This window comes from Chiloscyllium punctatum, chromosome 26 (assembly GCF_047496795.1).
Source record: "Chiloscyllium punctatum isolate Juve2018m chromosome 26, sChiPun1.3, whole genome shotgun sequence".
In the NCBI taxonomy this organism is placed as follows: Eukaryota; Metazoa; Chordata; class Chondrichthyes; order Orectolobiformes; family Hemiscylliidae; genus Chiloscyllium; species Chiloscyllium punctatum.
In genome coordinates this window covers 2836954-2981132 of record NC_092764.1, presented here as the reverse complement: position 1 = coordinate 2981132, position 144179 = coordinate 2836954, and the positions used below count along the sequence as shown (strand labels likewise).

At 45.2% G+C, this 144179-nt stretch overlaps 2 protein-coding genes across 2 annotated transcripts; one reads left to right on the top strand and one right to left on the bottom strand.

Moving 5' to 3' along the window:
* Positions 1 to 24905: 24905 nt before the first annotated feature.
* Positions 24906 to 121222, bottom strand: galns (galactosamine (N-acetyl)-6-sulfatase). Its single transcript, XM_072595770.1, has 14 exons — positions 121118 to 121222; positions 120760 to 120883; positions 101251 to 101325; positions 97937 to 98039; positions 75831 to 75974; positions 62971 to 63037; positions 59127 to 59254; positions 58386 to 58525; positions 56043 to 56146; positions 47310 to 47446; positions 45791 to 45893; positions 34949 to 35070; positions 27802 to 27919; positions 24906 to 25150 (listed from the first exon to the last, which is right to left on the bottom strand). Exons 1-14 carry the CDS (start codon positions 121208 to 121210, stop codon positions 25064 to 25066), a joined length of 1545 nt encoding a protein of 514 aa, XP_072451871.1. The 5' UTR covers positions 121211 to 121222; the 3' UTR covers positions 24906 to 25063.
* On the top strand, positions 121148 to 138250 carry trappc2l (trafficking protein particle complex subunit 2L). Its single transcript, XM_072595772.1, has 5 exons — positions 121148 to 121297; positions 127417 to 127589; positions 130964 to 131051; positions 133513 to 133592; positions 137396 to 138250. Exons 1-5 carry the CDS (start codon positions 121265 to 121267, stop codon positions 137439 to 137441), a joined length of 420 nt encoding a protein of 139 aa, XP_072451873.1. The 5' UTR covers positions 121148 to 121264; the 3' UTR covers positions 137442 to 138250.
* Positions 138251 to 144179: the final 5929 nt, after the last annotated feature.

The window sequence follows — 144179 nt, the reverse complement described above, 5'->3', positions numbered from 1 at the left end:
GGGTTTCCTTATTCTGTATGTAGACAGGCCGATGAAGGGAGAGGCCATTTTGGATTTGGTGTTCGGCAATGAGCCAGGACAGGTGTCAGTTCTCATGGTGGGAGAACATTTTGGCGACAGTGACCATAACTGCCTCAGATTTACCATAGCGTTGGAGAAGGAAAGGAGCAGTTACTATGGGAAGATATTTAAGTGGGGAAAAAGAAATTATGACACTATCAGACAGGAGTTGGGAAGTACAGATTGGGAGCAATTGTTCCACAGAAAGGGCACAGCAGACATGTGGAGACTGTTTAAGGAGCAGTTGTTGCGAGTGATGCACAGATTTGTTCCTCTGAGACAGGTAAGAATGGGTAAGATTAGGGAGCCTAGGATAACGAGAACAGAGGAGCTTCTTGTCAAAAGGAAGAAGGTAGCTTACGTAAGGTGGAGGAAGCAAAGATCTAGCACAGCTTTAGAGGATTACAGGCTTACTAGAAAGGAGCTCAGAAATGGACTGAGAAGAGCCAAGAGTGGGCACGAAAAAGGCTTGGCAGGAAGGATTAGGGAGAACCCAAAGGCATTTTATTCATACGAGAGGAATAAGAGAATGACCAGGGAGAAGGTAGGGCCAATCAGGGACAGCGGAGGGAACTTGTGCGTGGAGTCTGAGCAGATTGGGGAAACCCTCAGTGGAGGAAGGTCCATCGGTTTCCATTGCGGTTTTCACTGAGGAAAGCGACCTTAGAACATAGAAGAATACAGCGCAGTACAGGCCCTTTGGCCCTCGATGTTGCGCCGATCCAAGCCCACCTAACCTACACTAGCCCACTATCCTCCATATGCCTATCCAATGCCCGTTTAAATGCCCATAAAGAGGGAGACTCCCCCACTGCTACTGGCAGGGCATTCCGTGAACTCATGACTCGCTGAGTAAAGAATCTACCCCTAACATCTGTCCTATACCTACCACCCCTTAATTTAAAGCTATGCCCCCTCATAATAGCTGACTCCATACGTGGAAATAGGTTCTCATGGTCAACCCTATCTAAACCCCTAATCATCTTGCACACCTCTATCAAGTCACCCCTAAACCTTCTTTTCTCCAATGAAAACAGCCCCAAGTGCCTCAGCCTTTCCTCATACCAGGCAACATCCTGGTAAACCTCCTCTGCACCCGTTCCAGTGCCTCCACATCCTTCATATAGTATGGCAACCAAAACTGCACACAATACTCCAGATGCGGCTGCACCAGAGTCTTATACAACTGCAACATGACCTCAGGACTCCGGAACTCAATTCCTCTACCAATAAAAGCCAGTACGCCATATACCTTCTTCACCGCACTATTTACCTGGGTGGCAACTTTCAGAGATCTGTGTACATGGACACCAAGATCCCTCTGCTCATCCACACTACCAAGTATCCGACCATTGGCCTAGTACCCCATCTTTTTGTTATTCATACCAAAGTGAATCACCTCACACTTACCCACATTGAACTCCATTTGCCACCTTTCTGCCCAGCTCTGCAGCTTTTCTATATGACCTTGTGGTGAATGAGAACTTTTGAGGAGCTGGGAAACAGGCTTGAACAGATTGAGATTGAGGAAGTTGACGTGCTGGAAAGTTTAGCAAACATTAAGATTGATAAGTCCCTAGGGCCAGACCAGATTTATCCTAGTCTGCTCTGGAAAGCGAGAAAGGAGGTTGCTAAGCTGCTGGCAAAGATCTTTGCCTCCCCACTCCCAATGGGGATTGTACTGGAGGATTGGAAGGAGGTGAATGTTGTTCCTCTTTTCAAAAAGGGTAATAGGGAAATCCTTGCAATTATAGACCAGTCAGTCTTACGTCCGTGGTCAGCAAGATTTTGGAAAGAATTCTGAGGGATAGAATTTATTACTATTTGGAAAAGCATAGCGTGATTAAAGTTAGGTCATGCATCACAAATCTTATTGAGTTCTTTGAGGAGGTGCCAAAGGTCGAGCAGTGGATGTGGTGTATATGGACTTGAACAAGGCATTTGATAAGGTTCCCCATGATAGGTTCATTCATAAAGTCAGGAAGTATGGGATATAGGGAGATTTGGCTGTCTGCATTCAGAATTGGTTGGCTGACAGAAGGCAGAGAGTGGGTGTAGATGGAAAGTATTCTGCCTGGAGGTCAATGGTGAGTGGCGTTCCACAGGGCTCAGTTCTTGGGGTCTGCTTTTTGTAATTTTTATAAATGACTTGGATGACGAGGTTTAGGGGTGGATAGGTAAAATTGCCAATGACACAAATGTTGGAGGTGCCGTTGAAGCAGAATCAATCAGGGACATTTAAGTGACTGCTGGACATGCACATGGACAGCAGTGAGTTGGGGGGAGCGTAGGTTAGGTTATTTTATTTTAGATTAGGATTAATCCTCGGCACAATATTGTGGGCCAAAGGGCCTGTTCTGTTCTGTACCTTTCTATGTTCTATGTTCTAACACCTTAAACTATAGTGCCAGTCAATCCTGCCCAGGGGAAATGTCTCTGGCTACCGACTCTATCCATGCCTCTCAGTGCCTTGTATACCTTGATCAGGTAACCTCTCTTCCTCCTTTTCTCCAGAGAGAAAAGTCCCAGCCTAGTCGACCTCTGTTCGTAAGATAAGCCCTCCAGTCCAGGCAGCATCCTGGGAAACCTTCTTTGCACCCTCTCCAAAGCTTCTATATTTTTACTATAGTAGGGCGACCAGAACTGGACATAATATTCCAAGTGTGGTCTCACCAGGGTCATGTAGAGCAGTAGCAAAACCTCACAACTCTTAAACTCGATCCCCCTGTTGATGAAAGCCAAAACACCATGTGCTTTCTTAGCAATCCTATCCACTTGGGTGCAACTTTGAGGGATAGTTGCACTTGAACACCAAAATTCTGCTGTTCCTGCACAGACAAGAAGCCTGTCTTTAATCCTATATTCAACATTTGAGTTCGACCTTCCAAAATGCATCACTTCACATTTATCCAGGTTGAACTCCATCTGCCATTTCTCAGTCCAGCTCTGCATCCTGTCTATGTCGTGCTACAGCCCTCGATACTATCAACAACACCTCCAACCTTTGTGTCATCTGCAAATTTATTAACACACCCCTCAACCTCCTCATCCAAATCATTGATAAAAATTACAAAGAGCAGAGGCCCAAGAACAGAGCCCTGTAGGACACCACTCAACACTGACCTCCAGATAGAATAATTTCCATCTACAACCACTTCTGTCAGCCTTCTGTCAGCCAACCAAATCTGAATCCAGACAGCCAAATCTCCCTGTATCCCGTACCTCCTGACTTTATGAAAGTCTACCATGGGGAACCTTATCAAATGCCTTGCTGAAGTCCATATACACATCCACTGCTCGACCTTTGTCAACTTGTCTCGTCACCTCCTCAAAGAACTCAATAAGATTAGTTAGGCATGACCTGCCCCTCACAAAGCCATGCTGACTGCCTTTAATCATGCTATGCTTTTCCAAATAGTCATAAATCCTAACCCTCAGAATTTTTTACAAAACCTTGTTGACCACAGATGTAAGACTTACTGGTCTGTAATTGCCAGGGATTTCCCCATTCCCCTTCTTGAAAAGAGGAACAACATTCGCCTCCTTCCAATCCTCCAGGATGACTCCCATGGAGATTGAGGAAGCAAAGATCTTCGCTAGTGGCTTAGCAACCTCCTTTCTCGCTTCCCAGAGCAACCGAGGATAAATCTGGTCTGGGGACTTATCAATCTTAATGTTTGCCAAACTTTTCAGCACATCAACTTCATCAATCTGGACCTGTTCAAGCCTGTTTCCCATCTCCTCAAAGTTCTCATTCACAACAAGGTCCCTTTCCTTAGTGAAAACTGAAGCAAAAAACTCATTTAGGGCTTCCCCTATCTACTCAGACTCCACACACAAGTTCCCCACGCTATCCCTGACCGGCCCTACCTTCTCCCTGATCATTCTCTTATTCCTTAGGAAGAAGATATAGAGGCGATGTCAGAGGTAAGTTCGATACACAGGGAGTTGTGAATGCATGGAATGTGTTGCCAGCTGTGGTGGTGGAAGCAGAGTCATTAGGGACATTTCAGCCACTGCTGGACATGCACATGGACAGCAGTGAATTGAGGGGTGCGTCAGTTAGGTTATTTTATTTTAGAATAGGAATAATCCTCGGCACAAGATCATGGGTTGAAAGGCCTGTTCTGTGCTATACTTTTCTATGTTCTATTAAGACCGTGAAGAGAAGGAATTTCTTCCCTGAGGATTGAGTCTTTGGAATTCCTTGCCACAGAGAGCTGTGGAGGCACTCTCTTTGTGTGTATTTTAAACTGAAATAGATTTTTGATCAGTAGGGGAATCACCGGTTATGAAGAAAACGCAGGGAAATGGATGTTTTGGATCAGTTGTGATTCTATTGAATGGCCAGACAACCTATTCCTGTTTTTAATTCTTATGGACTTAATTGTTTCTTCCAAGGTCCAGTCTTGTGAAGCCTTTTATTTTGTTGACTCATACTTAAGACCATAGACTTTCTCAGTTTTGAATAATCAATTGAGATTTCTAACCAAGCACTTTGGGGACTGGAAGTTTCACAAACTACACTCTTTCATTGAGGTAACGTATTTTTAAACTGCTTTGAACAATCTGCCTTTTCTCAGAGAGACAATGGTTGCATCTTACTTCAGTCAAAGTCACTTTCAGAACACACATAAAAGATTTTGAACTATACTTTTAAAACATACTCATCACAGACTTTCTTATGCTAATGGTCTGAATGCTTATTCTTTCCAACCATAGGTCAATTAGTTATGCTAAATTGCCCACAGTGTCTAGGGATGTGTAGATTAGACAGATTATGCATGGGAAATGCAGGATTACAGGGAATAAGGTTGGGGGTTGTGGGTCTTAGTGAGGTGCTCTTCAGAGGTTCAAGATGGACTCAACAGAGAAATGGCCTTGTCCTGCAGTGTAGGGATTGTATGATTTTATGATCTCTATCAACATGCTTCCATTAATACATCTAGTGGGACATACTGGCTTAAAAATTATGATCCCAGAAAGAGCGACTAAGTTCATTTTTAAATCCCTTCACAAAATTGGACAAAGTTCAAAAGTTCAATGGTTCAATACCTTAACAGGGAAGACCGTGGAGGAACAATGGCGGATATTTCTGTGTATAATGCAGAAGATGCAGGATCAGTTCATTCCTAAAAGGAAGAAAGATCCCAGGAGGAGACATGGGCGGCCGTGGCTGACAAGGGAAGTAAAGAAACATATAAGGTTAAAAGAGAAAAAGTATAACTTAGCGAAGATAAGCGGGAAAATGGAGGACTGGGAAGCTTTTAAAGAACAACAGAGGATTAGTAAGAAGGAAATACGCAGAGAAAAAATGAGGTACGAAGGTAAACTGGCCAAGAATATAAAGGAGGATAGTAAAAGCTTTTTTAGGTATGTCCAAGGCAAAAAAATGGTTAGGACAAAAATTGGGCCCTTGAAGACAGAAGCAGGGGAATATATTACTGGGAACGAAGAAATGGCAGAGGAATTAAATGGGTACTTCAGATCTGTGTTCACTGGGGAAGACACAAGCAATCTCCCTGAGGTAACAGTGGCTGAAGGACCTGAACTTAAGGGAATTTCTATTTGCCAGGATTTGGTGTTGGAGAGACTGTTAGGTCTGAAGGTTGATAAGTCTCCGGGACCTGATGGCCTGCATCCCAGGGTACTGAAGGAGGTGGCTCGGGAAATCGTGGATGCGCTGGTGATTATTTTCCAGAGTTCAATAGAATCGGGGTCGGTTCCTGAGGATTGGAGGGCGGCTAATGTTGTGCCACTTTTTAAGAAGGGTGGGCGGGAGAAAGCAGGAAATTATAGACCAGTTAGTCTGACCTCAGTGGTGGGAAAGATGCTGGAGTCTATTATAAAGGATGAAATTACGGCACATCTGGATAATAGTAACAGGATAGGACAGAGTCAGCATGGATTTATGAAGGGGAAATCATGCTTGACTAATCTTCTTGAATTTTTTGAGGATGTAACTCGGAAGATGGACGAGGGAGATCCAGTGGATGTAGTGTACCTGGACTTTCAGAAAGCTTTTGATAAAGTCCCACACAAGAGGTTAGTGAGTAAAATTAGGGCGCACGGGATTGGGGGCAAAGTACTAGATTGGATAGAGAATTGGTTGGCTAATAGGAAACAAAGGGTAGTGAGTAACGGCTCCATTTCGAAATGGCAGGCAGTGACCAGTGGGGTACCGCAGGAATCCGTGCTGGGACCGCAGCTTTTTACAATATATGTAAATGATATAGAAGATGGTATCAGCAATAACATTAGCAAATTTGCTGATGATACAAAGCTAGGTGGTAGGGTGAAATGTGATGAGGATGTTAGGGGATTACAGGGTGACCTGGACAAGTTAGGTGAGTGGGCAGATGCATGGCAGATGCAGTTTAATGTGGATAAATGTCTGGTTATCCACTTTGGTGGCAAGAACAGGAAGGCAGATTACTACCTCAATGGTATCAAATTAGGTAAAGGGGCTGTTCAGAGAGATCTGGGTGTTCTTGTCCACCAGTCAATGAAGGCAAGCATGCAGGTACAGCAGGTCGTGAAGAAGGCTAATAGCATGCTGGCCTTCATAACAAGAGGGATTGAGTATAGAAGCAAAGAGGTGCTTCTGCAGCTGTACAGGGCCCTGGTGAGACCACACCTGGAGTACTGTGTACAGTTCTGGTCTCCAAATTTGAGGAAAGACATTCTGGCTATTGAGGGTGTGCAGCGTAGGTTCACGAGGTCAATTCCTGGAATGGCAGGATTGCCTTACACGGAAAGACTGAAGCGACTGGGCTTGTATACCCTTGAGTTTAGAAGACTGAGAGGGGATCTGATTGAAACGTATAGGATTATGAAAGGACTGGACACTCTGGCAGGAGGGAACATATTTCCGTTGATGGGGGAGTGCCGAACCAGAGGACACAACTTAAAAATACGGGGTAGACCATTTAGGACAGAGATGAGGAGAAACTACTTCACCCAGAGAGTGGTGGCTGTGTGGAATGCTCTGCCCCAGAGGGCAGTGGAGGCCCAGTCTCTGGATTCTTTTAAGAAAGAATTGGATAGAGCTCTTAAAGATAGTGGAGTCAAGGGGTATGGAGATAAGGCTGGAACAGGATACTGATTAGGAATGATCAGCCATGATCATATTGAATGGTGGTGCAGGCTCGAAGGGCAGAATGGCCTACTCCTGCATCTATTGTCTATTGTCTATATCCACATACTAGTAGTAGTTTAAACCAAACAATAAAATGTACATATATAATGCACCTTTCATCAAACTTCTCACCCAAGAAGAATTAAAATGTATCTTTAAGAGGAATTTTCAATTCCTATTAGCACTCCTTTTAAACACCATTTCTAAGTCACATTAATATAATATTATATCACTCCCAAATATACAATGAATTTCATTCCAACCATATTTTTCAGATGCATTTACACCACAGTACTTGGTTTGCTTCATATGGATGATTGGTGTAGCATTCACTATAACATTTTATTTTCCAGGTACATGAATGATTCTTAAATTGTACAGACATACCTCGATTATCCGAAAATCGAATTACCCGAAGGAGATCTCAAGGTCCCGACAGAAACATTACATAAAAGATGTGCGTCCAATATTTATTCCATCTTTTGCTTACAGTGATTAAAAGTGCTGCTGAGAACAGTCCTGGGAGCGCAGGCACCATCTCAAAATGACTGACCTCCCACCCCCTGTCTCTCTCTTCCCACAGATTCCCTGGAGTTCTACACAGGCGTATACCCTAAACCCTGCCCCCCGGTTAATCTCTTCAACATTGTCCTGTACAGGACAAAGGTGGAACCTGTCAAAAAATTGCAGTAAAAAAGTTGTGTGTGTCTGTGTGTGTGCGCGTGTTATTTGCAGACTCACCCCCAAAAAGGCAGTAGTAGCAGCAGTGGTCTTGTTATTGGTGTCCGGTCCGGCTGCCCCGGACAGGGGGCAGACAGTGGGGCGTGTGGTGGGTGGGGGTGGTGGTATTGGGGGTGGCCGTGGGGCAGTGTTGGAGACAGAGGGGGGAGCAGATTGGGGGGGGGGGGTGCGGGGTTGGTGTGGTTTGGGGGGCAGGCAGTGGGCCATGTTCGGGGTGAGTGGGGGGGGCGGTGTTGGACGGGTTTGGGGGCAGGTGGGGGCTCGTGTGCACTGTGCTGCTGCTTTGTCTCCTGAACGGGGAGCAGACTTAATAGAAAACTCCCCAGCCCCAGAGGAAAGGCATTGAATCGATTAACCAAATAATCAATTATCTGAACGAAATAGTGCCCGACCATCTCGTTCAGATTATCGAGGTTCCTCTGTATTGCTGAAGGATTAAGCATCACTGAAACAAATGTAAGCCCTTGATCCAAAATGTTTCAAAAAGTCAAAGGATTGTCTGTCATTCCTATAAATATTGATTTCTTCCATATTATGGAAGCTAGAAGGTGGCATGAAAAAGCCTTGGTGGGTGGGATTAAGGAAAACCCCAAGGCATTCTACACTTACATGAGGAATAAGAGAATGATCAGAGAGAGGGTAGGGCTGATCAGAGATTGTGGAGGGAAGTTGTGGCCTGGGGTCGGAGGAGATAGGGGAGCTTTTAATGAATACTTTGCTTCAGTATTCAGTACTGAGAGGGGCCTTGTCTTCTGTGAGGACAGTGTGAAACAGACTGATATGCTCTAACAAGTTGATACGAAGAAGAAGGATGTGCTGGAAAGTTTGAAACACATGAAGATAGTTAAGTCCCCTGGGCCAGATGGGATACACCCTAGGCTGCTATGGAAGCGAGAGGAGATTGCTGCGCCTTTGGTGATGATCTTTGCATCCTCACTGTCCACTGGAGCAGTACCAGATGATTGGAGGGTGGGAAATGTTATTCCCTTGTTCAAGAAAGGGAATAGGATAACCCTGGGAATTACAGACCAGTCAGTCTTACATCGGTGGTGGGCAAATTATTGGAGAGAATTCTGAGAGACAGTATTTATATATGTTGGTTTGCTCACTGAGCTGGAAGGTTTGTTTTCAGACGTTTTGTCACCATACTAGGTAACACCATCAATGAGTTTCTGGATGAAGCACTGGTGGTATGGCCCACTTTCTATTTGTGTTTTGGTTTCTTTGGGTTGGTGATGTCATTTCCTTTTCTTTTTCTCAGGAGCTGGTAAATAGGAATCAAGACAATGTATTTGTTCATAGAGTTCCGGCTGGAATACCATGTTTCTAGGAGTTCTCGTGCGTGTCTCTGTTTAGCTTGTCCTAGGATAGATGTGTTGTCCCAGTCAAAGTCGTGTCCTTCTTCATCTGTATGTAAGGATACTAGTGAGAGTGGGTCATATCTCTTTGTTGTTCATGAATCCTGGTGGCTAGTTTTCTGCCTGTTTGTCCAATGTAATGTTTGTTACAATCGCCAGACAGGGGTGTTACCTTCCAGTCAGGGAACACTTTAGCGGTCAAGGACATTTGGTCTTGGGTCTTTGGGTGACTATCCTCCAAGGCCAAGTTTAGGATACACAATAATGCAGAGTGGCCAAGCAGAGTCTGATAGCCAAGTTCGGTACCCATGACAATGGTCTCAACCGGGACTGTGTTCATGTCACACTACAGGTGACCCTACTAGGCTACTATGCTATACACTCAAACCTTCTTACATCTTGACAGATGTTCCCTCATACAGCTGCTCTCTCAGGCACACATGCACTCCCTCTCACGGGCTTATACTGTCACACTCACGCATACACTATCAAACACACACACACTCTCACTTCCCCACATGCACGCACAAGCACACACACAAGTGAATTTCCATTTGCAGAATTGTATTTGCAAATACATTTTAATTTGTTCAAAATGCACACAATCTGAAGGCAGTCAATCCATGTGGCATTTTATAAATTCTTTTTTTGGAAACAGAACCAGTCTGACTCAAGTTTGAAGTAGCCAGATACTAATGTCACACCTTTAATGCAGTGTCTGAGCTGAGATTTCACCTTTTTTTTTATAAAACCTTAAGTTAACTTGGGAATGTGATGTGAAAGAAATCCTGGGGATTTACATATTAATTAATCGAAAACTGCAATCCACTCTAAAAGACTAAAAACTTAACAGCAATCGACATTTGTTAATATATTGTATCAGTTGTATGAAACTATGATCTTCTGCTATAAATGCTGTGTCCTATGATCCTGCCCCACTAGCGACCTGATGAAGGAGCAGTGCTCTGAAAGCTGGTACTTCCAAATAAACCTGTTAGTCTATCACCTGAGGCTGTGTGATTTTTAACTTGGAAGGGTATCAGCCAAGTGCATGGAAATATGGTTAGCATGGATAGACATTTTGGTCAGCATGGGCCAGTTCGGGTTAAAGGGCCTGTCTCCATGCTGTAGGACTCTATATATTCCCAAGCCATGTTTATCCTGTCCAAGTGTATCACCTCACACTTATTCGGATTGAATTCCATTTGCCCTGGATCAGCCCATCTGACCAGCCTGAGATGAGTCCTCTTGTAGTTAAAGGCTATCCTCCTCATTGTTTACCATCTCACCAATTTTTGTATCACCTGCAGACTTCTACATTCAAGTCTAAATCAAGATATCAAAATACTAAAATATCATCAATATGTCTTCTGTCCCACTAAAGGTCTGAACATCCTTGACCATTGCTATTCAACCATCAGAGATGTCTACCACTCCAACCCCTGTCCACATTTTGGAAAATCAGATCACAGCACTGTAGTCCTCCTCCCAGATTACAAACAGAAAATGAAGCGCGAGGACCCAGTACAGAAAATAGTGCAATGTTGGTCTGAGACAAAGGAAGGGCTTCTAGGGGACTGTTTAGTCAGTGGACTGGTCCATATTCAGGAATTCAGTGGTGAACCTTATCGAGAATGCCACTACCATCACAGACTTCATCAGTAAAGGTGTAAAAGACTGCATGCCAAAGAAATTAATTCAATTATTCCCCAACTGAAAACCATGGATGAACCAGGAGATCCATTGCTGACTGAAATCCAGATGTGAGGCGTTGTTGTGTTTCAGTAAAAGACCACCTCATCAAATGAAAAAACAAGATATATCAAGCCAGATTTCATTCAGGGATCATAACAATGTTCAAATAATTTAAACCCTTCCAATCTTCTGCAGAAGGCTGCAATACAAAGGGACCTGGGGAGACTTCTGCATGAAACACAAAAATCTAGCAGAGGTGCAGCAGGTAATCAGGAAGGCTTATGAAATGTTGGCTCTTACTTTCAGGAAGCAAGTGTATAAAATTACAATCGGTTCTGATATAATGCACATTTCTTCAATATGAATTGGCTATAATGTTATTGAAGAATTTAGACCATTATTTGTAGAATGCGAACTTGGGAAATCAAAAATGATGGGGAAAGGGCAGGAAAGTGAACATGAGAAACGTCAAGTCAGCCATGATCCTACTGAATGGCAGAGCAAGCTTGAAGGGCCAAAAGGCCTACTGTTGTTTCTATTTCTTACGGTTTTTACTGTAGTCCGTAAATATAAATATGTATTCCCAACATGCTTCCATCTTCAAAAACGAAACATCATTTTCAAATGCAATTCATTGTGATTTTGTCATGTTTTACTCAACATAAAACAGAAAAAAAGTACTTTCATTCATTTTCACTCACTCGCTGTATGAAATCTAGTTTCTTGTCACTTTCTTAATCTCTAACTATTCCATAATTACACTCTTGCCAGTAGATTAATCATTGGATTATCTTTTCCAGCAATTTGAACAATATTTATATCATAATTTCCAATTTTCTCATATGATATTCCCCATGTGTTGATGTATATCAGTACATGTTGTATATAAACTATAAAAGTATGTACAGTAACTACAAGTTATGTGATTAGACTGTAGATAGAGCATTTTTAATCTAAATGGCATTACTAACATTGATGTATCCATAGCTCTTGCCAGTATTCTTTCCATAATCAATCTTTGTAAGGAAAGGAACGCTGCCAATTTTATGAATAAATCTCCTAAGAAATTGAATTTCAATCTGTTTCTAATATTGCACTTATTTTTCTATAGTCTAAGAAGAATCTATTTGTCTTATTAGGTTTCAGAACTGATACCACTTAGGAACACCCTGCTGTATCAAATGATTTTCCAATACATCTAATGGGCTCAATGGTTAGCACTGCTGCCTCACAGCACCAGAAACTCAGGTTCAATTCCAACCTCAAGTGACCGTCTATATGGAGTTTGTACATTCTCCCTATGTCTGTGTGGGTTTTTGAGTGCTCGGTTTCCGCCCACGGTCCAAAGATGTGCAGTTAGGTGGATTGGCTATCCTAAATGGTTTATAATGTCCAGGAATGTGTAGGCTAGGTGGGTTAGCCAGGGTAAATGTGGGTTATAGTGAGGGCTGGGGCTGGGGTAGGGTGCAGTTTGGAGGGTCAGTGTAGACTTGATGGGCTGGCTTCCTTCAGCGCTGTAGGAATTCTGATAGATGATTTATTTGACCTGTATTTCTGCAATCTTATTGTCAGCTCATGTCCATGCTGTACTGAGTGGGGAGCCCCTTTGCAATTCACTGGGAGGGTGTCCTGTAATGCTGGCGCTAGACCATAACATTCAGCATTCAGTCTGAGAGTGAGAAAGTCTTCACAATGTAGTTCTTCTTCAGTATTTACTCTCTAACAGTGTGATACTCTTTTCAGCTATGTCCTTCTGACAGTACGCCTTCCTTGGCACTGACACCTCTGACAGAGAAGTGCTCCCTTAGTATTGACTCTCCAACAGTGCAGCACCCTTAATACCAACCCTCTGACAACACCAACCTTCAAACAGTGCAATACTTCCTCTGTACTGCATTGTACTGTTAGCATGGATTATGTGGTTCAATTTTAGAGAGGTTTTGAAACACAACTTCCTGACTCAGAAGGAAGATCTACATTGGAGGTACTGCAACAAACATGGTGAATTTAATTTCACTTCATGTATTGTTTTGGAAAAATACATTAAACAAACAAAGCACTTGGATTTATTGGCAGTATATAAAACAATGAAATTCAAATTAAAACTTTTGTATGCCTGAAGGCAGATAGTGCCTAAGTGTTGATTACAGCACATCCTCATTTGTGCCATCTTCACATTAGTTATCTAAAGTGAAGAGGAAAGAGTTGACTCAACACCAAGGCAGCACCAACAAGAGGTGAAGACAGGTCTGTCACTGTATAACGCGAGGGTATGGTACAGGTCTGTTACTGTATAACAGTGGGGTACAGTGCATGAGATAGGTCTGTTAAAGTATAACACTGGGATATAAAGTTTGTGATAGTCTGCTACTGTATAACACTGGGGTACGGGACTGGTGGGGACAGGACTATTACTGTATAACACTGGGGTATGGTATTGATGGGGACAGGTCTGTCACTATATAAAATCAGGGTACAGTACTGGTGGGGACAGGTCTGTCACTGTATAACACTGGATATAATACTGCATGGGGCAGTACTGTACTGTATAAGGACAGATGAGATGCACTGGATTAAAGGAAGGACCATAAATAAATATTTACAATGTATTCCAAGCATATATTTCTCAGCCTTTCAAGTTTGTTCCACAACAAAATGAGATCATGATTATTTTGCATTTAACTCCCATTTAGCAATTCTATTGACATAAGCCTGAAGGCAATAAATCTCACTGGGATACAGTTCCTGATGATGCTGACTCTCACTGTGATACAGATCCTGGGGATACAGATCCTGAAGGGGCTGACTCTCACTGGGATACAGTTCCTGAAGGGGCTGACTCTCACTGGGATACAGTTCCTGAAGGGGCTGACTCTCACTGGGATACAGCTCCTGAAGGGGCTGACTCTCACTGGGATACAGTTCCTGAAGGGGCTGACTCTCACTGGGATACAGTTCCTGAAGGGGCTGACTCTCACTGGGATACAGTTCCTGATGGTGCTGTCTCTCACTGGGATACAGTTCCTGAAGGGGCTGACTCTCACTGGGATACAGCTCCTGAAGGGGCTGACTCTCACTGGGATATGGTTCCTGAAGGGGCTGACTCTCACTGGGATACAGCTCCTGATAGTGCTGACTCTCACTGGGATACAGTTCCTGAAGGGGCTGACTCTCACTGGGATACAGTTTCTGATGGTGCTCTCACTGGGATAGAGTTCCTGAAGGGGCTGACTCTCTCCATAATTGGGAGATAATGGAGACATGTTAAAAATGCAGTAAATTAATTTTGGATGACTTTAATCTTCCTGTAAATTGGCACAACCATATTTGCAAAGGTAGTTATGAAGAAGAATGTATAAAGTGTATCCAACACAGTTTCCTTGAACAATGTTTTTTGGATCCATCCAGGGTCAGGGTATTTTGGATCTGGTGATGGTTAATGCAACAAATTTAATAGATGATCTCAAAGTAACATGATCAAACTTTATATCCAGTTTGACAGAGAGAAACCGGAGTCAGAAACAACTGTGCTGATCCCAGATAAGAATATTTGCATATGGGCAAGGATAGCATTGACTGGATTGGACTGGGAAAGGAGTTTAGCAAAAAAAGCAGTTGAAGTATAATGGTAGATGTCCCAAGAAAATAGTTAATAACACATATCAAAAATACAACCCAATGAAGAAGATGGGTTTGTGTAAGGGAATAAACTGACCACAATTAACCAAGGAAGTTAACAGCAGTACCAGACTGAAAAAATAAACATACAATATGGCAAGGATTAACAGTAAACCCAAGGATTGGGAAGGTTTTAAAAGCCAACAGAAGATGATCAAGAAAATAATAGATGGAGAAAATAAACTTCAAAGGCAAACTGGGAAGTAATATAAACATGGACAGTAAGAGGTTCCTTAAGACAGAGGTCAAAGTGAACATAAGCCTTTTAGAGAAATGAGACTGGGGAAAAAAAAACAGGAAATGGCAGAGGTGTTGAATCAATGCTTTGCATCAGATTTCAGAGTAGAGGAAACTAATAACATTCCAAACACACTAAATAATTAAGGGGCTCAGGAAAACAAATAGAATAACTACTACCAGAGGAAAAGTGCAAGGGAAATTAATGGGGCTAAAGACCAGTAAGTCTCCTGAAACTAATGGGTTGCAACTTAGGATAGAAGTAGCAGCTATAGAGATGGGGGATGCCAGTAATAAGCTTCCAATAATCCTTAGATTCTGGATAAATCACAGTGGATTGGAAATACTTTGATGTAACAGCCTCATTCAAAAATGGAGACATAAAGAACAGTATCCATAGGCCACTTTGCTTCACATCTGTTATTGGGAAAGTAAAGCTGTTATTTACTCATTGTAAGTGTTGTTTACACTGCTGCTTTCTCAAGCAATTGCGCAAGTCTAGATTATAGACGAACTGAAGCCAAGGACTACGTACAAATGGAGCTTTGGCCAGCAACAAGCCGCTGATTTGTCAATGGGCTAGTGACCAGTTATTGATAACAGAGGCCTTTGCCTGGCAACATGTGTGTGACTGGCTCATAGGAAGCTGAATAGCTTGGGGTCTGATAAGAAGCCATCAGACCTCTGCAAAGCCAGGAGCTGTTTATTCTCTCTGTAGTAAATAAAACCTCAGCCTGAGGAAAGCCAGCTGAGTTTTCCTTCAGTCATTGCTGTACGTTGTTGCTCTTAACCAGTAAGTCGGACACTTTACAATTGTTAACCAGTCACCTTGTATTGCTTGTAAGTGAAAAGTAGCTGGAAAAGAATGATCATGGAGCAGCAGGTCCTGATGAGCCAAAAGGACCATTTCAGCAAACCTGTGTACAGGGTCCATTCAACTGCTTTCCATGCCCTTCCTTCCAAAGATAACATGTGTGTTTTTCTTCCTATCTTTGTCTGTATGTGTGTATGGGAGTTTATAAGGGCATTAAGACTTAGTAAGAATGAGTAAAGTTATATGTAAGTGGTTTCATAACTGTTTATCTGAAGTTAGAATCTATTTATTTGTAACAAATACTCATTCTTGTTAAATACAGAATCCTGGTCATCCCAGGCCTGAAAGACCGAAAATTAGGAAATTCTGCATAATTTTACAAATTTTAATTTCTGCGACAAGTCCAAGATTAGCAGAGCTTGATTTCAAGCATGCTACCCCAGCGAGGTGGAACAGGAAAATGTTACGAGTCCATTATGAAGGATCTAATAGACATAACATTCAAACAGAGTCAACATGGATTCATGACAGGGAAATTATGTTTATCATTACATCTCAGTGAGGAGGTAACAAGCAAGATAGATAGAGGAACACCAAGAGACGTAATTATGGGTGACTTCAACTTCCCCAATATTGATTGGAACCTCCTTAGCACAGATGGTCTGGATGGAGCCGATTTTGTCAGGTGTGTACAGGAAGGATTCCTGACTCAATATACAGATAGGCCAACGAGGTGGGAGGCCATATTGGATTTGGTGCTGCACAATGAACCTGGCCAGGTGTCAGATCTCTTGGTGGGAGAGCATTTTGGTGACAGTGACAACATAGCCTCAGCTTTACCATAGTCTTGGAGAGGGATAGGAACAGACAATATGGGAAGGTATTTAATTGGAGGAGGGGAACTTATACTGCTATTAAGCAGGAGTTGTGGAATTGGGAACAATTGTTCTACAGGAATTGCACAACAGAAATGTGGAGGCTGTTTAAGGATTTCATGTTGCAAGAAAAAGCCTTGGTGGGAAGGATTAGGGAAATCCCAAAGGCATTCTAGACTTAGGTGAGGAATAAGAGAATGATCAGAGGGAGGGTAGGCTGCTCAGGGATAGTGGAGGGAACTTGTGCTGGAGTCTGAAGAGGTGGGGCATAAATGGAGTTTTTTGCTTCAGTATTTCACTAGGGAGAGGGACCTTGTTGATAATAAAAACACTGTGGACCAGGTTAATAAGCTTGAACAGATTGATATTAAGAAAGTGGATGTGCTGGAAAATCTGAGAAGCATCAAGATAGGTAAGTCCCAGGACCAAACCAGAGATATCCAAAGTTACTATGGGAAGCAAAGAATGAGATTGCTGTGCCTCTGGCGATGATCTCTGCATCCTCACTCTCCATGAGAGGAGTATTGGATGATTGGAGGGAGGTGAATGTTGTTCCTCTGTTTAAGAAAGAGAATAGGAAATTCCCTGGAAATTACAGATCAGCCAGTCTTGTGGTAAGCAAGGTTCTGAGAGATAGGATTTATGACTATATGGAAAAACATAGTTTGATTAAAGGTAGTCAGCATGGCTTTGTGGGGGGTAGATCATGCCTCACAAGCCTTACTGAATTCTTTGAAGATGTGATGAGACAAGTTAACGAAGGTTGAGCAGTCGATATGGTGTATATGGATTTCATTAAGGCATTTGATAAAGATCCTCGTGGTAGGCTCATTCAGAAAATTAGGAGGTATGGGATACAGGGAAATTTGGCTGGGTACAGAATTGGCTGGCCGAAAGATGACAGCTAGTGGTAGTGGATGGAAAGTATTCTGCCTGGAGGTTGAAGACCAGCGGTGTCGCACAGGGATCTGGTCTTGGGCCTCTGCTCTTTGGAGATTTTATAAATGACTTGGATGAAGAACTGAAAGAGTGGGTTAGTAAGTTTGCCGATGACACAAAGATCAGTGGTGTTGTAGATAGCGACGAGAGCGGTTGCAGGCAATTGACAGGATGCAGAGCTGGGTTGACAAGTGGCAGATGGAGTTCAACCGAGGTAAATGTGAAGTGATTCATTTTGGAAGGTTGAGTTTGAATTTGAATGCTGAATATAGAATTAAAGACAGATTAAACCACACTTGGAATATTGGGTCCAGTTCTGGTCGCATCATTATAGGAAGGATGTAGATGCTTTCGAGAGGGTGCAGATGAGACTTACCAGGATGATGCCTGGATTGGAGGCATGTTTTATGAAGAGAGGTTGAGTGAGCTCGGGCTTTTCACACTGGAGAGAAGGAAGAGAGGTGATTTTATAGAGGTGTACAAGGTAATGAGATGCATAGATAGACGAGCTAGCCAGAGACTTTTCCCCAGGGCAGAAATGGCTGTCATGAGGGGTCACCATTTTAAGGTGACTGAAGGAAGGTTTCGGGGAGATGTCAGAGGTAGGTTCTTTACACAGAGAGTGGTGAGTGTGTGTATGCACTGCCAGCGGTGGTAGTAGAGTCAGAGACATTTAAGCGACTTCTGGATAAGCACAAGGACGGTAGTAATTTGTGGGGTGTGTAGGTTAGGTTGATCTCAGATTAAGATAAATGCTCAGCACAACATCGTGGGCCAAAAGGCCTCTACTGTGCTGTACTGTTCTATGTTCTACAACGGATTTCCAAAAGGCATTCAAGAAGGTACCACACAGATGGCTACTTAATAAGAGAAGAACCCATGGTGTTGAAGGTAGTGTCTTCGTGTGGATAGACGATTGTCTAAAAAACAGAAGACAGAGCTTGGAAAAGGAGGCATTTTCAGGGTGGCAACCTGTAATTGGGGTGTACAACAGGGATGTATTGGGACCATTATTATTTACTATGTATATTAATGACTTTGGGATTTGGGAGTCATGGAGATGTACAGCATGGAAACAGACCATTCGGTCCAACTCGACCAGATATCCCAACCCAATCTAGTCCCACCTGCCAGCACCCGGCCCATATCCCTCCAAACCCTTCCTATTCATATACCCATCCAAATGCCTTTTAAATGTTATAATTGTACCAGCTTCCACCACTTCCTCTGGTAGCTCATTCCATACACATACCACCCTCTGTGTGAAAAAGTTGCCCCTTAGGTCTCTTTTATATCTTTTCACTCTCACACTAAACCTTTGCCCTCTAGCTCTGGACTCCCCACCGCAAGGAAGAGACTTTGTCTATTTATCGTATTTTAGCCCCTCATGATTTATAGACCTCTATAAGGTCACCCCTCAGCCTCCAATACTCCAGGGAAAACAGCCCCAGCCTATTCAACCCCTCCCGATAGCTCAAATCCTCCAACCCTGGCAACATCCTTGTACATCTTTTCTGAACCCTTTCAAGTTTCATAACATCCTTCCTGTAGGAAGACCAAATTTGCATGCAATATTCCAAAAGTGACCGATCCAATGTCTTATACAGCCAGAACATGACCTCCCAACTCCTGTACTCAATACTCTGACCAATAAAGGACAGCACATCAATTGCCTTCTTCACTATCCTATCTACTGGCAACTCTATTTTCAAGGAGCTATGAACCTGCACTTCAAGGTCTCATGGTCAGCAACACTCCTCAGAACCTTAATATTAAGTATATAAATCCTGCTAAGATTTGCTTTCCCAAAATGCAGCACCTCACATTTATTTGAATTAAACTCCATCTGCCACTTACTGGATTAGTGGTGCTGGAAGAGCACAGCTGTTCAGGCAGCATCCAACGAGCAGCGAAATCGATTTCGCTGCTCCTTGGATGCTGCCTGAACAGCTGTGCTCTTCCAGCACCACTAATCCAGTATTTGCTTTCCAGCATCTGCAGATATTGTCTTTACCTCCATCTGCCACTTCTCAGCCCATTGGCCCATCTGGTCAAGATCCCATTGTAATCTGAGGTAACCCTCTTCGCTGTCCACTACACCTCCAATTTTGGTGTCATCTGCAAACTTACTAACTATACCTCTTATGCTCGCATCCAAATCACTTATGTAAATGACAAAACGTAGTGGACTCAGCACCGATCCTTGTGGCACTCCACTGATCACAGGCCTCCAGTCTGAAACCCCCTACATCACCACCCTCTGTTTTCTACCTTTGAGCCAGTTCTGTATCCAAATGGCTAGTTCTCCCTGTATTCTGTGAGATCTAACGTTGCCAATCAGTTTCCCATGGGAACCGTGTCGAACGCCTTATTTGTGAAAAGGTTGTTTCCTCTTGAGAAGAGTCTAAGAACAAAGCACACAACCTCCAAGGAAGGGATAACCAAGTTAAGATACAGATGAGGGGGAATGTCTTCTCTCACAGGGGAGTTCTCGCAAACAGCTGCTGAGATTCAATCATTGAGTATACTCAAGACAGTTTGGAAGGCTGCTGACTGGTACTGGGATACAGTTCCTGATGGTGCTGACTGGTACTGCGATACAGTTCCTGATGGTGCTGACTGGTACTGCGATACAGTTCCTGAAGGTGCTGACTCTCACTGGGATACAGTTCCTGAAGGGGCAGACTCTCACTGGGATACAGTTCCTGACGGTGCTGACTCTCACTGGGATACAGTTCCTGAAGGGGCAGACTCTCACTGGGATACAGTTCCTGAAGGGGCTGACTCTCACTGGGATACAGCTCCTGAAGGTGTTGACTCTCACTGGAATACAGCTCCTGAAGGTGCTGACTCTCACTGGGATACAGCTCCTGAAGGTGCTGACTCTCACTGGGATACAGTTCCTGAAGGTGCTGACTCTCACTGGGATACAGTTCCTGAAGGGGCAGACTCTCACTGGGATACAGTTCCTGAAGGGGCTGACTCTCACTGGGATACAGTTCCTGAAGGTACTGTCTCTCACTGGGACACAGCTCCTGAAGGTGCTGTCTCTCACTGGGATACAGTTCCTGAAGGGGCTGACTCTCACTGGGATACAATTTCGGATGGTGCTGACTCCCACTGGGATAGAGTTCCTGAAGGGTCTGACTCTCACTGGGATACAGCTCCTGAAGGGGCTGACTCTCACTGGGATACAGTTTCGGATGGTGCTGACTCCCACTGGGATACAGTTCCTGAAGATGCTGTCTCTCACTGTGATACAGCCCCTGAAGGGGCTGACTCACACTGGGATACAGTTCCTGATGGTGCTGACTCTCACTGGGATACAGTTCCTGATGGTGCTGTCTCTCACTGGGATACAGTTCCTGAAGGGGCTGACTCTCACTGGGATATGGCTCCTGAAGATGCTGACTCTCACTGGGATACAGTTCCTGAAGGGACTGATTGTCACTGGGATACAGTTCCTGAAGGGGCTGACTCTCACTGGGATTCAGTTCCTGAAGGGGCTGACTCTCACTGGGATTCAGTTCCTGAAGGGGCTGACTCTCACTGGGGTACAGTTCCTGAAGGTACTGTCTCTCACTGGGATACAGTTCCTGAAGGGGCTGACTCTCACTGGGATACAGTTCCTGAAGGTACTGTCTCTCACTGGGATACAGTTCCTGAAGGGGCTGACTCTCACTGGGATACAGTTCCTGAAGGGGCTGACTCTCACTGGGATACAGTTCCTGAAGGGGCTGTCTCTCACTGGGATACAGCTCCTGATAGTGCTGACTCTCACTGGGATACAGCTCCTGATGGTGCTGACTCTCACTGGGATATGGTTCCTGAAGGGGCAGACTCTCACTGGGATACAGCTCCTGAAAGTGTTGACTCTCACTGGGATACAGCACCTGAAGGGGCAGACTCTCACTGGGATACAGCTCCTGAAGGTGTTGACTCTCACTGGGATACAGTTCCTGAAGGGGCTGACTCTCACTGGGACACAATTTCGGATGGTGCTGACTCCCACTGGGATACAGTTCCTGAAGGTACTGTCTCTCACTGGGATACAGTTCCTGAAGGGGCTGACTCTCACTGGGATACAGCTCCTGAAGGTGCTGACTCTCACTGGAATACAGCTCCTGATAGTGCTGACTCTCACTGGGATACAGCTCCTGATGGTGCTGACTCTCACTGGGATACAGTTCCTGAAGGGGCTGTCTCTCACTGGGATATGGTTCCTGAAGGGGCAGACTCTCACTGGGATACAGCTCCTGAAGGTGTTGACTCTCACTGGGATACAGTTCCTGAAGGGGCTGTCTCTCACTGGGACACAGCTCCTGAAGGTGCTGACTCTCACTGGGATACAGCTCCTGAAGGGGCTGACTCTCACTGGGATACAGTTCCTGAAGGGGCTGACTCTCACTGGGATATGGTTCCTGAAGGGGCAGACTCTCACTGGGATACAGCTCCTGAAGGTGTTGACTCTCACTGGGATACAGTTCCTGAAGGGGCTGACTCTCACTGGGATACAATTTCGGATGGTGCTGACTCCCACAGGGATACAGTTCCTGAAGGGTCTGACTCTCACTGGGATACAGCTCCTGAAGGGGCTGACTCTCACTGGGATACAGTTTCGGATGGTGCTGACTCCCACTGGGATACAGTTCCTGAAGATGCTGTCTCTCACTGTGATACAGCCCCTGAAGGGGCTGACTCTCACTGGGATACAGTTCCTGATGATGCTGACTCTCACTGGGATACAGTTCCTGATGGTGCTGTCTCTCACTGTGATACAGCCCCTGAAGGGGCTGACTCTCACTGGGATACAGTTCCTGATGATGCTGACTCTCACTGGGATACAGTTCCTGATGGTGCTGTCTCTCACTGGGATACAGTTCCTGAAGGGGCTGACTCTCACTGGGATACAGTTCCTGATGGTGCTGACTCTCACTGGGATACAGTTCCTGAAGGGGCTGACTCTCACTGGGATATGGCTCCTGAAGATGCTGACTCTCACTGGGATACAGTTCCTGAAGGGACTGATTGTCACTGGGATACAGTTCCTGAAGATGCTGACTCACACTGGGATACAGTTCCTGAAGGGGCTGACTCTCACTGGGATACAGTTCCTGAAGGGGCTGACTCTCACTGGGATTCAGTTCCTGAAGGGGCTGACTCTCACTGGGGTACAGTTCCTGAAGGGGCTGATTGTCACTGGGATACAGTTCCTGAAGGGGCTGATTGTCACTGGGATACAGTTCCTGAAGGGGCTGACTCTCACTGGGATACAGTTCCTGACGGTGCTGACTCTCACTGGGATACAGTTCCTGAAGGGGCTGACTCTCACTGGGATACAGTTCCTGACGGTGCTGACTCTCACTGGGATACAGTTCCTGACGGTGCTGACTCTCACTGGGATACAGTTCCTGAAGGGGCTGACTCTCACTGGGATACAGTTCCTGAAGGGGCTGATTGTCACTGGGATACAGTTCCTGAAGGGGCTGACTCTCACTGGGATACAGTTCCTGACGGTGCTGACTCTCACTGGGATACAGTTCCTGAAGGGGCTGACTCTCACTGGGATACAGTTCCTGAAGGGGCTGACTCCCACTGGGATACAGTTCCTGAAGGTACTGTCTCTCACTGGGATACAGTTCCTGAAGGGGCTGACTCTCACTGGGATACAGCTCCTGAAGGTGCTGACTCTCACTGGAATACAGCTCCTGATGGTGCTGACTCTCACTGGGATATGGTTCCTGAAGGGGCAGACTCTCACTGGGATACAGCTCCTGAAGGTGTTGACTCTCACTGGGATACAGTTCCTGAAGGGGCTGTCTCTCACTGGGATACAGCTCCTGATAGTGCTGACTCTCACTGGGATACAGCTCCTGATGGTGCTGACTCTCACTGGGATATGGTTCCTGAAGGGGCAGACTCTCACTGGGATACAGCTCCTGAAGGTGTTGACTCTCACTGGGATACAGTTCCTGAAGGGGCTGTCTCTCACTGGGATACAGCTCCTGAAGGTGCTGACTCTCACCGGGATACAGCTCCTGAAGGGGCTGACTCTCACTGGGATATGGTTCCTGAAGGGGCAGACTCTCACTGGGATACAGCTCCTGAAGGTGTTGACTCTCACTGGGATACAGTTCCTGAAGGGGCTGTCTCTCACTGGGACACAGCTCCTGAAGGTGCTGTCTCTCACTGGGATACAGCTCCTGAAGGGGCTGACTCTCACTGGGATACAATTTCGGATGGTGCTGACTCCCACTGGGATACAGTTCCTGAAGGGTCTGACTCTCACTGGGATACAGCTCCTGAAGGGGCTGACTCTCACTGGGATACAGTTTCGGATGGTGCTGACTCCCACTGGGATACAGTTCCTGAAGATGCTGTCTCTCACTGGGATACAGCCCCTGAAGGGGCTGACTATCACTGGGATACAGTTCCTGATGGTGCTGACTCTCACTGGGATACAGTTCCTGATGGTGCTGTCTCTCACTGGGATACAGTTCCTGAAGGGGCTGACTCTCACTGGGATACAGTTCCTGAAGGGGCTGACTCTCACTGGGATACAGTTCCTGACGGTGCTGACTCTCACTGGGATACAGTTCCTGAAGGGGCTGACTCTCACTGGGATACAGTTCCTGAAGGGGCTGACTCTCACTGGGATACAGTTCCTGATAGTGCTGACTCTCACTGGGGTACAGTTCCTGAAGGGGCTGATTGTCACTGGGATACAGTTCCTGAAGGTGCTGTCTCTCACTGGAATACAGTTCCTGATGGTGCTAACTCTCGTTGGGATACAGTTCCTGAATGGGCTGACTCCCACTGGGATACAGTTCCTGAAGGTGCTGACTCTCACTGGAATACAGTTCCTGAAGGTGCTGACTCTCACTGGGATACAGTTCCCGAAGGGGCTGACTCTCACTGGGATACAGTTCCTGATGGTGCTGACTCTCACTGGGATATGGTTCCTGAAGGTGCTGACTCCCACTGGGATACAGTTCCTGAAGGGGCTGACTCCCACTGGGATACAGTTCCTGAAGGTGCTGACTCTCACTGGAATACAGTTCCTGAAGGTGCTGACTCTCACTGGGATACAGTTCCCGAAGGGGCTGACTCTCACTGGGATACAGTTCCTGATGGTGCTGACTCTCACTGGGATATGGTTCCTGAAGGTGCTGACTCCCACTGGGATACAGTTCCTGAAGGGGCTGACTCTCACTGGGATACAGTTCCTGATGGTGCTGACTCTCACTGGGATATGGTTCCTGAAGGGGCTGACTCTCACTGGGATATGGTTCCTGAAGATGCTGACTCTCACTGGGATACAGTTCCTGAAGGGGCTGACTCTCACTGGGATACAGTTCCTGATGGTGCTGACTCTCACTGGGATATGGTTCCTGAAGGGGCTGACTCTCACTGGGATACAGTTCCTGAAGGTACTGCCTCTCACTGAGTGACGGTTCTCCTTGAAATGTTGATGTTGACTCCCTAGAATCCAGTGTGAACAGAATAAGTGTGACCTCTGTAAGTTAAGTTAATGTGGCCAGTTACATTTCCATGGGTTTGACCTGGGAATCTTCAGACATTTGCCAAGCTTTTCACAACCAGGAGGCGACCAATTCTAATGGGAAAAAAATGGAAGTCATTAAATAATAATTTCTCAAACATCGTTATTTATGCACCCCCCCCCCCCAGCTTTACTCATCCTCCCTTTATTCATAACCTGGCAAAGTCTAACCACTTTGTAGAATATGTATATGGGCTTTTGGCTTTGACATCTCAGTCCTCACATTATTGGCTCACAACTTTCCTCACTCGTGAACTGTTATACCAGGCTCCATGCCAGCCTGTCGGGCTGCTTAATCCTCTTTGGCCTTTTATGTTGTCACAATTAACATTGAGTTGAGACACCAGTTATTCCCCATGAGGAAGCTTCAAATATCAATGAATATAATTTAAAGCCAAGGAGTCAGGACTAATATGGACATCAGGAAACTTCCCATCCAAAGAGGAATTACCTGAAATATATTCTGAGAGAAGGACACCGAAATGGATACAAATCGAACCCCATTCATGCTTCAGAAGAGAAATGCAATTAGATAGGGTAGACAGATGGGTAAAAAGAGAAAATAGAATGAATTTATATTTCCAAAGCTCTTCGTACCTAATAAAGCACTTTGGAAATGTAATCACTGTTGTAATAACATGTAACAGTTTGATTATTAATGAGGAATTAATATAGTCATTGTTGTAATGACATGTAGTAGTTTGATTATTAATGAAGAATTAATGTAGTCATTATTGTAATGACATGTAATAGTTTGATTATTAATGACGAAGAGCAAGAGCTTTTCAATAGGAAGAGGGGTCTGGGCCAAGGTAAAGTGGAACTAAAGATCAGGAAAAGCTATGATGGAGCAATAGAACATAGAACATAGAAAAATACAGCGCAGTACAGGCCCTTTGGCCCTCGATGTTGTGCCGATCCAAGCCCACCTAACCTACACTAGCCCACTATCCTCCATATGCCTATCCAATGCCTGTTTAAATGCCCATAAAGAGGGAGAGTCCACCACTGCTACTGGCAGGGCATTCCATGAACTCACGACTCGCTGAGTAAAGAATCTACCCCTAACATCTGTCCTATACCTACCACCCCTTAATTTAAAGCTATGCCCCCTCGTAATAGCTGACTCCATACGTGTAATGTGTGATCGTTAATGAGGAGATGCTTCAGGTACAGGCTTGGTACATTCCAACAAAAGTGGAGGGCAGGGAAACCAAAGCCTTGCACCTTGGATAATGAGGCAGAGTATTTAACGAACAGGAAAGAAAAAGAGGGTGTATTATAGATATTAGGTGAATTCTTAAAGCAAACAGATGGCCAAATACAATAAGTTAAGATGGATATTGAAGAGGAAAATAAATGGCAAAGAGTGCAAGGCAATAGACTAGCAGTAATGTAAAATCAAAATCTAAATTCTTCTATCCACTTGTAAAAAGTATGATGCAGTTTGAGACATGGTGAGGCTTATTAGGGATAAAGAGGGTCATATGTGCTTGAGTATTTTGTGTCAAAGTTTACTATTGGTCGAAGCAGAGATACTAGAGGTAATGAATAGTGTGAATATTGTCGGGCATGATATACTGGAAAGGCTCGCTATCCTTCGTGATACATTGCCTGGTCTGAATATCACGCATCCCAAGTTACAGAAGGAAGTGATGGTGACAATTGCAAAAGGGCTTGCCATAATCTTCAAGTGTGGTGCTGGTAAAGCACAGCTGGTCAGGCAGCATCTGAGGAGCAGGAGAGTCGAAGTTTCAAGCATAATCTCTTCATCAAGACATCCTGGTGAAAAGCTTATGCTTAAAATGTTGACTCTCCTACTCCTCGGATGCTGCCTGACGGGCTGTGCTTTTACTGCACCACACATTTTCATTCTGATCTCCAGCATGTAAGGACAGTCCTAGCTGGCACAAGATGACCAGTTTAACATCAGTAATATGTAAGGTTTTCAAACAAAAACAAAGAAACTTAACAGGCACTTGGACAGATTTGAGTTAGTTTCAGGACAGAACGCATGGATATGTAAAAGGCAGGTAACGTTTGACAAATTGACTTATCTTATTGAGTTGACAGAGAAGGATGATGAGGGAAAAGCAGAAGATTTTACCTGTATGAATTTTAGGCAAAGTACAACAAAAAAGGCAGGTTGACAACTTTCATGTGCAAGGGACAATTTCAACTTTTATAGTCAGAATAAAGATTGGAAGAACTATAAACTTCAGAATTGTTCTGTATTCTGAAAAAGAGTCATACCAGACTCAAACAGTAACTCTATTTTTCTCTCCACAAATGCTGCCAGCCCTGCTGAGTTTCTCCAGCATCCTCTGTATTTGTTTCAGATTTCCAGTCTTCACAGTGTTTTACCTTTTTTTGTGGATTTTTGATTTTGGGCAGTGTGCGTATTGTATTGGGAGTTATTAAGTGTGGGGAACCTGTTAGACACAGTGGGATTGAGGGAGGGTTGAGGGGAAAGCTAATGGCAAATGATTGAATGAGAAAGGGGAATAGGGAAGATGAGTTGTTCTGAGCAGAAGCACATCCTGTACAAGGTGTGACCAGAGGGTGGCAGTAATGCTGCAGTTGGAGTTTTTATCCCCCAGCAATGCCTGGTACTTGAATGATTTTTATATAAAAGCTGTGATTGATAGTTTACGTTCTCTCTTTTGTGCTGAACATGTGGTATAAAAATGATTTTGATCACTCACCATAACAGCCTGGTCACAGACATTTAGCTGCGGCTCTCCTGGCACCAGCGAAGATTTGTGATGTTGCACGATGTTTGTGATCTTTCTCATTGCTGTCTCATACTCTTGGTGGGAAAACCTGCAATATCAGGGAGAGGTAATCCGAGATGGAGAGAGAGAGAGAGAGAGAGAGAGAGAGAGAGAGAGAATAGAAGGTAACATAGAAAAAACACAGAAAAACAGAGAAAAAGAGAAGTGAACAGAGAAGAAGGGAGGAGTTGCTCTCAATTTGTGTCTGTACACAGTCGTTCGCACTGTACTGTGAGATAACCTTCTTCAATTTCCACAAACCACCAATTATGGTGTCATCTGCAAATTTATGAACCATTCCTCTTATATTCACATCCAAATCCTTTATATAAATGACAAAAAGTGTGGATCCAGCACCAATCCTTGAGGGACACCACTGGTCACAGGCCTCCATCACCACCCTCTGTCTCCTACCTTCAAACCAATTTTAATTCCAAATGGTTATCTCTCCCTGGGTCCCATGTGATCTAACCTTGCTAACCAGTCCACCATGTGGAAACACATCGAACGACTTGCTGAAAATTATCAACACAACAGCCACCAAAATGCCTTCATCAAACTTCTATGTCACTTCTTCAAAAAAACTTCAATCAAGACACTGGTGGGCATCGTTGGCTGGGCCAGCATTTATTGCCCATCCCTAACTGCTCTGAGGAGGTAGTGCTGAACTGCCTTCTTGAATTGCTTCAACCCGTGTGTTGTGAGTTGAGGCACAATGCCATTTGGGAGGGAATGCCAGAACTTTGACACTGTGACAGCAAAGAAACAGTGATATATTTCCAGGTCAGGATGGTGAGTAGCTTGGACGAAAACTTGCAGGTAGCGGTGTTCACATATATGTCCTGTCCTTGCCCTTCTAGACTGAAGTGGTTGCAGGTTTGAAAGGTGCTGTCTAAGGAGCATTTCTGCAGTGAATCTGGAGATGGTATATATTGTTGCTGCTGTGCGTTGGTGGTAGCGGGAGTGAATGCAATTGGATGTGGTGCCAATCGAGCGGGCTGCTTTGTCCTGAACTGTATCAAGATCCTTAAGTGTTGCTGGAGCTACCCCCATCCAGGCAAATAGGATTCCATCAACTCCTGACTTCTACCATGTTGTAGATGGTGGACATGCTTTGGGGAGTCAGGAGGTGAGTTACTCTCCGCAATATTCCTCGCCTCTGACCTGCTTTTGCTGCCACTGTGTTTACGTGGTGAATCCAATTCAGCTTCTGGTCAATGGTAAACTCCCAGGATGTTGATCGAGGGGATTCAGTGATGGTAACACCACTGAATGGCATGGGGTGGTGGTTAGATAGTCTCTTGGAAATGGTCACTGACTGGCATTCATGTGGCACCAATGTTACTTTGTCACCATCAACCGAGATCTTCTTTTATTTGAACATGGACTCCTTCAATATCTGAGGGGTCACGAATGGTGCTGAACATCCCCACCTCTGACCTTATAACTGAAAGAAGGTCATTGGTGAAGCAGCTGAAGATGTTTGGGCCGAGGACACTACCCTGAGGAACTCTTGCAGATGTGTCCTGGAGCTGAGATGATTGACCTCCAACAATGAAAACCAACCAGCCCCTGATTCCTGTTTTGCAAGGGCTTCTTAATGCCACACTCAGTCGAATGCAGCCTTGATGTCACAGGCTGTCATTCTCACCTTCCCTCTGGAATTTATGTCTTTTGTCCATGTTTGAACCAAGGCTGTCATGAGGTCAGGAGCTGAGTGGCCCTGATAATACTCCAACTGGGTGTTACTGAGCAGATTATTGCTGTCTTTCCTCCTTATTCACTCTCCCCTGCTGTCTCTCCCTCTCTTTCATTTACTCACAGAATCACATTGTACAGAACAGGCCCATGAGCTTACTGAATCGTTACTGCAAAGCTACATTAAATCTACATTTTTTTCTTTATTCATTCATGGGATGAGGACGTTGCTGGCAAGACCAGTATTTGTTACCACTAGGCCATCGCCTCCCTTGTAGTCCCACTTTCCAGCACTAGCTCCACAGCCTTGAATATCATGACATTTCATGTGCTCATCCAAGTAGTTTTTTAATGTTGTGAAGACAACAGAGGAGAGTGAATAAGGAGAAAGACAGCGATAGAGTCATAGAGATGTACAGCATGGAAACAGACCCTTGGGTCAAACCCGTCCATGCCGACCAGATATCCCAACCCAATCTAGTCCCACCTGCCAGCACCCGATCCACATCCCTCCAAACCCTTCCTGTTCATATACCCATCCAGATGCCTCTTAAATGTTACAATTGTACCAGCCGCCACCACTTCCTCTGGCAGCTCATTCCATATACGTACCACCCTCTGCATAAAAAGATTGCCCCTTAGGTCTCTTTTGTATGTTTCCCCTCTCACCCTAAACCTATGCCCTCTAGTTCTGGACTCCCCCACCCCAGGCAAAAGACTTTGTCTATTTATCCTATCCATGCCCCTCATAATTTTGTAAACCTCTATAAGGTCACCTCAGCCTCCAACGCTCCAGGGAAAACAGCCCCAGCCTGTTCAGCCTCTCCCTGTAGCCCAGATCCTCCAACCCTGGCAACATCCTTGTAAATCTTTTCTGAACCCTTTCAAGTTTCACGACATCTTTCCGATAGGAAGGAGACCAGAATTGCACGCAATATTCAATAGTGGCCTAACCAATGTCCTGTACAGCCGCAACATGACCTCCCAGCTCCTGTACTCAATACTCTGACCAATAAAGGAAAGCATACCAAACACCTTCTTCACTATCCTATCTACCTGCGACTCCAATTTCAAGGAGCTATGAACCTGCACTCCAAGGTCTCTTTGCTCAGCAACACTCCCTAGGACCTTACCATTAAGTGTATAAGTCCTGCTAAGATTTGCTTTCCCAAAATGCTGCACCTCGCATTTATCTGAATTAAACTCCATCTGCCACTTCTCAGCCCACTGGCCCATCTGGTCCCGATCCTGTTGTAATCTGAGGTAACCCTCTTCGCTGTCCACTACACCTCCAATTTTGGTGTCATCTGCAAACTTACTAACTGTACCTCTTATGCTCGCAGCCAAATCATTTATGTAAATGATAAAAAGTAGAGGGCCCAGCACCAATCCTTGTGGCACTCCAATGGTCACCTCCCAGACAATTCATTTCAGATTCCCACCACCCTTTGGGTGAAAAATAATTTCCTCAAATCCCTTTTAACGTTTCCTCTTAAAATTGTGCCCCCATATTGTCCCCTTCCCATTAACGCACCAACAGCCTCTCTCTCTCTCTCTCACTAATGCCCCTGTGCTCTCTCTCTAACTCTCTAGCATGTTCACTTTCTCACGAACTCCTGCTCTTTCTATCTCACTAACTCTACCATGCTATCTCTCGCTCTCTCTCTCTCACTAATTGTACCATGCTGTCTGTCTGTCTCTCTCTCTCTCTCACTAACTCTACCATGCTGCATGTCTCTCTCTCTCGCTAACCTTCCTCCAGGTGTCTCTTAGTAACTTTCACATGCTGTCTCAAGTGTGTGTGTATGTCTCTCTCTCTCTCTGCGTTACTCTCTGTCTCTCTCACTGTACTGTGCACTCCCTCGCCTGCTTACTCTCTTGCACACTCTCTCTCTCTCCTGTGTGCTCACTCTCCCACTAGATCTCCAGCACTGGCACTCCCTTTAACTTCCCCAAAACATCACTCTCATTCCTCTCCAATGATTAAAAGGAACTCATATGCACAGAGTTTACTGAATCAAGAGCTCTGGCTGATCTAATCCTTTACCCAGGGTCACCTAGAACTCATCAAGATGGAATCTAGGTTATTGAGCTCAAAGTAGTTCGACATCACATAGCTAGAGGACTAATATACTAACAATTAACACTACCAATATGCTGTTCTAACCATTTCTGAGGCTCCTGGGTTTTGATGCTCCAAACTACTCGTAGGAAGATCAGGCTGCCAGATAGAACAAACATAGAAAAAGATGATCATTCTGCCCACCAAGTTCGTGCCACCTTTTTCAGGATGGAATCTAGTCGAGGGTTTCAGGGGTTTATTTACAGAATAACAGATAGATACTGGGAGTGAGTTACAGACTGGAATCTAATTGAGGGGTTTGAGTTGTTTTAATATAGGATAAATGGAAGTATGTTCAAGATTGAATTCTAATCAAAGGGTTCGGTGTGGTTTATATATAAAACCATGCTGGGAGTTTTCTATAGGCCTCCGAATAGTCCCAGAGATGTAGAGAAAAGGATTGCAAAGATGATTCTCGATAGGAGTGAGAGACACAGGGTAGTTGTCATGGGGGACTTCAACTATCCAAATATTGACTGGGAACACTACAGTACGAGTACTATAGATAGGTCAGTTTTTGTCCAGTGTGTGCAGGAGGGCTTCCTGACACAGTATGTAGACAGGCCAACAAGAGGCTAAGCCACTTTAGATTTAGTACTGGGTAACGAGCCTGGCCAGGTGTTAGATTTGGAAGTAGGTGAGCACTTTGGAGACAGCGATCACAATTCTGTCAGGTTTACTTTAGTGATGGAAAGGGATAGGTGTACTCCACCGAGCAAGAGTTACAGCTGGGGGAAGGGAAATTACGATGCAATTAGGAAAGAGTTAGGAAGGGTAGATTGGGGGAGGAAACTGCAGGGGATGAGCACATTAAAAATGTGGAGCTTATTCAAGGAAAAGCTCCTGTGTGTCCTAGATAAGTATGTACCTGTCAGGCAGGGAGGAAGACATAGAACGCGTGAGCCGTGGTTTACTAAGGAAGTGGAATATATGGTCAAGAAGAAGAAGAAGGCTTATGATAGGGCAAAATGTGAAAACTCAGATAGGATGCTTGAGGGTTACAAGGTAGCCAGGAAAGACCTAAAAAGAGGGCTCAGAAGAGCCAGGAGGGGACATGAGAAGTTGTTGGTGGATAGGATCAGGGTTAATCCTAAGGCTTTCCATAGGTATGTCAGGAATAAAAGAATGACGAGAGTTAAATTAGGGCCAATCAAGGATAATAGTGGGAAGTTGTGTGTGGAGGCAGAGGAGATAGGGGAAACACTAAATAAATATTTTTCAACAGTGTTCAACATAGAAGATGACAATGTTGGCGAGGAAGATACAGAGATACTTTCATCTAGATTAGAAGAGATTGAGGTTCATAAGGAAGAGGTATTGGAATTATTACAGAATGTGAAGATAGACAAGTCCCCTGGACCAGATGGGATCTATCCTAGGATCCTCTGGGAAGCAAGGGAAGAGATTGCCGAGCCCTTGGCATTGATCTTCAAATCATCTTTGTCTGCAGGAATAGTGCCTGAGGACTGGAGGATAGCAAATGTGGTTCCTCTGTTCAAAAAGGGTAGTAGAGACAACGTTGGTAATTACAGACCAGTGAGTCTCACTTCAGTTGTTGGTAAAGTGTTGCAAAAAGTTATAAGAGATAGGATTTATAACCATCGAGAAAAGAAAAATCTAATCAGGGACAGTCAGCACGGTTTTGTGCAGGGTAGGTCGTACCTAACGAATCTTATTGAGTTTTTTGACAAAGTGACCGAACAGGTAGATGAACGTAAACCGGTTGATGTGGTGTATATGGATTTCAGCAAGGCGTTCGATAAGGTTCCCCACAGTAGGCTATTGTACAAAATGCGGAGGATTGGGATTGTGGGAGACATAGCAGTTTGGATCAGTAATTGACTTGCTGAAAGAAAACAGAGGGTTGTAGTTGATGGAACATGTTCATCTTGGTGTCCAGTTACTAGCGGCGTACCGCAAGAGTTGGTGTTAGGTCCACTGCTGTTCATCATTTTTATAAAAGACCTGGATGAGGGCATAGAAGGGTGGGTTAGCAAATTTGCGGACAACACTAAGGTAGGTGGAGTTGTGGATAGTGATGAAGGATGTAATAGGTTGCAGAGAGGCATAGATAGGATGAAGAGCTGGGCTGAGAGGTGGCAAATGGAATTTAATGTGGACAAGTGTAAGGTGACAAGTAATCTAATCTAATCTAATCAGAGTGATACACTTTGGACGCAGTAATCGGAATGCAGAGTACTGAGCTAATGGTAGGATTCTTGGCAGGGCAGATGAGCAGAGGGATCTCGGTGTCAGTGTACACAGATTCCTAAAAGTTGCCACCCAGATTGACATGGTTGTTAAGAAGGCATAGAGTATTTTGGCCTTTATTAATAGAGGGATTGAGTTCCGGAACCAGGAGGTTATGCTGCAGCTGTACAAAGCACTGGTATGGCCACACTTGGGAGTATTGTGTACAGTTCTGGTCACCGCATTATAAGGAGGATGTGGAAGCTTTGGAAAGGGTGCAGAGGAGATTTACTAGGATGTTGCCTGGTATGGAGGGAGGGTCTAACGAGGAAAGGCTGAGGGCCTTGAGGTTGTTCTCGTTAGAGAGAAGAAGGTTGAGAGGTGACTTAATAGAGACATATAAGATAATCAGAGGGTTAGATAGGGTGGACAGGGAGAGCCTTTTTTCAAGCATGGGGAAGGCAAACACGAGGGGACACAGCTTTAAAGTGAGGGGAGATAGGTATAAGACAGATGTCAGAGTAGTTTCTTTACTCAGAGAGTAGTAAGGAAATGGAATGCATTGCCTACAATGGTAGCAGATTCATCAAGTTTAAGCTCATTTAAGTCTTCATTGGACAGGCATATGGATGTAAATGGAATAGTGTAGATGGATGGGCTTCAGATTAGCATGACAGGCCGGCGCAACATCGAGGGCCGAAGGGCCTGTACTGCACTGTAATGTTCTAAAAAAAAACAAGATAAATAACCCGGAATGAGTTACAAGCCAGAATCTAATCTAGGGGTTCAGGTGGGGGGAGGGTTATATATTAAATAATAGACACCTGGAAGAGAATTACAGGCTGGATCCTTATTGACAAGTTCAGACTAGTTTATATGTAAAATAACAAATACCTTGAATGAGGTATAGACTGGAATGTAATTGAGGAATTCAGGAAGTGAGGATAGTTTATAAGTAAAATAACAGATACCTGGGAGAGAGTTACAGACGAGAATTTGATTTGGGGAGGTTTATCTATAGAATAAAAGACAGCTAAAGCTGAGCCTCTCTCCACCTGTTCCTCTCACCTGATTGGGTATCTCTCTCCAGGATCCCTCCCAAGATGGAAGAGCAGGGGCTGGATGGTGTAGTCCTTTTGATCGTGTGTTGTGACACCGGTCACATTCTGTCCTGGGCAGAAGTTAATCCCCTGAAATTATATAAAAAAGATTTATGTTTTGAGAAAATTCCTGTTGAAACTTTTCAATCACTATGTTCTGAAAAAATGTGACTAGTGAAAACATTGGGATGAGAGAATCTTTGGAGAGCATGTGTGAGCCCCTAGAACACTGAGCCCAGTCAGTACAGGAACAGCAGGAGGCCATTCAGCCCATCATGGCTGCTCCACTATTAACTCAAGCCATGGCTGATCTGTACCTCAAACCCCTTGACTCAGTTTTGTTTAGTGCACTTTAGATACCCTCATCCAACAAAAAGCTGACACACACACACACAGACACACACACAGACACACACCCACCCACACACACACACACACCCACCCACCCACCCACCCACCCTTCGGTCCAACCCGTCCATGCTGATCAGATATCCCAACCCAATCTAGTTCCACCTGCCGGCACCCGGTCCATTTCCCTCCAAACCCTTCCTATTCATATACCCATCCAGATGCCTTTTAAATGTTGCAATTGTACCAGCCTCCACCACATCCTCTGGCAGCTCATTCCATACACGTACCACCCTCTACTCACTATTGCAGACTTTCTGTGGGTCACACTTAAAAACAATACACTTCTGTGCTGTGAACTTTGCCCAAATAGTTCCTCCAAGATCACTTGTGAATTTCACTGTTTGCTAATTTTCCCAGATGCACTTCGATGTCCAGCGATACACGCATTCAAACAGCAAAGGCAGGAACTGTGCACTCTCCAGCACTGACCTCACCATGTGCTTCCTTTGTCTGTTCTCCTCCCTTTTAAAACTGCTGTTGTTTTGACTTTTTTTTCCAAAGTTCCAAAACAATGTAACAGCATATAAAACAGTAATTGTTGTTCCTGGAATTTGAGGAAATCACCTCCAACACCTAAAATACCTCAAAAAAGGAGCAGCTGTTACAGCCAGAAATTTCTCCTGTCCTCCATCTTGGATTACCCACACACACATCTCACACTTGCATGCATGCACACACACTCGGACAAATCAACCACAACTCTAACAGTTAGAGAGACAATATTCATCAATCCCTTCAACATTCTCGCTACATGAATGCTGCTAGTGTCACAGGGACTGCCTCAAATTGAAAAGGCTAGAAAACTTACATTTCTGACATCAGATGGCAAACCTGGGGAGGGAGATCAGGTGAACGAGAGATTTGCAGGATATATCTGCAGTCTAACTGTATACTGTATGAGGCAGGTGAAAACAAAGTAAGAGAGAAACCTGCTGGCAAGGGTATAAATAGAATTATGGAAGGGGGCTGAAATCACCCCGTTAAAATTGTAATAGGTGAAAACTATGAAAAGTGAGATAAAATGTCACTTACATTGATGAATATAAGGCTGGATTCTGTGTTGCTGCCATGTGTCCCACCCATGAATTGCCAAACTAATGAGACTCCCTTCCTGATGAGAAGCCCTTCCTGATGAAAGGCTTATGCCCAAAACGTCGATTCTCCTGCTCCCCAGATGCTGCCTGACCTGTTGTGCTTTTCCAGCACCACACTCTCGACTCTGATCTCCAGCATCTGCAGTCCTCACTTTCTCCTAGACTCCCCCCTCACTTTGGTGGGGATGATCCAAACTGAATGAAATGTTTATAATTGTGCTGTGTCGAGTACAACTCAGGATCTAACAGGAATCCTGGTGAAAATGAGGTAAGAGTTTAAAGAAAGAGAGTGTAAGAGTCTGAGAACAGAACCAGGAAATTAAATAGGTAGCGACACCAACACAGTCAATAAAGTATGGAACTGGCAAAAAGCACAGCAGGTCAAGCAGCATCAGAGGAGCAGGGGAGTCAACGTTTCAGGTCAGAATCTTTCATCAGCTTCTGCAAACAACTACACAGAACAACAATTTGGAACATTTAAAATGTTAAACAGAGTGCAAGGAAAATGTATTCTGTTCAATGGAAAGAAGAAACCAAGCAACTGTGGGGCTCCACAAATGAATAAACATGGGAGGGAACAACCAAATGTTAGGAAGACATCAAGTACACTGATAGCAGATATGTTGATAAAGGAGAATATACAGAGACATTAGAGAGAAGTCAAAAACAATGAGGATGGCAGAGGATGAATCGAAATAACCATAATGAATGGTGGAGTAGGTCAACGGCTGAACTGCCTATTCCTGTTCTTATGTTCCGCAGGCTCATTATGAAAAAGAAACCTCTCTGATGGAAATAAGACCATTAAGAAATAGACAGAATAGTATCATAAGTAATAAAAGAGAGTTCCAATAATACTTGATCAATATTTCACTTCAGTATTTATCAAGCAAACAGAAGAATACACACAACTTTGAACAATAAGATGAATACCCAGATTAGTGCATTTAAAATAGAAAATGCAAATTAAGAAGGGGAGTAGAATATGCATAGGAAACCACAGAGCAGTCAGTTTAACACTGATATTTGGAAAAATAATAGAATCCTTCCAAAAGGAGAGAAATGGTCATCTAGAAACAAGAAATATAAAAATGATTATTTGAAATGGATTTTGAGGAGATAACAGAGACAGTATACAATGATAAAGCAGTAAATATAATTCAGGTGGATTTTCAAAAGACCTTCAAGAAGTGTCATAATAGATTAATGAATAACATCAGAGAATGTAGGGTCAGTGGCAAGTGGTAAGGTGGATTGCTAGCTAGTTTCAAGACAGAAAACAGAATATGAAAGGAAAGGAGTGGGATGGGGGATTATTCAGGGTATTTGTAGGTGGGAAGTGGCGTTCTATAGGACCAGTGGATGGCACTATTACATTTTACAGTAACATTATAATTGAAAACAGAATTTCTCAATTCAAAGATGGCACCAAATACGAGGGGAAATTAGTCAATATTGAGGAGGACTGCAATAAATTACAAGAGGTCATTAATAAGCTCTCAGAATGAACAGATAATTGGTAAATGAAACAAACAGAAATTGCAGGAGAATCTCAGCAAACCTGGCAGCACCTTTTCAGGATTTAACTTTACAGGTCCAGGGACTCTTCTTCAGAACTTATGGTAGCTTGGAAAAGCTGGCACATATGCTAAGGATAGCAAGGAGGGAGTAAGCAACAGGTGGAGACAGAACCCAGAGGGACAAAAAGACACGCAGACAAAGGAATTGGTAATGGTAAAACAGGGAGAAAAAGCTGATAAAGGGGGCCATTAGTAGGTGAAAATAGGTTGGCTATGATGAAAGTGTTGTCCTTGTTTGCTATGATCTGCCTGTACTGCTTGCAAAACTTCTTACTGTATTTAGGTACATGTGACTACAACAATAAATCCAATAAATCAAATCAAACGTCATGCCAAGACCTGGGATGGCAGGTTGGGTAAAGCACATGTATTGAACTCCAAAAATGTCGTGAAGTGGAAACATGGCGACAGGAGAAGACCAATCAGCCTGCTGAGCTAGTTTCACCATTCAATGTGATCATAGATCATCATCTACTCTTCAGTGGCTGTTTCCTCACTTGGAGGAAGTGGCAGAGTCTGGATAATCGCAAACATTATGGCCTTGTTCAGGAATGGTTGCGAGGATAATCCAAGTGGAAAATGAGATGCTGTTCTTACAGCTTGCATTGAGCTTTGCTGGAGCATTGCAGCAAGTCCAAGTCAGAAATGTTGGTCAGGCACACGGTGGTGTATTGAAGTGGCAGGCAACTGAAAACTTGGCATTATTTTTGCGAACAGAGTATACGTGTTCTGCAAAGCATTCACCCAGTCTACGTTTTGTCTCCCAAATGTAAAGGAGACCATACTGTGAGCAGCCAATACAGTAGGCGAGATTGACAGAAGTGCAGGTAAGGCTCTGCTTAAGCTGGAAGATGCATTGGCGCCTTGGATAGTGAGGAGGGAAGATGTAAACGGACAGATATGTGTCAAACCTGAGAAAATGGGTGAGATTCTCATTGATTTGCATCAGTGTTCACTGAGGAACGGGGGGATGAATTCTGAGATTAGAGATTGAAGTTTGTTTACTCTGGGTCACGTTGAAATAAGGAGGGAAGATGTGTTGGGTAGGCTAAAGGATATTAAGGTGGACAAATCCCCAGGATCAGATGGGATCTATCTCAGGTTGCTGAGGGAGGTGAGAGAGGAAATAGCTGGGTCCCTGACAGATATCATTGTTGCATCCTTAAATACAGGTGAGGTGCCAGAGGACTGCTCATGTTGTCCCCCTGTACAAGAAGGGTAGTAGGGATATTCCAGGTAACTACAGACCAGTGAGCCTGACGTCGGTGATGGGAAAGTTGCTGGAGAAGGTACTGAGGGATAAAATCTATTTATATTTAGAAATGAATGGGTTTACCAGTGATGGGCAACATGGCTTTGTGCGGGGGGAGATCATGCCTTACCAACTTAATAAGAGTAATTTGAAGAAGTGACCAAGTTGACAGACGAAGGAAGGGCTGTTGATATCATATACACGGACTTTAGTAAGGCATTTGATAAGGTTCCCCATGGTAAACTAATGGAGAAAGTGAAGTCACATTGTGTGCATGGTGTTCTAGCTAGGTGGATAAAGAACTGGTTGAACAACAGGAGACAGAGATTAGTAGTTAAAGGGAGTTTCTCGAAATGGAGAAAGTTGATCAGTGCTGTTCCACAAGGATCAGTGCTGGGGCCAATGTTGTTTGTCATATACACAAATGATCTGGAAGAGAGTATTGTTGGTATGATCAGCAAGTTTTCAGATGACCCAAAGATTGGGGGAGTAGCAGAAAACATAGGGGGCTGTCAGAGAATACAGGAGAATATAGACAGACTGGAGAGTTGGGTGGAGAAGTGGCAGATTCTAATTCTAGAGCGAATTATACAGTAAATGGAAGAACCTTGGGAAAAGTTGATGAGCAGAGAGATCTGGGAATTCGGGTCCATTGTACCCTGAAGGTTGCTGCACAGGTGGATAGAGTGGTCAAGAAGACATATAGTATGCTTGCCTTAATAAGACAGGGTATTGAGTATAAGAGCTGGCAGGTCAAGTTAAAATTGTACAAGACACTGGTTCGGCCGCATTTAGAATACTGTGCACAGTTCTGGGGTGCCACATTTCCAAAAGGATGTGGACGCTTTAGAGAAGGTTTATGAGGATGTTGCCTGGTATGGAAGGTGCTAGCTATGTGGAAAGGTTGAGTAGGTTAGGTTTGTTTCCATTAGAAAAAAGGAGATTGAGGAGGGACCTAATTGAGGTTTACAAAATCATGAAAGGTATAGGCAGGGTGGATAGAGACAAGCTTTTTCCCAGGGTAAAGCATTCAATAACGAGAGGTCACACTTTCAAGGTGAGAGGTGGAAAGTTTAAGGGGGATACATGCGGCAAGTACTTTACACAGAGGGTGGTAGGTGCCTGGAACACATTGTCAGCAGAGGTGGTAGAGGCAGGCATGGTAGATTCATTTAAGATGTGTCTGAACAGATGCATGAGTAGGTGGGGAGCAGAGGGATACAGATGGTTATGAACTGGGCGACAGATTTAGACAGTGGATTTGGAGGGCCGAAGGGCCTGTTCCTGGGCTGTACATTTTCTTTGTTCTTTGTTCTATGTTACACCTTGTGCAAATATAAGGTAAGAAGCCATGGGGCTGTTGGGAAGTGTTGGAACCGGAGGAGTGGACCATGATATCCCAGAGGAACAGACCCTGCAGAATGCTAACCAGGGACGAAAGGGGAATATATGTCTGGTGGTAAAAATGTGTCACCTCACATGTCTCTGCATCTGCTACCTATCCACCCACTCCACCAACTTGTCAATGGCCTTTTGGAATTCTACTGTCCTTCTCACTGTTCACAATTCTTCTAAGTTTACTGTCATCTGCAAACTATGAAATTGTCCACTGCTCACCAAGATCCAGATTGTTAATACAAATCAGGAAAAGTAAGGGTCCAAATACTGATCCCTGTGGAACTCTACAACAAACCTTCCTTTAGCCTGAAAAATATTCACTGAGCATTACTCTTTGCTTCCAACAGAGTGCAGGGAATCCTCAAGGGAGAAAGTGAAGAGCCAGAGGTGGTGGTGCATGTCGGCACAAATGACGTCGGGAAGAAGACGAGGGACATTCTACAGCGGGACTTCAGAGAATTTGGAAGGCTGAAAATCAGGACTTCCAGGATGGTTATCTCTGGTTTGCTTCCAGTTCCTCGGGCTGGAGTGGGTAGGAACAGGGAGATAATGGACTTGAATGTATGGCTGAGGAACTGGTGCAGGAATAAAAGATTTAAACTTTTGGGTCACTGGGGTATGTTTTGCGGAAAGGATAAATTATACAAGAGGGATGAGTTGCACCTTAACAGGTGGGGGACCAGCATTCTGGCAGGCAGTTTGCCACTGCAACACAGGTGTGGGGGGAGGGGACAAACTGGAAATTTAAGAAGAAAGTTAAAGGGAAAGTGAGAATAAGAGAAGTTAAGAAAGACAACAGAATCAACGGAGCAGCAAACTCAAGAAGGAATCATACAGTATGGTCAAGTAAAATAGGGATTGATGGGAAGGATGTGGGCAGTAACAAATTAAAAATATTATATATGAATGCACGAAGCATTAGAAATAAGGTGGATGAGCTTGAGGCTCAGTTAGAAATTGGCAGATACGATGTTGTGGGGATAACTGAGACGTGGCTTCAAAGGTACAGGGCCTGGAAAATGAATATTCAAGGCTATAGGTGCCAACGAAAGGACAGACTGACAGGCAGAGGGGTTGGGGTGGCCCTGTTGGTGAGGAACGATATTTAGTCCCTTCTGCGGACGGACATAGAATCAGGAGATGTAAAGTCAGTATGGATACAGCTGATAAATTCTCAAGGGTATAATGGGAGTTATCTACAGGCCCCCAAACAGTAGTCTGGATGTAGTGTGTAAGTTGAATAAGGAGTTGAAATTGGCCTGTTACAAAGGGGGATTTCAAAATGCAGGTAGACTGGGAGAATCAGGATGGTACTGGACCCCAAGAAAGGGACTTTGTGGAGTGCCTCCAAGATGGATTCTTAGAACAGCTTATACTGGAGCCTACAAGAGAGAAGGCAATTCTGGATCTGGTGTTGTGCAACAAACCGGATTTGATCAGAGACCTCAAAGTAAAGGAGCCATTGGGAGGGAGTGACCACAATATGATAAGGTTTAATCTGCAATTTGAGAGGGAGAAGGGACAACTGAAAGTGTCAGTGTTGCAGTTGAACAAAGGGAACTATGGAGCTATGAGGGAGGAGCTGGCCAAAGTTCAATGATGCAATACCCGAGCAGGGACGGCAGTGGAGCAACAATGGCAGGTATTTCTGGGTATAATGTAGAAGATGCAGGATCAGTTCATTCCAAAAAGGAAGAAAGATCCTAAGGGGAGGCAGGGGTGGCCGTGACTGACGAGGGAAGTTAAGGACTGTATGAAGATAAAAGAGAAGAAATATAACAAAGTAAAGATGAGCGGGAAACTGAAGGACTGGGAAACTTTAAAAGAGTAACAGAGGATAATTGTTTCCATGGTGTACATCACTATGACTCTGTGTTTGCTGTTATGTCTCTATTAATCAATCCTTTAGCTCAGCATGCCAGTTCATTTCATAGAGCACAGCTTTTATCGCCACACAGCATGCCCTAATTTAAGTTTAAGATACTAGTCTTGGACCCAAGTTTCAGCTTTTCAAATTGGATCTAGAATAGTGGTTAGCACTGCTGCCTCACAGCGCCAGAGACCCGGGTTCAATTCCCGCCTCAGGCGACTGACTGTGTGGAGTTTGCACGTTCTCCCCGTGTCTGCGTGGGTTTCCTCCGGGTGCTCCGGTTTCCTCCCACAGTCCAAAGATGTGCAGGTCAGGTGAATTGGCCATGCTAAATTGCCCGTAGTGTTAGGTAAGGGGTAGATGTGGATGTAGATGTAGGGGTATGGGTGGGTTACGCTTCGGCGGGGCGGTGTGGACTTGTTGGGCCGAAGGGCCTGTTTCCACACTGTAAGTAATCTAATCTAATCTAATCTAATACAATCACATGGCATTTGCTGTCACCTAGGGATATCTTTATTGCGAAGTTATTAACTAATCCTGTTAATTTATAATGTCAGAGAGGGTATGGCTTTGTTGGAATTGTAGCTTGCCACTGATTCTTCCAACTGACCTCAGTGATGGATCACAGTTCCTTCGGTGTCACCAGTGTTCCAAAATCCTGGAACTAACATATTAATGACATTGTGGACCTACATATTGCACAAGGACACAGTCAAGAAGGCATCTCACCAGCACCTTCTCAAACACAACAAGGAATGGAAAATAAATGCTGGCCTAATGTACAGGAAAATTAGGGTCTGTCTGGGGGAAACTCATATTGATGCTTTTCTGGGATATGAATGGGACCGTGACCTTTCTTTACCACTAGTAATAGCTAGCGATTAGCAATAGGACTGACTGAACCAAATCTCTTAAACACACAGAGATTATGATCACAAGGATCAAAAGCTACCCTTTTCCAATCAGTTCCATGAATTTCTCCAGTCCATTTTTTCCTTGCTAATATGAATAAACCTCAGTGGTGTCAGCACCATGTTACCCGAGAGAGAGAAAATAGGGCCCCTCAAGGAGGAACCACAGGGGAGGGACAAGGTACTTAATGAATATTTCTCCTCTATGTTTACCACGGTGAAAGACATGAAGACTTGGGAACTTGGGTAAGTTAGTGGTGATACCTTGGGGACAGTCCATATCACATTAGAGGTGTTGGACGTATTAGAATGTATGCAGGTGGATAAATCTCCTGACCAGATATATCCAAGAACATTGCAAGAGGCTGGAGAAGAAATTGCAGGGGCCCTGCCTGATATTTTTGCATCATCATTAGCCATGGGTGAAGTTCAGGAAGACTGGAGAATAGCAAATGTAGTTCTTCAAGAAGGACTGCAAAGAAAAGCCTGGGAACTATGGACCAGTAAGTTTAACATCTGTAGTAATTAAGTTACTTGAGAAGATTCTGAGGGATAAGATATACATGCATTTGGAAAGACAGAGTTTGATTTGGAGTAGTTAGTATGGCTTTGTGAGTGGGAGATCATGCCTCACAAATTTGTTACAGTTCTTTGATAAAGTGACCAGGAAGGTTGATGAGAGCAAGGCAGTAGACATAGTCTATGTGGATTTCAGTGAGGCTGTGGATAAGGTTCCACATGGTAGGCTGCTCTGGAAGGTTAGATGGGCAAGCTGGCAAATTGGATACACAATTGGCTTGATGGTAGGAAACACAGGGTCATAGCAGAAGGATGCTTGTTGGACTGGAAGGCCTGTGACTAGTGGCATGCCTCAGGGGTCGGTGCTAGGCCCATTGCTGCTTGTTATCGATATCAATAATTTACATTAGAATGTACAAGGCATGATTAGTAAGTTTGCAGATGATACTAAAGTTTGCAGATGATACTAAGAAAGGTGGTATTGTGAACAGTGAGGAAGGTTCTCAGAAATTGCAGCAGGACCTTGATCAGCTGGGGAAGTGGGGCGAGAAATGGCAAATGGAGTTCAGTATAGATTAAGTGTGAGGTGTTGCATGTTGGAAAGTCAAATCAAGATAGGAGTTTCATGGTGAATGGTAGGATCTTCAGGAGTGTAGTAGAACAGAGAGACATTGGAGCACAGGTGGAAGGTTCTCTGAAAGTGGAGTCTTAGGTAGACAGGGCAGTGAAGAAGGTTTATCGCACATTGACCTTTATCAATCAGAGTTAAAAATCACACAACACCAAGTTATCGTCCAACTGGTTTATTTGGAAGTACTAGCTTTCGGAGCGCTGTTTTTTTGTCAGGTAGCTAATGGGACAGGATCATAGGACACAGGACTAATGCGTTAATATGTAAATCCCAGAACTTCTTTCAAGTCATATTCCCTTCATCAGAGAGGGCACTGAGTATAGAAGTTGGGAAGTTATGTTGCAGTTAAACAGGATGTTGGTGTATTGTTTTCACTTTTGGTCACCTTGCTGTAGGAAGGATGTTATTAAACTGGAAAGAGTGCGGAAGAAATTTATAAGAATGTTGTCCAGATACAACAGACTGACTTATAGGGAAAGGCTGGACAAGTTAGGACTACATTCTTAAGAGCATAGGAGACTGAAGGGGGATCTTATAGAAGTGTATGAGATCATGAGAAGCATGGAAAGGGTGGATGCACTCAGTTTTTTTTCCCAGGGTTGGGGAATTGAGGATGTCAGTTTAAAGTAAGGGGGAAAGAATAAATGGGAACCTAAGGGGCAATCTTTTACACAGAGGGTGGTATGCATATGGAATGAGCTGTCAGCAGAAGTGGTTGAGGTGGGTACATTAACAACATTTAAAAGGCATTTGGACAAATACATAGATAGGAAAGGTTTTGAAGGATATGGACTAAGTGAAGACAAACGGGGTTAGTGTGGATGGTAATCTTTTGTCGGCACGGATCAGTTTGGGCCGAAGGACCTGTCTCTATACTGTAGGACTCTATGGCTCTTTAATGGAATCTTGTAGATGAATTGAGTTCCCGTTTTCACTACATAATTTCAAAACCTGAATGCACTGAACATGTTTCTGAGTGGGAAAAGCTCATATATTATATTTAATTTTTTTCCTCTTGTTGTATTCGTTGTGTGTGAGGTTTATCTCCCTTCCATCCCCATATCAACAAGCCTTTTCCCACACTTGTCCTCTTGTCCCATTGAGCTGCTGCTCCGGGCTCAGTCTGTAACAAATTTGGTCTCACCTGCTGCAGTTCCTCCCAGGAGTTACTCCATGTCCAGTAATGTGCCTTGTACAGATCGAACCGTACAGCCATCAACTCATTCCCTCGGTAGTAAAACACTGGCCTACACAGCAAGAGAGGAACAACTGAAATATCACTGAGCCACAATATTCTCAACAGATGAGTCAGACATCACATAAGACAAGACTGGGGCTTATTTTCCTGGAGCATCAAAGGCTGAGGGGTGACCATATAGAGGTTTATAAAGTCATGAGGGGAAAGGATAGGGTGAATAGCCAAGGTCTGTTCCCCAGGGTAGGGAGTCCAAAACTATAGGATATAGGTTTAAGGTGAGAGACAGGGAAAGATTTAAGAGAGACCTGAGGGGTAGCTTTTTCATGCAAAGGATGATGCGAGTATGGAACAAGCTGCCGGAGGAGGTGGTGGAGGCTGCTACAATTACAACATTTAAAAGGCATCTGGATGGTTATAAAAATAGGGAGGGTTTAGAAGGATATAGGCCAAATGCTGGAAAATGGGATTAGATCAGTTTAGGATATCTGCAGAGGGTGTTTGAAGGGTCTGTTTCTGTGCCATATAACTCTATGGCAATAACAAGATGCACATCGAAACCCCGAAGCAGGCAGTACATATTCTATATAATCCCATGTAATAACTGTTAAGAGAACTTCATCCTTTTGATTTGAATTGAAATCGAGATCATAAGACCGTAAGATAGCGGATCAGAATTAGGCCATTCGGCCCACAGAATCTCCTCCTCCATTCGATTATGGCTGATACGTTTCTTCATCCCATTCTCCTGCCTTCTTGCAAGCCCCTCGATCCCCTTACAAATCAAGAACATGTCTATCTGTCTTAAATAGACTCAACGACCTGGCCTCCACAGCCCTCTGCAGCAATGACTTCCGCAGATTCACTACATTCTGACTGAATATATCAGTTCTAAAGGGTCATCCTTAAAACCTGAGACTGTGACCTGAGTTCCTAGTCTCTCCAACCAGTGGAGACATCTTCTTCATGTCCACTCTATCCAGGCCTCTCAGTATTCTGTATGTTTCAATGAGATTCCCCTCTCATCCTTCTGAACTCTATTGAGAACACAGCCAGAGTCCTAAACCACTCCTGAAATGATAAATCTACTATTCATGAAATCATTGTTGTGAATCTCCTCTGGAACCCCTACATAACTGGCATATCTTCGCTTAGGTACAGGGCCTAAAATTGCCTGCAATATTCCAAATGCAGTCTGACCAGAATAGAACAAAGAAAATTTACAGCCCAGGAACAGGTCCTTTGGCCCTCCAAACCTGAGCCAATCCAAATCCACTGTCTAAACCTGTCGCCCAATTCCTAAGCATCTGTATCCCTCTGCTCCACATCTACTCATGCATCTGTCTAGACGCATCTTAAATGAATCTATCGTGCCTGCCTCTACCACTTCTGCTGGCAACGCGTTCCAGATGTGTCAATAAAAATATTAATAAAAATCTTGTGCTTCCTCTGAACCTGAGCCAGGTACCTGCTGATAATCTTATTCTGGAACAGCACAGGTGAAAGGTCGATCCCGTCCAATTGCCGATCAGTGGGTGGTTGAAGCCCAGCCAGTGTCAAGCTAGTCATGAATAGATCCATGACAGTACCCAGCTGATAACTGACCTGTAACCAAAAATAAAACCAAATTTCAGTTCCAAATCACTGAATGCAAAACTTGGTAGCTGAAGCACATTTTAATAGTGCAGGATTCTGCAAGTGGGGATCTCACTGCCTCCCCTCCTCCACCCTGATTAAGGCCCATGCGAGAGACAGCCTTTGTGCCCGCCACCAATTGAAGCCCTTAAGTGGATAATTAATTATCTCATCCCAATGCAACCTGAACGCAATGCAACCAGTGGCAGGTAGCTATAAGGAAAACATAAAGAGATAGAGGGTGCCCTCATTCAATTTCACCTATGGCTTGAAAAAAGACCTGGCATCGGGAATGAAGGGCAGCTGGACACACCCTCTGTCGCTGTCAACCCACTCCTCCCTGAGTCCTATTTCACTAATTATGTCAGGGTCCATCAACTGGGGGCCTGAGGCTGCTGTAGAGTCCACAGTAGCCACTGCCAAACCAATGGTGCTCCTGAACAACACAGAGCTTTCTGAGTGGCTCAGCAGTGGACATCCGAGCCAGCTTCCTTGATTCTGAACAAAGCCGCTGAAGCCAAGTTGGATCAGTATTTGGCAGGACTTCATGGAAAAAGCTGATGCAGGGCTCCCATCGGTATAGGAGATCCTTGTTGCCTCTAAAACATACAGTCCTGAATATTGTCTATGAACTGTATTTACACAATGACCTAACCTTGTACCTATTTTCTATAATGTCTTTTAGGACCACAGGATGTCCCAAAGTCTCACTACAGTGGCAAGTGAAAAGCCCTGCAATTCCTGGACTTTTAAAAAAAATACAAAATTGGGGATCCAAGATGGCAGCGATCTGAGCAGATCTACCTTGCTGAGTTCTGTACCCCAGCCCAGCAGTAGTGATTTTCTTTAACCCAACCCATCTTACCTTTTTTTGGAGAAAATTGATGATAAACAGTTGTGAAACCACTTAAATCCATTTGCAGTGGAGCCTCCAGTGTCTGAACAAGATGAGCGGAGAGGTTTTGATTGGCTGATTGATTGTTCGGGTGGCCAGAAACAAGCGGTCATCTATGAGTGCGGTTGTTCGAGCATTTCTCGATTATCCGACAATGCATGTCATAATGCGTTTAACTGATAACTAAATGCTGGGTTGCCTGGTGCCATTTTTATAGGGCCTTGAGATCTTGTTTGGATGGTCTGGGATTTGGATGGTTGATGTTTGGATAGTCGACGTTCTGCTGTAAATTATATTTTACCGAGCGAGGACAACACAAGGAAAGCATACAGCCAAGCACCAAGATATGGGACACTCGCTGAAAACATCGGGCAGGCCTGCACCTGTGATTGCAGCTGCAGCTCACTCAGCAGCCAAGAAAGAGGTACCTGCACAGCAGAACGTCGCTAAGAACTCACGGTGATGTAAGGGATGATCAATGAGTTAATGGAAGACAATCGTACTCAGCTGAAGTCAATTTTGGTCATTCTTCAAAAGCATGAGAAGGAGTTGGAAAGGCTCAGGAAGCGAGTTGAAGAGGTCAAGTAATGGACTGTGGCATCGGAGACCGAAGCTGAGACCTCAGTGGGACGGATCTAGGCCCTCGAAAAACAGGTCCAGGCCTTGACTGAACAGGTCAATGGTCTGGAAATTCGAGGAAGGAGGAAAAGTATCTGGATCGTTGGGCTGCTATAGGGAGTGGAAAGTGGGCAGCTAGCAAGCTTTTTTGAAGACTAGCTGCCAGAGTTTCTTGGCTGGGATGCTGAGGCAGATCCGGTGAAGGGTGACAGAGCTCACTGGTTGCAGTGTGCAGATCTGGTCTGGATTGGTGCCTCTGCCCAGTCCTGGTAAGATTTCAAAGCTACGGGGGAAAGCAGAGAGACACGGAATCTTCTAGAAAGATTGGGAAAGATCCACAGGCACTGACTTATTACAGAAGTAAGATAATGTTTTTCCAGGGCTTTTCTGCGGCAGTGATCCGTAAAAGGAAATCGTTAGATAATGTCAAGAGAAAATTAATGGACCTTGGTATCGATATTCAATGAGATACCGAGCGGTGATTCGTGTTACTCACGAGGAGATGGCGCAGACTTCTCAGAAAAAGTGAAAAATTTCCTGGACACCTTAAAATAAAGTGTTGGACGGATTTATAGACATGGACAATAATGTTTGTTTTTTTTCTCTTGCTATGTTTCTTCTGATGTTACCCTTTTCTTAAAGAAGCTACTCTTGTTTTTCCTCCAATTAGGATTGGTGTTGGTATATAGTTTGGGGTGGGTGGAGTGCTCACTATTTTGTCTGTTTCCTTCTGTTGCTTGGTAATAGGGCGTGGCTTGAGCTGGACGGGGGAATGGAGATGTGTGTGGGAGGTGTAAGTGCCCTCAATGGACAAGGGGTAGAGTTCCCCATTAAATGCCTTTTGTGTTTTGTAGTTTGTTTAGTTTTTTGGTTTTTTGTAAATAGACCCCACCAGTCTTCTTTTGTATCTGCTCAGCGTACTGTAAGTTGAATTCTTCCTCTCAGCAGGTCAAAGGTAGTTGTAAAGGATCATGGCGAGCAGTTTTCTTAAATGGTGCTTCTGAAGCATTAGAGGGATCCATTTGCCAATTAAAAGGAAAAAGGTATTGACAAGCCTCAAAAAGGAGAGAGTGGATGTTGTCCTGTTCCAAGAGATTCACGTTAATGACAAGGAACACTTGAAGTTACAGCAGGGCGGGTCTGATCGGATGTTTTTCTTGTCCTTGAACACTAACAGCAGGGGAGGCCATACTCGTCCAGAAGAATCTTTCATTTAGTTTAATAAATTGTGTTAAAGGTGAATATGGTCAGTTTGTTATCCTTAAGGCCCTAATATATGGTGAGGAATATGGTATTTTGAATGCCTATTGTCGTCCGGCCCAACCCCTTAGGTTTTTGATTGATGCACTATCTAAGCTGATAGCCTTTGCATTGCGGCATATTATCATAGCGGGGGGACTTTAATTGCCTTATGGATCCTGTGCTGGATAGAATGCCCAAAGGCCCCCCAAAGCTTTCTCCACAACCTAAACAGTTGGGTGATCTATGTATGTAGCTGAGGTTGGAGATGTCTCCACCCTACGGGCAGGGACTTTACATTCTTTTCCCATCCTCATAAGTGCAATACAAGGACTAATTTTTTCCTAACTCTCTCAGCTCTTCTAGATTCGGTGGTATCTTGTTCAATTGGGAATATTGCCATCTCTGATCATGTAGCAGTATGTTTAGTGGTCAAGATTAAGGATAATGTAATGAACTCACGGTGTTGGTGAATGGATCCCTTCATCCTCAAGGAAAGCAAGTTTGTTGAGTACTTTTGAGGGGAATTTGAAGCATTTTTGGCCACCAACTCAGGTACAGCTAGTGATCCATCCATTCTTTGGGAGACTGCTAAGGCCTATGCTAGAGGGATAATTACGTCATATTCGACCAGTCAGAAGCGACAGAAGGGAGAGCAGCAGCGTCTGCTCAAAGCATGATTGAAGGCAGCTGAGACAGTATATTACAGTTGACCGTCAGTGACTAAGCTGCAACGGATCACAGTCCTTCGATCCACCTTAAACTCTATACTTACGCATACAGCCAGGAAGGAACTGTCCTTTGCAACAAAGCTTGTTTGCTCGGCTGGGTAAATATTTGACATATCTGATTAGGAAGAAGAATGCCTCTCAATCTATTCCTTCTATTAGGGAAGGGAATGGGACTCTTACTTGTAATGCTACAAAAATCAATGCGGCGTTTCGGAGGTTCTATTCTGAACTGTATTAGTCTGAATGTTGTGAGAATAGACAGGATAAAATGGAGTCTTTTTTTAGGAACTTGGATCTTCCAGGGTTGTCTGCTGAGCAGGTGTCTCTCCTTAGTGCTCCATTAACAGCACAATGGATACAGGAGGGAGTGAGGCAACTTCAAAGTGGAAAGACGCCTGGCCCTGATGGTCTTGCCAGTGAGTTTTATTAAGAATTTGTATACATCCTGTCAGGGCCAATACCAGACATGTATAACTATTCATATAGTCGTGATTGCTTCCTGCCATCCTTGAGAGACACTAATATCTCTCTTATTCTCAAGAAAGGGAAGGCACTGGAGGACTGTGCATTTTATAGACCTATCTCTAAATTCTGATTTTAAAATTTTGTCTGAGACTTTGGCCTTGAGGTTGAAAGGGGTGTTGCTCTCTCTTGCTAAAGAAGATCCATACCCATCCATACCAACCAGATATCCCAACCCAATCTAGTCCCACCTGCCAGCACCTGGCCCTTATCCCTCCAAACCCTTCCTATTCATATACACATCCAAATGCCTCTTAAATGTTGCAATTGTACCAGTCTCCACCACTTCTTCTGGCACCTCATTCCATACATGTACCACCCTCTGTGTGAAAACGTTGCCCCTTAGATTTCTTTTTTATCTTTCCCCTCTCACCCTAAATCTATGCCCTCTAGTTCTGGACTCCCAGACCCCAGGGAAAATACTTTGCCTATTTACCCTATCCACGCCTCTCATAATTTTGTAAACCTCTAAGTCACCCCTCAGCCTCCAACACTCCAGGGAAAACAGCCCCAGCCTGTTCAGCTTCTCCCTAAAGCTCAAATCCTCCAACCCCGGCAACATCCTTGTAAATCTTTTCTGAACCCTTTCAAGTTGCACAACATTTTTCCGATAGGAAGGAGACCATAGTTGCACGCAATATTCCAACAATGGCCTAACCAATGTCCTGTACAGCCGCAACATGACCTCCCAACTCCTGTACTCAATACTCTGACCAATAAAAGAAAGCATACCAAACGCCTTCTTCACTATCTTATCTACCTGTGGCTCCACTTTCAAGAAGCTATGAATCTGCACTCCAAGGTCTCTTTGTTCAGCAACACTCCCTAGGACCTTACCATTAAGTGTATAAATCCTGCTAAGGTTTGCTTTCCCAAAATGCAGCACCTCGCATTTATCGGAATTAATCTCCATCTGCCACTTCTCAGCCCATTGGCCCATCTGGTCCAGATCCTGTTGTAATCTGAGGTAACCCTCTTCGCTGTCCACCACACCTCCAATTTTGGTGTCATCTGCAAATTTACTAACTGTACCTCTTATGTTCGCATCCAAACCATTTATGGAAATGACAAAAAGTAGAGGACACAGAACCAATCCTTGTGGCACTCCACTGGTCACAGGCCTCCAGTCTGAAAAACAACCCTCCACCACCACCTTTGAGCCAGTTCTGTATCCAAATGGCTAGTTCTCCCTGTATTCCATGAGATCTAACCTTGCTAATCAGTCTCCCACGGGGAACCGTTTTGAACGCCTTACTGAAATCCATATAAATCACATCTACTGCTCTGCCCTCATCAATCCTCTTTGTTACTTCTTCAAAAAACTCAATCAAGTTTGTGAGATATGATTTCCCATGTACAAAGCCATGTTGACTATCCATAATCAGTCCTTATCATTTCATAATCTGGAAAAATGACAGGAGCAGATCAAATGTTTCCTGAGAGGATTAAACTTCAGTCAGTGCTCTCGTCTGGAACACAAAGAGCCTGCTGTGAAGCTCTGCACAAGACACCCAGTTATTCAGAGTCGGAGGATGGTGACACTTGCTGGGCAGATACCAATTCTCAGTTCACAATTGTTCCAACTCTCCACTCACATCTTCGCTGATTTTCATCTGCAACCAGCAGCTGCTACAGCTTTTCCCTGTCATCAGCTTGTTTCAGATTAGACCAGACTCTTCTCTGCTGCCTCCTTGACACAGTGTCCTTGATATGTATGTACCGATCAGGCAGGAAAGAAATGGTCGTGTGAGGGAGCCTTGGTTGACGAGGGAGGTTGAATGTCTAGTAAAGAGGAAGAAGGAGGCTTACATAAGGTTGAGGAAACAAGGTTCAGACAGAGCAGTGGAGGGATACAGGATAGCCAGAAGGGACCTGAAGAAAGGGATTAGGAGAGCTAAGAGAGGGCATGAAAAATCCCTGGCGGATAGGATCAAGGATAACCCCAAGGCATTCTATGCGTATGTGAGAAACCTGAGAATGACGAGAACGAGGGTAGGTCCGATCAAGGACAGTGGTGGGAGACTGTGTATTGAGTCGGAAGAGATAGGAGAGGTTTTGAACAAGTACTTCTCTTCAGTATTTACGAACGAGAGGGACCGTATTGTTGAAGAGGAGAGTGTGAAACGGACTGATAAGCTAGAAGAGATACCTGTTAGGAAGGAAGATGTGTTGGACATTTTGAACAACTTGAGGATAGACAAGTCCCCCGGGCCTGACGGGATATATCCTAGAATTATGTGGGAAGCAAGAGAAGAAATTGCAGTACCGTTGGCAATGATCTTCTCGTCTTCACTGGCAACTGGGGTGGTACCAGGGGACTGGAGAGTAGCGAATGTTGTGCCCCTGTTCAAAAAAGGGAATAGGGATAACCCCGGGGATTACAGGCCAGTTAGTCTTACTTCTGTGGTAGGCAAAGTAATGGAAAGGGTACTGAGGGATAGGATTTACGAGTATCTGGAAAGACACTGCTTGATTAGGGACAGCCAGCACGGATTTGTGAAGGGTAGGTCTTGCCTTACAAGTCTTATTGAATTCTTCGAGGAGGTGACCAAGCATGTGGATGAGGGTAGAGCAGTGGATGTGGTGTACATGGATTTTAGTAAGGCATTTGATAAGGTTCCCCATGGTAGGCTTATGCGGAAAGTCAGGAGGCATGGGATAGAGGGAAATTTGGCCAATTGGATAGAAAACTGGCTAACCGGTCGAAGTCAGAGAGTGGTGGTAGATGGTAAATATTCAGCATGGAGTCCAGTTACAAGTGGAGTTCCGCAGGGATCAGTTCTGGGTCCTCTGCTGTTTGTAATTTTTATTAATGACTTAGATGAGGGAGTCGAAGGGTGGGTCAGTAAATTTGCAGATGATACAAAGATAGGTGGAGTTGTGGACAGTGAGGAGGGCTGTTGTCGGCTGCAGAGGGACTTAGATATGATGCAGAGCTGGGCTGAGGAGTGGCAGATGGAGTTCAACCCTGCCAAGTGTGAGGTTGTCCATTTTGGAAGAACAAATAAGAATGCGGAATACAGGGTTAATGGTAGGGTTCTTGGTCAGGTGGAGGAACAGAGGGATCTTGGGGTCTATGTACATAGATCTTTGAAGGTTGCCACTCAGGTGGATAGAGTTTGTAAGAAGGCCTATGGAGTATTATCGTTCATTAGCAGAGGGATTGAATTCAAGAGTCGTGAGGTGATGTTGCAGCTGTACAGGACTTTGGTTAGGCCACATTTGGAGTACTGTGTGCAGTTCTGGTCGCCTCACTTTAGGAAAGATGTGGAAGCTTTGGAGAGGGTGCAGAGAAGATTTACCAGGATGTTGCCTGGAATGGAGAGTAGGTCGTACGAGGATAGGTTGAGAGTTCTCGGCCTTTTCTCGTTGGAACGGCGAAGGATGAGGGGTGACTTGATAGAGGTTTATAAGATGATCAGAGGAATAGATAGAGTAGACAGTCAGAAACTTTTTCCCCGGGTACAACAGAGTGTTACAAGGGGACATAAATTTAAGGTGAAGGGTGGAAGGTATAGGGGAGATGTCAGGGGTGGGTTCTTTACCCAGAGAGTGGTGGGGGCATGGAATGCGCTGCCCGAGGGAGTGGTAGAGTCAGATTCATTGGCGACCTTTAAGCGGCATTTGGATAGGTACATGGATGGGTGCTTAATCTAGGATAGAAGTTCGGCACAACATCGTGGGCCGAAGGGCCTGTTCTGTGCTGTATTGTTCTATGTTCTATCTATGTTCTATGTTCTATGGTACATTAAAGTTCAATTACATGAGGCAGTGGAACAAGTCCTGAACAGATATTGTTATCAGCTGCAGCTGTTGTTTCTCAGCAGGTCAACATATAATTCATTGCACTCCCTCTCTCACTGGAATTAAAATGCATCATAATAATTCAGAACTATGTCCCAGACCAAAATCTGCCTTTTACTCCCCAGAGCTAATACCCATTCCCCACAACCGCTCCTTCTCAAGCTCTAGCCCCGAATATATCTCAGAATTTTACAGCACAGATGAAAGCCATTCAGGCCATCAGGTTCCCTCATTGTTTATTCTCCATGAGTATCCATGCACCCCATTTCATCTTACCCCATCAACACATTTCTCTATTTCTTTCTTTCTCTTATGTTTATTCAGTTTCCTCAGTCTATGCTATCTGCTTCAACAAATCCCTGTGGGATTAGAGTGGTGCTGGAAAAGCACAACAGGTCAGGCAGCATCCGAGGAGCAGGGAAATTGACGTTTCGGGTAAAAGCCCTTCATCAGGAATTGCCTGAAACGTCGATTTTCCTGCTCCTTGAATGCTGCCTGACCTGCTGTGCTTTTCCAGCACTACTCTAATCTTGACTCTAATCGCCAGCATCTGCAGCACCCACTTTCGCCTGCTCCCTGCAGGAGCACATTTCACACTTTATCACTTTACACTTACAGTGATTTACCCTAAAATCAATCAGCTTTCATAATTTAAAGTTCTCTGTCAGGACACCTCTTGGTACAATCACAAATTGGAGTGACCCTAAATTACAGAGATCACAGTAACTTTGCTCCCATCTGATGAAGAGATGCTCACCTGTCCAGCAGGTATGCGTCCTGGCCACCAGGCAATTGCAGGCTCCCGCATTCCTCCTTCAAATGTTGTCTCCTTTCCACACAAGAACGGACCATTACTCCCACCTACAGCAAAACAAATCTCAACATAAACTAACTGCAGGATAATCACTTTAGCTGCTGACACATTGATGGTCATAATTGTTTTCATGTAATATCCTTGAGTGCTATGACTATCTACAGATGATACAAATACCTCAGCAAGGGGCCCAGCAATCACTTCCCTAGCTTCCCACAGAGTTCTAGGGTACACCTTATCAGGTCCTGGGGAGTTTTCCATTTTTATGCGTTTCAAGACATCCAGTACCTCCTCCTCTGTAATATGGACATTTTTCAAGATGTCACCATCTATTTCCTCACATTCTATATCTTCCACATCCTTCTCCACAGTAAACAATGATGCAAAATACTCATTTACTATCTTTCCCAACCCTGCGGCTCCTCACATAGGCCGCCTTGCTGATCTTTGAGGGGCCCTATTTTCGCCCTAGTTACCTTTTTGTCCTTAATGTATTTATAAAAAAACCCTTTGGATTATCCTTAACCCTATGTGCCAAAGCTATCTCATGTCCCCTTTTTGCCCTCTTGATTTCCCTCTTAGGTATATGCCTACTATCTTTATACTCTTCTGAGGATTCATTCTATCTCTCCTGTCTACACCTGACATATGCTTCCTTCTTTTTCTTAACCAAAACCTCAATTTCTCTAATCATCCAGCAGTCCCTATATCTACCAGCCTTTCCTTTCACCCTGACAGGAATATGCTGTCTCTAGAGTCTCATTATCTCACATTTGAAGGCTTCCCATTTTCCAGCCATCTCTTTATCTGCGAATATCAACTTTTAGATCTGATCTATCCTTTTCCACCACTATTTTAAAACTAATAGAATTATGGTGACTGGTCCAAAAGTGCACTCGCACTGACACCTCAGTCACCTGCCCTGCCTTATTTCCCAAGAGTAGATCAAGTTTTGCACCTTCTCTCATAGGAGAAAGTGAGGACTGCAAATGCTGGAGATCAGAGTCGAGAGGAATTCTTGATGAATTCCTGATGAAGGGCTAATGCCCAAAACTCCGATTCTCCTGCTTCTTGGGTACTGCCTGACCGGCTGTGCTTTTGCAGCACCACACCATCTCTAGTCGGTACATCCACAGTACTTGTGAGGGAAGAAATGAAAGCAAGAAAGATACTAAAAAAGGCAGAGATAGGGAATGGTGAGGCTGTGAAATGATTTGAAAAGAAGGATAAGATTTTTAAATTGAAGCAGAGCTCTTAAGAGACACAGACTATCCTGACCAAACTTCTGCTGCACACTTGCACACGGGCAGCAGAAGCCTTGTACAGGAGATTACTGACGGTCAAGGGTGGTGATGTTTGAGAATTGAGAGGTTGTTGAAGGTGGCAGATTGCAATTTGGTTTTGAGGATTGTGGGGTGATTTGTACTTGCAGAGTTACATAATACTTTGCTTAAAAACTGCATGAATCCATGTAAGACTGCTAACTCACATTATGGCACAGACAGGGAACATAGGGGGCTAACACCTTCAACATCTCAACATCTTATCTGCGCTGACACCAATTGTTACAGTTAACCTGAGAATGTAACTTTTTAAAAAAGTTTTGTGATTTATACATGAAAGCAGTGTAATTATCATGGTCATTCTAACAAATGAGAGACTTAACAAACAATCAAGGTATTTTTCAATGTCTAATTTCGGTTATATTTGGCACAAATACCTGAGGAGTGATGAGGAGATCTGAAATACATGAATACCAATAACTTTAAAAGTGAATTTGAAATATACTTGAAGTGAAAAATATTTGCAGGTCCCCTCAAAAAATCAGCAAGGCATCCTATGTGTGGAGCCGCAGGAGATGGAGGAGATACTAAACAAGTATATCATTGTTTACTGTGGAGAAGGACATGGAAGATATAGAATGTGGGGAAATAGATGGTGACGTCTTGAAAAGTGTCTATATTACAGAGGAGGAAGTCCTGGATGTCTTGAAACGCATAAAAGTGGATAAATCCCCAGGACCTAATCAGATGCACCTTAGAATTCTGTGGAAAGCTAGGGAAGTGATTGCTGGGCCCCTTGCTGAGGTATTTCTATCACTGAAAGAGCACATGGAGTAGGACCAATTGAAGAGCTCTAAGAGTCAGCACAGGCATGATAGGCTGAATTTCTATATAATTCTAAACTATTCATAAGAAACATGAATTATCATAACTATGGATGTAGTGACAGGCACCTCTTTCAGTGGGCTACTTATGTTTCCTACCTATCACTAAATGAACCCACCTTGATTGGGGGCTGAGATGAGTGCAGCTCCATTGTCTGATGTGAAAAACACAAATGTGTTGTTGGCGATATTTTGGGTGTGCAGTTGCTGTTGGATTTTCCCAATACTGTCATCTATCTCGCGGACGGCATCCCCATATCTGGAAATAGTCCAAACACAATGTTACAATGCAAAAAACAAACCACTGTAAACAGCACCTATTTCAGAGTTTACAATGATAGTTGATTAAATTAAACTAGTGGTTTTTATTTGCTTAGAGAGCGCCCAGTAAATAGTGAAACTGCCACCATGTTCTGAGAAATCCATATGTTTCTTTGCAAACTTCACACATTCTCTCTCCATGGAGGTCAGTGCATCTACTCAACTCTCGGGAGTTTATGTGTGATTGTCTGAGCTAAGGCACAGAGACGCCAAAGGATGCAGTGGAGGGAGTACTGCTGGCTTTTAACCAGCTACAACCATTAATCTGGCAAATGCACAGATGGGGTGAAGGTTAAATGTTTGTCCAGCATGCACCAAACTATGTTAATCTGCAGAAATATCTGAGTCATGCAGAAAGTATCTTAAACCATCGTGTCAAATCTCATCCTCACCTTACTGTATCACAAGACCAGATCAATAAGCCTGTCACAGAAAGCTAATTGGTTACAAAAGCCCTGGCAACCTCACACCTACAGTCTTAACCATAATAAGCTTAGCAATGCAACTGTTTAGAACAGAATGCACTGACCAGTACTTACAAGCCTCTCTGACTTGTTCCCAGGAAAGTTCTTGATGCATAGACTGGTGCATGTGTTGCATCAATAGCCCAATAAAGGAGGAAGTTTTGCTTCTTGGCAGCCTGTCGCCCGATAAACTCAATTGCTTCCTGCGCATCCAAGAGAAACATCATTAAAAAACTGACAGGACCACAACATACCAGACAAATCTGCAGCAGATTGACTGACCCTCACACTGTGCCGAAACTCCAGCACTGGGACTGACCCTCACATTGGCCTGAGACTCCAGCACAGGGACTGACCATCACACTGGCATGAGACTCCAGCACAGGGGCTGACCCTCACACTGGCCTGAGACTCCAGCACAGGGGCTGACCCTCACACTGGCCTGAAACTCCAGCACAGGGACTGACCCTCACACTGGCCTGAAACTCCAGCACAGGGACTGACCATCACACTGGCCTAAGACCCCAGCACAGGGACTGACCCTCACACTGGCCTGAGACTCCAGCACAGGGGCTGACCCTCACACTGGCCTGAGACTCCAGCACAGGGGCTGACCCTCACACTGGCCTGAGATGCCAGCACAGGGGCTGACCCTCACACTGGCCTAAGACCCCAGCACAGGGACTGACCCTCACACTGGCCTGAGACTCCAGCACAGGGATTGACCCTCACACTGGCCTGAGACTCCAGCACAGGGACTGACCCTCACACTGGCCTGAGACTCCAGCACAGGGACTGACCCTCACACTGGCCTGAGACTCCACGTACAGGGATGGACCCTCACACTGGCCTGAATCTCCAGCACAGGGACTGACCATCACACTGGCCTGAGACGCCAACACAGGGACTGACCCTCATACTGGCATGAGACTCCAGCACAGGGGCTGACCCTCACACTGGCCTGAGACTCCAGCACAGGGGCTGACCCTCACACTGGCCTGAGACTCCAGCACAGGGGCTGACCCTCACACTGGCCTGAAACTCCAGCACAGGGACTGACCCTCACACTGGCCTGAAACTCCAGCACAGGGACTGACCATCACACTGGCCTAAGACCCCAGCACAGGGACTGACCCTCACACTGGCCTGAGACTCCAGCACAGGGGCTGACCCTCACACTGGCCTGAGACTCCAGCACAGGGGCTGACCCTCACACTGGCCTGAGACTCCAGCACAGGGGCTGATCCTCACACTGGCCTGAGATGCCAGCACAGGGGCTGACCCTCACACTGGCCTGAGACTCCACGTACAGGGATGGACCCTCACACTGGCCTGAGACTCCAGCACAGGGACTGACCCTCACACTGGCCTGAGACTCCACGTACAGGGATGGACCCTCACACTGGCCTGAGACTCCAGCACAGGGGCTGACCCTCACACTGGCCTGAGACTCCAGCACAGGGATTGACCCTCACACTGGCCTGAGACTCCAGCACAGGGACTGACCCTCACACTGGCCTGAGACTCCAGCACAGGGACTGACCCTCACACTGGCCTGAGACTCCACGTACAGGGATGGACCCTCACACTGGCCTGAGACGCCAACACAGGGACTGACCCTCATACTGGCATGAGACTCCAGCACAGGGGCTGACCCTCACACTGGCCTGAGACTCCAGCACAGGGGCTGACCCTCACACTGGCCTGAGACTCCAGCACAGGGACTGGCCCTCACACTGGCCTGAGACTCCAGCACAGGGACTGACCATCACACTGGCCTGAGATGCCAGCACAGGGATTGACCCTCACACTGACCTGAGACTCCAGCACAGGGACTGACCATCACACTGGCCTGAGACTCCAGCACATGATTGACCCTCACATTGGCCAGAAACTCCAGCACAGGGACTGACTCTCACACTGGCCTGAGACTCCACGTACAGGGATGGACCCTCACACTGGCCTGAATCTCCAGCACAGGGACTGACCATCACACTGGCCTGAGACTCCAGATTTTTCAGCATACCACTTGCTCTCCAAGTTAGTTGCTTGTGTTTGGGAAGTGTTTGCTTCTCCTTCAGTTATATTATGAATGAAGACTGGAGAGAACCAATATTAAAATGCCAGTCAAAAATGATTTTCTTTTGTATTCACTCATGCCATGTTGGCATTGCTGGCTGGTGAGCACTTACTGCCCATCCCTAATTGCACTTGAGAAAGAGACATTTGAGCTGCCTTCTTGAATCATTACAGTCTGTGAGCTGTTGGTAGACCCACAATACCCTAAGGGAGGGAATTTTGATTTTTACCCAGGGACATTTCTGGAAGGCAATAATTTTCCAAGTCAGAATGGTGAGTGGCTTGGAGGGGTACATGCAGGTACTGGTGTTCCCATGTATCTGCTACCCTTGTCCTTTTAGATTGAATGGTCAGGGGTTTGAAGGTGCTGCCTAAGGAGCCTTGATAAACTTCTGCAGTGCATCTTATGGACAGTACTCCCTGTTGCTACTGAGCATCGGTGGTGGAGGGAGTGGTGTTTGTGGAAATGGTACCAATCAAGCAGGCTGCTTCATCCTGAATGTGTCAAGCTTCTTGATTGTAGTTGGAGCTGCACCCATCCACTCAACTGGGGAGTATTCCATCACACCCTTGACTTGTGACTTCTAGATTGTGGACAGGCTTTGGGGAGTCAGGAGTTAAGCACTGTGTCTAGCCTCTGACCTGCTCTTGTAGCCACTGTATTGATATGGCTATCCCAATTCAGTTTCTGACCAGTGGTAACTCCAAGATTGTGGATAATGGGGAATTCAGTGATGGTAATACAATTGGATGTCAAGGTGTGATGGTTAGATTGTATCTTAATGGAGATAGTCATTGTCTGGTATTTGTGTGTCACAAATGTTACTCGCCACTTGTCAGCCCACACATGGATATTGTCCAGGTCTTGTTACATTTGGATATGGCCCATTTCAGTATTTGAGAAGTCACAATTGGCGATGAACATCGTGTAGTCATCAGTGAACATCCCCCACTTCTGACTTTATGGTGGATGGAAGGTCACTGATGAAGCAACAGAAGATAGTTGGGCTAGTACTCTACCCTGATGAACTCCTGCAGAGATGTCCTGGAGCTGAGATGAGTGAGCTGTAACAACCACAACCATCTTCCTGTGTGCCAAATATGACTTCAACCATCAGAATATTCTCGATTCTCATTGACTTCAGTTTTGCTCCTTGGTTGAATGCAGCCTTGATGTCGAGGGCTGTCACTCTCACCTCACCTCTGAAATTCAGGCTGTAATGTGGTCAAGAGCTGAGTGACTGTGGTGGAACCCAAACTGGACATCAGTGAGCAGGTTATTGCTGAGCAGGAGAGACTTGATAGTACTGTTGATGACACCTTCCATCATCCAGTGCCTCCGTACATTTTCTGATATCACGTGGAGTGAATTGGATTGCCTGCAGATATCTATGATACTGGGGTCAGGAGGAGATTGGACGAGGCCAAGATGGATCATCCACTTGATGCTTCTGGCTGAAAATTGCTATGAATGGTTTAGCTTTACCTTTTGATGTGTTGGGCTCTTCCATCATTGAAGAAGGGGATATATGTGGAGCAGCCTCGTCCAGGGAGTTGTTTAAAACATAATAAAGAGAAAATAGAGATAAAACTATCCAACTAGCCACAAAATAACGTGACAATTTTGTATGGTAAATTTGTACTTTAAACCCAAGGATTTAAGTTCATTCAGAATGTTGATCAGGAGAAAATATTAAGGAATATAGAATGTAAGAGTCATATTAAACTTGAAACATAACTCTGTTTCTCTCTCCACAGACAGTACCAAATCTGCTTGGTTTCTCCAGCATTCTGTGTTTGTTGCAGGGTATTCATAACCACAGTGACATGGCTGCATTACCTGTAAGTATATCTGAGTGAGGTTGGATTCTCCAGTTTTTAAGTTAATCTTAAACTCTTCATAATACCTGCATAAGAACCACAGATTATGGGTTATCTTCAGTCAAAATTTTGCATTGAATTCTAACAGTGGACTCTGCACAGACAAGGGGAACACTCTGGGTGTGGGAACTGAGGAGAACAGAATGAATGGTGAATCAAGATTTTTGACAAAGAAGAGAACAAATGGGACAGGACAGAAGACCAAGGTGAAGAGAGTAAGGGGGGGAGAATCAAAGTTGTGATTTCCCAGCCTGAATATAAAACCGGATTGCTAAGCTTTGCAAATTCATTGCAAATGAACATAACCCTATTATTTATGTCACTTTTGGTGATGTGGGAAGACAGTTAAGGAGAAGGATCATGAAATATTAGATGGGATAAGCATACAAGAAAGACATAGAGTCATAGAGATGTACAACACGGAAACAGACACTTCGGTCCAACCCGTCCATGCCAACCAGATATCCCATGCCAACCTAGTCCTACCTGCCAGCACCCAGCCCATATCCCTCCAAACCCTTCCTATTCATATACCCATCCAAATGCCTCTTAAATGTTGCAATTGTACCAGCCTCCACCACTTCCTCTGGCAGCTCATTCCATACACGTACCACCCTCTGCGTGAAAAAGTTGCCCCTTAGGTCTCTTTTATATCTTTCCTCTCTCACCCTAAACCTATGCCCTCCAGTTTTGGACTCCCCACCCCAGGGACGAGACTTTGCATATTTACCCTATCCATGCCCCTCACGATTTTATAAACCTCTATAAAGTCACCCCTCAGCCTTCGACACTCCAGGGAAAACAGCTCTAGCCTATTCAACCTCTCTCTATAGCTCAAATCCTCCAATCCTGGCAACATCCTTGTAAATCTTTTCTGAACCCTTTCAAGTTTCAAAACTTCCTTCTGATAGTAAGGAGACCAGAATTGCATGCAATATTCCAACAGTGGCCTAACCAATGTCCTGTACAGCCACAACATGACCTTCCAACCCCTGTATTTAATACTCTGACCAATCTTCTGAAGTAGATAAATTACCGATCCAGATGAATTATATGCCAGGTTGTGATAAGTAGCAAGGCAGGAAGTGCAGAAACTCATATTTCAGTCCTGCCTGGTTACAGGAGTGGTGGGATGGGATGACTACCTTGTATTATCATTTTAAAAAGGACGATGGGATGATCTGCATATTGTATTCATTCCTTCATCAGGCTTGGCCTAATGTTATTAATTGATTCCTGGAAAATTATGCAGAACAACTTTACACAGAACCATCTTTCTTCCATGACTATGCACTCCTAACCATATCTGAAACCCAGCTCTCACAGGCTCAACATAAACTTCTAACTGGAGAACGATGTTCATATGATACGACAGTGGGCAGGATTATGTTAAGCTTTTGTAAAAGAAGAAGGAGATTTTGAGAAATTGTATAGCAAAGTAACTTAACATCATCTTAAGAACACAGTACATTGAAAAGGTGAACTCACTGCTTGCAGATACTGACATTTACCAAAAGGTGGTTATAGACCCTACTCCACAGCTAGAAAACAGTATCATAGCTGCATTGAAGCTTCATAAATCAGGACACATTAACAAGACAAAACTCCAAAAAATGAAACCTGATGGATCCAACATACCCCTTCTATGGATTACCTAATGTACACAAACCAGGGTCGCTGCCCTGGTTGAGGCAAAAACAATGAATGTTCAAGGAGTTAAGATTTGAAGGTTCTGGTGTTGGACCGGGTGGACAAAGTTAAAAAATCACACAACACCAGGTTATAGTCCAACAGGTTTATTTGGAAGCACTAGCTTTCAGAGCGCTGCTCCTTCATCAAGTGGTTGTGGAGTATAAGATAGTAGAACACAGAATTTATAGCAAAGGTTTATAGTGAGATGTAACTATGTTGGCTGAGATAATGCACTGAAGATGTGAGATGCCCTGTGTGAGGCTGTCTGTGCCCCATTGTTCAGACTGATTCTAATCTAAAAGAGGGATTTACAGAATCTTGCATAGATTTAAGCAGTTTTGAGCAAAATAAAATGTAATTCTCCAAGTACAAATTCACCCCACAAACTTATACGTGTGTGTGTGTGTGCATGTGAGTATGTGTGCGGGGGGAATAGGAGTGTCTGTGAGAGAGTGTGTGTACGTGAGTGAGAGTGTAAAGGGGTATAAGTCTGTGTCAGGGTCCTTGTGTGAGTGTGGGAGTGTACATATTAGTGTATGAGAGAGGATCTGCGTGAGTGTATGGATCTGTAGGAGCGTGCGTGCGTGTGTGTCTGTGTGTGTGTCTGTGTCTGTGTGTGTGCGTGTGCGTGTGAGTGTGTGTATGCAGTGCATTGGGGTCACCTGCAGTGTGACATGAACCCAGGGTCCCGGTTGAGGCCATCCTCATGGATACCGAACTTGGCTATCAGCTTCTGCTCAACCACTTTGTGTTGTTGCCTGTCCCGAAGTCCACCTTGGAGGATGGTCACCGAAGGTCCGAGGTTGAATGTCCTGGACCACTGAAGTGTTCTCCGACTAGGAGGGAATACTCCTGTCTGTTGATTGTTGTGCGGTGTCCATTCATCCGCTGCCATAGCGTCTGCTTGGTCTCACCAATGTATTACACCTCAGGGCATCCTTGCCTGCAGCAGATGAGACAATGTTGGCAAAGTCACCTCAGATGCTGCCTGGCCTGCTGCGCTTTTCACACTTTTCAACTCAAGTTACTTGAGTACCTGTCAAGTACATGGTCGGAGGTGTCCCCACGTATTATGGTGGTATCCGTGTCGACAATCTGACATGTCTTGCAGCGTCTACCATGAAAAGGTTGTATGCTGTTGTCCTGAAAGCCAGGTAGTTTGTTGCGAACAATGGTCTGTTGAGGTTTGGTGGTTGTTTAAAGGTGAGCAGTGGAGATGTGGGGAAGGTCTTGGCGAGGTGCTCATCCTCAATGATAATATGTTGCAGGTCATGAGGAACATGGCATAATTCTTTGGCTCCTGGGAAGTACTGGACAATGAAGGGTACCCTGCCAGTTACAGCACCTGTCTGTCTCCTGAGGAGGTCATTACGGTTTCTCGCTGTGGCACGTCAGAACTGGCGGTCGATGAGTTAAACATCGTACCCCCCCCTTCCTCTGAGGGCATCCTTGAGTACTTCCAAGTGCCCATCACATTCCTCCCCATCTGAAAAGAGCCTGTGTATGCATAGGGCTTATCCTTGGGGACAGCTGTTTTAATATGTTTTGGGTGGAAGCTGGAGAAGTGTAGCATCAAATTACACAAGCACCCTCTCACAGATGTATATCTTTTACACACACACACAGACACACTCTCTCACAGACACTCATACGACTCTGCACGCACGCATATATACACACACACACTCTCACAGACACTCATATGCCTCTGCACGCACGCATATATACACACACACACACACACTCACACTCTCATACACCTCTGCACGCACGCATACACACACACTCTCATACGCCTCTGCACGCACGCATCTTCACACACACACACACACACACACACACACAGATAAGTTTGTGGGGTGTATTTGTACTTGCAGAATTACATTTAATTTTGCTCAAAAACTGCTTAGATCCATGTAAGATTCCGTAAATCCTTTTTTTTATTAGAATCAGTCTGAACACTGGGGCACAGACAGCCTAACACAGGGCTGGACCAACATGGTACCTATTGTTAAAGTTCACTTAAGAATGTAACTTTAAGAAATTTCTGGAATTTACATATAAAAGAACTGAAACCAACATGGTCATTCTAAAAGATGACAGACTTAACAAACAATCCAGGTCTTTTTCAATATATAATTTCAGTTACATCACACTAAACATTTGCTATAAATTCTGTGTCCTATGATCTTATACTCCACAACCACCTGATGAAGGAGCAGTGCTCCGAAAGCTAGTGCTTCCAAATAAACCTGTTGGACTATAACCTGGTGCTCTGTGATTTTTAACCTCAAGGAGTTCGATATGGTTCTTACGGCTAAACAAATTGAAGGGCATAGGGATGAAAGCGGAAACAGGAAATCAGCCATGATAGTACTGAATGGTGGAGCAGGCCATGGGCTGAAGGCTTACTCCTGCTTCTATTTTCAACGCTTCTATGTTTCAATGAAAGGATTAAGGACACATATTTTGTAAATTTCAATAAGATTATTGTCTCTCATCCTTCTAAACTCTATCAAGTACAGATCCAGAGTCCTCAATGCTCCTCACATAGCAAGCCCTTCATTCCTGCAATCATCCTTGTGAATCTCCCTGGATCCATTCCAAGACCAACACATCCTTCCTTACATACAGGACACAAAACTGCTTACGATATTCGAAATGCAGCCTGACAAGAATGTCATACAGCCTCAGCATCCCTGCCCTTGTATTCTAGCCCTCTTGAAATGAATGCTTACATTGCATCTGCCTTCCTAACTGCCAACTGAACCTGCATATTAACCTTAAGACAATCTTGAAGTAAGACTCCTAACTCTCTTTGTGCTTCCAAAACCTTACCCCATTGACAAAATAATTTACACCTCTATTTTTCCTGCCAAAGCGCATGACCTCACACTCTCCCATGTTGTATTCCTTCTGCCACATCTTTGCCCACTATCCTAGCCTGTCCAAGTCCTTCTGCAACGTTCCCACTTCCTCAATACTACCTGTCCTTCCACCTTTGTGTCATCTGCAAATTTATCAACAATGCCCTAAGTTCCTTCATCCAGATCATTAATATATAACACAAACAGTTGTGACCCCAACACTGACCCCTTCAGAACTCCATTTGGCACAGGCTGCCATCCTGAAAAAGACTTCTTTATCCATACTCTCTGCCTTTTGCCAGTCAGCCAATCCCCCAAACCTGGTATCAGTCTAGTGAACCTTCTCTAGACTGTCTCCAATGCTATTATACCTCACCTTTGATAAGAGGACCAAAACTGTTCACAATATTCCAACTGTGGTCTAGATAGTACTTGAACAGGGAAATTTTGCTGAAGCTATGTGTTTATCCACAACATGCTTTCTTGGACTTTTTAATAAGAGCCCATGGCATTGGGGATAGTCTGTTAGCATTGATAGAGGATTGACTAACTAATAGAAGACAGAGAGCTGCGATAGGGGTCATTTTCTGGACATTAACCTGTAACTAGTGGATGCCACTGGGTTTCGTGCTAAGGCCACAATTATTTACCATATATATTAGTGACTTGGATATCAAAAGTGACTAAACTTGCAAATGATGCAAAAGTAGATGGGAATGCAACTGCACTGAGTCTGCTTAGGGATAATGACAGATTAAGTGAGTGGGTAGAAGCTGGTAGATGGAAGACAATGTGGGAAAATGTGCGATAATGCATTTTGGGGACTCTTTACTGACTTTTGGCAGGATGTTACTCATGCCCCCTACACATTAACAGCACAGAGGTGGAACGAGTGGAGAGTGTCAAGCTCCTGGGAGTGCTTATCCACAACAAGCTTTCTTGGACTCTTCATGTGGATGCACTGGTTACAAAGGCCCAACGTCTCTTCTTCCTCAGGCAGCTGAGGAAATTTGGCATGATGGTGAATACCCTTGCCAACTTTTATAGGTGTGCCTTCAAGAGCATTCTGTCTGGATGTATCACTATCTGGTATGGCAACTGTACCATTCATGATCGGAGATGGTTACATAGAGTGGTGAACTCGGCCTGGACAATCACAAAGGCCAACCTCCCATCTATAGAATCCATCTACCAGGCCCGCTGTCAAGGAAAGGCCGCCAGCATTCTCAAAGATCCATCCCACCCTGGCAATGTTTTTCTACAACCTCTACCATCGGATAGAAGGTACAGAAGCCTGAACACACACACCAGCAACGGTTTCTACCCTACTATGCTAGAATACTGAATGGACTCATAAACTCTTAACAATCGCCCATACCTGTGTTTTGGTTTTTACCACTGTTTACCTATTATTTACTTATCTATGCTACTTAACTCTGTGATCTGCCTGTATTGCTTGCAAGACAAAGCTTTTCACTGTGCCTTGGTTCACGTTACAATTCGATTGCCTAACACATTTTCTCTAGTGATAGTTATTGTATTTATTACGTCTCTTCCTTTTGCCTTTTGATTATTTAGTAAGTTTGGAATGATATTAGAGTTTTCTACTGTGCAGACAAATGCAAAATATTTATTTAACTGCTCTGCCGTTTCCTGGTTCCCCATTATTATTTCCCCAGCCTCATTCTCTAAGAGGCTTATGTTCACTTTAAGTTCTGACTTATTTATTATATATTTCAATAAAGCGCTTGTTGTCTGTTCTAATATCACTTGCAAAATTACCCTCAAACTTTATTTTCTCCCTCTTAATTTTGCTTTAGTCATCTCTTGTTGATTTCTAAAACTATCCCAATCCTCTATCTTACCAGAGCAGAAAGGATTTCTTCATCTGCCCTCTCTTTCCACCACTGTAAGTGTATGCTCCTTAGTCACTGAGTATCTCAGGTACATAGCTCCTTCCCATCCACACTGCGCGGACGCCTTTCAAATATGTATACCCCAATCAAATCTTTCCTTGGCCTCCAATATACCAAGAAGGAGTGAAGGACTGCTGGGAAGGGGAGTATAACAGTTTACAAAAACTTATGTCAGGCGTTGGAGCCTCCATTTGCTGAGAGGTGCGAGGGAGGAGTGAAGGACTGCTGGGAAGGTGAGTATAAAACATTTTGTTTTAAAAACAGCAGCGAGGAGAGAGGGCAGAGAGAAACGAGTGCTGCTGGGAAGTTTTAAGTGGGTGAGATCTACAGGGCGGTGGTCACTCCTCAGACACAGGGTAAGGACAGCTGGGTTACAGTCTGGGGGAAGAAAGGGAACCGACGGTCAGAGCAGGGATCCCCCGTGGCCGTTCCCCTCAGCAATAAGTATACCGTTTTGGATACTGCTGGTGGGGACAGCCTACCAGGGGAAAGCCGCAGTTGTCAGGTCTCTGGCACTGAGGCTCAGGAGGGAAGGGGGGAGAATAGAAAAGTGTTTGTGGTAGGGGACTCAATAGTTAGATGGATTGACAGGAGATTTTGTAGTCAGGAACGGGACTCCCAGAAGGTATGTTGTCTCCTTGGAGCCAGGGTCCGGGATGTCAGAATTCTGAATTACAGAATTACAGAATTCTGAAGGGGGAGGGTGAGCAGCCAGAAATCGTCGTACATATTGGCACCAATGATATAGCCATGAAAGGGATTGAGGATCTGAAAAGTGACTAAAGAGAGCTAGGTTGGAAGCTGAAGAGCAGGACGAATAGAGTGGTGATCTCAGGTTTGCTACTGGTGCCACGAGATAGTGAGGTGAGGAACAGTCAGCATATGCAGCTTAACACGTAGCTGTGAGGCTGGTGCAGAAGGGTGAGTGTCAGATACCTAGACCATTGGGATACTTTCTGGGGAAGGTGGGACCTGTACATGAAGGACGGGTTGCACCTGAACTGGAGGGGCACAAATGTCCTGAGTGGGAGATTTGCTCGTGTGATTCGGGTGGGTTTAAACTAGTTTGGCAGGGGTGTGGCAATCAGAGACACATACCTCAGAGGGTGCAGTTGCAGACGGGGCAGTGACAGGATGTAGTGAATCTATCGGGAAGGTTTCCCATGCGATGAAGTAAAGGGATCGGTTAAAGAGTGTCTGCCATAACGCAAGGAGTGTCAGAAATAAGAGTGACAAACCTAGAGCATGGATCAGTACTTGGGGCTACGATGTTGTGGCCATAATGGAGACATGGGTTTCACAGGGCCGCAAATGGCTGCTTCATGCTCCAGGGTTTAGAATATTTAAAAAAAACAGGGAGGGTGGAAAAAGAGGAGGGGGTGCAGTGTTGCTTACCAGGGAGTGCATCACAGCTACAGAAACAAAAGTTATTGAGGAAGGTTTGTCCACTTAGTCAGTATGGGTGCAAGTTATGAACAGCAAGGCAACAGCCACCTCATTGGAGGTTTTCTACAGACCACCTAATAGCAGTACGGAGATTGAAGAACTCATGGGCGGTCATTTTCTGGAAAAATGCAGATGTAGCAGGGTTGTTGTTTTGGGTGATTTCAACTTTCCCAAAATCGATTGGAACCTCCTTAGCGCAGATGGTTTGGATGGAGCCGTTTCTGTCAGGTGTGTTCAGGAGGGTTTCCTTACTCAGTGTGTAGACAGACCAACAAGGGGAGAGGCCATTTTGAATTTGGTGCTCAGCAATGAGCCAGGACAGGTGTCAGATCTCGTGGTAGGAGAACACCTTGGGGACAGTGATCACAACTGCCTCACAGTTACCATAGCCTTGGAGAGGAAAAGGTACAGTTACTGAGGGAAGATATTTAATTGGGGAAAAGGAAATTATGATGCTATCAGACAGGAGTTGGGGAGTACAGATTGGGAGCAATTGTTCCACAGAAAGGGCACAACAGACATGTGGAGACTGCTTAAGGAGCAGTTGTTGCGAGTGCTGCACAAATTTGTTCCTCTGAGACAGGTAAGAAGCTTTGACAAAAGGTCAGTTAGACTCGAAACGTCAGCTCTTTTCTCTCCTTACAGATGCTGCCAGACCTGCTGAGATTTTCCAGCATTTTCTCTTTTGGTTTCAGATTCCAGCATCCGCAGTAATTTGCTTTTATCCAGTAAGATTAAGGAACCTTGGATGACGAGAATACAGGAGCTTCTTGTCAAAAGGAAGGTGGCAGTTTATATAAGGTGGAGGTAGCAAGGATCTAGCACAGCTTTACAGGATTACAGGCTTACTCGAAAGCTCAGAAATAGGCTGAGGAGAGCCAGGAGGGGGCACGAGAAAGGTTTGGCAAGGAGGATTAGGGAGAACCCAAAGGCATTTTACTCATATGTGAGGAGTAAGAGAACGATCAAGGAGAAGGTAGGGCCGAACGGGGAGAGCATAGGGAACTTGTGCGTGGAGTCTGAGCAGATAGGGGAAGCCCTAAACGAGTTTTTTGCTTCGGTTTTCACCAAGGAAAGGGACCTTGTTGTGAATGAGAACTTTGAGGAGCTGGGATACAGGCTTGAACAGGTCCAGATTGATGAAGTTGATGTGCTGGAAATTTTGGAAAACATTAAGATTGGTAAGTACCCAGGGCCAGACCAGATTTATGCTAGGCTGCTCCAGGAAGCGAGAAAGGAGGTTGCTAAGCTACTAGTGAAGATCTTTACTTCCTCAATCTCCACGGGAGTCGTACTGGAGGACTGGAAGGAGGAGAATGTTGTTCCTCTTTTCAAGAAGAGGAATAGGGAAATCCCTGACAATTACAGACCAGTAAGTCTTAAGTCTGTGGTCAGCAAAGTTTTGGAAAGAATTCTGAGGGATAGGATTTATGACTATTTGGCAATGCATAACGTGATTAAAGGCAGTCAGCATGGCTTTGTGAGGGGCAGGTCATGCCTTACAAATCTTACTGAGTTCTTTGAGGTGGTGACAAGACAGGTCGACAAAGGTCAAGCAGTGAATGTGGTATATATGGATTTCAGCAAGGCATTTGATAGGGTTCCCCATGGTAGGCTCATTCATAAAGTCAGGAGGTATGGGATACAGGGAGATATGGCTGTCTGGATTCAGAATTGGTTGGCTGACAGAAGACAGAGAGTGCTTGTAGATGGAAAGTATTCTGCCTTGAGGTCAGTGTTGAGTGGGGTCCCACAGGGCTCTGTTTTTGGGCCTCTGCTCTTTGTTGTCTTTATAATTGACGTGGATGAGGAGGTTGAGGGGTGGGTTAGTAAATTTGCCGATGACACAAAGGTTGGAGGTGCCGTTGATAGAATCGAAGGCTATTGCAGGCTGCAGTGCGACATAGACAGGATGCAGAGCTGGGCTGAGAAATGGCAGATAGAGTTCAACCTGGATAAATGTGAAGTGATGTATTTTGGAAGGTCGAACTTGAATGCTGAATATTGTATTAAAGACAGGATTCTTGGCAGTGTGGAGGAACAGAGGGATCTTGGTGTGCAAGTACATAGATCCCTCAAAGTTGCCACCCTAATGGATAGGGTTGTTAAGAAAGCATAGGCATTTTGGCTTTCATTAACAGGGGAATCGAGTTTAAGAGCTGTGAAGTTTTGCTGCAGCTCTACAAAACCCTAGTGAGACCACACTTGGAATATTGTGTCCAATTCTGGTCGCCCTACTATAGGAAAGATACAGAGGCTTTGGAGAGGGTGCAAAGAAGGTTTACCAGGATGCTGCTTGGACTGGAGGGCTTGCCTTATGAAGAGAGGTTGAATAAGCTCAGACTTTTCTCTCTGGAGAGAAAAAGAAAGAGAGGTGATCTGTTCGAAGTTTACAAGATAATGAGAGGAATGGACAGAGTCAATAGCCAGAGACTTTTCCCCAGGGCAGGATGAACTGGTACGAGAAGTCATAGTTTTAATATATTAGGAGAAAGGTATAGATGGGACGTCAGAGGAAGGTTCTTTACACAGAGAGTTGTGAATGCATGGAATGTGAAGCCAGTGGTGGTGGTGGAAGCAGAGTCATTAGAGACATTTAAGCAACTGCTGGAATGCACATGGATAGCAGTGAGTTGAGGGGTGTGTAGGTTAAGTCATTTTATCTTACATTAGGATTAATCCTCGGCACAACATCGTGGGCCAAAGGGCCTGTTCTGTGCTGTACTTTTCTATGTTCTACGGAAACAACCCCAGCCTATCCTACTTTCGTTGTTGCATGTTCCTAGCACCTCCTCAAAAATCTCGGCACCCTGTCCAGTTTGATTACATCCTTTCTGTAATAAAGTGACCAGAATTGAACATAATGTTCAACTTATGGTCTAACTGATGATATTTACCTTTCCCAACATGACCTTTTTGCTTTCAATTTCTATACCTCGACTTATTTCCAGAAGGCTTTGACCAGGTACTGCACAGGATCTGCTAAATAAGGTAAGAGACCAGCTATTACGGACACTGACAGGGGATTAGCTGACTGCCAGAATGCAGTGAGTAAGGACAAAGGAGTCTTTTTCAGGATGAACATTCCTGATGAAGGGCTTAAGCCCGAGAAGTCGACTCTCCTTCTCCTCGGATGCTGCCTGATCTGTGCTTTCCTAGTGCCGCATTTTCAGACTCTGACTGTCCAGCATCTGCAGTCCTCATTTTCTCCTAGGTTAGATCTGTGCTTAATGAAATTTGGAAGAAGGTGAGGTGCCCTATTAAAACATGCAAGATTCCTAGGGGAAAGTGAGGACTGCAGATGTTGGAGATCAGAGCTGAAAAATGTGTTGCTGGAAAAGCGCAGCAGGTCAGGCAGCATCAAAGGAGCAGGGGAATCCTAGGGGACTTAACATGGTAAATGTACAAAGGATATTTCCCTTTTGGGAGGATCTAGAACCAGACAGCATGATCTCAGAATAAAGAGGTCATCTAGATAGGACAGAGGAGGAGTTTCTTCTCTCAGAGGATAGTGAACCTCTGCAATTCTTTACCACTGAGGGCTGTCAAGGTTGTTAACTATATTCAAAGTTAAAAATCACACAATACCAGGTTATAGTCCAACAGGTTTATTTGGAAGTACTAGCTTTTGGAGCGCTGCTCTTTTGTCAGGTTAACCTGTTGGACTATAACCTGGTGTTGTGTGATTTTTAACTTTGTCCATCCCAGTCCAACGTTGGCATCTCCACATCACAATATTCAACATTGAGGTGGATAGGATTTTAATGAGTAAAGGAACCAAAAGTTACATGAGAAAGGCTAGATAGTGGAGTTGAGGATTATCAGATCAGCCATGATCTCATTGAATGATGGAGCAGGTTCATCAGTGTACCTGTGCTTCTTTGTTTTACAGATTATAGCTTCTGTTCCTAGACTCTCCCACAAGGCCACAAAATAGGATAAATGAAATAAACAACAATATTAGCAAAGAATAGAGACCAACAATGAGCAACATTTAAAAATTGTTCAAAACTGTACTCGTAGGAAAGAGATGAAAAACTAGAGACTACATGGATAAATAACAATAAAAGGAGCATAATTTTCCCCTACCTGTAGATGGTGCAAAATGAAAATAATAGGTGAGTTGGCACAGGGGAGATAATCATCCCCTTCTCATTACCTCACTAATTAAGATCGAGGAAAAATGTTGGATGGATACATTCTTTAGATTTTCTTTCAACCTATTCAGCGATGTTATAGCACACCTCTGGAGCAGATGCAAATTTAACCTGGCCTCCTGGTTCAGGTGTAGGAAAGCTACCACTGCACAAGAGATGGGTGATTAACCTACTCTCAGGAAGCAGACTGGTTATTTAAATCATACTATATAGCTTAGTGCCTCTCATGTTAGCCTGCCTTCCAAGTTCAATCTTTGCCAGCAGGCTTCCAGGGCTTCAGAAAACACAGCACCAAAAGGGAGACAAGGTCTGTTTTGAGGAAATGGTCTTCGCAGCATTGCTCATCAGGCTGGGAAAAAAAAGTTTGCTTTCCTCCGATTCATTATTCTTCCTTTGCTCTCTTTGGAACCCTCAAATCATAAAGCATTCACATGGAAAAATCAATGGCCACCTTCGCCAAGATCAAGGTCTCCTACTTCCCTCACCCCACCACACATCTGTCACATAGCTGCAAGGGAAGTCAAACCTGTTAATTAGGCAGTCAGCTCTAAATATCTGTGTAAATTAAAATGTACTCTGTGAAATCAAAACTTTTCTCTCTGCATTCACAAAACCCACCCCATATTATTCTCTTCTATACTTTGTCAGAATACAGATTCCCACTCCCTATCCTATGGTAGTAATACCCACCAAGCCTCCACCACTCTTGCTCTCTCTCCTCCTGCTTTTTCTGTGCTTTACCTGCCAACCATCTCTGAGTTGTTGTAGACAGGAATATTGGGTTTGTCCTTGTTGTTGTATGGTCCAAAGTGACAGTTTGGAGCTCCAAACCATTCGTCAAAACCATGTTTCATAGGGTGGAAGTGGGCTTGATGTCCCAAGTGCCTGTGGGAGAAAGAAAGGAAGATCTAGATTACAAAAAATTGTATTTTGAAACACTAATCTGAGGGAGTGTGTCCCACATGGATAAATTACAAATTCTGACAAAATACAGAATAATTAAAATAACACTTGCTGCTAGGCAGACTATTTATTCATAGTTAGGGGAGAGGTGGTGAACTAGTGATAATGTCACTGGACTAGTAATCCAGAACCGCAGGCTAATGTTAGAGGGAAATGGGTTCAAATCCCACCAAGACAAATAGTTAAACTTGAATTCAATAAAAATTTGAAATAAAAGCTAGCTTAATGGCAATGGTGTAACCATTATCAATTGTCAGAAAACCCAACAGGCTCCCCAAAGGCTTTGAGGGAAGAAAATCTATGCTCGGTACCTGGTCTGGCCAAAAACGGACTCCAGACTCCCAGAAGTGTGGTAGACACTTGATTGCTCATAGGCTATATTCCCTCTAACATTTCCCACTATTGCTTGGATATCTGAAGTGGAGGTGCCAGTGTTGCCCTTTAGATATTTGAAGTCCATGTACAATAGTGGTTTCCGGAACCAGACACCAATGCATCTGGATACCAACTGGCATGCATTGCTGGGAGTGGGGGGTGGGGTGGGGGGTTTAGTTTGCTCAGTTTGCTCACTAGCTCGAGCAGTAATTACTATCCAACGTAATTGCTGACAGTGCATTGTTTCCTCTAAACTGAGTAAACTACCCCTCCCCCCCTGCCCGGCAATGCATGCCAGTTGGTATCCAGATGCATTGGTGTCTGGTTCCGGAAACCACTATTGTACATGGACTTCAAATATCTAAAGGGCAACACTGGCACCTCCACTTCAGATATCCAAGCAATAGTGGGAAATGTTAGAGGGAATATAGCCTATGAGCAATCAAGTGTCTACCACACTTCTGGGAGTCTAGAGTCCGTTTTTGGCCAGACCAGGTACCGAGCATAGATTTTCTTCCCTCAAAGCCTTTGGGGAGTCTGTTGGGTTTTCTGACAAATGATAATGGTTACACCGTTGCCATTAAGCTAGCTTTTATTTCAAATTTTTATTGAATTCAAGTTTTACTATTTGTCTTGGTGGGATTTGAACCCATTTCCCCATAACATTAGCCTGCGGTTCTGGATTACTTGGTCGAACAAGTCCATGCCAAAAATAATCCCAAACTAAACTAGTCCCACCTGCCTCCTCCTGGCCCATATTGCTACGAACCCCTTTCCTGTTCATGTATCCATTCAAATTCTTTCAAATGTTGTAATTATACCCGCACCCACCACTTCCTCAAAAGTTCATTCCACACGCAAAACACCCTCTGCGCAAAAAAAGGTTGTGTTTTTCTTTTTTTTAAATCTCTCGCCTTTCACCTTACAAATGTGCCTACTGGTCTTGAAATTCCCCATCTTGGGGAAAAGACAACTACCAACAGCTCTATCAATACCTCTCATTATTTTGTAAACTTCCATCGGGTCACCTCTCAACCTCCTCAGCTGCAGGAAAAAAGTCCCAGCTTTTCTTTATAACTCAAACCTTCCCACTCCCAGCAACATCCTGATAAATCTCTTCTAAACCCTCTCCAACTTGCTAATATCCTTCCTATAACCGCTCGACCAGAGCTGGACACAGTATTCCAGAACAGGCCTCACCGATGCCCTATACAACCTCAACATAGTGTCCCAACTCCTATACTGAAAAGACTGAGCAATGAAAGCAAGCATGCCAAATGCTTTTTTAACCATCCTGTCTAAATGTGATGCAAACTTTAAAGAATTACTTACCTGCACCCTTAAGACCCTCTGTTCTACAACATGACCCAAAGCCCTACCATTAATTGTATAAGCCCTCCCCTTGTTAGTTGTACCAAAATGCAAGACCTCTCATTTATCCAGATTGAACTCCATCTGCCATTTTTCAGCCCATTAATCCATTTAGGTTAGATTAGATCAGATCCCCTACAGTGTGGAAACAGGCCCTTCGGCCCAACAAGTCCACTCCGACCCTCCAAAGAGTATCACACCCAGACCCATTTTCCTCTGACTAATGCACCTAACACTATGGGCAATTTAGCATGGCCAATTCACCTGATCTGCACATCTTTGGACTGTGGGAGGAAACCGGAGCACCAGGAGGAAACCCACGCAGACACAGGGAGAATGTGCAAACTCCACACAGACAGTTGCCCGCGACCAGAATCAAACCTGGGTCCCTGCATTTGATCAAGATCCCTTTGTAATCTTGGAAAACCTTCTTCACTGTCTACTATGCCACCAATTTTGGTGTCGTCCGTAAACTTACTAACCATGCCATCAATATTCTCATTCAATTCATTTATATAAATGACAAACACAACAGGACCCAGAACTGCAGGCTGCAAGGATGGTGCAGGAGGGAGGGTTTCAGGTGTATGGATAATTGGGGCTCATTCTGGGGAAGGTGGGACCTCTACAAGGAGGACGGTCTTCACTTGAACCACAGGGGTCCTAAGATGCTGGGTGAGAAATTTGCTAGCTCTATTCGGGTGGGTTTAAACTAGCTCAGTAGGGAGATTGGAACCTGTGGTGCAGTTCCAGTGCACAGGAGGATGAGAGTAGAGAGGACACAGACAAGATTTCACCGTAACAGGAATGTAAGGGCAGACAGCAAGATGGTTTAAAGTGTGTCTACTTCAATTCCAGGAGTATCTGGAATAAGGTAGGTGAGCTTGTACCATGAATAGAGAATAGACAATAGGTGCAGGAGTAGGCCATTCTGCCCTTCGAGCCTGCAGTGCCATTCAATATGATCATGGAGATCATCCTTAATCAGTATCCTGTTCCTGCCTATCTCCACAACCCTTGATTCCACTATCCTTGAAAGCTCTATTCAACTCTTTCTTAAATGAATCCAGAGACTGGGCCTCCACTGCCCCCTGGAGGCAGAGCATTCCACACAGCCACCACTCTCTGGGTGAAGACACTTCTCCTCATCTCTGTCCTAAACGGTCTACCCCATATTTTTAAGCTGTGTCCTCTGGTTCGGCACTCACCCATCAGCGGAAACATGTTTCCTGCCTCCAGAATGTCCAATCCTTTAATAATCTTAAATGTCTCAATCAGTTCCCCTCTCAGTCTTCTAAACTCAAGGGTATACAAGCCCAGTCGCTCCAGTCTTTCAGCGTAAGATAGTCCCTCCATTCTAGGAATAGGTACCTGAGACTTCGATGCTATGGCAGAGACATGGATAGAGCAGGGATGTTGCAGGTTCCAGGGTTTAGATCTTTCATTAAGATCAGGGAAAGCCATAAAAGAGGTGGAGGTGTGGCTTTGTTAGTCAAGAACAGTGCCACAGTGGCTGAAAGAACTTTTGACGAAGACTCGTCTACTGAGGTTGTATGGGCTGAGGTTAGAAACAGGAGAGGAGAGGTCTCACTGCTTGGAGTTTTTTTTATAGGCCTCTGCACAGTTCCAGAGATGTGGAGGAGAGAATTGGCAAAACGATTCTGGGTAGGAGTGAAAGGAAAGGGTGGTCATTATGGGGGATTTTAACTTCTCCAACATTGACTGGAAATGCTATAACTCTAGTATGTCGGATGGATCAGTTTTTGTCCAATGTGTGCAGGAGGGTTTCCTGATACAGTATGTCGAAGGGCCAACAAGAGGGGAGGCCACACTGGATCTGGTGCTTGGTAATGAACCAGGCCAGGTGTTTGATTTAGTGGTCAGTGAGCACCTTGGAGGGAGTGACCATAATTCAGTTTTGTTTAGTTTATCGATGGAAAGGGATAGGTACATGCCACAGGGCAAGAGTTATAGATGGGAGAAGTGCAATTATAATATGATTAGGCAAGACTTAGGAGTCATAGAATGGGGTAGCAAAATGCAGGGGATGGGAACAATCGAAATGTGGAGCTCGTTTAAGGAACAGACATTGTGTGTCCTTGATAGGTATGTCCCTGTCAGACAGGGATGAAGTGATAAGGTAAGGGAACCGTGGTTTATGAAATAAATTGTATCTCTTTTTAAGCAGAAGAGGGAGGCTTATATGACGATGAGACGAGATAGTTCAGATGAGGCGATGGAGAGTTACAGATCAGCTAGGAAGGATTAGAAGAGAGAGTTAAGAAGAGCAAGGAGGGGAAATGAGCAGTCTTTAGTAGGTAGAATAAAGGAGAACCCTAAAGCCTTCTATAGATAGGTGAGGAATAAAAGGATGATTAGGGTAGGAATAGGGCCAGTCAAAAACAGAAGTGGAAAGTTGTGTGTGGACCCTGTGGAGATCAGACAGGTGCTAAACAAATATTTCTCATCTGTTTTCACTCAAGGAAAATACTGTAGAGGAGAAGACTGAGAAACGGGCTGTAAAGTTTTGAGGTTAGTATGGAGGAGGTGTTATCAATTCTAGAAGGTGTGATGTAGACAAGTTCCCTGGGCCGGATGGGATTTATCCGAGGATTCTCTGGGAAGCTAGGGAGGAAATGACAGAGCCTTTGGCCTTGATCTTTGAGTTATCATTGTCGACAGGTTTAGTACCAGAGGATTGGAGAATTGCTTGTTCAAGAAGAGCAGTGGAGATGACTCAGGTAATTATAGATCAGTGAGCCTTATGTCTGTTGTAGGAAAAGTTTTGGAAAGGATTACAAGAGATAGGATTTATAATCATCTCACAAGCAACAATTTGATTGGAGATAGTCAACATGATTTTGTCAAGGGCAGATCGTGTCTCACAAATCTCATTGAGTTTTTTGAGAAGATGACCAAGCATGTAGATGAGGGTACGGTAGTTGACGTGGTGCACATGGACTTCAGTGAAGCCTTTGAAAAGGTTCCACATGGTCGGCTATTGAAGGACAAAATACGGAGGCATGGGATTGAGGGTGATTTAACAGTCTGAATTAGGAACTGGCTTTCTGAAAGAAGGCAGCGAATGGTGGTTGATGGAAAATATTCAGACTGGAGTCCAGTTACTACTGGTGCGCCACAAGGATCTGTTTTGGGACCATTGCTGTTTGTCACTTTTATAAATGACTTGGACGCAGGCATAGGTGGGCTAGTCAATTTGCAGACGACACTAAAGTCGGTGGAGTGGTGGACAGTGTGGAAGAATGCTGCATGTTACATGGGGCCTTATATAAACTGCAGAATTGGGCTGGGAGGTGGCAAATGGAGTTCAAGCAAATACATATGAATTGATCCACTTTGGGAATAATAATAGGAAGGCAAAGTACTGGGTCAATGGAAAGATTCTTGGTAGTGTGGAAGTGCAGAGAGATCTTGGTGTCCATGTACATAGATCCCTGAAAGTTGCCACCCAGGTTGATAGTGTTGTTAAGAAGGCATAAGGTGTGTTAGGTTTTATTGGTGGAGGGATTGAGTTCCAGAGCCATGATGTCACACTACAACTATATAAAACGCTCGTGCAGCCTCACTGGGAATATTGTACACAGTTCTGGTCGCCCCATTACAGGAAGGATGTGTAAGTATTGGAAAAGGTGCAGAGGAGATTTACCAGGATGTTGCCTGGTCTGGAGCAAAGGACTTATGAGGAAAGACTGAGAGACTTGGGTCTGTTCTCATTAGAGAGAAGAAGGCTAAGAGGGGATTTAAGAGACACATACAAGATGATCAGAGGATTAGATTAGGTGGACACTGAGAGTCTTTTTCCTCGAATGATAATGTTGGCTTGTACAAGGGGCATAGCTGCAAACTGAGGGTGTGATAGATTAAGACAGATGTTAGAGGCAGGTTCTTTACTCAGAGAGTGGTAGGGGTGTGGAATGTCCTACCTGCCAATGTAGTTAAGTCAGCCACATTAGGGACATTTAAACAGTCCTTGGATAACGAGTTTTGAGAAGATTTGTAGCTCAAGTTGAGGTTCTGGATGTAGGTTTGCTCGCTGAGCTGAAAGATTTGTTTTCAGACTTTTCGTCACCATACTAGGCAACATCATCAGTGAGCCTCCAGATGAAGCACTGGTGGCATGGCCTGCTCCTTATTTATGTGTTTAGGTTTCCTTGGGTCGGTGATGTAATTTCCTGTGGTGAAGTCATTTCCTGTTCTTTTTCTCAGGGGATGGTAAATGGGATCCATGCCAATGTGTTTGTTGAGAGAGTTCCGGTTGGAACGCCATGCTTCTAGAAATTCTCATGCTAGGATCCTAGGACAAGCCAAACAGAGACATGCACGAGAATTCCTTGAAGCATGGCATTCCATTCGGCATTCTATCAACAAACACATTCACTTGGATCCCATTTACCACCCCTCCCCCCCCCCCCCCCCCCCCCAAGAAAAACAGGAAATGACATCACCACAGGAAATTACATCACCAATCCAAGGAAACCGAAACACATAAATAGGGAGAGGGCCATGCCACCAGTGCTTCATCCAGAGGCTCACTGATGATGATACCTAGTATGGTGGCGATATGTCTGAAAACGAACCTTTCAACTCAGCGAGCAAACCTACATCCAGTCCTTGGATAAGCATATTAGATTAGATTAGATTCCCTACAATACGGAAACAAGCCCTTCGGCCCAAGTCCACACTGACCCTCCGAAGAGTAACCCACCTAGTCCCATTTCCCTCTGACTAATGCACCTAACACTACAGGCAATTTAGCATGGCCAATTCACCTGACCTGCACATCTTTGGACTGTGGGAGGAAACTAGAGCACCAGAGGAAACCCACGCAGACACAGGAAAAACATGCAAACTCCACACAGTCGCCTGAGGCTGGAATCGAACCTGGTTCCCTGGTGCTGTGAGGCAGCAGTGCTAACCTTTGAGCCACCATGCCGATGGAATAGTGTAGAAGGATGGGCTTAGATTAGTTCACAGGTCAGCGCAATATCAAAGGCTGAAGGGCCTGTTCTACGCTGTATTGCTCTATGTCCTATGAACTGGTCCCTGTTGAACACACTGGTTACAGGCCTCCAATCCGATAAGTAACCCTCCACTATTACTCTGTTTCCTGCTGTTAAGCCAATTATGTGCCCAATTGGCAAGGTCACCCTGAATCACATGTCACATTGGACCCGAACAGGACAAACAGTATAGACTACAGATTCAAAAACACTAGCAACAGTTCTCCTTCAGGATCCTCCGCTCCACGCTTGCAGCAATGTGCCGTCACCTAACCTCTCTACAGTCAGCCCTGCCTCAGCTGAGGGCCACACTCTCTCAGAATTGCAAAGGACCCACTCTGTACTACATCCTCAGGAGAATTCATACTCTCAACAAACAGTATTTCAATTCCATCTCAAACATCAAAAACTGTAAGTACAACAAACTTTTATCCACCCACCTCCATAACCAGCGCTCCTCAAACATTCCAGAAGATTCCCTCGGAAACGCCATTAGCCATGCGGCTGATGCAGCTACCACGCTGAGTGATGATGTCACTTCCGCCCACATCATGGCCACTCCCACAGCCACTTCCGGCCCTCACATCATCGCTGATGCCACATGCTCAGTGACCTCCACCACCCCTACTGCCATGATCACCACCACTTCCACCCCCACCAGCGTCACTCACCTGCATTCTGCTGACACGGCCCCCACAGACCTCCCTGTCACTATCCCCACACCCCAGAACCCCGAGGGCAACATTACCCCTGCTCATGACTCCACCCCCATTCCCCCCACCATCACACCCACTCCAGGTACTGGCTCCGACCCCACTCCCAGCTCCACACCCACACCAGATCCCAGCTCCCGGCCCTGCCGAGTTTTCACCATCCCTCCAGACCTCCCACTCACTGAGGACGAACGATCAGTCCTCAGCAAAGGATTCCCCTTCATCCCCCTCCGTCCACGCAATGAATTTAATACACGACGTGACATCGAACAATTCTTCCGTCGCCTCCGCCTCCGAGCTTACTTTCACAATCAGGACTCCCGCCCACCTTCCGAGGACCCCTTCGCCCACCTCCAACACACTGCATCCACCTGGACACCCCGCGCTGTCCTATTACCTGCCCTCGACCTCTTCATTTCCAACTGCCGCCGAGACATTAACCGCCTCAACCTGTCGTCCCCCCTCCCCCACTCCAACCTCTCACCCTCACAACGCGCAGCCCTCCAATCCCTCTGCTCCAATCCCAACCTCACCATCAAGCCAGCGGATAAAGGGGGCGCAGTGGTAGTCTGGCGCACTGACCTCTACACCGCTGAAGCCAAACGCCAACTCGAGGACACCTCTTCCTACTGCTCCCTCGACCATGACCCCACCCCCCATCATCAAACCATCATCTCCCAGACCATACAGAACCTCATCACCTCAGGAGATCTCCCACCCACAGCTTCCAACCTCATAGTCCAGGAACCCCGCACTGCCCGGTTCTACCTCCTTCCCAAGATCCACAAGCCTGACCACCCTGGCCGACCCATTGTCTCAGCATGCTCCTGCCCCACTGAACTCATCTCTACCTATCTTGACACTGTCCTATCCCCCCTAGTCCAGGAACTCCCCACATACGTTCGAGACACTACCCACGCCCTCCACCTCCTCCAAGACTTCCATTTCCCTGGCCCCCAACGCCTTATCTTCACCATGGATATCCAATCCCTCTACACCTCCATCCGCCATGACCAGGGCCTCCAAGCCCTCCGTTTTTTCCTCTCCAGACATCCCCAACAGTACCCTTCCACTGACACTCTCATTCGTTTGGCCGAACTGGTCCTCACCCTTAACAATTTCTCCTTTGAACCCTCCCACTTCCTCCAGACCAAAGGTGTAGCCATGGGCACACGTATGGGCCCCAGCTATGCCTGTCTCTTTGTTGGCTATGCAGAACAGTTGATCTTCCGTAATTACACCGGCACCACTCCCCACCTCTTCCTCCGCTACATTGACGACTGCATTGGCGCCACCTCGTGCACCCGTGAGGAGGTTGAGCAATTCATCAACTTCACCAACACATTCCACCCTGACCTTAAATTTACCTGGACTATCTCTGACACCTCGCTCCCCTTCCTGGACCTCTCCATCTCCATTAGTGACGACCAACTTGACACTGACAATTTTTACAAACCCACTGACTCCCATAGCTACCTGGATTACACCACTTCCCACCCTACCTCTTGCAAAAATGCCATCCCATATTCCCAATTTCTCCGCCTCCGCCGTATCTGCTCCCAGGAGGACATGTTCCACCATAGGACACACCAGATGGCCTCCTTCTTTAGAGACCGCAATTTCCCTTCCCACGTGGTTAAAGATGCCCTCCAACGCATCTCGTCCACATCCCGCACCTCCGCCCTCAGACCCCACCCCTCCAACCGTAACAAGGACAGAACGCCCCTGGTGCTCACCTTCCACCCTACAAACCTTCGCATCAACCAAATCATCCACCGACATTTCCGCCACCTCCAAAAAGACCCCACCACCAGGAATATATTTCCCTCCCCACCCCTTTCCGCCTTCCGCAAAGACCGTTCCCTCCGTGACTACCTGGTCAGGTCCACACCCCCCTACGACCCACCCTCCCATTCTGGCACTTTCCCCTGCCACCGCAGGAACTGTAAAACCTGTGCCCACACCTCCTCCCTCACCTCTATCCAAGGCCCTAAAGGAGCCTTCCACATCCATCAAAGTTTCACCTGCACATCCACCAATATCATTTATTGTATCCGTTGCTCCCGATGTGGTCTCCTCTACATTGGGGAGACTGGGCGCCTCCTAGCAGAGCGCTTTAGGGAACATCTCCGAGACACCCGCACCAATCAACCAAACCGCCCCGTGGCCCAACATTTCAACTCCCCCTCCCACTCTGCCGAGGACATGGAGGTCCTGGGCCTCCTTCACCGCCGCTCCCTCACCACCCGACGCCTGGAGGAAGAACGCCTCATCTTCCGCCTCGGAACACTTCAACCCCAGGGCACCAATGTGGACTTCAACAGCTTCCTCATTTCCCCTTCCCCCACCTCATCCTAGTTTCAAACTTCCAGCTCAGTTACTGTCTCCTTGACTTGTCCGACCTGCCTATCTTCTTTTCCACCTATCCACTCCACCCTCTCCTCCTTGACCTATCGCCTTCATCTCCTCCCCCACTCACCCATTGTACTCTATGCTACTCTCTCCCCACCCCCACCCTCCTCTAGCTTATCTCTCCGTGCTTCAGGCTCACTGCCTTTATTCCTGATGAAGGGCTTTTGCCCGAAACGTTGATTTCGCTGCTCGTTGGATGCTGCCTGAACTGCTGTGCTCTTCCAGCACCACTAATCCAGTATTTGATTTTCAGCATCTGCAGTCATTGTTTTTACCCTGAATCACATGTGACCTAACTTTATTAATTAGTCTACATTGCAGAACGCTGTCAAAGGCTTTACTAAAATTCAAGTAAACAACATCTACTGCTCTGCTATCATGAACCTTTTTGGTAACTTCCTCGAAAAACTCGATCAAGTTTGTGAGACATAATTTTCTTCACACCAAACCATGCTGACTATCCCTAATCAATATTTTACCTCTCTAAATGTCTATAAATCCTATCTTTTATAATCGCCTCCAACCATTTACCCACAACCGAAGTCAGATTCACAAGGCTACAGTTCACCAGTTTCTTCCTCTTAAACAAAGATGCAACATTAGCCACCCTCCAGTCATCAGGCACCTCACTTGTAGTTATAGATGATGCAAATACTTCAGCAATGGGTCTCATAATTTCCTCCCTTACTTCCCACAACATTGTGGGATATAGAACATAGAACATAGAAGAATACAGCGCAGTACAGGCCCTTCGGCCCTCGATGTTGCGCCGATCAAAGCCCACCTAACCTACACTAACCCACTATCCTCCATATACCTATCCAATGCCCGCTTAAATACCCATAAAGAGGGAGCGTCCACTACTGCTACTGGCAGGGCATTCCATGAACTTACGACTCGCTGAGTGAAGAACCTACCCCTAACATCAGTCCTATATCTACCCCCCCTTAATTTAAAGCTATGCCCCCTTGTAATAGCTGACTCCATACGTGGAAAAAGGTTCTCACTGTCAACCCTATCTAACCCCCTAATCATCTTGTACACCTCTATCAAATCACCCCTAAACCTTCTTTTCTCCAATGAAAACAACCCCAAGTGCCTCAGCCTTTCCTCATAGGATCTTCCTACCATACCAGGCAACATCCTGGTAAACTTCCTCTGCACCCGTTCCAGTGCCTCCACATCCTTCCTATAGTATGGCGACCAAAACTGCACACAATATTCCAGATGCGGCCGCACCAGAGTCTTATACAACTGCAGCATGACCTCAGGACTCCGGAACTCAATTCCTCTACCAATAAAAGCCAGTACGCCATATGCCTTCTTCACTGCACTATTTGATCAGATGCCGTTAATGGCTTAAATGTTTCAATTTATGGATACAGCTTCAGCGATTTGTCTAGTTTGATGCATTTGAGGAATGAAAAGCAAAACTAATTTAGTTGGAATGAAGGAATCGAGGAGGTATAATGATGGTGGTTTAAAACTCTAGGTCACTATGCATTGAGAAGGACATAGAGGAGTACATTTACAAGCAAGTTACAGTAACTTCAGTCAACAGGAAACTGATAATCGGGAACATTCATTAAACTATTAAGAGCTTCGAAAAGGATATGGTTTGGTGAGGGAATCAGCTCATTCCCAATTGGGAAAGGAAAGGAAACAGTGGAGAACAGTAATTATTGGCAATCACTGGCTAACGAGTATGATTGCCCACTTGGGACATTCGGTGTCACTGTTCCTTTTGTGAGTCTTCGTGTGGCTGAGGCGCACAATCCTAGAATCATATCTCCAACCACACATTTGGAAGCTGTTTCTGGAAGGTTGAATTGGTCCTTGGCCTAGAGAATGCTGCCATTCCTTTCTCGGGTTCTTTTTCCATACTTCCTCTTGCCGAGAGTTGCTCTTAACAATTTGTGTCCCTTCAGACAGTTTCTTCTGAGTGGAGTCACCTACGCAATGACATCTATGTTGAATTTCTTGAGGTAAGCCTTCAGGGAGTCTTTGAAATGCTTTCTCTGTTCTCCTCTCATTCGAGTACCTTCCTTGAGCTGAACGATGAAGACTTGCTTTGGCAGTGAGAACTCATTTTCAGCAGGTGGCTGGCCTAGCCTAGTTGGTTTCACATGATCATGGTCTTGATGCTTGTGCTATTGGCTCCTTCAAGGAGACGTTATTATACCCGTCCTCCCAAATGTTGCACAGAATGCTTTCAAACAATATTGTTGGTTCTGCTGAAGGGTCTTGATGTAGTATATATACATTGTCCAAGTTTTGGAGCCATTTGGAAAAGTCAGAAGGATGACTGCTTATACACAAGGATCTTGGTATTACGATGTCATCAAAGACTCTCATCCTGAGACGTCCAAAAGCGTCACTTGCAGATTGGATGCACTGTTGGATCTCTACGTTCATGTCAGCTTTAGATGGGAAGTGGTTCCCCAGGTAGTGAATATATTTCATATTTGGGAGGATTGCTTCATTGACCTGAATGAACAGATAGACCAGAACTTGCACTGGGATGGATTGGTAAAGCAATTGAGTTTTCTCGATGCAGAGACTAATTCTTCAGTATGCTGCAATGAAAACATTAGGCAAGGGCAAGATTCCCCTTCAGTGGTGCAGAGATGACACTGTCATCCACAAACCAAAATTCCACAGTGATGTCAGTGTCGCTTTCTTCTTGGATTTTGACTAGTTGACATTATCTACAGAAGAAGGGCTTATGCCCGAAACATCGATTCTCCTGCTCCTTTGATGCTGCCTGACCTGCTGCGCTTTTCCAGCAACACATTGTCTACAGAGTGGATGGAAAGCGTTTTAATGTCCACACTAATGGGAAACTTATTGTTGACAAGATGAAGAATAATAGCAATGACAACGGAGAAAAGAGTGGGGGTGATCCTTCATTCCTGTCTTGACCTCAAAGGACTCTGTCATATTACCATCAACTCGGATAGAGAGAGTACAGTGGAGGGATAAGAAAGAGAATATTAGAATCAAAGAGTGTTCTAATTAGTCATTTGCTATTACAGAACTCAAGTATTGCTGAAATCAGAAGCATCAAAGACAATTCTGTGGGATAATGGCTACACTAATCAAACAATTTTTTTAAAAAATTACAGCGCAGTACAGGCCCTTCGGCCCTCGATGTTGCGCCGCCCTCTCATACTAATCTGAAGCCCATCCCACCTACACTATTCCATGTACGTCCATATGCTTGTCCAATGACGACTTAAATGCACTTAAACTTGGCGAATCTACTACCGTTGCAGGCAAAGCATTCCATACCCTTACCACTCTCCGAGTAAAGAAACTATCTCTGACATCTGTCTTATACCTATCTCCCCTCACTTTAAAGCAGTGTCCCCTCGTGTTTGCCGTCCCCATACTTGGAAAAAGGCTCTCCCTGTCCACCCTACCTAACCCTCTGATTATCTTGTATGTCTCTATTAAGTCACCTCTCAACCTTCTTCTCTCTAACAAGAACAGCCTCAAGGCCCTCAGCCTTTCCTCGTAAGACATTCCTTCCATATCAGGCAACATCCTAGTAAATCTCCTCTGCACCCTTTCCACAGTTTCCACATCCTTCTTATAATGCGGTGACCAGAACTGTACACAATAATTTCTCATTATTTATTGCAAAGCTATCATTTTGGTCCTGATTGGTACAGGTACAGAGAAAGTAAAGCAATGGAGTAATACAGAAAGTGCAGGGGAAACATAAGAGAGCGGTTAGGACAGTGAGGTGGGGTATGATGATGCTACAGCTGTAAGAGGTGTACTTTGTCCTTTGTTTTAAATGAAGAAAGGTTGAGACAGAGGCGCCGAACGGTATGCTCAAAGCCAATAAACAGCTTGTAAGGCCTTGGTTTCTTTTCAAAATAAATAGAAGCAGCCTGAATAGAACATAGAACATAGAAGAATACAGCGCAGTACAGGCCCTTCGGCCCTCGATGTTGCGCCGATCAATGCCCACCTAACCTACACTAACCCACTATCCTCCATATACCTATCCAATGCCCGCTTAAATACCCATAAAGAGGGAGAGTCCACTACTGCTACTGGCAGGGCATTCCATGAACTTACGACTCGCTGAGTGAAGAACCTACCCCTAACATCAGTCCTATATCTACCCCCCCTTAATTTAAAGCTATGCCCCCTTGTAATAGCTGACTCCATACGTGAGTCAAGCTCCCCTGAATCAGGATTTTTAGTTTTAGCTTTCTGCAGTTGCTGAGGCCTTGAAACTGGATGTGGAAGCTCTTATTCCTCTCTCTGTTACAGTTCACCTCTCTTCCTCCTGCTGGAATTGTATGTGAGACCATCTATTTTTCTGAATTTGCCTTTGCCAAGGGTGTGTTTATGGAATGTTATTATATTGAAACAGTTAATTAGTAATAGTTAAAATATATTATTTTGTTTGGCATTTTGGTAGTTACAATTAAGCCAATGCTTTTTTTTATTTTTACTTGTCTGTATTATAACTGTAGTGTAAAAATAAAGTGTGTTTCGCTTAAAGTCATAGTTTAACCAATTAAATTGCATCTGGAATGCAACGCCTTACACTTACCTTTAAACAAAAAAAGCTTCGGGTCTAAGCTGTCTTCTTAATATATTTGGGGGGGTTGGTCTGGTCCATAAGAGGGGCACGAAGAAACATTGATGGGTAAGATTATGGAGAATTGCATAATAGTCTATACAGGGGTCCCCGATTTATAAATGTCCAACTTAAGGATGCTTGGACTTGAGAATGCAATCTGGTAAGGAGTATAACCTTAAAGTTCCACATACAAACATTTCTTAAGACAGCGGGTCAACTTATCAAAATAGTTTAGAAGGTTTACAGAACACTTGTCTTTTTCAGTTGTGGCACAGATTTTAAAAGCAGAAAGGTCCCGCAGGGTTCGGTGCTGGGGCCACAGCTGTTCGCATTATATATTAATGATTTGGATGAGGGAACCGGGGGCATTCTAGCGAAGTTTGCCGATGATACGAAGTTAGGTGGACAGGCAGGTAGTACTGAGGAAGTGGGGAGGCTACAGAAGGATCTAGACAGGTTGGGAGAGTGGTCCAGGAAATGGCTGATGGAATTTAACGTGAGCAAGTGCGAGGTCTTGCACTTTGGCAAAAAGAATAAAAGCATGGACTACTTTCTAAACGGTGAGAAAATTAATAAAGCCAAAGCACAAAGGGATCTAGGAGTGCTAGTCGAGGATTCTCTAAAGGTAAACATGCAGGTTGAGTCTGTGATTAAGAAAGCGAATGCAATGTTGTCTCTTATCTCAAGAGGGTTGGAATATAAACGCAGAGATGTACTACTAAGACTTTATAAAGCTCTGGTTAGGCCCCATTTGGAGTACTGTGTCCAGTTTTGGTCCCCACACCTCAGGAAGGACATACTGGCACTGGAACGTGTCCTGCGGAGATTCATACGGATGATCCCTGGAATGACAGGTCTAGCATACGAGGAACGGCTGAGGATACTGGGATTGTATTCGTTGGAGTTTAGAAGATTAAGGGGAGATCTAATAGAGACGTACAAAATAATACATGGCTTTGAAAAGGTGGATGCTAGGAAATTGTTTCTGTTAGGCGATGAGACTAGGACCCGTGGACACAGCCTTAGAATTAGAGGGGGTCATTTCAGAACAGAAATGCGGAGACATTTCTTCAGCCAGAGAGTGGTGGGCCTGTGGAATTCATTGCCACGGAGTGCAGTGGAAGCCGGGACGCTAAATGTCTTCAAGGCAGAGATTGATAGGTTCTTGTTGTCTAGAGGAATTAAGGGCTACGGGGAGAATGCTGGTAAGTGGAGCTGAAATGCTCATCAGCCATGATTGAATGGCGGAGTGGACTTGATGGGCCGAATGGCCTTACTTCCACTCCTATGTCTTATGGTCTTATGGTTATGTTAGAGCTGGTTGGGTCACAGTTGTAAGACTATGTGCAGTTCTGATCACCATAGTATCAGAGGATGTGACTGCACTGGAGAGGGTGCAAAGCGGATTCACCAGGATGTTACTGGGATAGAACATTGATCAATGAAGAGAGGCTAGATAAGCTCATGTTTCTTCTTTGCAGCAGAGAAGGTTGAAGGGGGACCTGATAGAGATGTGTGCGATTATGAGGAGCATGGACATGCTGGATAGAAAGCAGCTATTCCCCTTAGTTGAATGATCAATAACAAGGAGGCATAATTTAAAGGTGAAAGACAGGGGGTTTAAGAGGGAATTTCAGGAAAATACTTCTCGCTTCGTGGTGGTGGGAATCTGGAATGCACTGCCGAGGAGGGTAGTTGAGGCGAGAAACCTCACTTTAAAAAGTACTTGATGAGCACTTGAATTATCATAATATTCAAGACTCTGGACCAAGTAGTGGAAAATGATTGGAGTATTTTTTGACAGCGCTGACATGATGAGCTGAAAGCCTCATCTATAACATATGATTCTACGATTCTAAGAAGAATCTTTGAGGGAAATCACCTCAATGTGAAAGGCAGTTCGGAGATTAAAAGACCTCAGATTGAGAAAGAGAAAGAACAGAAGTATTGCTTTCTGGATATTCCATCCTGATCTCCTCCAATAGTCCTCAGCATCACAGTTATCAGCCTTCAGTCAATTTAACTCACTCCATATTATATCAAATAACAGCCGAAGGTGCTGAATACTGCAAAGATTATAAGTCCTGACAATTCTCCAGCAATAGTACTAAAGACGTGCCCCACAACTTGCCACGTTCCCTAGCCAAGCTGTTACAGTACAGCTACAACATTAGCATCCCCAAAAGGTGGAAAATTGCCAAGGTACTTCTGTATGAGAAACAGGACGAAACCCAATTCTGCCACTTCCACTATTTCATTCTGCTCTCAATCATCAGTAAAGTGATGAAGGTATCATCAACAGTACCATGAAGTAGCACTTGCTTAGCAATAACTTGCTCACTAACACTCAGCATGGGTTTTGAACAGGGTCGTTCAGCTCCTGACCTCATTCGAGCCTTGGACTAAACATGGACAAAAGAGGTGAAGTGACAGTAACTGCCCTTGGCATCAAAGCTGCATTTCACCACGTGGCATCAAGGAGCTCTTGCAAGATTTGAGTCAGTGGAAATCTGGGGAAAACACTCTGCTGTTTGAAGTCATACCTGGCATAAAGGAAGATGGTTGTGTTTGTTGGACATTAGTCATCTCACTTCTGGGACATCTCTACGAATTCCTTAGGATAGTGCTCCAGACCTATTCAGCTGCTTCACAATAGATCTTCCCTCCATCGTAAGGGCAAAAGTCAGGATGTTCGCTGTTGAATGCACAATTTTCAGTGTACTCCTCAGATACTGAAGCGGTCCTTGTCCTTCTGCAGTATGACATGGACAATGTCTAGGTTTGGGCCAAAATGTGGTAAGGAACGTTTATGCCACACAAATACCAGGCATTGACCATCTCTTTCCAAATTCATGATCACTGCCATCTAGAGGACATGGGCAGCAGATACATGTGAATACCACCACCGACAAGTTCACCTCCAAGACATTCACAATTCTGACTTGCACATGTATTGCCGTTTGTTCAGTGTCATTGTGTCCCTAACAGCACTATGGGTCTACCTCCACATAATGGACTGCAGTAGTTCAAGAGGGTAGCTCACAACCACCTCTTCAAGAAAAATTAGGGAAGATCAATAAAGGCTGATCCAGTTAGCAGCACAAAGAAGTAATAATCTGCTTGGAGTGTTTTGGGTCATATAAATGTGTACCTGGACAGTGTAAAGTACGAGATATGGGCCTCATGGTAAGGCCAGCATTTGTTGTCCATCTATAACCGCCCTTGAACTGAACGCCATTTCAGACAGCAGTTATGAGTGCAGTAATCTCAAACCTTGGATTACTGGTTCAGTAAACACTAGGTCTCCCTGTCTGTGAACTATATTTTCAGTTGTAGTAAAGGAAAAGGGAACTTCAATTTTGAGATTTAAAGTTTAGGTTTTTTACTAAGCTAGTGATTAGTCAATATTGTCTTCAGTCTTTTGTTATAGTGAAGGTTTGTAATTATGAGATTTGTTCTTTTTGTACTGCCCACCCCACCCCTAATTGCCCAGAGGAGCAGTTAAGAGTCAACCACATTGCTGTGGGTTTGGAATCACATGGAGGCCAGAATGGGTAAGGATGGCAGTTTCCTTCCTAAAGAACATTAGTGAACCAGTTGGGTTTTTGTGACAATCAACCATGGATTCATGGTCATCATTAGATTCTTAATTCCAGATTTTTATTGAATTCAAATTCACCATGGATGGCAGGATTCAAACCCCAAGTCCCCAGGCCATGACCTAGTTCTCTGGATTAACAGTCCAGCAATAATACCATTGCCTCCCTATCCTTTCAGCCATATATCATTTCAGCTATTAACAGCAAGTTTATATGTCTTTTTAAAACTCATCAGTTTCTGGATATTATTATGAGAGATTTTGAGAATAATTTAGCAGCTAACATAAAAAGGAACACATAAAGTATTTCATAAAAACTTACTAATAGTAAAAATGTAGTCCATAAGACAAAAAAGTAGAGTGGATCGGCAGAGCCATTCAATGAGTTTATGGGTGATTTATTAATCCTCAACTCCACCTGCCTGACTATTCCCTTACTGGTTAAAAATCTGTTAGTCTCAGCCTTGAATATAATTAATGACTCCACCACAACAGCACTCTGCAGTAAAGGATTCCTCCCCATTTGCTACCCTCTGGGAGAAGAAGTTCTTACCTTTGTCCGAACTGGGCAACCTTTTACTCTGAAATTACGCTGTCTTGTCCTAGACTTTCCTACAAGGGGAAGCAACCCCTTTACACCTACACTATCGAGTCCCCTAAGAATTTTGTATCCTTCAATAAGTCATAGATGATGGAAGTGAATGTATAATAGACACTTCCCTGATTCTTCTAAACTCAAAGACATATAAACTTGCTGTTAATAGCTGAAATGATATATGGCTGAAAGGATAGGGAGGCAATGGTATTATTGCTGGACTGTTAATCCAGAGAACTAGGTCATGGCCTGGGGACTTGGGGTTTGAATCCTGCCATCCATGGTGAATTTGAATTCAATAAAAATCTGGAATTAAGAATCTAATGATGACCATGAATCCATGGTTGATTGTCACAAAAACCCAACTGGTTCACTAATGTTCTTTAGGAAGGAAACTGCCATCCTTACCCATTCTGGCCTCCATGTGATTCCAAACCCACAGCAATGTGGTTGACTCTTAACTGCTCCTCTGGGCAATTAGGGGTGGGGTGGGCAGTACAAAAAGAACAAATCTCATAATTACAAACCTTCACTATAACAAAAGACTGAAGACAATATTGACTAATCACTAGCTTAGTAAAAAACCTAAACTTTAAATCTCAAAATTGAAGTTCCCTTTTCCTTTACTACAACTGAAAATATAGTTCACAGACAGGGAGACCTAGTGTTTACTGAACCAGTAATCCAAGGTTTGAGATTACTGCACTCATAACTGCTGTCTGAAATGGCGTTCAGTTCAAGGGCGGTTATAGATGGACAACAAATGCTGGCCTTACCATGAGGCCCATATCTCGTACTTTACACTGTCCAGGTACACATTTATATGACCCAAAACACTCCAAGCAGATTATTACTTCTTTGTGCTGCTAACTGGATCAGCCTTTATTGATCTTCCCTAATTTTTCTTGAAGAGGTGGTTGTGAGCTACCCTCTTGAACTACTGCAGTCCATTATGTGGAGGTAGACCCATAGTGCTGTTAGGGACACAATGACACTGAACAAACGGCAATACATGTGCAAGTCAGAATTGTGAATGTCTTGGAGGTGAACTTGTCGGTGGTGGTATTCACATGTATCTGCTGCCCATGTCCTCTAGATGGCAGTGATCATGAATTTGGAAAGAGATGGTCAATGCCTGGTATTTGTGTGGCATAAACGTTCCTTACCACATTTTGGCCCAAACCTAGACATTGTCCATGTCATACTGCAGAAGGACAAGGACCGCTTCAGTATCTGAGGAGTACACTGAAAATTGTGCATTCAACAGCGAACATCCTGACTTTTGCCCTTACGATGGAGGGAAGATCTATTGTGAAGCAGCTGAATAGGTCTGGAGCACTATCCTAAGGAATTCGTAGAGATGTCCCAGAAGTGAGATGACTAATGTCCAACAAACACAACCATCTTCCTTTATGCCAGGTATGACTTCAAACAGCAGAGTGTTTTCCCCAGATTTCCACTGACTCAAATCTTGCAAGAGCTCCTTGATGCCACGTGGTGAAATGCAGCTTTGATGCCACCCCTTTATCCGAACTCTTTATCTTCCATTAGTTAGCCAATCCTCTTTCAATGCTAATATATTACCCCAATACTATGGCCTCTTATCTTATTAAGTAGCCTAATGTGGTACCTTATCAAACCTGAAAATCCATTATATTACATTCACTGCTTCCTCTTTATCCATCCTGCTCATTACATCCCCAAAGAATTCTAATAAATTTGTCAGACACTATTTCCACAATGAAGTTGTGCTGAGTCTGTTTGATCATTCTATGCATTCCTAAATTTTCTGCTATTGTATCATAGAACATAGAACATTACAGCGCAGTTCAGGCCCTTCGGGCCTCAGTGTTGCACCGACCTGTGGAACTAATCTGAAGCCCATCTATCCTTTATAATAGAGGCTAACATTTTCCTAACTCTTCCTTCCTTTTATTTATTTAAAGAAAGGAAAAATACGGTTAATTAGTAACCAAAAAGATCTTCTTAAGTTGGCTGAGGTACCAAATGTCTTTGCAAAGTCTTCACTTGAGATATACAGAGAAGGAAGAGGAAATTTTGACGTTGGATATGATCAAAATAAGTTAGAGGAGTTATGGTAAAATTTGGAAGTCCTCGAAGTAGGTCAATTACCTGGTCTGAATGAGAAGCATCCTAATCACTAAGGGAAGTTAAGGGTGACAGTTGTAGAAGGTCAGGCCACAATGGCAGTGGTGCCAGAGGCCGAGAAGATTGTGAACTTAAAATGTTAATTGAAAAGGGAAAAGACTAAACCCAGCAATTATTGGCAACTCAGATTAACTTCATTGGTGAAAGTTGATGCAGACAGTTGATATTATCTAAATAGAGTTTCAAATAGCTTCAGAAAAGTTACATATAGTAGGTGTGTTCATAAAATTAAAAGACCATAGGTAGAAAAGGACAATGACAGTGTAAATACGGAATTGAAGGGACAGAAAGCAGAATGCATCCATGGAGGCTGTTTTCAAAATTGAAGTGGGAGATAAATGTTGTTCCCAAGAAGATTATGTACTGCCATTCTTCAGTATCGCTAAGTCAAAATCCTGGACTTCCCTCCCTTCCAGCTCTGTTGGTGTAATCACACTCCAAGAATGACATCAGCTCTAAAAAGGCAGTTCACCACCACATTCTCAAGGGTAATCAGGGATTGCAACAATACTAGCCCCGCCAGCCATGCCCACATCTCATGGAAAAATAAAAAAAGCTCTCAATACCATAATTTAGGATGGACGTTGAAGCCTTGGATAGGGTGTAGAGGAGATTTACAAATGGTTCCAGGGATGAGGAATTTCAAAATCAAAAAGGCATTTGACAGAGGAAGTGTGGAGAACAAAATGTTTCCACTGGCAACAAAGTTACTAATCAGAGGACACAAATTTAAAATAACTGCCAAAACAGAGATTACATAAATCAATGTCTTTTCTTAAGCAACAATGACCTGCACAGCAGATGGAGTGGATTCAATATAACTTCGAAAACAGCATTGGATAAATACTTGAAGGTCTACTGGAAAAGATTACAGTATGCTGATATATTAGATTGTTCTATCAAAGAATTTGTTCAGGCATGCTGGGCTAAATGGCCTTCTTTTATCATCTATGAATCCATGTTAACATTTGTACTGTAATCCTACAGACACATTACTCAGAACACTGATGACTTAAAGTTGACGAACCACTTCCCAACGATTTTGCTGGAATATCCTGCCTTCCGGAGAAGTTCTGGCAAAAGGATCTCTGAATCAGGGATCCCTCCCACAATCTCCTGTGGTGTGTATGCTGCAAACAGAGAAAAGCAGTGGTATTACTCACATACAAGGCTGGCTTTATTGAATTAATTTGTCAAGAAATATTGTCTGCTTTCTTAATTTGCAAGCTACTCCTCTAGAGTTTGGTCCAAACAGGGGGTATCATACTATGGGTGAGAGCAAGGCATATGATCAAAGGAGGTGGCGCTTCCAATGCGGAGTTCATTCATCTCATGAGGTATTGCACTAATATTGTGTGTCACAAACACACACATCCACCCCATCATATGGACATTGCATCTGACATTTGCCAGGCTCTAAGATCTCTTATGGTACATTTCCGAACCACTCAAAGTATACTTCTGCACTTCAATGCCACACCTTGGGGCAAAATGGCAATATGATTGTAATGGTAAAGCAGGGACACTTTGTGCTGAAAAGACACACACCTAGCTCATGGATTAGACCAGCCAGTCCACTTACTCTCTTAAAAACCTGAATATTCACTGCATCACTGTCTTGCCTTGCTCTCTGTTCTCTCAGCCAGAGATACCAGGCTCACAATACTGCTGTATGGCTGTGCCATTTAGTGCAAACACAAAGCCAGAAATCCTGTCAACTGTTCTCAATCAAGTCAAGGAAAATAGCCTTTGATCAGGGAGTCCTCCTGGCAGTCTAGTGGCTTGTACACGATAGTCAGCAACTCAGTTTCAGAATCAAAATCCTCTCCTCATTAGGGGTGAGAAGCCACACATCCAGCAGGATACCACCCACCTTCACTCTTTGAGGCCTATTGTGAGCTGTTTTCTTCCTGGAATGAGAGTGAGGAAGCTATTATGAGAGCAGAAAGTGGAAGGCACAGCTGTTACTTTTGCTGTAGGTGTGAAGAGTCCTAAGCAAGGGAGTAGACAATGCAGAGGGCATGCAGGATACGTATGTAAGATTCAGCCTATAGTGAGAGTGTGTGAGAGAGAGAGTGAGTGTTTGTGTAATTCTACGTGTGACACAGGGCTGAATACAATACTGTCTGACCTGTGCCAGTAGAACTTATGCCTGACTCTGAGGTAGGATGCTTGAAGACCATGACCTACAGGCCCAGATTAAATTTCTGGTCTACAAAGCCATTGCTTTCCACACTGCTATTTGGAGCTGAAACATGGACTACCTAGGCACCTTAAAGCACCGGAACAACACCACCGGAGATCCCTGCAAATCACCTGGGAAGACGTGGACAATCCATGTCATCCAAATGCCCAAGTCACACCTCCTAAAACAGAACATGTTACTCCCAGCTGAAGCAAGGTCAGCATACTCCTGCTGGCCAAAAGAAACACTTCAAAGATAACATCTGGACCAACCTCAAGAAATTCCATATCAACATCGACAACTGGGAGAACATGACTACATAGTGAAACATCATCCAGCAGGGAGTTATACGCCATGATCTCTGCCGTGCCACCGAACAGAAGTGACTCTTGCCCAAGGAGAGACAGAACATCAAGAAGGTGTACACATGACCATTTCCAATTTCTGTTACCACCCACCAAAGCCTACACTGCAATAGATTCTGTGTGTCCCTGATTGGCCTTTTCAGGGCCCACAAGGCCCTCATGGAGGACAATTATACTCAACCCAAGAAATTGACAAAGGCAGGCTGTATCTTACACTTTCTTGGCCAACTGTCAGTTTCACCAAATATTTTGGAGTGTTTTTTTTGCCAACAAGGCCTAGTGAGAGCTCTTGGCATAGCTTGCCAAACCTGCCCTATTACCTACCTACAAAGCCCCTGTGGTGTCCCTCTCCTCCAATCCTAGTCCCATTTTACCACACGCCTTTCAGAAAATAACTGCCACTCACTGCTTACAGTTCCATACCACTGGAGTAGCATGCTGGAAGTCAAGCTGCACTATTCCCAGAATTGTTACAGAAGTTAAAGATTGTTAAAAGTACATGAAATTCACAACTTACCTTCTTTCAGATCTGGGTTGACAGAAAACATGAACAAGGTTTCAGTTCTTAACAAGAATGTCTACTTATTTATGGACTCTAACTTCAGATAAACAATTATGAACCATCAACATATAACTGCTAGTTAGAACTTTAACCCACTTAGAAAAGTCCTCCACTACACGTATGCACAAATAAACATTAAAAGGAACACTGGTGCTATGGGCAGAGGGGAAAGACTGGTTCAGTGATCCCTGTCCACAGAATTTGCTGAGATGATCTTCTTGCTGATCAGAAGGCTGCTTTATCATTTCTGTTCCTCAGGCCAATCATTTTCAATTGCTTTATCTTTGATCTTCTTTCTGTTAACCAGGGATGTTTGCTAATGATTGCACAATGTTCAGCATAATTTGCAACTCCAGAAAGACTAAAAGAGGACTGTGTTATTACGTAGCAAGACTTGAACTACATCTAAACTTAGGCCATTACACGGCAAATAATATTCACGCCACACAGGTATCAGGCAGTGACCATCTCCAACAAGAGAGAAGCTGACCATCAGCCTTGACATTACCATTGTTAAATTCCCTACTGTCAACATCCTAGAGGTTACCATTGACCAGAAACCAAACTAGACTAGCCATAAAAATACTGTGAGTACAACAGCCACAAAGGTCAGAGATAGGAATACTGCATCAAGTAATTTACCTCCTGTCTCCCAAGAGCTTGCCTGTCATCCACAAGTCAAAAATGTGATGGAACTCTCACCACTTGACTGGATGACTGCAAATCAAGAATCTCAACACCATCGAGGTCAAAGCAGCTTGGCACAACCTTCACCATTCATCATCAATGCACAGTGGTAGCACTGTCAACAAGATACAGTGCTTCAACTCACCAAGTGATTTTTGACAACATTTTTCATCTCCAACCACTTCAATCTAAACGGACAAGGGCTGAAAATACATGGCAACACTACCACCTGCAAGTTCCCCTCCAAGCCACTCAACATCCTGACTTGAAAATACATTGTCATTCTTTCAGTGACTCTCAGGTCAAAATTCTGGAATTCCTAGCTTTATTGTGGGTCTACTTACAGTACATGGACTACAGCAGTAAGAAACAGATCACTGCATGGGCAATTAATGCTGGCCAAGCCAATGATGCCCACAATCTGTGCAAGAATTAAAAGACTATATAAAGTGGGCTCTCTCCCACACACAGTGTTACAAGTATCACCAATAAGTCAGGCTGGAAAATGCTTACTACGCTGACCAGTTAAGACTATCACTTACCGTTTCGAGCATGAGCATTTGTTGTGTAGAAACCGTTTCTAATGGGAAGACGACCTGTTAGCAATGCAGCACGGGCTAGAGAGGAAGGAGAAAAAGAAAAATATTTCAACAAATTGATATTTATTTCTAAATTAATTACACAGAATGCATTTGAGGTAAAGCTCCATACAGCACAGAAGTCAGCAATCCCCTCTGTTTTATATTAATTAACAGTATACACTAATTCAAGATATTCCACAGCCCTCGCAGCAACACTCTTGATATATCCCCCCATCACTCACAGAAACACCGAAATACTTCACACCCTTCACTGTAGCGCTCTAATTCATGGTGCTTGTCTGGGACAACACTACCATTATAGGGCAAGCCAAACAGAGAACAGCCAGGGAATTCCTAGAGGCATGGCACTCATCCACAGACTCTATCAACAAACACATCGACCTGGACCCAATATACCGGCCACTGCAGCGGACAGCTGGAACTGACAACCGGAAGCAGCAGATTCAAACCACTATAAATGCCGGAGGAAACATCACAGAAGCGCTTTACAGGAGGCTCCCAAGCACTGAGGATGTCACCTAGACAGGGGACGAAACGTTTGCAAGACAAATTCCCAGCTCGGCGAACAGAACCACAACAACACATTGATATATTTAACACCCACAAGACCATAAGATATAGGAGCAGAATTAGGCCATTCGCCCATTGAGTCTGCCCCACTATCCACTCATGACTGAAATGTTTCTCAATCACAATCTCCTTGCTTTCTTCCCATAACTTTAATTACCTTTATTAATCAAGAACCTATCTATCACCGGGCGGCACGGTGGCACACTGGTTAGCCCTGCTGCCTCACAGCGCCAGAGGCCCAGGTTCAATTCCAGGCGACTGACTGTGTGGAGTTTGCACATTCTCCCCGTGTCTGTGTGGGTTTCCTCCGGGTACTCCAGTTTCCTCCCACAGTCCAAAAATGTGCAGGTTAGGTGAATTGGCCATGTTAAATTCCCCGTAGTGTTAGGTGAAGGGGTAAATATAGGGGAATGGATCTGGATAGGTTGCGCTTCGGGGCGTCAGTGTGGACTTGTTGGGCCGAAGGGCCTGTTTCCACACTGTAAGTAATCTAATCTAATCAAGTATTAAACTTTCGCTGGATCAAAATCCTGGAAGTCCTTCCCAAACGGCATACTGTGTGAGAACCCACGGAAGCGGACTGCAGGGTTTCAAGAAGGCAGCTCACCACCACCTACTCAAGGGCAACTAGGGACAAGCAATAAATGCTAGCCTAGCCAGCGATGCTCACATCCCATAAATGAATTTTAAAAAGACCGAAGGGTCTGTTTCCATGCTGTACATCTCTATGACTTCATGAGTCTATGACGTGGCCTCCATAGCCGTCTGCGACAATAAGTTCCACAGATTCAGCACCCTTTAGCTAATGAAATTCCACCTCATCTCAGTTCTAAAGGATCATTCCTTCACTCTAAGTGGGCACTTGGGTCCCAGTTTCTCCTAATAGTGGAAACATTTCTTGCATGTCCACTCTAACCATGCCTCTCAGAATTCTGCAAGTTTCAATGAGAACCCCTCATCATTCTTCTAAACTCCGTCAAGTACAGACCGAGAGTCTTCAATCGCTACTTATATGTTCATTCTTACGAACCTCCTCTGGACCCCTTCCAAGCATATCCTTCCTTAGGCACGGTACGCAAAACTCCTCACAAGATTCCAAAAGTGGTCTGACCAGAGCCTTGTACAGCCTTTATAATACATCCCTGCTCTTATATTCTAGGCCTCTCAAAACAAATATTAACTTTGCATTTGCCTTCCTAATTGTTAACTGAACTCACATGTTAACCTTAAGAAAATCCTTAACGAGGACTCCTAAGACCCTTTGTGCTTCAGATTTCCGAAGCCGTTTCCCATTTTGGAAATTATCTACATCTCTATTCTTCCCACCAATGTACATAATCTGACACTTTCCCACAATGTATTCCATCTGCCACTTCTTTGCCCAGTCTCCAAATCCTTCTACAACCTCCTCATCTCCTCAACACTTCCTTAACCTCCACCCATCTGTGTGCCATCTGCAACCTTAGTAACAATGCTCTCAGTTCCTTACATCCAAATCATTAACATATAAACAGTTGTACTCACATCAACTCTGATATACTCCTTGCCCCCCATTGAAACACTCTGATATCCAACACCACACTGTAACACTCTGATATACCACATACCGCTCACAGCAACACTGGCAGATGGAACACAATGTTGGGAAAGTGTTAGATTATGTGCATTGGTCAGAAGAATAGGCATGTAGTTGATTTCCTAAATGGGAAAAGATTTCACTGTAACACTCATCTATCCAACACCCTGCAAAGTATCACTCCAATATACCCCACACCCTTCACTATAACAATTTGGTATATCCACATCACTCACTGTAACACTTTGATAAGCCCCACATCCCTCACTGTATCATTTTGATAAACCCCATACCTCTGACTATATAACTCCGATATTAACCACACCCCTCACAGAAAACACTGATCGACCCCACACCTCACACTGTATCACTCTGATAAACCACACAACCCTCACTGTAACTCTGATAATTCCCATACCCCTCACTGTAACATTGTGATATTAACCATACCCTTCAGCGTAACACTGATGTACTCCAAAACCCTCACTATAACAATTTGATATACCCCACAGTCCTCACTCCAACACTTCAATATTACTCACATTTCTCGGTGCAGCACTGACATTCCCACACCCCTCATAACAACTCTGATATACTCCCCATCCTTCACTGTAACATTCTGATATGTTCCCCACTCCTCACTGAAACATTCTGAAATTCCGCACACCTCTCACAACAACTCTGATGTACTCCCCACCCTCACTGTAACACTCTGATTTTAACCACTCACCTTAGTGTAACACTTTAACATAACCCATATCCCACTGTTACATTTGATATTACACACAACCCTCACTTTGGCATAATGAAATATCTCAAAAACCTCACAGGAATTTCATGGTATAATCCACACCCTTCACTATAACACTCTAATATTAACTACAGCCTATACTATATCATTCTGATATATCCGACAACCCTTACTCCATTGCTCTGATAACCCCTGCCCCCTCACTGTAACTCTGTTACAAATCACACAACACCAGGTTGTAGTCCAACAAGTTTCATTTGGAAAGGCAAGGACTGATTAGGGATAGTCAACATGTCTTTGTACATGGGAAATCATGTCTCACAAACTTGATTGAGTTTTTTGAAGAAGTAACAAAGAGAATTGATGAGGGCAGAGCAGTACATGTGATCCATATGGACTTCAGTAAGGCGTTCGACAAGATTCCCCATGGGAGACTGATTAGCAAGGTTAGATCGCATGGAACACAGGGAGAACTAGCCACTTGGATTCGGAATTGGCTCAAAGGTAGAAGACAGAGGGTAGTGGTGAAGGGCTGTTTTTCAGACTGGAGGCCTGTGACCAGTGGAGTGCCACAAGGATCGGTGCTGGGTCCACTACTTTTTGTCATTTACATAAATGATTTGGATGTGAGCATAAGAGGTACAGTTAGTAAGTTTGCTGATGACACCAAAATTGGAGGTGTAGTGGACAGTGAAGAGGGTTACCTCAGATTACAACAGGATCTTGACCAGATGGGCCAATGGACTGAGAAGTGGCAGATTGCGTTTAATTCAGATAAATGCGAGGTGCTGCATTTTGGGAAAGCAAATCTTAGCAGGACTTATACACTTAATGGTAAGGTCCTAGGGAGTGTTGCTGAACAAAGAGACCTTAGAGTGCAGGTTCATAGTTCCTTGAAAGTGGAGTCTCAGGTACATAGGATAGTGAATGCTTTGGTGTGCTTTCATTTATTGGTCAGAATATTGAGTACAGGAGTTGGGAGCTGAAAATGTGTTGCTGGAAAAACGCAGCAGGTCAGGCAGCATCCAAGGAGCAGGAGAATTGATGTTTCAGGCATGAGCCCTTCTTCAGGCTCATGCCCAAAACATCGATTCTCCTGCTCCTTGGATGTTGCCTGACCTGCTGCGCTTTTCCAGCAACACATTTTCAGCTCTGATCTCCAGCATCTACAGTCCTCACTTTCTCCTACAGGAGTTGGGAGGTCATGTTGCGGCTGTACAGAACATTGGTTAGGCCACTGTTGGAATACTGTGTGCAATTCTGGTCTCCTTCCTATCGGAAAGATGTTGTGAAACCTGAAAGGGTTCAGAAAAGATTTACAAGGATGTTGCCAGCGTTGGAGGATTTGAGCTGTTGGGAGAGGCTGAACAGGCTGGGGCTGTTTTCCCTGGAGCGTCGGAGGCTGAGGGGTGACCTTACAGAGGTTTACAAAATTATGAGGGGCATGGATGAGATAAATAGACAAAGTCTTTTCCCTGGGGTGGGGGAGTCGAGAACTACAGGGCATAAGTTTAGGGTGAGAGGGGAAAGATATAAAAGAGACCTAAGGAGAAACTTTTTCACGCAGAGTGTGGTATGTGTATGGAATGAGCTGCCAGAGCATGTGGTGGAGGCTGGTACAATTGCAACATTTAAGAGGCATTTGGATGGGTATATGAATAGGAAGGGTTTGGAGGGATATGGGCCAGGTGCTGGCAGGTGGGACTAGATTGGGTTGGGATATCTGGTCGTCATGGACAGGTTGGACCGAAGGGTCTGTTTCCATGCTGTACATCTCTATGACGCTAAGTTTATTTAGAAGCACTAGCTTTCAGAGCACTGCTCATTCATCAGGTGATTGTGGAGAATAAGACTATGACACAGAATTTACAGCAAAAGTTTACAGTGTGATGTAACTGAAATTATGTTGAAAAAGATCCCGTTTGTTTGTTAAGTCTCTCATCTTTCAGAATAACCATGTTGGTAACAGTTCTTTCATATGTAAATTGCAGAACTTTTTTGAAAAGTTACATTCTCAAGTGCCTCTCAGTGTGCGAACACCTTCAATACCTTATCTGGGCCAACATGACACCAATTCTTAAAGTGCACTTGAGAATGTAACTTTTAAAAAAAAGCTTTGCGATTTACGGCACATTGGCTCAGTGGTTAGCACTGATGCCTCACAGCGCCAGGGTCCTAGGTTCGATTCCCGCCTCGGGCAACTGTCTGTGTGGAGTTTGCACATTCTCCCCGTGTCTGTGTGGGTTTCCTCCGGGTGCTCTGGTTTCCTCCCGCAGTAAAGATGTGCAAGTTAGGTGAATTGGTCATGCTAAATTGAGTTAGTTGCATTAGTTAGGGGCAATGGGTTTGGGTGTGTTACTCTTCGGAGGGTTGGCATGGACTACTTGGGCCGAAGGGTCTGTTTCCACACTGTAGGGAATCCAATCTTACATATGGAAGAACTGACACCAACACGGTCACTCTAAATGACGTGAGACTCAATGACGTGGGCGGCACGGTGGCACAGTGGTTTGCACTGCTGCCTCACAGCGCCAGAGACCCGGGTTCAATTCCCGCCTCAGGAGACTGACTGTGTGGAGTTTGCACATTCTCCCCGTGTCTGCGTGGGTTTCCTCCGGGTGCTCCGGTTTCCTCCCACAGTCCAAAGATGTGCAGGTCAGGTGAATTGGCCATGCTAAATTGCCCGTAGTGTTAGGTAAGGGGTAGATGTAGGGGTATGGGTGGGTTGCGCTTCGGCGGGGCGGTGTGGACTTGTTGGGCCGAAGGGCCTGTTTCCACACTGTAAGTAATGTAATGTAATCAATATATAATTCTAGTTACACTACACTGGAAACCCTCACTAAAAACTCTGCATCCCACAATCTCATTCTCCACAGCCACCTGATGAAGGAGCAGCGCTCTGAAAGCCAGTGCCTCAAAACAAATCTGCTGGACTATAACCTGGTGTTTTCAATTCAATGGATGAAGAGTAGGATGGAGGGCAGCTCATTACCAGTTTTTCAAACTCAACTAGATATGGGCAAGAGATGAGAATGTGTTGCTGGAAAAGCACAACAGTTCAGGTAACATCCAAGTCGCAGGAGAATCAATGTTTCGGGCATAAGCCCTTCATCAGGAATGAGGAGCCTCATTCCTGATAAAGGGCTTATGCCTGAAACTCAATTCTCCTGCTCCTTGGATGCTGCCTGACCTGCTGTGCTTTTCCAGCACACACTCTCGACTCTGATCTCCAGCATCTGTAGTCCTCACTTGCTCCATGGGCAATAGATAGTGTGCTCACATCTCACAGACAAACAAAATAATTTTGCAGACTCTATTAGGTCGCCCCTCAGCCTCCATCTTACCAGTGGAAACAATCCACATTTATCCAATCTCTCCTCATAGCAAAACCCTCCAGACCAGATAACATGCTGGTTAACCTTCTCTGCAATCTCTCTAAAGTATCCATGTCCTTCTGGTAGCATGGCAATCAGAACTGCATGCAATATTTCAAATGTGGCCTTACTAAAGTTTTGAACAGCCATAATATAACTTGTCAATTTTTATATTCGATGCCCCAGCCAAAGAAGGCAAGTGAGCTGCATGCTTTCTTGACCACCTTATTCACCCGTGTTCCCACTTTCAGGGATCTGCAGACCTGTACGCCCAGAACCTACTATGTATCAATGCTCCTCAAGGTTCTGCCATTTTTGCATAATTTGCACCTGAATTTAATCTTCCAAAATGGATCACCTCGCATTTGTCCAGATTAAACTCCATCTGCCATTTCTCATTCCTATCTGCCCAAACCTGCAAAAAATCTACATCCCGCTGTATCCTTTGACAACCCTCCTCAATATCTGCAACTGTCAATTTTGGTGTCATCCACAAACTCACTAATCAGACCACCTATATTTTCCTCCAGATCATTTATACATTACAAACAACAAAGGTCCCAGCCCCTGATCACTGTGGAATACCACTTCTTACTGATTTCCAATTCGAAAAGCGCCCTCCCACTGCTAAAGTCTGTCTTCCATGAGCAAATCCACTTTGTATCCATCTAGCCAGCTCAGCCTGCATCCCATTAGACTCTACCTTCTGTACCAGCCTGCCATGAGGTACCTTATCAAATGCCTTACTAAAGTCCATGTAGACAACATTCACTCCTGTCCCTCATCACTTCTCAAACATTTAAGGACATTCCAAACACACACCACCCTCTGTGAAAACATTGCCCCTTAGGTTACTTTTATATCTTTCCCCTCTCACCCTAAACCTACGCCCTCTAGTTCTGGACTCCCCCACCCCAGTGAAAAGACCTTGTCTATTTACACTATCCATGCCCCTCATAATTTTATAAACTTCATAACAACATAATCTACAAACAAACCAATGGCACACCCATGGGATCTCCGCTATCAGGGTTCATAGCAGAAGCGGTAATGCAAAGATTAGAACAAACAGCCCTACCAATCATCAAACTGAAAATCTGGGTCCGCTACGTAGATGACACCTTTGTCATCACAAAACGAAACAAGATAGAAGAGACATTCAACATCATCAACAACACCCTCACAGGCATAAAGTTCACCAAGGAGGAAGAAACCGACAACAAACTTGCATTCCTGGACGTCAAACTCGAAAGAAAGCACAACGGAGAACTACAAACCTGCGTATACAGAAAACCGACAAACACTGACCGAATACCTAACTACACCAGCAACCATCCCAACACACACAAATGAAGCTGTATCAGAACACTATTTCAATGAGCCACTATACACTGCAGCACAGATGAACTTTGGAAAACAGAGGAGAACCACCTAAACAACGTATTCAAGAAGAACGGATACTCAAAAAATACAGTGCGCAGATTCCTCAAGAACAAACCACGACAAGCAGACCAAACACAGCCAGAGACCCTAATCACCTTACCATATATCAAAGAAGTTTCAGAAATGACAGCCAGACTACTGAGACCCCTAGGAATCCTAGCAGCACACAAACCCACCAACACTCTCAAACAAAAACTTAAAAGACCCAGTACAACTCATGGACAAAACCAATGTCATCTACAAAATTCCATGTAAGGACTGCCACAAACACTACATTGGGCATTCAGGAAGAAAGTTAGCAACCAGGATACATGAACACCAGCTAGCCACAAAAAGACACGACCCTCTCTCCCTCGTAGCCCTACACACGGATGAAAAAAACCCACCATTTCGAATGGGACAACACATCTATCCTGGGACAGGCTAAGCAAAGACATGCCAGACAATTCCTAGAGGCCTGGCACTCCAACCACAACGCCATAAGCAAACACATAGATCTAGACACCATCTACCAACCCCCTCAGAAAATGAACAGGAAATGACATCACCACAAACCCCAGGAACCCCATCCAGGACAAACATATAAGTAGAAAGCAGGAGACACAGCTTCGCTTCACTTGGAGGTGGCCACTGATGATGTTACTTAGCCAGGTAATGAAACGTCTGGATATCAAACCTACAGCTCAGCGAGCAAACCTACATCCTAAACCTCAACCTGAGCTATAAACCTTCACAAACCTTGCATTTATAAACTTCCATAAGGTCACCCCTCAGCCTCCAACGCTCCAGGGAAATCAGCCCCAGCCTATTCAGCCTATCCCTATACCTCAAACCTTCCAACCCTAGCAACATCCTTGTAAATCTTTTCTGAACCCTTGCAAGTTTCACAACTTCCTTCTGATAGCAGGGAGACCAGAACTGCACAGTGTATTCCAAAAGGGACTGAACCAGCGTCCTGTACAATCACAACATGACCTCCCAATTCCTATACTCAATGTACTGACCAATAAAGGCAAACACACCAAACATCTTCTTCACTATCCTGTCTACCTGCAACTCTTTCACACAACAATGAACCTGCACTCCAAGATCTTTGTTCAGCAATACTCCCCAGGATCTTACCATTAAGTGTGTAAGTCCTGCCCTGATTTGCCTTTTCAAAATGCAGCACCTAACATTTGTCTAAATTAAACTCTACCTGCCATTCCTTGGCCCATCTGATCAAGGGACTTTTCCAGCAACACACTCTCGACCCCCATCTGATCAAAGTCCAGCTGTACTCAGAGGTAACCTTCTTGGCTGACCACTACAGTGTCAATGTGTACAGTAACTGACCTCCACAGTTAGGAAAAAACAATGTTAAGATCTGACAAGCCAGGGTTTAGTTGTTTGAATCAGTTATTTTTGCATTTTAAGATAATATTAAATAATGAACAACTGAAAGCAGGATCAGGCAATGTTTTATGTGTTACAGGCAGATCTGACTTTGATTAGTTAAACCAATGTTTAGGTTAAAGTTTGCATTTCTTGGACTTCAGGGAGCAGAGATGAGGACCACACCAAGAGAAATGGATGGGTTTGAAAGCAATGGTTTCACAGAGGACCGGTGCATCAAAAGTGGAGGTGACAGTGTGGTTGAGCAAATCTGCAGTTTCAGAAATCGTCTGGTGAAAGGCGGGCTACAGGTTTGAAAGGATAGATTTTGACGGTACAGTCTTAAGTAACTTATAGGACAGTTCTTTTTCCAGGGAGGATAACAAATAAGAAATAGAGTAGACCATAGAGTAGACCATTCAGTCCCTTGAACCTTATCCTTCATTTAATAACATCATGGCTGGTCTGATTGTAGCCTCAAGGCAAAGGTGAGGACTCCAGATGCTGGAGATCAGAGTCTAAATTAAGGTGGTGCTGGAAAAGCACAGCAGGGGTCAGGCAGCATCTGAAGAGCAGGAATTGTAGCCTTAACTCCGCTTTCCTGTCTGACCCTGTAATCCTTGACTTACTCATAAATGAGGGTACAATTACAACATTTAAAAGACATTTGGATAGATATATGAATAGGAAAGGTTTGAAGGGATATGGGCCAGGAGCAGGCAGGTGGGGCTAGTCTAGATTGGGATTACAATTGGCATGGATTGGTTGGACCAAAGGTCTGTTTCTGTGCTACATGACAAGTGGTCAAAGATGGCCTTTTCTGTGATTGATACAGTGGGATAATGAAACAACAGAAGATTTATTGATCAAACAGGTTGTTATGAATATGAATTAGGTAGTTTATACAGAGAGAGATTTTAAAGAAGGATAGGAAACCAGTGAGCTCAGGGACAGCAGAATGAGAAAGACGTAAATTGAAACCACTGGTATTGAGGGGTCATTTAGTCCACAGGCTGAAGGAGGAAGCAGTGAAGGTATCACAGTGAGAAAACATTTATCATGCCTGGTAGAGAACAAGGATTTTTATTGAAGTGAGGGGTTGAAATAAGAGATGCTCAACAGTGGAATAGGCAGGTCAGGCCAAAGTGTGATATGTTCATCCAGGACACACCAGCCCTACAGCCCTTTTGATGGGACAAATGATGGAAAGAATGGCCGGGTTGGGGCTTCATTTAGGTAGAAGGAATATACTATTAAGGAAATAGAAAAATGTACTTAGCATGATTGAAGTCATCATGGTTTTACAAAAAGGGTAATTGTGTTTGACATATGTATTAGATATTTGAGGATCTAAAGAATAGCCAGATAACAAGGAACCCGTTATAAGTAGTTAACATGGTTTGAATTTCAAAAGCCATTTGGTAAGATGGATTACAGGATAACACACAAGATAAGGGCTCATGGAATTGTTTGTAATATGTTGCCATATATACAGGATGGGTTAATATTTAAGAAGGTTCCAGGATTTAGATGTTTCAGTAAGAACAGAGAAGACGGTAAAAGAGGGGGAGGTGTGGCATTGTTGGTCAAGGACAGTATTACCGTTGCAGAAAGGATGTTTGGGGACTCGTCAACTGAGGTAGGATGGGCTGAGGTTAGAAACAGGAAAGGAGAGGTCACCCTGTTGGGAGTTTTCTATAGGCCTCCGAATAGTTCCAGAGATGTAGAGGAAAGGATAGCAAAGATGATTCTTAATAGGAGTAAGAGAGACAGGGTAGTTGGTATGGGGGATTTTGACTTTCCAAATATTGACTGGGAACATTATAGTACGAGTACGATAGATAGGTTAGTTTTTGTCCAGTGTGTGCAGGAGGGCTTCCTGACACAGTATGTAGACAGGCCAACAAGGGGCGAAGCCACATTAGATTTGGTACTGGGTAATGAGCCCGGTTAGGTGATAGACTTGGAAGTAGGTGAGCAATTTGGTGATTGTGATCACAATTCTGTTATGTTTACTTTCGTGATAGAAAGGGATAGGGTTATACCACTGGGCAAGAGTTACAGCTGGGGGAAAGGCAATTACGATGCAATTAGGCAAGATTTAGGAAGCATAGGATGGGGAAGGAAACTGCAGGGGAGAGGGATATTAGAAATGTGGAGCTTATTCAAGGAAAAGCTCCTGTGTGTCCTAGATAAGTATGTACCTGTCAGGCAGGAAGCAACCTGTAGAGCGTGGGAGCCGTGGTTTACGAAGGAAGTGGAATCTCTGGTCAAGAGGAAGAAGAAGGCTTATGTTAGGATGAGATGTGAAGGCTCAGTTAGGGAGGTTGAGGGTTACAAGGTAGCCAGGAAAGACCTAAAGAGAGAGCTCAGAAGAGCCAGGAGGAGACATAAGAAGTTGTTGGCGGATAGGATCAGGTAAACCTGAAGGCTTTCTATAGGTATTTAATGAATAAAAGAATGACGAGAGTAAGATTAGGGCCAATCAAGGATAGTAGTGGGAAGTTGTGTGTGGTGTCAGAGGAGATAGGGGAAGCACAAAATGAATATTTTTTGACAGTATTCACTCTAGAAAATGACAATGTTGTCGAGGAGAATACTGAGATACAGACTACTAGACTAGGTGGGATTGAGGTTCACAAGGAAGAGGTATTAGAAATCCTGCAGAGTGTGAAAATAGATAAGTCCCCTGGGACCGGACGGGATTTATCCTATGATCCACTGGGAAGCCAAGGAGGAGGTGGCCGAGCTTTGGCATTGATCTTTAAATCGTCATTGTCTACAGGAATAGTGCCAGAAGACTGAACGATAGCAAATGTGATTCCCCTGTTCAAGAAGGGGAGTAGAGACAACCCTGGTAATTATAGACCAGTGAGCCTTACTTCAGTTGCTGGTAAAGTGTTGGAAAAGGTTTTAAGAGATAGGATTTATAATCATCTAGAAAAGAAGAATTTGATTAGGATAGCCAGCACGGTTTTGTGAAGGGTAGGTCGTGCCTCACAAACCTTATTGAGTTCTTTGAGAAGGTGACCAAACAGGCAGATGAGAGTAAACTGGTTGATGTGGTGTATATGGATTTCAGCAAGGCGTTCGATAAGGTTCCCCACAGTAGGCTATTGTACAAAATGTGGAGGAATGGGATTGTGGAAGATATAGCAGTTTGGATCAGTAATTGGCTTGCTGAAAGAAGACAGAGGGTGGTGATTGATGGGAAATGTTCATCCTGGAGTCCAGTTACCAGTGGTGTACTGCAAGGGTCGGTGTTGGGTCTACTGCTGTTCGTCATTTTTATAAACGACCTGGATTAGGGCATAGAAGAGTGGGTTAGTAAATTTGCAGATGACACTAAGGTCGGTGAAGTTGTGGATAGTGACAAAGGATGTTGTAGGTTACAAAGAGACATAGATAAGCTGCAGAACTGGGCTGAGAGGTGGCAAATGGAGTTTAATGTGGACAAGTGTGAGGTAATTCACTTTGGCCGGAGTAACTGGAATGCAAAGTACCAATGTTAAGATTCTTGGTAGTGTAGATGAACAGAGAGATCTTGGTGTCCGGGTACACAGATCCTTGAAAGTTGCCACCCAGGTTGATAGGGTTGTTAAGAAGACATACAGTGTTTTAGCTTTTATTAATACAGGGATCGAGTTCCAGAACCATGAGGTTATGCTGCAGCTGTACAAAACTCTGGAGTGGCCACACTTGGAGTATTATGTACAGTTCTGGCCACCGCATTATAAGGAGGATGTGGAAGCTTTGGAAAGGGTGCAGAGGAGATTTACTAGGATGTTGCCTGGTATGGAGGGAAGGTCTAACGAGGAAAGGCTGAGGGACTTGAGGCTGTTTCGTTAGAGAGAAGATGGTTGAGAGGTGACTTAATAGAGACATATAAGATAATCAGAGGGTTAGATAGGGTGGACAGGGAGAGTCTTTTTCCAAGTATGGTGACAGCGAGCATGAGGGGGCCTAGCTTTAAATTGAGGGGTGATAGATTTAGGACAGATATCAGAGGTAGTTTCTTTACTCAGAGAGTAGTAAGGGTATGGAATGCTTTGCCTGCAACGGTAGTAGATTCGCCAACTTTAAGTACATTTAAGTCGTCATTGGACAAGCATATGGACGTACATGGAATAGTGTAGGTTAGATGGGCTTCAGATTGGTATGACAGGCCGGCACAACATCGATGGCTGAAGGACCTGTACTGTGCTGTAATGTTCTATGTTCTATAAGTAGAAAGTAGATATAAATGAGGGAATTTCATGTTGTTTGCAATAACAGATAGCAAGAGTGTCTTTAAAAATACAGAAACCAAAGTGAACCTAGGCTCCTGAGAGACTGAGGCTGGGGAAACAATAATGAGGAACCAGGAAATGAAAGAAGAGTTGAATACCTATTTGGCATCAGTCTTCACAATAGAAAACTCTATAACCGTTCCACAAATAACCAAATAATTGAAGAGCAAATGGAGGACAGGACATAAATAATTATCACCAGAGAAGAAGAGCTGGGGAGTTCAGTATGTTCCCTGGACCTGATGGGATGCATCCTAGGACATTAAAGGAAGTAGCTACAAAGATAGTGGATGCACTGGTAGGAATCTTTCAAGAATGCTTACATTCTGGAGAAGTCCCAGATGATTGGAAAACTAACAATGTAACACCTTGCTTTTACAAAGGGAAGAAGTCAAAAACACTGAGAGGCCTGTTAGTTTAATGTTTGTAACTTGGAAGATATTACAAGGCTGTCACAAAGTATTCAATAGTGGTGAATTTAGGAATAGATAATATGATCAAGCAGAGTCATCATGGCTTCATGAAGGAGAAAATCAACTAGGCAAAAGTGAGGACTGCAGATGCTGGAAACCAGAGTCTAGATTAGAGCGGTGCTGGAAAAGCACAGCAGGTCAGGCAGCATCCGAGGAGCAGGAAAATCGATGTTTCAGGCAAAAGCCCTTCATCAGGATGCCTGAAATGTCGATTTTCCTGCTCCTCAGATGCTGCCTGACCTGCTGTGCTTTTCCAGCACCACTCTAATCTAGACTTCATGAAGGAGAAGTCATGCCTGACAAAATTACTAGAATTCTTTGAGGAGGTAACAAACAGGATAGATAAAAGGGAAGCAGTAGATTTTTAAAAATCATTTATGTGATATAGGCATTGCTGGCTGGCCAGCATTTATTTATTTGCTTTTGAGAGCAACTTTGGTGGTGAGCTGCCTTCTTGAATCACTGCAGTCCATCGCCTGTGGATTGACCCATAGTGCCAAGGGAGGGAATTCCAGGATTTTAACCCAGTGACACTGAAGAAACAGTGATATATTTCCAAGTCAGCATGGTGAGTGGCTTGGAGGGGAATCTGCAGAGGCTGGTGTCCCCATGTATTTGCTGCCCTTGAGATGGAAGTGGTCATGGGTTTGGAAGGTTCTACCTAGAGATCTTTGGTGAATTTCTGGATTGCATCTTGTAGATAGTACACACTGCTGCTACTGAGCATTGGCAGTGGAGGGAATGGATGTTTGTCAATGTAGTGCCAATCAAGCAGGCTGCTTTAACCTGGATGGTGTTAAGTTTCTGGAATGTTACTGAGGGCCCATTCATCCAGGCAAATGAGGAGTATTTCATCACACTCCTGACTTGTCCTTGTCGGTGGTGGACATGTCGGTAAGTTACTTATTGCAGCAGTCCTAGCCTCTGACCTGATCTTGTAGCTACTGTGTTTACAGGGTGAATTCAGTTGAGTTTCTGGTCAGTAACTCCCAGATTGTTGATAGTGGGGAATTCAGTGATGGTAACACCTTTGAATGTTAAGGGGCAGCGGTTAAATTGTGTCTTATTGGTGATGGTCATAGCCTGGCATATACGTGGTGTAAATGTTATTTGTCACTTGTTAGCCCAAACCTGGATATTGTCCAAATCTTGTCGCATTTGGACTGCTTCAACATCTGAGGAGTTGCAAATAGTGTTGAACATTGTGTAATCATAGGCGAGCATCCCCACTTCTGATGGAGTGAAGATCATTAACAAAGCAATTGAAGATGACTGGGGCTCGGACACTACTCTGAGGAACTCCTGCAGAGATGACTTGGAGCTGAGATGACTGACCTCCAACAACCATGACCATCTTCCCATGTGTCAGGTATGACTCCAACGACCAGAAAGTTTGCCACTTGAGACCAACTGATTCCAGTTTTGCTACGTCTCTTTGATGCCCTTTATTTTCAGGAAGTGTTTGATAACTATTTATTAAGATCGAATGATGTTGGATGTAGTATATTAGCAATGATAGGGGATTGGCTAACGCACAGTTTGCACTGCTGCCTCACAGCGCCAGAGACCTGGGTTCAATTTCCGCCTCAGGCGACTGACTGTGTGGAGTTTGCACATTCTCCCCGTGTCTGCGTGGGTTTCCTCCGGGTGCTCCGGTTTCCTCCCACAGTCCAAAGATGTGCAGGTTAGGTGCATTGGCCATGCTAAACTGTCCATAGTGTTAGGTAAGGGATAAATGTAGGGGTATGGGTGGGTTGCGCTTCGGCAGGTCGGTGTGGACTTGTTGGGCCGAAGGGCCTGTTTCCACACTGTAATCTAATCTAATCTATAAAGTAATCTAATCTAACCACGGGACAGAACAGTGGTTCAGTGCTTAGCACTGCCACCTCAAAGCACTAGGGACCCGGGTTTGATTCCAGCTTCGGGTGACTGTCGGTGTGGAGTTTACACATTCTCCCCTTGCCCCCATGGGTTTCCTCCCTCAGTCCAAAGAGGTGCAGCCTAGGTGGATTAGCCATGGGAAATGCAAGTTTATAGGGATGGGATAGTAGAGTTGGTCTGAGTGGGATGGTCTTAAGAGGTCGATGTGGACTTAATGGGCTGAATAGCCTGCTTTCACATTGTAGCGATCCTATGACAAAGTTGGGAAAAGGGAGATTTTCAGAATGGCAATCTGTAATTACAGGAGTGCTGCCGGGTTTAAACTCTCCACCCTGGAGGCTCCCTGCCTTCAGTCCTGATGAAGGGCGTTTGCTCGAAACGTCGATTGTCCTGCTCCTCGGATGCTGCCTGACCAATTGTGCTTTTCCAGCATCACTCTAATCAAGACTCTGATTTCCAGCTTCTGCAGTCCTCACTTTTGCCCTGCTGGGTTTAATGCTGGGGCTGCATTATTTACTATATTAACAGCTTGGACTAGGCAAGTTAATGTACTATAGCCAAGTTTGCAGATGGCACTAAAATAGGTGACATAGCAATTGGTGTGAGGATAACAAGAGTCTGCAAAGAAGAGGGTGGCCCTGTTGGTAAGGAATGATATTCAGTCCCTTGCGCTGGGGGGACCTAGAATTAGGGATGTAGAATCAGTATAGATAGAGCTGAGAAATTCTAAGGGTAGAAAGACCCTAATGGGAGTTATCCACAGGCCCCCAAACAGTAGCCTGGATGTAGTGTGTAAGTTGAATAAGGAGCTGAAATTGGCCTGTCGCAAAGGTATTGCTAGAGTTGTTATGGGGGATTTCAACATGCAGGTAGACTGGGAGAATCAGGATGATACTAGACCCCAAGAAAGGGAGTTTGTGGAGTGCCTCCAAGATGGATTCTTAGAAAAGCTTGTGCTGGACCCAACCAGGGAGAAAGCAATTCTGGATCTGGTGTTGTGCAACGAATCGGATTTGATCAGGGACCTCGAAGTAAAGGAGCCATTAGGAGGTAGAACCACAATCAGCTTTAATCTGCAGTTTGAAAGGGAGAGGGTAGAATCAGAAGTGACAATATTTCAGTTGAATAAGGGGAACTATGGAGCTATGAGGGAGGAGCTGGCCAAAGTTCAATGATGCAATACCCTAGCAGGGACGGCAGCGGAGCAACAATGGCAGGTATTTCTGGGTATAATGTAGAAGATGCAGGATCAGTTCATTCCAAAAAGGAAGAAAGATCCTAAGGGGAGGCGGGGTGGCTGTGGCTGACGAGGGAAGTTAAGGACCATATAAAGACAAAAGAGAAAAAGTATAACATAGCAAAGATGAGTGGGAAATCGGAGGACTGGGAAGCTTTTAAAGAACAACAGAGGATAACTAAAAAGGAAATACGCAAAGAAAAAATAAGATATGAAGGTAAACTGGCCAAAAATATAAAGGAGGATAGTAAAGGCTTTTTTAGGTATGTGAAAAGAAAAAAAATGGTTAAGACTAAAATTGGGCCCTTGAAGACAGAAACGGGTGAATTTATTACGGGGAACAAAGAAATGGCAGAAGAGTTGAATTGGTACTTCAGATCTGTGTTCACTGGGGAAGACACGAGCAACCTCCCAGATGTAATAGTGGCTGAAGGATCTGAACTGAAGGGAATTTATATTAGGCAGGAAATGGTGTTGGAGAGACTGTTAGGTCTGAAGGCTGATAAGTCCCCGGGACCTGATCGTCTGCATCCCAGGGTACTGAAGGAGGTGGCTCTAGAAATCGTGGATGCATTGGTGATCATTTTCCAATGTTCTATAGATTCAGGATCAGTTCCTGCGGATTGGAGGGTGGCTAATGTTATCCCATTTTTTAAGAAAGGAGGGAGAGAGAAAACAAAGAATTATAGACCAGTTAATCTGACCTCAGTGGTGGGAAAAATGCTGGAGTCAATTATAAAGGACGAAATTACGACACATCTGGATAGCAGTAACAGGATAGGTCAGAGTCAGCATGGTCATATAATGAAGGGGAAATCATGCTTGACTCATCTTATGGAATTTTTTGAGGATGTAACTGAAGATGGACAAGGGAGATCCAGTGAATGTACCTGGACTTTTAGAAAGCCTTTGATAAAGTTCCACATAGGAGGTTAGTGAGCAAAATTAGGGCACATGGCATTAGGGGCAAAATACTGACATGGATTGAAGATTGGTTGGCTGACAGGAAACAAAGAGTAGTGACAAACGGCTCCCTTTCGGAATGGCAGGCGGTGACCAGTGGTGTGCTGCAGGGATCAGTGCTGGGACCGCAGCTTTTTACAATGTACTTTAATGATATAGATGAAGGTATTAAAAGTAATATTAGCAAATTTGCTGATGACACAAAGCTGGGTGGCAGGGTGAAACGTGAGGAGGATATTAGGAGAATACAGGATGACCTGGACAGGCTAGGTGAGTGGACGGATGCATGGCAGATGCAGTTTAATGTGGATAAATGTGTGGTTATCCACTTTGATGGCAAGAACAGGAAGGCAGATTACTACCTAAATGGAGTCAAGTTAGGTAAAGGGGCAGTACAACGAGATCTAGGTGATCTTGTACATCAGTCAATGAAAGCAAGCATGCAGGTACAGCAGGCAGTGAAGAAAGCTAATAGCATGCTGGCCTTCATAACAAGAGGAATTGAGTATAGAAGCAAAGAGGTCCCTCTGCAGCTGTACAGGGCCCTGGTGAGACCGCACCTGGAATATTGTGTGCAGTTGTGGTCTCCAAATTTGAGGAAAGACATTCTGGCTATTGAGGGAGTGCAGCATAGGTTCACGAGGTCAATTCCTGGAATGGCGGGACTATCTTATGCTGAAAGATTGGAGCGATTGGGCTTGTATACGCTTGAGTTTAGAAGGCTGAGAGGGGATCTGAGATTGGGACGTGTAAGATTATTAAAGGGTTGGACACTCTGGAGGCAGGAAGCATGTTTCCGCTAATGGGCGAGTCCCGAGCCAGAGGACACAGTTTAAAAGTAAGGGGTAGGCCACTGAGAACAGAGTTGAGGAGAAACTTCTTCACTCAAAGAGTGATGGGTGTGTGGAATGCTCTGCCCTAGAAGGAGGTGGAGGCCAAGTCTCTGGATACTTTCAAGAAATAGTTGGATAGAGCTCTTAAGGATAATGGAATCAAGGGTTATGGGGATAAGGCAGGACAGGATACTGATTGAGGATGATCAGCCATGATCATAATGAATGATGGTGCTGGCTTGAAGGGCAGAATGGCCTACTCCTGCACCAATTGTCTATATTCCTGAGTCGTAAAAGATTAACATCCAGTTCATCAACAGGGAAGGCAAATGGAATGAAGTATAAAAGTAGGAGGTTTTGCTAAAACTATAGAAGGCACTAATGAGACCGAAGCTGGAATTTGTGACAAAAACAGAAATCGCTCATGAGATGCAGCGTACTGGATGAAGCATTGCTAAACTGGAAATAGAAGATGAACATGTAGCAGGGGTGAACCATGATCAATGATGCTGCAGGCTTCAGTGGTCAAGTGCTGGATTCTTGCTCAATTTTTAAAAATAGTCTTTTGTACTTTCATTAGGTGTAAAGTGCTTTGGAAGACTGCGAGGTGATGGAAGGGGCTACAGAAATATAAAATGTTTGTTTTTAATCTTTGAGCACTGGCCACGGTCGGAATGTCACTTACAAGGGGAGCACAGTGGGTTGGCAGTGTAGAAATTCGGGAAGAGCATTCCTTCTGCCGCCATTCGGTCCAGGTTGGGCGTCTCTCTGGAAGGTTCCCCGAAGACCCCCAGGTCCCCCCAACCCATCTGCAGATGGATAGAGAGAGAGAGAGGGGCTGAACGACACTCACCCTGACACACATTTCCAATGACTCTGATTAGAAAACCGCGGGAGCGCGCGGATGGGGAGAGGCGGGAGCGCGCGGAGGTCGGAGCGATACGGGGCGGGAGCGCGCTAGGTGATCCGGAAGTTGCCGGGGAGTGGTTTGGGAATGCGCAAGTAAAACAAGTCGGGGGCGCGCATCAGCAGTTGTCGCTCACGTCGTCCATGAGGAGGATGATGATGTTGGGCGCGCTCCCGGCCTCGGTTCCCGCCGCCGCCACGAGAAAGAATCCAAGCATCAACCGCCACATCCTGGTGTCTGCAACCCCGTGACCACGTGCCCGTGTCAGCTGACCTGCAGCAAGATGGCGGTTTGTGTGGCAGTGATCGCGAAAGAGGTGAGTTTGAGAGAAACAGACACCGGCACCCAACCCCCCAACACCTACCCCCCAACCCACCCCCCACACCTACTTCCAAACCCACCCCCCCCCCCAAAACCTACTTCCAAACCCACCCCCCCACCCCACTACCCCCTCACCCCACTTCCAAACCCACCCCCTCACCCCCCTCCCCACCCCCCTCACCCCCTTCCCACCCCCCTCACCCCCTTCCAGACTCACCCCCTTCCAGACTCACCCCCTCACCCCCTTCCAAACCCACCCCTTTCCAAACCCACCCCCTCACCCCTTTCCAAACCCACCCCCCCACCCCCTTCCAGACTCACCCCCTTCCAAACCCACCCCCTCACCCCCTTCCAAACCCACCCCCTCACCCCCTTCCAAACCCACCCCCTCACCCCCTTCCAAACCCACCCCCTCACCCCCTTCCAAACCCACCCCCCACACCTACTTCCAAACCCACCCCCCCCAACCCACCCCCAACACCTACTTCCAAACCCACCCCCTCACCCCCTCACCCCCTTCCAAACCCACCCCCTTCCAGACTCACCCCCCCACCCCCTTCCAGACTCACCCCCCCACCCCCTTCCAGACTCACCCCCTTCCAGACCCACCCCCCCACCCCCTTCCAGACTCACCCCCTTCCAGACTCACCCCCTTCCAGACTCACCCCCTTCCAGACTCACCCCCTTCCAGACTCACCCCCTTCCAGACTCACCCCCTTCCAGACTCACCCCCTTCCAGACTCACCCCCTTCCAGACTCACCCCCTTCCAAACCCACCCCCTCACCCCCTTCCAAACCCACCCCCCCACCCCCTTCCAAACCCACCCCCCCACCCCCTTCCAAACCCACCCCCCACACCTACTTCCAAACCCACCCCCCCCAACCCACCCCCCACACCTACTTCCAAACCCACCCCCCACACCTACTTCCAAACCCACCCCCCACACCTACTTCCAAACCCACCCCCAACACCTACTTCCAAACCCACCCCCCCAAAACCTACTTCCAAACCCACCCCCTCGCCCCCTTCCAGACTCGCCCCCGCTCCCAAACTCGCCCCCGCTCCCAAACTCGCCCCCGCTCCCAAACTCGCCCCCTTACCCCCCGCTCCCAAACCCACCCCCCCACCCCCCAACACCCGCTCCCAAACCCACCCCCCCCACCCCGACTCCCAAACCCACCCCCCCACCCCGACTCCCAAACCCACCCCCCAACATCTATTCCCAAACCTACCCCCAAACCCACCCCCACCCTCAACACCCACCCCCCACCCTCAACACCAAACCCACCCCCCAACACCTACCCCCAAACACACCACCCAACACCTACTCCCAAACACACCCTCCCACCCTCAACATCTACTCCCAAACCCACCCCCACCTTCAACACCTACTCCCACACCTGCGCCCCCACCCTCAACACCACCTCCCAAACCCACCGCCCCACCCTCAACACCACTTCCCAAACCAACTCCCCATCCTCAACACCACTTCCCAAACCCACTCCTCACCCTCAACACCACCTCCCAAACCCACTCCCCACACACCACCCTCAACACGTACTCCCAAACCCACCTTCCCCACCTTCAACACCCACTCCCACACCCACCCCCCCCACCCTCAACACCCGCTCCCGAACCCACCCCCCCACCCTCAACACCCGCTCCCGAACCCACCCCCCCACCCTCAACACCCGCTCCCGAACCCACCCCCCCACCCTCAACACCCGCTCCCGAACCCACCCCCCCACCCTCAACACCCGCTCCCGAACCCACCCCCCCACCCTCAACAACTGCTCCCGAACCCTCCCCCCCACCCTCAACACCTGCTCCCGAACCCCCCCCAACACCCGCTCCCAAACCCAACCCCCACCCCCCAACACCTACTCCCAAACCCACCCCCCCACCCCCCAACACCTACTCCCAAACCCACCCCCCCCACCCCTACTCCCAAACCCACCCCCCCCACCCCTACTCCCAAACCCACCGCCCCACCCCTACTCCTAAACGCACCCCGACTCCCAAACGCACCCCGACTCCCAAACCCACCCCCCCCACCCCGACTCCCAAACCCACCCCCCCCACCCCGACTCCCAAACCCACCCCCCCCACCCCGACTCCCAAACCCACCCCCCCCACCCCTACTCCCAAACCCACCCCCCCCACCCCTACTCCCAAACCCACCCCCCCACCCCGACTCCCAAACCCACCCCCCCACCCCGACTCCCAAACCCACCCCGACTCCCAAACCCACCCCCCCACCCCGACTCCCAAACCCACCCCCCCACCCCTACTCCCAAACCCACCCCCCCACCCCTACTCCCAAACCCACCCCCCAACATCTATTCCCAAACCCACCCCCCACCCACAACACCTACCCCCAAACCCACCCCCACCCTCAACACCCACCCCCCACCCTCAACACCAAACCCACCCCCCAACACCTACCCCCAAACACACCACCCCACCCCCAACACCTACTCCCAAACACACCCTCCCACCCTCAACATCTACTCCCAAACCCACCCCCACCCTCAACACCTACTCCCACACCTGCGCCCCCACCCTCAACACCACCTCCCAAACCCACCGCCCCATCCTCAACACCACTTCCCAAACCCACTCCTCACCCTCAACACCACCTCCCAAACCCACTCCCCACACACCACCCTCAACACGTACTCCCAAACCCACCTTCCCCACCTTCAACACCCACTCCCACACCCACCCCCCCCCACCCTCAACACCTGCTCCCGAACCCACCCCCCCACCCTCAACACCTGCTCCCGAACCCACCCCCCCACCCTCAACACCTGCTCCCGAACCCACCCCCCCACCCTCAACACCTGCTCCCGAACCCACCCCCCACCCTCAACACCTGCTCCCGGACCCACCCCCCCACCCTCAACACCTGCTCCCGAACCCACCCCCCCACCCTCAACACCTGCTCCCGAACCCACCCCCCCACCCTCAACACCTGCTCCCGAACCCACCCCCCCACCCTAAACACCTACTCCCCACCCTCAACACCTACTCCCACACCCACCCCCCCACCCTCAACACCTGCTCCCGAACCCACCCCCCACCCTCAACACCTGCTCCCGAACCCACCCCCCCACCCTCAACACCTGCTCCCGAACCCACCCCCCCACCCTCAACACCTGCTCCCGAACCCACCCCCCCACCCTCAACACCTGCTCCCGAACTCTCCCCCCCACCCTCAACAGCTGCTCCCGAACCCACCCCCCCACCCTCAACACCTACTCCCACACCCACCCCTTCACCCCCCCACCCTCAACACCTACTCCCACACCCACCCCTTCACCCCCCCACCCTCAACACCTACTCCCAAACTCACCCCCTACCCTCAACACCTACTCCCAAACCCACCCCCCTACCCTCAACACCTACTCCCAAACCCACCCCCCTACCCTCAACACCTCCTCCCAAACTCACCCCCCAACTCTGAACACCTACTCCCAAACTCACCCCCCCCACTCTGAACACCTACTCCCAAACTCACCCCCCCGCTCTCAACACCTACTCCCAAACCTACTCTCCCAACCCTAAACACCCACCCACGCCCCACCCTCAACACCCACCTACTCCCAAACCCACCCCCCCAGCCTCAACACCTACTCCCAAAGCCACTCCACCCACCCTCCACACCTTCTCCCAAAACCAACCCCCCACCCACCCTCAACACCTACTCTCGACACCCCCCCTCACCACCCCCTCCCTCGACACCCCCCCTCACCACCCCCTCCCTCGACACACCCCCTCACCACCCCCTCCCTCGACACCCCCCCTCACCACCCCCTCCCTCGACACCCCCCCTCACCACCCCCTCCCTCGACAGCCCCCCTCACCACCCCCTCCCTCGACAGCCCCCCTCACCACCCCCTCCCTCGACACCCCCCCTCACCACCCCCTCCCAAACCCACCCCCCCTCACCACCCACCCCCCCACCCCCCCTCACCACCCCCACCCCCCCTCACCACCCCCACCCCCCTTCACCACCCTCACCACCCCCACCCCCCCCCACCCCCCCTCACCACCCCCTCCCCCGGCACCCCCCACCCCCCTTCACCACCCCCACCCCCCTTCACCACCCCCACCCCCCCTCACCACCCCCTCCCCCCCCTCACCACCCCCTCCCCCCCCCTCACCACCCCCTCCCCCCCCTCACCACCCCCTTCCCCCCCCCTCAGCACCCCCTCCCAAACCCACCCCTCGGCACCCCCCCTCCCTCGACACCCCCCCCCCCCTCCCTCGACACCCCCCCCCTCCCTCGACACCCCCCCCCCTCCCTCGACACCCCCCCCCTCCCTCGACACCCCCCCCCCTCCCTCGACACCCCCCCCCTCCCTCGACACCCCCCCCCTCCCTCGACACCCCCCCCCCTCCCTCGACACCCCCCCCCTCCCTCGACACCCCCCCCCTCCCTCGACACCCCCCCCCTCCCTCGACACCCCCCCCCTCCCTCGACACCCCCCCCCTCCCTCGACACCCACCCCTCCCTCGACACCCCCCCCTCACCACCCCCTCCCAAACCCACCCCCCCTCACCACCCACCCCCCCACCCCCCCTCACCACCCCCACCCCCCCTCACCACCCCCACCCCCCTTCACCACCCCCACCCCCCCTCACCACCCCCCCCCCCCCCCCCACCCCCCCTCACCACCCCCTCCCCCGGCACCCCCCACCCCCCTTCACCACCCCCACCCCCCTTCACCACCCCCACCCCCCTTCACCACCCCCACCCCCCTTCACCACCCCCACCCCCCTTCACCACCCCCACCCCCCCTCACCACCCCCACCCCCCCTCACCACCCCCACCCCCCCTCACCACCCCCTCCCCCCCCCTCACCACCCCCTCCCAAACCCACCCCCCGGCACCCCCCCTCTCCCTCGGCACCCCCCCCCTCCCTCGGCACCCCCCCCCCCTCCCTCGGCACCCCCCCCCCTCCCTCGGCACCCCCCCCCTCCCTCGGCACCCCCCCCCTCCCTCGGCACCCCCCCCCCTCCCTCGGCACCCCCCCCCCTCCCTCGACACCCCCCCCCTCCCTCGACACCCCCCCCCTCCCTCGACACCCCCCCCCTCCCTCGACACCCCCCCCCTCCCTCGACACCCCCCCCTCCCTCGACACCCCCCCCCTCCCTCGACACACCCCCCCCCTCCCTCGACACCCCCCCCCTCCCTCGACACCCCCCCCCTCCCTCGACACCCCCCCCCCTCCCTCGACACCCCCCCCCTCCCTCGACACCCCCCCCCTCCCTCGACACCCCCCCCCTCCCTCGACACCCCCCCCCTCCCTCGACACCCTCCCCCCTCCCTCGACACCCCCCCCCTCCCTCGACACCCCCCCCCTCCCTCGACACCCCCCCCCTCCCTCGACACCCCCCCCTCCCTCGACACCCCACCCCCCTCCCTCGACACCCCCCCCCCCCTCCCTCGACACCCCCCCCCCCTCCCTCGACACCCCCCCCCCCCTCCCTCGACACCCCCCCCCCCTCCCTCGACACCCCCCCCCCCTCCCTCGACACCCCCCCCCCCCTCCCTCGACACCCCCCCCCCCTCCCTCGACACCCCCCCCCCTCCCTCGACACCCCCCCCCCTCCCTCGACACCCCCCCCCCTCCCTCGACACCCCCCCCCCTCCCTCGACACCCCCCCCCCTCCCTCGACACCCCCCCCCCCCTCCCTCGACACCCCCCCCCCCTCCCTCGACACCCCCCCCCTCCCTCGACACCCCCCCCCTCCCTCGACACCCCCCCCCCCTCCCTCGACACCCCCCCCCCTCCCTCGACCCCTCCTCCCAAACCCACTCACCCGCCCTCAACGCTCAGCCCCCCCAGCCCCAACCCATTCCCCCTCATCACAACCCAACCCTCACCATCATCCCAAACTCCACCCCAACCCAAACTCCCCTCCCGTTCAGTGAACTGTACCGTCACCCCTGGGACCAGGAGGATGATGGAGAGGAACAGCCCTTGGTTTCTCCCCCCTCCCCTCCCAGGCAGGCAGAGTGGTCTCCAGGAGGGGTGGGATATTCTTCAAAGTTATATTTTACTTTTGAACTCAGTTGCTAACCACTTACATTGTTGTTTCTCCAGAATTATCCATTGTACATTAAAACAGTTCCAACAGAGAATGAGCTGAAGTTTCATTACACGGTCCACACTTCACTGGATGTTGTGGAGGAGAAGATCTCCGCTGTTGGGAAGGCACTCGTGGATCAGAGGGAGCTATACTTGGGGCTGCTTTACCCCACTGAGGATTATAAAGTGTATCCTTCATTTACAGCCACAAGCTGTATCTTAGATAATATAAATAAAGTTCAAAAAACAGGAAAATAAAGCAAAGGTGAGGAATAGCCTCTCTGATGGATGAAATCACTTCTATAGTAACATACAATGCAATAAATGTTTAGCAAACAATGGAAACCTTATTGTGAGTGTTAAGAAATTAATATATTTTATGTGCACAGAAACTGAAGATCAGAGGGCCCGTTGAGAACTGTTAATAAAGCACATAGTGTTCTTGAACTTTATTAATAGGGGCATAGAGTACAAGGACAAGATTTAAATGAATGGCTCCAAGAATGAGGTATTTCTTTTCCAAGGATAGATTAGCAAAGTTGGGGACTTGTCAGAAGAAGGCTGGATGATTCAATTGAGGTTTTCAAAATCGTAAGTGGACTTGATAGGGAGAAACTGTTCTAGTTGTAAGAAGAACAAGAAATGGTATAGATTTAAAGTAATTGCAAAAGTAGCAAATGTGCTGAGAGAAAAAAGTACTTTTTGCACAGCAAGTAGTTAGAGAATGGAAACTATTTAGAAACATGGAGGCAGGTTCAACTGAGGTATTCAAGACAGCATTGGATAATAATTTAGACAAAATTAATGTGCAAGGGTGGGAAAAATGCAGGAGAAGGATCGTAAGCAATGATACTCCTTTGAAGAGCCAGTGTAGATGTGATGAGCTGTACTTCCTACTTCTGTTTCTATGTCTCGTGATCTTATAAAGGCTTTAGATTCCTGGGACATTGCAGTTGGTTCTGTAGAAGTTGGACCTGTACATGCAGGACCGCATGAAGACTAACATTGTTGTGTTTTGCTGCAGGGAACAACTCTAACTTGGTCGGTTGGAAACCAGAAGGTAATATTAAAAGGGAAAAACAAGGTGCAGACAAAACTTGGATAGACAAGAGAACACAATGGAAAAATAGTCATGAGTTGGGGCCAGAGTAAGAAGAATGTAACATGGTCTTAATTTGGCTTGTGCGGCCTGTGGTAATAAAGTTAGTGAGTTGCAGGTGCAGATAGACAACAAGAAATATGATGTTATGGTGTAAATGGAGACCTGTCCCTAAAAACAACAGGACTGGGTAATGAATAATCTGGATATATAGCATTCAGTAGTAAAAGGAGATGAGATAGCATTGATTGAACTTTTTATTGGAAGAGAGGATCAAGGATAGAACCTAGTTGGTTTGAATTGAACAATAGAAGTACATTATATAAAGAACAGATTTGCAAATAAATTGTAGAGGGGTGCAAAATGTATAAGTAACTTTTTTTATTTTTCCAGTCTGCATTAAGATTCTTGGCATTTCTTCACAGACATATGTTTTAGTTTGTACTCGTTGCTTGCAGGCCCACAGGTGGCTGGACTGGAAGTGAAAGTGGAGGCACTGTTGGCAAAATTGGATATATCCTCCTCTCTTCCATGTTGGTTCTTCATGAAGTCTCAAAATTGTCTTTTGCACTCATTGCGTCAAAGTACTGACTCACTGCTGAAATAACAGGCTATGGTGCCTGGAGATATGTCACACACTTGGAATATTGTGTTCGGTTCTGGTCACCTCATTATAGGAAGGGTGTGGAAGCTTTAGAGAGGGTGCAGAGGAGATTTACCAGGATGTTGCCTGGATTGGAGGCCATGTCTTATGAGGAAAGGTTGAGGGAGCTAGGGCTTTTCTCATTGGAGTGAAGAAGAACGAGAGGTGATTTGATAGAAGTGCAGAAGATGATGAGAGGCATAGAGTGGATAGCCAGAGACTTTTTTTCCATGTTGGAAATGTATGTCATGAGGGGGCATAATTTTAAGGCTATTGGAGAAAGTTTTATGGGAGATGTCAGAGGTCGGTTCTTTACACAGACAGTGGTGGGTGTGTGGAATGCACTGCCAGCAGTGCTGGTAGTCAGACACACTAGGGACATGTAAGTGACTCTTGGATAGGCATATGGAAGTTAGTACAATGAAGGGTATGTAGGTGAGTGATCTTAGTAGGATAATAGGCCAGCACAACATCGAGGGCCAAAAGGCCCGTACTGTTCTATTTTCAAGTTGAGAACTTAAAGCAAAAGTAATATAAGCAAAAAGCTTTTGAGAAAAGACTGGTAGTTAACATAAAACAGAATTCAAAAGTTTTCCATAGACCTATAAGTATTAAAAGTATGTTAAGAGTGGGTTGATAAAGGATCAAGAAGGGGATTTTAGCACAGAAACTGATCAAGATTGAAGTGCTGAATCATTAAAATATCACGGACAGGTGTAGAAAATATTTAGAAATATTAATGGGATGCTAGTCTTTATATTCCATGACTAGATTAAAAGGGCATGCAATCTATTCTGCAGTTAGACAAAGCTCTGATTAGACTAGACCTCGAGTTACTGTGATCAGCTCTAGGCATCACACCACTGTAAAAAGGTACTGGCCTTGGAGGGAGCCAGTGTAGATCTACCACAATTATACCTGGACTCCACGGGTTAAATTGCAAGGAGTGTGCACAGACACGAATTGTATTTAAGAGAAGCTTGTAAAGTAGATTGAAACTATTTCTGCTAGTTAGGGTATGAAGGACTAGGGGGCATAGGCTAAAAGTTATAGCCAAAAATGAAACTAAGAAACACATCTACACAACGGCCCAAAATTGCTCTCAGTATTCCAATGTGGTCTATTTGGAGTTTGGAATTATCTTTCACAAACAACATTTGATGTTAAATTAGTTATTTCAAATCTGAAGTTGATAGGTTCATGTAAACATAAGGTTTTGAAGGTTTATCGGGCAAAGGCGGTTATGTGGAATTGGGTCACATATTGTTGAATAAGAGTGAGAGACCGATGAGCTAAATTACCATCTTTTATCCTTCTGTTCCCACACAAACAGGGATTGACCTCAGTCAAGCCTTGGAGGAATCCAATCAATGCTGATCAATAAATTGAATCATGAATTCCACTTTTATCTTAAAAACAAATTGTGGGAAAGGGGCAGGTCAATGAATCCATCAAATTGATATTGCCTTAACTCCATGGTATCGCCTATCCCCAATAATCCTTGATTCCCTTCTCCATCCAAAAGCTCAGTCTGTACCCAGATGTCATCGGGAGGTGATGGGGCTGCAGCTGGTTGAAATGAAAACCTGATCCCTGCTGGGGTTTTATGCAGACTTTGGGTGAGGGTGGGATCTTGCTTGACTGTGGTGCCACTACAGTTCAATAGCAGCTGCTTTTCACTCATTTTAATGGGGTCATTGCTTGACTGAAGTCTGTGTCTTGACCTGAATGGAGGAAGGGATGTATGTATAGAGGGTAACTTGCACCTTGATAGCTAAAGCCTGTATTCTGAGAAAATGTACCTTCACTAATGTTTACAGATATGGCTACGTTACCAATACGAAGGTAAAATTTGTTATTGTGGTGGATTCTTCCAATATCGCTTTGAGGGACAATGAAATCCGCAGTGTAAGTTGTTGCCAGTTAAGTGGGGGCATGATAAAAAGAGGGTCTCTGGGATGACAGACCAGTGGGTGTGAGGGATACTTCAGTGAGAGAGACCAGGTCGAGGGTCTCTGAGCTGAGTGCCAGGGAGTGAGTGGGTTTTATGGGTATGTGGTGTGTATGGCAGTTAAGAAGACAAACATCGTGTTAACATTCATTTTGGGAGCAGGGATATATAAGCTGAGGCTATATCAGGCTCTGGTCAGACTGCATTTGGAATATTGTACGTGATTTTGGGCCCCGTATCTAAGGATGGATGTATAGAAATGATGACCAAAACTGTACATTGTCCTCCAGGTGCGATCTCACCAAAGCCCTGTATGGCTGCAACAGGACTTCCTGAGTTTTAGGAATTAGATTTAGAATATTGTTTTTTGTCATTTGTACTCAATTACAGGAGTACAGTGAAACATTTAGTGTCGCCCTGTATGGTGTCATCTTAGGTACAGATCTTATGCTATATTCCATTTGCAATAAAGGCTAATATTCCATTAGCATTTCTTCTTTACTTGCTGTATCTGCATGCAAACTTTGTAATTCATGTCCAAAGATACACAGATATTGTGGAGTCTTTTTATAACAGAATATACTTCTGTTGATGCTAAAGAAAAATCTCCTTAAATGATACTACAAATTCTTAATGATCTTACTTTTTAATCTATGCAGTCCATTGTCCTGTATTTGCCTTCATTTAAGTTTAAAATGCTAGTTTCAGATCCACATTTCTTGCTTTCAAATTGAACATTAACTTCTGTCATGATGACCCTTATCTGGAGGATCCTTTACTATGAATTCATTATTCCTGCCTGGTTACACATCGCAAAGTTTAAAATAACCAGTTGGTTTCAAGTTATTGAGAAACTGTCTGCAGTACACTGTATGAACTCACCCTGTACCTATGCCTGTTTGATACATCTAATCAATGTGAAGATTAGAATCTCCTAAGATTACTGCATTACCTTCCTACAAGCCCCATTATTTATTTTTACTCTGCCCAATAGAAACATTGAATATAGGAGAGGTAGGCCATTTGGCCCTTCAAATGGCTGTGTCATTCAATATATAATGGATGATTGTCTAACTCTTTACTCTGTCTCTGCTTGGTCACTTTAGTCCTAGGAGCTATATCTAACTCCTCCTTGAAAACGTTCACTGGTTTGGCCTCACCCTCTTCATGAGCGAATTCCACAGCCTTACCACTCTCTAGAGGAAGACATTTCTCATCTCAGATCTAAATGACCCAGCTGGTATCTGTAAATAGTGGCACCCTGGTTCTGAAGTCCCTGGTCACCAGAACGTCCTTCCTCCATTTACGCTGTGTAGTCCTGTTAGAATTTTGTAGATTTCCATGACATCTCCCTTCATTCTTCTCAACTCTAGTGGATATAGTCCGAATTGATCCAGCTTTCTTTATGTGTTAGCCTTGCCATCTCATCAATCAGTCTGGTAAACTCCCTCCACATCCAGAGTATCCCAATCTCCCACAATTGAGTTTAAAGCCCTCTCCATGGCATTTGTTCCGAAGACAATCCAAAAAATATAGTCCTGGTGCATCGCCTCATTAATCAAAATTCGTTTCTCCCACACCAATCGTTTGAGTCACACATTTGACTCTTTAATCTTATTTACTCTCTGCCAACTTTTTCATGGTTCAGGTAGTAATCCAGAGATTATTACTTTTGTGGATTTTGTCAGTGGCTGTTGGTACTCTCTGTCACAATGTTATTCTTGCTGGTGTTCGTGATACTGTCACATTAGGACAACTAGATCCTTCAAGTTCAAGTTCCTCTCCAGCCTTGTGGAGCTTTATTTCACCCTGGTACCAGGCAGGCAACCCCTTTCTTTTTGGGACTGGCTGCAGAGAACAGTGTCTGTCCCCTAACTATTTCGCCTGTTAGCCCTCTACTGCAATTTTGTTTTTGGTTTCCCCACCTGAAAGGCAGCTCACTTCATGGTACCATGGCCGTTTTCTTTATCCTCACTGCAGTTCCTGCTCTCATCCATGCAAGCTGCAAAGACCTCTAATGTGTTGCACAATTGTGAGAGCTGAGGTTTCAGTAGCACTAATTTCTGGATTGCCATACCTGCCTGTCCTACAGTTACAGTTCATGGTCAGGGATAGGTGAGTAAACATGAGTAATCAGCTCTCAGAGGTGTAACTAGCTCCTACAGCAAGTAACTCACCCTGATGCTTTGCAATGCCTGAAATTCAGCAACTCGGAGCTAAAGCTCCTTGAGCTCCAGCTGTTTAACTGCAGATGTGGTTACCATAAATTTCTTGGTGTCCACCGCTGTCTTGGAGAGCAGCTGTGACACATGACCTGCTGCGCCACCTTTATTTTCCTTTATGTAACTAATTAAGTTTCAAATTTACAATGTCACTTAACGATTAATAAAACTAATCTTAATGTTTTTATCTCTCCAGATGTTCAGAAAACTGCATAACTCCTACACAGATGTCATGTGCAATCCATTCTATAACCCTGGAGATCTGATTCAATCCAAGTAAGTTAAGAAAAAATCATGGGTTTATAGAAATTGATTCACACTTTCCAGCTATGTACATGTGTTGTGCTGCTGTAATGTGGGGGCAAATGGGAATTATCAAAAGATTAAACAGTGGGAATTGAAATTTTCAAGGCTGATTTTATTTTTCGTGTAAGAATATTGTGCGACAAAGGAAATGTGTGAAAGTGGATTTGAGCTGAATGCTGGGATTGACTTGAGGGCTGAATGGCTCTTTCTGTTGCTGTTGTCACTCTCACCTGTCCTTTAGAGCAGCTTTTCCCCTATTGACTGTATGGAGAGAAGGGGGAATGGATCAGTTTGGGATAGAATCCAGTATACAGTCTCAAACCAGTTCTATATCCTGATTCTTGTATGTACTAACACTGCAGAATTGGCATTCAGATGTGTTTGAAAATCGGAGTTTTCTGAGGATACTGGGGTTGTATTCGTTGGAGTTTAGAAGATTAAGGGGAGATCTAATAGAGACATACAAAATAATACATGGCTTTGAAAAGGTGGATGCTAGAAAATTGTTTCTGTTAGGCGAGGAGACTAGGACCCGTGGACACAGCCTTAGAATTAGAGGGGGTCATTTCAGAACGGAAATGCGGAGACATTTCTTCAGCCAGAGAGTGGTGGGCCTGTGGAATTCATTGCCACGGAGTGCAGTGGAAGCTGGGACGCTAAATGTCTTCAAGGCCGAGATTGATAGGTTCTTGTTGTCTAGAGGAATTAAGGGCTACGGGGAGAACGCTGGCAAGTGGAGCTGAAATGCGCATCAGCCATGATTGAATGGCGGAGTGGACTCGATGGGCCGAATGGCCTTACTTCCACTCCTATGTCTTATGGTCTTATGGTCTTATGGAGTTAGAGGGGTGTTGTCAGCAGATCCTCTGCACTCCATCTCCACTGGCGATAGTACAGGTTGGGGGGAATTGGAGGAAATCTCTTCATTACTTGGTGTCCACTGAAGCAATTCTGACAGTTCTTCCAAGTAAGTTATACTACATTACCTCGCTGTGGGCACAATTCATTCCTCTGTACTTTATGAAGGTTGTCTGTCTGATTTTCTGACCTGTGAGTGGCTGGTGAGCTGAGGTCTATTCCAGTATTGAACAAGTTACCAAATACTTCAGGTCCCAAGGTGATTAAAGGTCATCCAGTGGGAAAGCACTGCCAGAGGAAACTGACTCAGTGCCTCTTTGTTCAGACCTGACCACTGCTGACTCCAGATATAATGGAGTGGTCTCCCAGATTACCAACAGAGGTAGGCCTGCCAACATCCAGCTGTACTTAAGGAAGATATTCCCGGAAATAGATCCAGGGAAGTTATTTGGGTGGAACTGAGAAATAAAAAGGGATGATCACCTTTATGGGGATTGTATTATAGACCCCGTAGTAGCCAGCGGAAAATTGAGAAACAAATTTGTAGGAGATTTCAGTTATCTGTAAGAATAATAGGGTGGTTATGGTAGGGGATTTTAAATTTCCAAACATAGACTGGGCCTGCCATAGCATTAAGGGTTTAAATGAAGAGGAATTTGTTAAGAGTGTACAAGAAATTTTTCTGGGTCAGTATGTAGATGTACCTCCGAGAGAAGGTGAAAAACGTGGCCTACTCTAGGGAAATAAGGCAGGCAGGTGACTGAGGTGTCACTGGGGGAGCACATTAAGCCAGCGATCATAATTCTATTAATTTTGAAATACTATTGGTAAAGGATAGACTGGATCGAAAAGTTGAAGTTCTAAATTGGAGAAAAGCCAATTTTGATGGTATTAGGCAAGAACTTTTCAAAGGCTGACTGGGGCAGATGTTTGTGGGTAAAGGGAGGGCTGGAAAATGGGGAGCTTTTAGAAATGAGAGCCCAGAGACAATATATTCCTGTTCGGATGAAAGGAAAGGCTGGTTGGTATAGGGAATGCTGGATGACTAGAGAAATTGAGGTTTTGGTTAAGAGAAAGAAGAAGCATATGTCAGGTATAGACAGGATAGATCAAGAGAATCCTTAGAGTATAAAGGCAGTAGGAATATACTTAAGAGGGAAATCAGGAGGGCAAAAAGGGGGCATGAGATAGCTTTGGCAAATAGAATTAAGGAGAATCCAAAGCGTTTTTACAAATACATGAAGGACAAAAGGGTAACGAGGGAGTGAATAGGGCACCTCAAAGATCAGCAAAACAGCCTTTGTGTGGAGCCGCAGTAGATGAGGGAGATACTAAACGAATATTTTGCATCAGTGTTTACTGTGGAGAAGGACATGAAAGGTATAGAATGTAGGGAAATAGATGATGACATCTTGAAAAAATGTCCAAATTACAGAGGAGGAAGTGATGGATGTCTTGAAACGCATAAAGGTGGATAAATCCCCAGGATCATGTCAGGTGTACTCTAAAATTCTGTGGAAAGCTAGAGAAAGCTGGGCTTCTTGCTGAGGTACTTGCATTATCGATAGTCACAGGTGGGGTGCCAGAAAACTGGATGTTAGCTAACGTGGTACCATTATTTAAGAAAGGTGGTAAGGACAAGCCAGGGAACTGGCTGGTGAGCCTGACGTCACTGGTGGGCAGGTTGTTGGAGGGAATCCTGAGGGACAGGATTTACAGATATTTGGAAAGGCAAGGACTGATTAGGGATAGTCAAGATGGCTTTGTGCTTGGGCAACCATGTCTCACGAACTTGGGTTTTTTGAAGAAGTAACAAAGAGGATTGATGAGGGCAGACTGGTCGAGTTCAGGAAGGCATTTGACAAGGTTCCCCAAGGGAGACTGGTTAGCAAGGTTGGATCTCATGGAATACAGGGAGAACTAGCCATTTGGATACAGAACTGGTTCAAAGTTAGAAGACAGAGGGTGGTGGTGGAGGGTTATTTTTCAGACTGGAGGCCTGTGATCAGTGGAGTGCCACAAGGATTGGCGCTGGGTCCACTACTTTTCATTATTTATATGTAAATGATTTGGATGTGAACATAGGAGGTATAGTTTGTAAGTTTGCAGATGACACCAAAATTGGAGGTGTAGTGGACACTGAAGAAAGTTATCTCAGCTTACAACGGGATCTTGATTAGACGGGCCAATGGGCTGAGAAGTGGCAGATGGAGTTTAATTTAGATAAATGCAAGGTGCTGCATTTTGGCAAAGCAAATCTTAGCAGGACTTATACACTTAATGGTAAGGTCCTAGGGAGTGTTGCTGAACAAAGAGACCTTGGAGTGCAGGTTCGTAACTCCTTTGAAAGTAGAGTTGCAGGTAGGTAGGATCGTGAAGAAGGCTATAGGATATGAGCTTATGGAGAGGCATAATAGGCTGGGGCTGTTTTCCCTCAGCCTTTGCATGGGGGTGACCTCAGAGAGGTTTAGAAAATCATGAGGGGCACGGATAGGATAAATAGACAAAGTCTTTTTTTTCCCTGGGGTGGGGGAGTCCAGAACTAGAGGGCATAGGCTCAAGGTGAGAGGGGAAAGATATAAAAGAGACCGAAGGGGCAACTTTTTCACTCAGAGGGTGCTGAACTTATGAAATAAGCTGTCAGAGGAAGTAGTTGAGGCTGGTACAATGGCAACATTTAAAAGGCATCTGGATGGGTATATGAATAGGGATGGTTTAGTGGGATTTGGGCCAAGTGCTAGCAAATGGGACTAAATTAGGTTGGGATATCTGGTCGACATGGACGAGTTGGACTGAAGGGTCTGTATCTGTGCTGTACACTCTCTGACTCTAAGATCTCCTTGTAACTCTGACCACGTCTTGATATATTAGCTGGCTGCTTCTCGTAACTGATAGCTTTGTGCTCTGTGTTTCAGGGTCTTTGATAATATGGTTTCGGGTATGATGGTTCAAGTCTGCTGAAGCCCAGATGCGAAGTTCCTGCTCTCCTGTGCTGTATACTAACTTCATTATGTTTCCAGAACAGTCTTCGGTGACACAATATGGTCCTGAATAAAATGGGCCATCACCCAAGTTGCCATTGGATTCAGTTTTAATTTATGGTTTAAAGGTTTAATCAAGCCAAGTATTTATCACAAAAATGACGAACATTTGTTTCATTCCAACATATTATATAATCATAGCAAGATCTGTGAGCAAAGTAAGTTTTAGATTTTGTAAGTCTTGAAATTCCTCGAAACTCCATGTGGCTTGATTTCCTTACATGGAGAATGGGGTTGATTGGCATAAGGAGTGACTCAGAAGAAGATACTCTTGTTGAGGTATGCAAGTTGTGCAGAAGCAGAGAACCTTCAGGATGAATTGATGAGAGCAGAGACTGTTTTACCTTGTGTTATAAACAGATTTGCATGTCCTGCCTGCAGATCTTAGCCTGTGGGGAATTGGAGGTTGATGTGCATTTGTACAAGGGCACAGAACTGTAGATATGATTTCACCGGTACAGAGATGAATCCCTTACTAATTCTTCCACTTCTACCATTGGCTCTTAGTCTCACTAATTCAGGGGTAGCGTCCTAATTGAACCTAAGCATCTTTTCTTCAATATGAGAATTGGAAGTACCCCGATATTTGGACATCTGTGGGTTTCTATCGAGATGTTGAAGGTTTGATATGTTTTGTAATAGTTTGTTAGAGATATAGTGATCTATCAATTGAATGTACATTTCACTGGTATATCTATTCTGAATTATAAATAGATTTTGAGCACCTTACCCTTGTATCTTGATTGTGAAGCTTTTGGTACATCAACTCATTTTGGTTAAATTGTGCTATGTCCTTATCCTGTTTCCAACATTTGGCAAATCATTTAATGGATTAGAGTGGTGCTGGAAAAGCACAGCAGTTCAGGCAGCATCCGAGGAGCAGTAAAATCGACGTTTCGGGCTAAAGCTCTTCATCCGGAATATCATTTAATAGCCACCCTTCACACCTTCCAAACCCACAACCAGTATGACATTGGGCAAGGACAGCAGATATATAGGAATCCCAATTCCTGAACATTCCCCTCCAAGCCACTCACCATCCTAACTTGGAAAAATATTGGCATTCCTTCAGCGTCACGGGTTGGAAAATCCTGAAATTCCCTCGCTAAGAGTGTGTGAGTCAACCTACTGCACCACTTTCTCAAGGCCAACGAGGATCGGGCAATAAATGCTGGCCGAGCCAGTGATGCCCATGTCCCACATGAATTTAAAAAAAAAATCAATGTGTGTAAAAACGTCTAGTCAACATCCACTGGTGGGCAGGGTAAAATTACACTTGTGACCAATATTCCCTCTCAGCTGCACAGTTGCTCAGTAGCTCCATGCACACTGCCCAGCTCCCACTGCCACACAAGAAGCTTGAAAGTTCAGGCAGCAGCAAAAGAAATTTCAGGGAGCATTGACTGTCTTTGTCTTTTTGTGTTTTTTAAAATCTGGGACAAATGGAGAGAATGCTGAGTTTTAGAGAAGTCATACCAAATACAAAATGTTTAATTCTTCCTCTCTCCATGATGCTCCCAGATCTGCTGAGTTTCTCTAGCAACTTCTGTCTTTGTTTTATTTCATTGTAAACAACTGTTTGAGTAAGCAGTACACTTGCATTTGTTATCCATTAGTTTGCTGCCCACGGATCTGTGTACTCGTGAGGTCAGCCCCAGACCCCTCCTTTGTCCACAGTAAACCAACCGTGAAGTGTATTTGTGTGAAGCCTGTGCTCCTGTACCTCACGAATATCAAGGTCTAAGTGTAATCTAAGTTCAGATTGCGGATGATCTGAAGCCAAGGTTGAGTGCTGGTGGGTGGCTGAGCAGCTTGGAGCTGGGACCAAATGGAGAGAGAGAAGAGCAGTGTGAAGGTCCTCTCCCAACCTAGAAGCTGCCTGCTGTCTGCAGTCAAAAACTCTAAACCTGAAGAAAACCAGTTACTGTGAGATGTGACTTTTGAAGTGAGAAATCTGTCATTTCCCAAGTGAATAAATTACTCTCTACATCTTACAAATTATGACATGGAGGTGCCAGTGTTAGACTGGGGTGGACAAAGTTAAAAATCTCACAACTCGAGGTTAAAGTCCCAACAGATTTATTTGGAAGTACAAGCTTTCAGACCATTGCTTCTTTGTCAGATTGCTAGCTGCCTGACAAAGGGGCAGCGCTCCAAAAGCTAGTGCTTCCAAGTAAATCTGTTGGACTATAACCTGGTGTTGTGATTTTAACTCTTACAAATTAGTGGAAGCTTCCAGAGATAGAAATCTCAACAATGAGGGCTCTGGCCAGCCAAGAAGGATCATCTGAAAATCTGAACAGGAGACCAATAGCACTGAACTGGCTTTCAGGTTTTTCTACATCCACCAATAATCTGTTTTCCCTATTTGTTTGTGTTTAAGGAGTGATTATAAAAACTTTTCGTATAATCTTTTTAACCATAGCTAGAGTTTAATTACTTGTGACACATGATTTTTCTTGTTCAATACAGAAACTTGGTTCATGCCATCTGTCAATCTCAGACTAAAAGGGAAATTGGGGCACTGTGTGTACTTTATTAAAAAAACTTTAAACATACACCACAATCCTACTAAGTTCTGAACACTTGGCTGCTTCATCATCAAGAGACAATGATGTATTATGAGAATCTTTTATTACTCTTACAGAATAGATAGTGATGTAACTCATACTGGATTAGTGGTGCTGGAAGAGCACAGCAGTTCAGGCAGCATCCAAGGAGCAGCGAAATTGATGTTTCAGGCAAAAGCCCTTCATCAGGAATAAAGGCAGTGAGCCTGAAACATGGAGAGATAAGCTAGAGGAGGGTGGGGGTGGGGAGAGAGTAGCATAGAGTACAATGGGTGAGTGGGGGAGGAGATGAAGGTGATAGGTCAAGGAGGAGAGGGTGAAGTGGATAGGTCAAAAAGGAGATAAGCAGGTAGGAAAGTCAAGGAGACAGTGCTGAGCTAGAAGTTTGAAACTAGGATGAGGTGGGGGAAGGGGAAATGAGGAAGCTGTTGAAGTCCACATTGATGCCCTGGGGTTGAAGCGTTCCGAGGCGGAAGATGAGGCGTTCTTCCTCCAGGTGTCTGGTGGTGAGGGAGCGGCGAAGGAGGCTCAGGACCTCCATGTCCTCGGCAGAGTGGGAGTGGGAGTTGAAATGTTGGGCCACGGGGCAGTTTGGTTGAATGGTGCGGGTGTATCCGAGATGTTCCCTAAAGCGCTCTGCTAGGAGGCGCCCAGTCTCCCCAATTTAGAGGAGACCACATCAGGAGCAACGGATACAATAAATGATATTAGTGGATGTGCAGGTAAAACTTTGATGGATGTGGAAGGCTCCTTTAGGGCTTTGGATAGAGGTGAGGGAGGAGGTGTGGGCGCAGGTTTTACAGTTCCTGCGGTGGCAGGGGAAAGTGCCAGGATGGGAGGGTGGGTCGTAGGGGGGGTGTGGAACTCAGTCAATGCACAAACAATACATTGAAATAAAGGATAACAGCATGCTCCAATATCAATTACATCACTGCTAGAATGGTCACCGTCCTAAAAGAAATTCCAAAAAATTCCATCTTTACTAATTTAAGTTGAAGTACTGTACTGTAAAATTCAATGCATAAATAAACTTTGAATCACCCTTTCAGGAATTGATATTGTTAGTCATAGAGTCCTACAGCACGAAGCCAAGCCTTTTGGCCCAAACTGGTCCATGCCAATCAAAATATCCATCCACACTAACATTTCTATGTACTTAGCCCATATCTTTTCAAACTTTACCTATCCATATATTTGTCCAAATGCCTTTTAAATGTTGTTAATGTACCCACCTCAACCACTTCTGCTGGCAGCTCATTCCGTATGTGTATCACCTTCTGTGTAAAACATTGCCCCTTAGGTTCCCATTTATTCTTTCTCCTCTAACCTTAAACTGATACTGTCTAGTCCTCAATTCCCCAACCCTGGGAAAAAGATTGAGTGCAATCACGCTATTCATGCTTCTCATGATCTTATACACTTCTTTAAGATTCCCCTCAGTTTAAATAAAAAAAGTCCTAGATTATCCAATCTCTCCCTACAACTCAGATCATTGAGTCCTAGCAACATCCTTGTAAATTTTCAACTACATTCTTTCCTGTTTAATAATATCCTTCCTGTAGCAAGGTGACCAAAACTGAACACAATACTCCAAGTGCAGCCTCACCAACGTCCTGTACAACTGCAACATAACTTGCCAATATCTATACTCAGTGCCCTGACTGATGAGGGCCAGTGCGCCAAAAGCTTTCTTCAATGCCCTGGTTACCTGTGATGCCACTTTCAGAGAACTGTGCACCGGAACTCCAAGATTCCTCTGTTCTCTAACACTCCTTAAGGCCCTACTATTTACCATAAAATTCCTACCTTGAGTTGACTTTCCAAAATGCATCACCTCACATTTATCTATATTAAACACCATTTGCTATTTCTCCAGACAAACCACTGGCGTCTCCCAGCAGAGATTCCTGTGGAATACCACTAGTCAGATTTCCAGTTTGAAAAACGCCCTTTCGCTGCTACTTTGCCTTCGATGACTAAACCAGTTCTGTATCCATCTTACCAACTCGCTGCAGATACCATGAGATTTCACCTTTTGTATCGGCCAGCGATGACAGACCTTGTCAGAGGCCTTGCTAAAGTCCATATAGATAACATCTACTGCCCTGCCATCTTTATCACTTACTCAAAAAAAATCAAGTTTGTGAGATACAATCTTTCCTGCGTAAAGCTATGCTGCCTGTTTCTAATAGGTTGATATTTTTCCAAGTGAATTCTATCCATAAGAATCTTCTCTAGTAATTTCTCTATCATTGACATAAAGCTCACTGGCCTGTAATTTCCTGGATTATCCGTGGGTTGCCTTTCTTAAAGAAACCGCATTGGCTATTCTCCAGTCCTCTGGGACCTCTTCTGCAACTAAAGATGATGCAAAGATTTCGTTTAAGGTTGCAGCAATTTCCTCATCTGCCTCCCTCAGCATTCTGGGATTGATCCCATAAGGTCCTGTGCATTTAAATACCTTAGGTTTTCAAAACACCTAGACACCTACTCTTTTATATCTACATGTCCTAGAATATCAACATACGCTTCCTGAGACTCACCATCCACCATGTCCATCTTTGTTGTGAATACCGATGCAAAGTATTCATTAAGGACCTCACACACTTCCTCCAGTTCCATATGTAGACTCCCTCCTATGTCCTTCAGTGGACCTGTCCCTTTTCTGAATTGTCCACTTGTTCCTTATATATGTAAAACGTCTTGGAATTTTCCTTAATTGTCCACTCACCTAACCTGTCCATGACCCGATCTGCTGACACAGTCATACTCACAACTTTCCTTTTTACCTCTCTGTGTCATCTACAAGCTTTGATTTATTATATTCACTTCCCTCATTGAGTCATTAACATGCCTTGTAAATAATTGGGACCCCAGCACTGATCCCTGTGACACCTCACTAGTTATAGGGTGCTGCCTGAAACCTCCTCCTATCCTAACTTCTTGTCTTCTATTAGTTAGCCAATCCTCTATGCTGCCTCCAACACCAAAAGCTTTTATCTCAAGTAGCTTTACAAGTAGTACCGTGTCAAATGCCTTTTGGGAATCTAAATATCTTACATTTACCGGTTCCCCTTTATCTACTTGTTTCTTACTGCCTCAAAAAATCCTATTAAATTTGTCAGGCGTGATTTTTCCCTTCCTGAAGCCATGGTGACTCGGCTCGGTTATACTATGTATTACTTATTGTTCTGCTAATACAACCTTCCCAGTAGACAGTGTCCCAGCAAATATTAAGTTAATTGTTCTTCGTTGTGTGTTTTTGTCTCCTTCCTTTTTTGGATAAGAGTAGTTTATTAGTATTTAGTAAAGTTTATTAACAATAATACACTTAGTTAAAAAGTTAATAAATGACAGGGCTGAGATCTCACTCGTGCAGATTCTGATTTGCATGGGAACTCCATCGGGCTTTTCATAACCATTTGGGTATAGGAAGCGTTGTCAGCTGTAGGAGCTGGAGCTCTTTGTGGTGGAACTTGAGCTGGCATCACTACAGTGTATTTGTCAGGCCAAGAGTGAAATTAATATTTATGGATATGGTCACCCTACAGCTTAAAGAAAATGAATGGTGACTGCTATCATTAAGGACAGGCTGGTAACACACTCCCATATTCCAGCTGTATTGAGTTCTGCTCACTGGAGAGGGATCAGTAGCAAGAAGTGATGATAGGCAGATCTACCTGCACCGATATTCATGACTCCAGGATGGTATGTTGTCTCCCTGGTGACAGGATCAATGGTATTTCTTAGTAGCTGCAGAGCATTCTGAGGGGGAGGGGGTGATGAACAACACAGTGGTGGTCCACATCAGGATGAACAACACAGGCAAAAAGAGGAATGTGGTCCTATGCACAGAATTACAGGAGACAGGTAGGAAAATAGCAAGCACAGAATTACAGGAGACAGGTAGGAAAATAGCAAGCAAAAGCTATAATCTCCAGATTACTCCCAGTATCACACACAAACAAATACAGAAATAGAAGACTCAAGCAAACAAATGCCTGACTAAATATGATACAGAAGGGAGGGCTTTAAATCTTTGGGACATTGGGACTGAATCTGGGGAATATGGGACATATACAGCCTGG

Excerpts from the sequence above, each read along its gene's own strand:
- galns (XM_072595770.1), bottom strand. The coding sequence starts at position 121,210 with ATGTGGCGGTTGATGCTTGGATTCTTTCTCGTGGCGGCGGCGGGAACC. Across the intron at positions 98,040-101,250 it reads AAATGCTCATGCTCGAAACG|CATACACACCACAGGAGATT; the intron begins GTAAGTGATAGT and ends CTCTGTTTGCAG. Across the intron at positions 58,526-59,126 it reads GGAACAAGTCAGAGAGGCTT|ATATGGGGATGCCGTCCGCG; the intron begins GTAAGTACTGGT and ends GACTATTTCCAG.
- trappc2l (XM_072595772.1), top strand. The coding sequence starts at position 121,265 with ATGGCGGTTTGTGTGGCAGTGATCGCGAAAGAG. Across the intron at positions 127,590-130,963 it reads CCCACTGAGGATTATAAAGT|ATATGGCTACGTTACCAATA; the intron begins GTATCCTTCATT and ends TAATGTTTACAG. Across the intron at positions 133,593-137,395 it reads GGAGATCTGATTCAATCCAA|GGTCTTTGATAATATGGTTT; the intron begins GTAAGTTAAGAA and ends TCTGTGTTTCAG.